This window comes from Rhamphochromis longiceps, linkage group LG8, assembly GCF_057381845.1.
Source record: "Rhamphochromis longiceps isolate RC_006_pf linkage group LG8, R_longiceps_female_GT1.1, whole genome shotgun sequence".
Taxonomy (NCBI): domain Eukaryota; kingdom Metazoa; phylum Chordata; class Actinopteri; order Cichliformes; family Cichlidae; genus Rhamphochromis; species Rhamphochromis longiceps.
In genome coordinates this window covers 18,445,697-18,589,156 of record NC_140564.1, presented here as the reverse complement: position 1 = coordinate 18,589,156, position 143,460 = coordinate 18,445,697, and the positions used below count along the sequence as shown (strand labels likewise).

General features: G+C 39.8%; 9 protein-coding genes and 1 pseudogene across 12 annotated transcripts; 3 read left to right on the top strand and 7 right to left on the bottom strand.

Moving 5' to 3' along the window:
- Positions 1-8,257: 8,257 nt before the first annotated feature.
- Positions 8,258-11,018, bottom strand: LOC146663483 (carbonic anhydrase 4-like). Of its 2 annotated transcripts, none has more exons than XM_085416284.1 (9): positions 10,963-11,018; positions 10,539-10,608; positions 10,412-10,438; positions 10,152-10,322; positions 9,810-9,958; positions 9,574-9,669; positions 9,301-9,379; positions 9,042-9,205; positions 8,258-8,928 (listed from the first exon to the last, which is right to left on the bottom strand). In XM_085416284.1, the coding sequence occupies exons 2-9, from the start codon at positions 10,606-10,608 to the stop codon at positions 8,743-8,745; spliced, it is 942 nt and encodes a 313-aa protein (XP_085272410.1). In that variant the 5' UTR covers positions 10,963-11,018; the 3' UTR covers positions 8,258-8,742. The 2 variants fall into 2 exon arrangements, with proteins under 2 accessions (XP_085272410.1, XP_085272411.1); XM_085416285.1 differs by having other exon boundaries at positions 9,057-9,205.
- Positions 11,019-11,060: 42 nt separating this feature from the next.
- LOC146663482 (uncharacterized) lies at positions 11,061-12,978 on the top strand. Its single transcript, XM_085417370.1, has 3 exons — positions 11,061-11,073; positions 11,782-12,063; positions 12,144-12,978. The coding sequence occupies exons 1-3, from the start codon at positions 11,061-11,063 to the stop codon at positions 12,221-12,223; spliced, it is 375 nt and encodes a 124-aa protein (XP_085273496.1). The 3' UTR covers positions 12,224-12,978.
- A 26,230-nt stretch (positions 12,979-39,208) lies between these two features.
- Positions 39,209-41,608, top strand: LOC146663481 (uncharacterized). The gene is made up of 3 exons (XM_085416271.1): positions 39,209-39,910; positions 40,227-40,362; positions 40,645-41,608. The coding sequence occupies exons 1-3, from the start codon at positions 39,315-39,317 to the stop codon at positions 41,395-41,397; spliced, it is 1,485 nt and encodes a 494-aa protein (XP_085272397.1). The 5' UTR covers positions 39,209-39,314; the 3' UTR covers positions 41,398-41,608.
- A 120-nt stretch (positions 41,609-41,728) lies between these two features.
- Positions 41,729-44,559, bottom strand: LOC146663480 (uncharacterized). Its single transcript, XM_085416286.1, has 4 exons — positions 44,400-44,559; positions 43,402-43,596; positions 43,237-43,313; positions 41,729-42,980 (listed from the first exon to the last, which is right to left on the bottom strand). Exons 1-4 carry the CDS (start codon positions 44,427-44,429, stop codon positions 42,341-42,343), a joined length of 942 nt encoding a protein of 313 aa, XP_085272412.1. The 5' UTR covers positions 44,430-44,559; the 3' UTR covers positions 41,729-42,340.
- An 11,989-nt stretch (positions 44,560-56,548) lies between these two features.
- On the bottom strand, positions 56,549-59,575 carry LOC146663479 (carbonic anhydrase 4-like). The gene is made up of 9 exons (XM_085416283.1): positions 59,552-59,575; positions 59,184-59,256; positions 59,072-59,098; positions 58,813-58,983; positions 58,441-58,589; positions 58,214-58,309; positions 57,904-57,982; positions 57,601-57,764; positions 56,549-57,487 (listed from the first exon to the last, which is right to left on the bottom strand). Exons 2-9 carry the CDS (start codon positions 59,254-59,256, stop codon positions 57,302-57,304), a joined length of 945 nt encoding a protein of 314 aa, XP_085272409.1. The 5' UTR covers positions 59,552-59,575; the 3' UTR covers positions 56,549-57,301.
- Positions 59,576-67,876: 8,301 nt separating this feature from the next.
- LOC146663478 (putative carbonic anhydrase 3) lies at positions 67,877-75,322 on the bottom strand (annotated as a pseudogene).
- A 3,656-nt stretch (positions 75,323-78,978) lies between these two features.
- Positions 78,979-84,659, bottom strand: LOC146663477 (uncharacterized). Of its 2 annotated transcripts, XM_085416282.1 has the most exons (7): positions 84,075-84,659; positions 83,718-84,011; positions 81,506-81,624; positions 81,272-81,343; positions 81,109-81,163; positions 80,990-81,026; positions 78,979-80,894 (listed from the first exon to the last, which is right to left on the bottom strand). In XM_085416282.1, exons 1-7 carry the CDS (start codon positions 84,421-84,423, stop codon positions 80,873-80,875), a joined length of 948 nt encoding a protein of 315 aa, XP_085272408.1. In that variant the 5' UTR covers positions 84,424-84,659; the 3' UTR covers positions 78,979-80,872. The 2 variants fall into 2 exon arrangements, with proteins under 2 accessions (XP_085272408.1, XP_085272407.1); XM_085416281.1 differs by having other exon boundaries at positions 83,718-84,657.
- Positions 84,660-85,573: 914 nt separating this feature from the next.
- Positions 85,574-109,012, bottom strand: LOC146663476 (transient receptor potential cation channel subfamily M member 4-like). The gene is made up of 27 exons (XM_085416241.1): positions 108,778-109,012; positions 105,763-105,824; positions 105,497-105,674; positions 104,786-104,966; positions 103,102-103,271; positions 102,539-102,716; positions 101,953-102,017; positions 101,614-101,847; positions 98,824-98,926; positions 98,613-98,734; positions 98,195-98,491; positions 97,982-98,083; positions 97,743-97,871; positions 91,884-92,013; positions 91,569-91,714; positions 91,292-91,404; positions 91,103-91,216; positions 90,954-90,994; positions 90,630-90,862; positions 90,152-90,264; positions 89,712-89,844; positions 89,437-89,617; positions 89,091-89,250; positions 88,810-88,991; positions 88,324-88,456; positions 88,175-88,238; positions 85,574-87,304 (listed from the first exon to the last, which is right to left on the bottom strand). Exons 1-27 carry the CDS (start codon positions 108,862-108,864, stop codon positions 87,191-87,193), a joined length of 3,765 nt encoding a protein of 1,254 aa, XP_085272367.1. The 5' UTR covers positions 108,865-109,012; the 3' UTR covers positions 85,574-87,190.
- A 390-nt stretch (positions 109,013-109,402) lies between these two features.
- On the bottom strand, positions 109,403-138,969 carry LOC146663474 (transient receptor potential cation channel subfamily M member 4-like). 2 transcript variants are annotated; one of them, XM_085416237.1, is made up of 28 exons: positions 138,725-138,969; positions 136,029-136,090; positions 135,763-135,940; positions 135,095-135,281; positions 133,486-133,655; positions 131,750-131,927; positions 131,589-131,653; positions 131,247-131,486; positions 126,624-126,726; positions 126,412-126,533; positions 125,928-126,224; positions 125,704-125,805; positions 125,458-125,586; positions 124,512-124,641; positions 122,041-122,186; positions 120,695-120,807; positions 120,492-120,608; positions 120,329-120,372; positions 119,955-120,187; positions 119,459-119,574; positions 119,041-119,173; positions 112,600-112,774; positions 112,271-112,436; positions 111,997-112,178; positions 111,547-111,679; positions 111,386-111,458; positions 110,573-110,666; positions 109,403-110,422 (listed from the first exon to the last, which is right to left on the bottom strand). In XM_085416237.1, exons 1-28 carry the CDS (start codon positions 138,818-138,820, stop codon positions 110,391-110,393), a joined length of 3,816 nt encoding a protein of 1,271 aa, XP_085272363.1. In that variant the 5' UTR covers positions 138,821-138,969; the 3' UTR covers positions 109,403-110,390. The 2 variants fall into 2 exon arrangements, with proteins under 2 accessions (XP_085272363.1, XP_085272364.1); XM_085416238.1 differs by having other exon boundaries at positions 135,763-135,937.
- Positions 116,374-119,014, top strand: LOC146663475 (protein NYNRIN-like). Its single transcript, XM_085416272.1, has one exon. It carries the CDS (start codon positions 116,604-116,606, stop codon positions 118,074-118,076), a length of 1,473 nt encoding a protein of 490 aa, XP_085272398.1. The 5' UTR covers positions 116,374-116,603; the 3' UTR covers positions 118,077-119,014.
- Positions 138,970-143,460: the final 4,491 nt, after the last annotated feature.

Here is a 143,460-nt window from a genome sequence, read left to right as displayed (position 1 = left end):
TTTCGTCAGGGTGCCCTGGTTCCTCAACACCTGACGCGGACCTTGTTGATCCGGGCGACGTCCGAGCCGGCATGCCTTCATATTTATCTGTCTCGCTCATGTCTGCGGTAGGCTTGCTTAGCATAGGGGGTCTAGCCTTAGGACCCTTACTGGATACAGACGCCCCAGGCAGGAATCGAACTTGCGATCCTCTGTTCCAAAGGCGTGTAGTTTAACCACTACGCTATCCAGCTATATATATATATATATATATATATATATATATATATATATATAGTACATACATTGGGTGAATGTGCAGTAGTAGCAGCAAGCAGGTGAATTCTGTACATTAATATGAATAGACATCTGACTATTTTACAGGATAGACAATATAAACATATTTAAAATTAAAGGAATTGAAATGTACATTGTGCCTTGGTTTAGTGTCTGGAAGAGTCCTGTCTCAGTCAATTATAGATGATGTGAGCAGGTGTGTGTGTTTAGGGCACGGATGGCTTGGGAATAGAAGCTCCTCTTGAGTCTCTCTGTCCTTGCCCGGAAGATGCGGAACCTTCTACCAGATTGCAGAAGTTGGAACAGTTTGTTGCCAGGATGGGACGGGTCCTTCAGTATCTGCGCTGCTCTAGTCCGGCATCTCCTGGTGTAGGTGTCCTGAAGCGGGGGGAGAGCAATCCTGCAGCAGCGTTCTGCTGTGCGGATCACTCTCTGGAGAGCTTTTTGGTCCTTCACACAGCTGTTCCCAAACCACGATGTCATGTTCTGTGTGAGGATGCTCTCCACAGCGCCTGTATAAAAAATCCTGAGGATCTTTGGAGAGACCCTGAACTTCCTCAGTTGTCGTAGGTGATACAGGCGCTGCCTAGCCTTTTTGGTCTGGACCTGAATGTGGGCAGCCCATGTCAGGTCTGAGGAGATGTGGACACCAAGATACTTGAAGGACTGCACCCTCTCCACTGGAGCTCCATTGATGATAATGGGCTTGTAGTCCTTGTGCTGACTCCTTCTGAAGTCCACCACCAGCTCCTTGGTCTTGCTGACGTTCAGCTGGAGGTGATTGTCCTGGCACCACGATGCCAGATTCTTCACTTCATCCATGTAGGCCGCCTCATCGTTGTTGGAGATGGCACCCAACACCACTGTGTCGTCAGCAAACTTCACAATGGTGTTGGAGCCATGGGTGGCCACACAGTCTGAAGTGTAGAGGGAGTAGAGCAGTGGCGAGAGGACACATCCCTGAGGTGCTCCTGTGCTGATGGTGATGCTGTTGGAGAAGCACCTGCCCACCCTCACCACCTGAGTTCTGCCAGTGAGGAAGTCCAACACCAACAGCTTTGTGAACAGTCTGCAGGGCACTATTGTGTTAAACGCTGAACTGTAATCAACAAACAGCATTCGCACATAGTTACCCTGTTTCTTGTCCACATGGCTGAGAGTGGTGTGTAGGACGTGGGCGATGGCATCCTCTGTGGATCTGTTGGATCTGTAGGCGAACTGCAGCGGATCTGTGGTGTCTGGGATGGAGGAGGAGATGATGTTCTTCAGCAGCCTCTCAAACACCTTCATTACTACCGAGGTCAGTGCAACTGGCCGATAATCGTTCAGGGATGAGGGTTTGCTGTTCTTGGGCACAGGGATGATGGTGGATCTTTTGATGCATGTGGGGACCACAGACTTCGTCAGGGACTCGTTGAAGATGTAAGTGAACACCCCTGCTAGCTGGTCAGCACAGCAGCGCAGCAGACGGCCGGTGATGCCGTCTGGCCCCGCCGCTTTCCTTGTGTTCACTCTCCTCAGTGCCGCTCAGACGTCATGCTCCGCGATGCTGGTCACCGGTCTCTCGCTGATGACGTCACTGTCCTCGGTAGTCAGGCGGTAGATAGCATTAGCTGCCTGGCTAACCTCGAAACGGGCGTAGAACTGATTCAGCTCGTTGGTGAATGCAGAGTCGGCGTTGATCAGCGCAGTGTCCCTGGCTTTGTAGTCCGTAATGGTGCGTAGTCCGTGCCACATACTCCGTGTGTCGCCCTGGTGGAAGTGGGACTCCACACGTTCCCGGTACCGGCGTTTGGCATCTCTCACCATGCGCCGCACGCCGTATGAGGCCGCTTTGTAGGCGCTCATATCGCCAGTGGCGAGACCCGCGTTGTAGGAGGCGGTCCTGGCGTTTACTGCAGTGAAATGTGAATGAGGCGAAGTGTGACGACCATGTAGTCCAAACAAAGGACATCCCGGCCAAATTCATGTGACCAGTGGAACATCCTGAAACTCAAATGGTAAATGGCCTGTATTTGTATAGCGCTTTACTTAGTCCCTATGGACCCCAAAGCGCTTTACATTACATTCAGTCATCCACCCATTCACACACTGGTGATGGCAGGCTACATTGTAGCTACTGACAGAGGCGAGGCTGCCAGACACTGGCGCAACCGGGCCCTCTGACCACCACCAGTAGGCAACGGGTGAAGTGTCTTGCCCAAGAACACAACTGTCGGAGCCGGGGCTTGAACCGGCAACCTTCCGATTACAAGACAACTCTCTTGAGCCATGATCGCCCCAAAGGCAAGCATAGTATCACTCAATTAGTGAGGTAGCACCACCACCTGATGGCAAACCTGTAAATTAACCTGTGACATTTGGTTGCTAATTGAGGAAATGTTTTTGATTATGTTGTGGAAACTTTAACAATAACCTGCAACACACCCAGTGAGCGTTTTGAAATAATTTAATTAACACATTGCAATGTGGAGAAAACGTTCAGATCAAACACCAAACAGTTTTCTGAGGAAGGACACCGCCCTGAACTATTTTACACCTTCCCAAACACTCTCAAAACAAAGAACATTCCATAGCATATCATATATCTCTATACCTTCAGTCCAGCTCATCCTTGACCCCCTCCCTCACAGAGAGAATAATGACCTTGTTTTCTGCTTGACCGTCACCTAAGGATTTACATCCCTGATAAGCAGAAGGCGCCTCACTATCTGTTTAACGTCTCCAATTGTAATGTCTCCACTGTGTTAGTGTGTGTGATAGAGCATAAAGCCCATTTGTAGCGCACATGCATACAACTATATGAGAAAGTGATATCACTATCACTAATGTGATATGATTAAATATGTGATTAATACATGAGAAAAGAAATCTGCCACCACAATTATAAGTGAATAAAAGCTAAGTATTAGGAAAATTATTTAAGACACACTTAAGACAGCAAAAAGTGCCTCAAAAAACACAAACTATAGTGCTTTAATAAATGTTACAATCTTGCAAAGAGAAACTATAAACGGTTTATAATGTTGTGGAAAGGTTTTCACGGACAATCCAGGATTATATATCATCTTTATTTCTTATCCATACCTGCAGATTAGTCCGATAATGAACAGGCTGATGGCAGTGAGATCACATTTATTCCACAGATCCTGAAATTAGAGTCTGAACCTTTGAGGTCAAAACATTGTCCCCAAAACAATTTGTCTTGAAGAAGACAAAATAAACTTAACAGATCATTAGAAAACAAAAACTACAATAACAAACAACTATCAACATACTTTATTATGATAATAATGCTTATACGCATATTTATACATGCACCTTGAAGCCCCTTAATTCAGTTTTTCAAAGTGCACAATAATCATAGAAAAACAAATGATAATACAGAAAAAGACTTTCTGTGTGCTGTCACAGAAAGTTTAAAGAATTTAAAGAATAGCTAAAAATTCAAAGAATGAGATTTTAATTTATGATATATTATTTAATCTTCTGTGTGTTTGTTAACTCATATGAAATCAGTGATAAATGAAAAACATTCTATATATTTATTTATTTTAATGTCCATCTTGACATGACAGTATGCTAACCACTGTATTGAAATGGCATTTTAGATATATTGTCTTTCAACTACGTGCAATTCGATAAAATATTTGAATTAGGTGCATATTATTGCATTCAATTGTTCACTTGACATTTTATACACTTACCAAACTTTTTGGTGAACAAAGTTCTAAGTAAGATGTCTCTCTACACTCTCCTGTCGGATCTCCTCACAAACAAGGGTGAATATCCAGAAGTACAACACACACTCAGTAGCAGGTGGACCTGAGGGGGGTGGAGGCTTGAAATCCACCAATAGCGAAAAGCAAGAGAAACAACATTGCCCAGAAATGAGGTGACCAGTGCAAACCAGAACTGACGCCAGCGTGAAGCTATGAATGGACAGCACACCTGTATTAAACACAGATTAGCAGGTAACTAAAACGACAGCATGTGGTGAAAAATAATTTCTGAAGTCAGACTTTCTTCTTGTAGTGAGTGACAACACTTATTCAAAGATTATTCTCTAAACAGGACTCACCTTTCATGGCACCACTCCTGTGACCTTCTGAGTCAACTTCACTCGTGTAACAAAAACATTTTGAGTAAATTAGTAGACTTTAGCTAATGTAAAGCGATAACATAATAAAAGCGAATAATCACTGCTTGACAAACTGATGCTCTACAGACTAACACTGAAGTGTGCAAGTAGAAATATTACAGGTGCTTGATGTCAGAGAAAGAGAAGACTGTGGTTCCATAGAGACTGTTAGTGTCCTGATCCAGCTCATCCTCATAGCAATTCCCTCCTCCTCCTCCAGCTGATCACTTTGTTTTCTATGACTTAAAATATGTAGAACACGTTTTTTTTTTAAATATCTGCATAAAAGTACAACCTTTCTGAAAAAACACAAGCATCTTACCTGAAGGAGATGAGGTTGGTGTAGCAGAGGATCGGGCAGAAGAACGCGAGCAGAAGCTTCCAAATCTCTGTTTTCCTCTTCATATCACCCCACCAGATCTGGAACAGCAGAGACTGGAAGAGCACAGCAACTGAGACCTTGTCCACCACCAGTAGCTGCTTTACTCAACATGAAGGTGGCCTGTGTTATTTTGGAAGCATCATGCTACCTTTCTTTTGTAGGGGCAGGGATAGCTCAGTAGGTAAAGCGGTCGCCCCATGATCGGAAGGTCGGCGGTTCGAATCCACTTAACGGCTACCCTGAGGTACCCCTGAGCAAGGTACCGTCCCTACACACTGCTCCCCGGGCGCCTGCTTAGTGGGCTGCCCACTGCTTCACTGAGTGAATGGGTCAAATGCAGAGAAAAACAAGTAATTTCCCCATGGGGATCAATAAAGTATCCATTATTATTATTATTAATACTCATCTGCTATTTGACATGATGACAACAACATGAAGAAAAGATGTGAAAATTGTGATGAGCCTGTTAGCCATCATAAAGGAAAATTCAAAGGGCTCTTTGTGAAAATGGTTATGAAACTAAATAGAAAATAATTATAACATCAATAATAGCTGACAGCTTTAGTTATTGTCTCACCACCAGCCAGGTTCTCAAACTTCTGGCGTTCCTCCCCTTGGACAGGAAGGAACGCTGCTGGTTTGAGCGCAGAGTCAAAGAGGACATTTACGTGAAAAGGGAAAGACCATCTCTGAATCGAGGAGGGGGCCTAAGGGTACATCATTCGCCATCTTACAATGCTGTGATTGCAGCCATTCCCCAACTCTCTGTGAATGGTGCTCATGGCCATTGATCAGTGGTCTTTGATCAGTGGGTTTTGGTCAGTGGTTGTTGATCAATGGTCATGAGAATTTGCAAAATTAAGATTAAGGAACTGACCTCCCAGCCCATTGTTCCTTCAGTGGGCTGGTTTCAGTCATTATGCAAATGTACTGTTTATAAGATTGGGGAAACCTGCAGTCAGCTGAGACTGAAGAAGTCACTTGGATGAGTGACAAAATGTTTCTCCCACAAAACGCTATGTCCAGATGAACAGAATCAACTTTTTGGAGAATAATCTTGCATAGGTGTGGGGTGCCTCAAGATGCTTATACAAGAGATGCAGGAGTGTGACAACAGCATCATACAGTGAAGTGTCACTGTCCATATCGGTCAGCCATGTCTCGGTAAGCGCCATCAGACAAGCCTCCCTGTATTCCTGTAGATGAAGCACATTCCCTTGTAATTCATCCATTTTGTTCCTAAGAGATTGGACATTGGCCAGAAACATAGAAGGCAGAGGAACACGATTCTTCCTCCGAATCCTCACCAAGAATTATATCTGTCCGAGCATTAGAAGAGTCGTACATAGACAAACAGGACCACCGTAATCCAAGTAGTTCCTCGTGTGTATAAGTAATTGTCAGTGAGAGTGAATGACTCCAGGTGAATATCGCCAACAACAATAAAACTAAGGTGTAGAAGATCTCCATTTCGGCAAAAAAAACCTCATAAAAAGTTAAAACCATGGTTAAGAACAGAGTTTCGGTCGTTGTGTCCTTGGGCAAGACACTTCACCCGTTGCCTACTGGTGGTGGTCAGATGGCCCGGTGGCACCAGTGTCCGGCAGCCTCGCCTCTGTCAATGCCCCCAGGGTGGCTGTGGCTACAATGTAGCTTGCCATCATCAGTGTGTGTAAATGGGTGGATGACTGGATGTGTAAAGCACTTTGGGGTCCTTAGGGACTAGTAAAGCGCTATACAAATACAGGCCATTTACCATATTATCTACTGTTCTTCCACTGATTCTAAGGTCTGTTTCGGGATATCTTATTTGGACTCTCTGACCCAGAGACTTATAGAAAACCATTATCATGTGTATGTAAGCGTGCAGCAGAAAAGGACCCTCAAGCGCTTTATGTCCACTCTTCAATATTTCAGCCCAGTCACCCACTCAGTCTTCGCCAACGAGTTGGCGCTCCGTGACCCTCAAAACACGGAGCGCCAACTTGCTATGAGCAGAACTGCTTTGTGTATAAATGAAATAACTAAAACAGCTTTATTTAATCATTTAAATCTAAAATCATAAATTTTCAACCCTAACACAGGTCAACTGTAAAAAAGAATACCTTCATGGCTTAACTCCCTCCTTGGTCTGCTCTGATTGTTATCTGCCATTACTTTTGAGGATGAACTCTGTTGTTCTGATGATGCTCGTGCAGATGCCATATTTTTCTATAGGCAGTGCTGTAGTAGCTGAAAGAGCAATACAGACTTTCCAGCTTGCAGTTAGGTAGTCCACAATGTTCAAACCATTCTCAGTGAAAAACCGAACAAACTGGGGCTCGTCACTGATCAGGCCATCTGTCATTGAGTCTTAGAATCTCCGTACTGTTTAATTGGAGGAACGTAAGATGATGTTTTAAGACAGGTATATATTTTTTACGCCAAATATTCCTCTGCAAATCACATTTAAACTGATCTATCTGTCAAAATTGATATAACTGCACATTATTAATTTACTTATTAGTGTTTCTTCCAGTGTAACAACTATGAGAAATCTGTTTGCCTCCTCACCTTGCACGGGATGTCGCCATCAAAGAGTTCACTCTTGGCAATGTCTACCCTGTTCACTGTGACTGCTAACTTCAGTTTATCACTATAAGGGTTGGCCTTAACTAATGCACGCGGCTTACTTACTAGAAAAATCACAAACACAACAAAAATTTAAATAAGGATAATAAGTTTATGCTTCTGTTATGCTGTAAAATTATAGTCTATTTATATGTATCTTGCACAAGTGTTTTAAGCAGGACAGTGTCAAAGTCATTTGGACTCTCGTGCTCTCCATGCTAGACTAATCAAACCTCTATTAAATTCTAAAAGCCTGGTGACAGAAGATGGGAAAAAGGAACAGGAATGTTGGACACACACCTGCAAGATGACAGGGACAAGATGTAGGAGACCAAGTACAGATACTTTTTCTAAAAGTTTTTTTTTCAGTGAAATATGTTTCGCTTAGTTAAAATCAAAATAACTGCAATTCTGACAGAAGTCATTGTGCACACGTATTTCAATGGCCTTCGCCTTTTCTTCAACTTCATTGATGGTTAACCATTACACATTTGATTCAAAAAACAGCCAAATCTTTTAGACGGATTGAGTTTAAACAGGTCTGTTTACTCTTCTTTGTTAGCAAATGGCATGGGTTATGTAAGGTTAATAACAGTGTGAACAAAACATTGGCAGCTTCACAGGTTTTAAACCACCACAGAATAAAACTGGGGACTTTTGTGTTAAAGTTCATTGTTTACGCACTTTTTGTGAACTAGAATAGAAAGCTCTCAAAAGCTCAGACAGCTTGTCCTAGTTAAGTGTAACAAATGCAGATGAGGACTCCACCCATATATGTATCATTTCAAAAGTTCCAGAAACTTCCAAGAATTAAAAAAAGACAATAAAACTGCAGAAACAGTCACAAATAATTTTAGATGTCATTTAATAAGACCAAGAAAGTCACAGTTTTCTTCATGTTCAAGCAACACAGTACAGTATTAAGGGCATAAGCAATGTGTCACCCACATGTAGCTCTGGCAGCTCAACACGGACATGGAACACATCTCAGTTGCTCAGACCATATGGCTTTGCAAAATGAAAACATGTCGATGTCACTGCTTAAAGTAAACGTTGCATACACGAGGTGCATTCATCATACAGACTCAAATCTGACAACAGGCAAAAGCTTTGTCACAGGTAGCCATAATCAAGAGATAGTGTTGAGAGATAAGATCGGAACAGAAGTAGCCTTGAACTTAATAAGTTGTTCTTCATACTTTTCGTGATTATGTCAAACACAAAGAGCTACATTAGAAATCAGTCAGTTTTAGTTAAATGGGAAAAGAACGGGCGCTCTGAGGTGAGGCAACGGGTTGATCGGCAAAGTTCTTGATGACATCCTCTTTCTATTTTAGCTCCAACTCCAGCCCAGTACAAGACTGAGAAGTAGCAGGCTCAGGGAGAAGCAGGTTGTGGAGGCGGAGGCCTTGATGCTCTGAGTCCAGACTTTCTGTGCAGGCTGCAGGCTTCTGTAGACGTTTATCATGATTGGTGATGAACTGTCGTTGAAGTGCAGTGTGGTGCTGAAGAGGTCAATCTGGTCATGAGACATATTTTGTTTCCAGTTAGCTGTATGAACCACTAACGGTGCATCTGTGCTCACAGCAATGACAATTAGGAGACACAAGGAAGAAATGAAATGACACCTACTAGATCTTTACTGACTTTAATTGGTTCCTTAAAAACGGTCCAGACCACCGCCTCCTGACAAGCGGGGGTCGTCAAGGATCCAAGGTAGCGGTAATACTTAGTGCGATCCACACCGACAAGCAGGTCGTCCAGGGAAAACCCGGCTGCAATTGAAACGTTCTGGCCTGAGGACAGAAACAAGACTTACATGAAGGAACTACGGGTGACACAATTTAGAGTCAGAAAGAGAAGAGGAGGTTTTCCACCAAAAAAAAGTCACCTTTTTCTGTGATGTTGGGCAAGTAAGAAGCCAAATTGTGCCAGCTATCCGGCTGGCCAGTTGAGTTGCCTGACATTACCTGGAAGAAAAAGAAAGGGGTATTGACGCATTCCCCATAACAGACGAGACCCCCCCCCCCCCCCCCCCCCAAAAAAAAAATAAAAAATAAAAAATAAAATAAAATAAATAAATAAATAAATAAAAAATCGAGTGGGGCCTCAATACTGAACAACACAGTAAGCATTACGTCATCTCGTGCACTGCTTCTCTCACCTCGATAAAGAAACCAAGCGCTGAAAGTCCGGTGGAGTCTTTGACGGCTAGATTTGTATTTCCATTGTAGGATGACTTGCTGTTCACAATATGCAGCTGCGAAAATGAAGTTATACAGACGTTTGCTTGTTTATTTCTGTTGGGTTTTTCTTTTTCTTTTTTGTTTTTTTTTTTTACAGATTTAAAATTAATATATTCAAAAATACACCAAAATAACAAGAAAAAAAAATGTGTACCTCCATAGGATAGCGCTTTCCATCCACTGTGTGCTCTGAGCCGGGCACAGAGGAGCCATTACCCCAGTGCAAGTGAAACTGGAGGCTGTCGTATTGCTCGGACAGGTCCCCTCCTGAAATCTTAACTCCGCTCTTAAGGGTCACTTGGACTGAAAGAAGGTGAAAAAACAAAAACACGATAAAGTTACACCTAACCTGCGAGGAGTCAAAGGAAAAATTCAGGCGCAAGGCCAGTGCGTTTAATTGCAGAAAAGATGAGGGCGCTAAAATCTAAGTGAGATACAAAGTTTACAGAAACCCCATGACAACACACTTTTGTAGCCACAAACTCCCGGTGCTCACCTGTGTCGCCAGTATTTGTCATTGACGTCATTGCGGAGGTGTCGTCATACTTCACAAAAGTGAATTCAGTCAGATTGGCGTTCGGTGTGGCTGATGCTGAGACGATGTCAATGGGTGACTGTCGGGTGCCGTTGCAATACTCCGGGAAAATTGTTGGCCAGGTTGTGTCATCTATGAGCAGAAAGAACACGTAAAGTCACCGAGGAGGGGTCACTCGGTGGGCAACATTATAATAGATAATGGAGATATTGGGTACTTACTGCAGGATGGGAGGTGATAACACCAGGCTGGATGAAAAAAAAAAAGAAGGGGGTGAAAAAACAGAACATTTAGATTCACATAATTAGAAATTCAGTGTAACAGTAAATTCCTAAATGAAGTACACACCTTTTGATTGGGAGTGAGCGGTGGGTACGAGGACGCACACAGCAAGGGTAACAACTTCAAACCACTTCATCTGAAACGACCAAAAAGCCACATTGTTTGGAATCGCATATATTTAAAAAAAAAAAATTAAATTAAATCAAAATAATCGGAAAAAAATGTACAACACAGAAAAGAATAATTGGTTAATTAATATAGTATTCCGATTCTGCATGAATGAATGAATTCATTAATTAACAAGTTACTATATGGAGTGACAAATTTACCTTTATATAAACTTTGACGATTAATTTCTAAAAGTTAACCAATTTTATTTGTAGTGCTGCAGTTTGCTGTTAATAGAGAAAAGAATGCAACAAATGCAGGTTTCTGACTGTAGCCTAATTTTTTCTTTTGTCCACTTCACCTGAGCAGCACAGTGTCTTACCTTTGATACACCTGTGCGTCTGTTCAGCCTGTTTTCAGATGCAGCTCACCTCTTTTTATTTCCTCAGTGCATCTTGCAGCTGGCCCGGCTCCACCTCCATGGGACACGTGAGTAGGTCTTTATCTCTCCGCAATAATTTCGCGGAAGTACGAGGGGGTATTATGGCGACTTTAATTTAAAAAAAAAGAAAGAAAAATCGACCTTTTTAAGAATAAAGTCTACATTTCGAGATTAAAGTCGTAATTCTGTTTTGAGAAAAAAAAAGTGGAGATGTATGTCGTTATTTCAAGACAAACTGGCGAGTTAGTGAAATCGTATTTCAGAATCGGTTTTCGTAACAAGGAAAGAAATCTTTTTTTTCTTTTAGCACATTAACAAATTGTGGTTGTCATTATAAGGACGTTGAAAAGATAAAGAAAGCTGCATCTTGGTCAGACAAAAAACCCACACAACTTATGGTTATGATGGTTACAGCCTCATGGAATAAAGAGGATGCATGTTTTATAACAAGACGGCTGATCAGTCTCAACAAGGCATTTTGTAAATGGTATATGTCATCCAGGGAAGGACGGATGTTGTTTTACTTTGCTGTGTTTTAATGTGAAGTGTGCTTATTTATTTTTTATATTGCATGTTTTGGTTATATCTTGTGGAGTGTTTTATTTATCCTGCATGTTTTGGTTGCATCTGTCAATTTGTCCTGGAGAGACTCCGCCCTTTTTCCCGTTTTACTAATTTGACACACCTGAGAGGAAAGGGAGTGGTAATTTACAGAGAGTGCTCAGTGACACATAAGACTGTGTGGAGCTTGGCGTTCAGAGGAGGAGGAGGAGGAATATGATGATGATGATGATGATGATGATGATGATGATGATGATGATGATGATGATGATGAGGAGGAGGATGAGGAGGAGGAGGAGGATGATACAGATACAGATACAGCGCCAGCAAGCAGGGACGCGGAGCGAGCGGTTCGACTGCTGCAGCAACAGGAGGCCAGATTACACGTCTGCGGGAAATTGGAGGCGGCATATATGGGCCGGTGCCGATTGGCGGTTACAAAGAAACGACAGGCAGAGTTGAGAGCTCTGCCCACCCGAGGTAAGTCTTTTGACTTGTCCCCTTTAATGAATGATAGCTGCCTAAAACAGTAGTGACTGCCGCTGCCTTTCTTTCTTTAGCGCACTGGGGCGCAGAACGCGGAGAGGAAGGCGAGGACGCCGCCGGGTTTCCCTTCTGCACCGCTCCACTGGATTTTTAATTCTTTGTGACTTTTATACCGTGGCGGACGCCACTGGACTTTTAATGTTGTTTTTTATTCATTTTTATTGTGTTGTCCCCTGGCCAGGGTTGTTTTCATTCATTTTATATTTTTAACAATTTAAATATAATAAATTATATTTTAACTATACAGTTTTTAATTCGTGTGCTTTCCCTTGGCGGCTCCACTGCTCTGTCCCTTTGGAGGAAGGTTTCCCTCCTTTAAAAAACACTGTGGAAATAAAATCACCTTCGCTCCGTTACATATAGCAAACTTTTTTCCTCAAAATACTTTCTTGAATTCAATTTCAAAATGATCACAATGATATTTTTTTCTTAATGTGGTGATTTCATTTATTGTTATACTCAAGGAAGAACTGTGCAGTGAACAAGAATCTCCTCTGTCTGTATAGCCCTCAGAGAGCACTAAGATCATCGGGCCAACTGCTCTTAGTGCAACCTAGGTCTCGGCTGAAGACCAGAGGAGGCCGTGCCTTTGCCGTTGCCGCACCCAGGTTATGGAATACTCTTCCTCTTCATATTCGCGCATCAGATTCCATTCAGTCTTTTAAATCACGTCTAAAAACGTATTTGTTTAACCTGGCATTCAAGGCGAATTAGGGTAATTTACATCTGGCTTTGCATTTAGATTATGTAATTATTTTATTTATATCTGTAATTTATATTTTATATTGTGATTTTTATCTGTATCATGATTTTACTGGAAAGCACTTTGGTGTACTTTGGTCTTTAAAAATGTGCTATATAAATAAATTTTGATTGATTGAAGAATGACAACCGTGTGACTGTTACACTGCGTGTGCGTGTGCGGGGGAGAATCACAGTCTATTTGTGTTTTTGAATGATTGTGTGCAGGGGTGGTCCTAGCCTGTCTGGTGCCCTGAGTGAACTGTCCTTCCCCCAAACAAACACTACTTTTCTCTTATTTTCCAAACTGAGGGCCTGATGGCTTCGATCTTTTCTTGTCCATCTTCCATCAGTAATTTTCCACTCCAATATCAACACCAAACCCCACTTTAGCTGATCAACATTTAGCAAGCTAACCTTCATCAGATTAACACACCTTTAATAAGTAAATCCAATATGTTTTTAAATATATTCTACTTAACATTTTCCATAATCAGTGTTGGGACTAACGCGTTATTAAGTAACGCGTTACAGTAACTACGTTATTATTGTGGTAACGAGCACGGTAACTAGTTATTATGCCAAAATCAGGAACGTGTTAGTCGTTACTGGGATTTAGATAGGGTCATTACTTTGTGTGGTGGCTATCGCGGAGCTTCCACAGATTCAGTAACATTAGCAAGTGGTGGAGGGCAGCAGGTGGATGAGGGAAAGGGGAGGCAGGAGGAGGAGAGACCCGAGGTGGCCGCTGGTCCGAGTGTCAGGTGAACTGAACTTCAGGTAAGAAGTTATGACCTGCAGTCTATCTGGGTCAGATATAAACCAAGTTTAGGTGGAGTTTATTTTCATTATGCTGACTTTTTCCATTCTGCGTACTAGCTAGCATGACGGTATTTCTATACAGCTGGGTGGGTGCTATGATGTTGAACTTTATTTTGTTCATAAGGTTAGTTAGCAGAGTTGCCAACCATCCCGTAAAAAACAGAATCGCCTCATATTCAGAGAAAATATTACGCGTTTCGTATCAAGGTGAAAAGGAACGCAGTTTGTCCTGTACTTCAGCTAGAATGTCAGCGTCTCTACCACCTCAGACACTTGAGAGACTTCCAACTGCCCTCCAAGGTGCTCAGGAACTTTTACTCGTGCACCATAGAGAGCATCCTGACGGGAAACACCTTAACCTGGTTCGGGAACAGCACCATGCAGGACAGACGAGCTCTACAGAGGGTTGTGCGGTCAGCTGAGCGCACCATCCGCTCCGAGCTCCCTGACCTGCACTCAATCTACAGCAGGCGGTGCTGGACCAAGGCCAGGAAGATCGTGAAGGACCTCAGCCATCCCAACAACAGACTGTTCTCTCTGTTGAGGTCACGAAAGCGATTCCGCTCCCTGAAGACCAACACAGAGAGACTGAGGAGGAGCTTCAGGCGATACGGTCTCTCAATCACACCACCACACAGTACTGACCCACACATATAGTTCTTACACACACACTGAACATTCTGGACATTGTTTTCACTTCATCACTTAAATCACTTTAAGCATATTTGCAATGCACAAGACATAATGTGGATTGCACAACACTGGTCACTATATTCTTCATTTCCAGTTAATACTTGTACAGCTGCTGTTATTGTGTATATATTTATTTATTTATTTATATTTCTTCATACATTCTTATATAGTTCTATACTGTGTATTGTGTATTTTGTTGTACAGTTATTTTATTTTCAACTTTAATTTATATATTTTATCTTTTTCTTTCCCAGTTAAATTTACCCTTCATTCTAATTTGTGTTGTACAGTTATTTCATTTTTAACCTAATTTATATTTTATTCCTTCCTAGTTAAATTTACCCTTTTTAATTTTTCATATTTATTTCCTTTCTTATTCATAGCCTTTTCCTTATTTTTTTTTCTTTAGGTCACGAGCAGTTGTCTAAGCATTTCACTGCATATCGTACTGTGTATGACTGTGTACGTGACAAATGAAATTTGAATTTGAATTTTGAGAATGGAAAAGACACAAAGCTGGAGTTATTCTGTGTCTATGCTGCACAGCTGCCTCTTCTTCTCTCATTCTCTCCCCCTCCCTCTCCTGTTTCTACTTCAATCATGAAACTGATCAATGATCAGCTGATCAGCTTTTCTCTCTTGTTTGTTTATCACCCACTTTGCGCCAGAAAGAGGAAACCAGCGGATGTCGCGCTAAACAACAGCAGCACGTTTAAGCTTGATCAGCTGTTGTTAGAATTTATTTAATATTAATTTCTAGTATCACCTGATGTTTGCTGGAGCCACAGCTGTAAAAGCTGCTGGTCATGTCGGTTTGGTTATCTGGTGAGAGGGAAACATGAAGACGAAACCAGGAGATGTCCTTACTGAATCATCAGAGCTGAACAGGTGATAGAAAAACAGGTTTACCTTTTAGATCACATGAATGAGTTGAAGGGAAGTTATGACTGAGAGACAAATAACACCAGGATCCTTTTTTACGTAGCTGACAGCTGGTAACTGTGCAGGGGCGGATCTAGCAAAGTTTTGCCATGGGGCCAGGTAGGGCATTAACAGGGAGAGGGGGGCACAAGGAAATACTTTTCTTTCTTATTCTCATTTAAAATATCTAGCTTTTAAAAAATAATTATCTGAATCTTACAACAAACGATTGATAGATTGATACATATATACCATCAAAACTGTGTACATCACTGTCACAACAGTGTTTGTTTTCATTCAAAGGCTTTATGATTTTTCCTATAATGGCGGGCCGGTCTCTAGTCAAAATCCCCGGGCCGATTTTCTTTGTCCCAAACCAGCCCTGTATGCAGCTCATCTGCAGTCTGGTGTTGCCTACATCTTCCTATTCGGAAGGCAGAATTTCCGAGTTCTGAGTACAATCGAAAGCACCACGACTGCAGTTTTTGTGTTGGATCTAAAAAGCGCACCTGACGCTGTGACGTAGGCTAGAATCATGGTGGCGGTCAACAACGGTCCAGGCGTGGGATTTCTCTCGTGGAAATATGCACATTATTTTTTTCTTTCTATTGGTAGGTGGCACAGTGCACTTGTGGCAAGTAAGCAAGCTAGAAGACTGACAGTCTTGCTGGGTATCCAGCTACGGAAGCAAGACATTTACAAGAGAATTCTGAGAAAAACCAAAGTTACTTTCCCTAGTAACTAGTTACTTTGGAAGTAACGAGTAACTTGAAGTAACTAAGTTACTTTTGATAGAAGTAACTATTAATGTAACTAAGTTACTAATTTAAAGTAACTAACCCAACACTGTCCATAATTGACCTTAACTGGGTGGAAACTTTAGAGTGACCCATGCAGGTGTAACATGTTTAAGAGTTTAAAAAGTAAAGTGAGAGTGACAGTTGAAGCATAATTCATTTTCCACAGTTGAATTCCCCCCCAAAACAAATGATATCACTTCCTATAAATGGCTTTTATGGAATTTTAGGGTTTTTTATAGCAATAAAGCACATTCTAACAGGGTGGAAAATTACTACTGGGACAAGTAGTACAGTATGAAGAAAAAAGTAAATAAGTAAATAAGTTTTACCAGATTTATTTCCATAATAAAATAAAGTTTAGTCTAGTCAATAGAATTGATATAAATACAGGGTGGGCTATTTATATGGATATACCATAATAAAATGGGAATGGTTGGTGATATTAAAGTCCTGTTTGTGGCACATTAGTATATGTGAGGGGGCAAACTCCTCAAGATGGGTGGGGACCATAGTGGCCATTTAGAAGTCGGCCATCTTGGATACAACTTTTGTTTTTTCAATAGGAAGAGGGCCATGTGACTAATCAAACTTATTGGTAATGTCACAAGAAAAAAGGTGGTGTGCTTGGTTTCAACATAACTTTATTCTTTCATGAGTTATATACAATGTTTGACCACTTATAAAATGTGTTCAATGTGCTGCCCATTGTGTTGGATTGTCAATGCAACCCTCTTCTCCCACTCTTCACACACTGATAGCAACACTGCAGGAGAAATGCCGGCACAGGCATCCGGTATCCGTAGTTTCAGGTGCTTTACATCTCGTGTCTTCACACCATAGACAATTGCCTTCAGATGACCCCAAAGATAAAAGTCTAAGGGGGTCAGATCGGGAGACCTTGGGGGCCATTCAACTGGACCACGACGACCAATCCACTTTCCAGGAAACTGTTCATCTAGGAATGCTCGGACCTGGCACCCATAATGTGGTGGTGCGCCATCTTACTGGAAAACCTCAGGGAACGTGCCAGCTTCAGTGCATAAAGAGGGAAACACATCATCATGTAGTAATTTCAAATATCCAGTGATTGATGAAGAATGGACCCACTATCGTTGTACCCCATATACCACACCAAACCATCACTTTTGTTGTGCCAACAGTCTTGGAGGGATCCATCCAATGTGGGTTAGTGTCAGACCAATAGCGGTGGTTTTGTTTGTTAACGTCACCATTCACATAAAAGTTTGCCTCATCACTGAACAAAATCTTCTGCGTGAACTGAGAGTCCTGTTCCAATTTTTTGTTTTGCCCATTCTGCAAATTCTGTGCGCCGATCTGGGTCATCCTCATTGAGATGCTGCAGGAGCTAGAGTTTGTAAGGTTGCCATTTGTGAGTAGCTAATATCCACCGAAGAGATGTTCGACTAATGCCACTCTCCAGTGACATGCGGCAAATGCTACGCTGTGGGCTCTTGCTGAATGAAGCTAGGACAGCCACTGATGTTTCTTCATTAGTGACAGTTTTCATGAAACTTAGCAAACAGTTTGCTAACTGTAGCATGGGAGATGGGTGGTCTCGTAAGTTGTCTTGCATTGAAATCTGCTGCAATGACCCGGTTAATGCGTTCACTAGATATCAACATGATTTCGATCCGCTCTTCACATGTTTATTTTATTTATTTTTTTATTTATTAACCTTTATTTAACCAGGAAGATCCCATTGAGATTAAAAACCTCTTTTTCAAGGGAGACCTGGCCAAGATAGGCAGCAGATGTCTCACAGTTACAGAAATTACTCAAACACAAGCAGCAATAACACACATGCAACAATAAGTGAAAGAATACAAATAAAATAAAAAATAAATAATGTTAACCTCTTCGACATGTCAATGGCTGTGAACAAAGAGAAACCTGTAAGTAACTCATGAAAGAATAAAGTTACATTAAAACCAAGCACACCATTGTTTTTCTTGTGACATTACCAATAAGTTTGATGTGTCACATGGCCCTCTTCCTATTGAAAAAACAAAAGTTGTATCCAAGATGGCCGACTTCTAAATGGCCACCATGGTCACCACCTATCTTGAAGAGTTTGCCCCCTCACATGTTTGTCCTGTTTGTGCCACAAACAGGACTTTAATATCACCAACCATTCCCATGTTATTACGGTGTATCCATATAAATGGCCCACCCTTTACTATGAAACCTTCCGTTTAGCCAGGTAAGCTTGGAACAGACAAGAGCCAAATCTGAACATTTTCCACTCCTATCTTTTGATCATTCATTGGTTACACAAGTATATCACATCTCCAAATATAAAACAAACAACAGAAATGTTTTCAGATGGAATGGGCACTTTCAGTGCGTTAACAACAGTAATGAGAAACAAAACAGACAGAAGAGAGCATTATGGTCATTATCCTGTCTTCATCCACTCAGCCTGACTGGTCACGTCAGATGACTGCCCCTCCCTGAGTCTGGTTCTGTTCAAAGTTTCTTCCTGTGAAAAGGAAATTTTTTCTTCCCACTCTAGCCAAAGTTCTTGCTCATACCCATATAGCAGACAGGTCTGGCCAAGATCTGGTGTCAAGGCGGCACTGCTGGCTGACTTCTAAGATGTATGTCATCCAGGTATGGGCCAGACCTGGCACAGCTGGCACTGTTTATGTGATGTCATGCCACATCTGGCCGGATTGTGGTTTGGTTTATGTGGCCCAGGCTCATAGAAAACAGGTCTGGCCCATATCCAGCATCAAGCTGGCACTTCTGACTGACTGGTGTCATGGCAGGGTGTATGTAAACCAGATGTGGGCCACGTTTGGCAGTGATGGCACTATTTATGTTCCTATTTTCCTGTTTTAGTTAGACTCAAATGCCATTTTGCAATACTATACTGCTATGGTAGCCAATGTTTCAAATCCAAGTTTGACAGCTTTGTGAGTATACACTTTATCCAAAACTTAGTGAGGGTTTACTCATGTTTACCACCGCGTGTCTGTAGATCAGGAGGTACAGAAAGTTACCTACTGATTGAAAGGTTAGTGGTTCAATCCCTGGCTCCTCCAGTCTGAATGTCAAGAGTTTTAATGTGTATGAATGTAGTTAGGAAGCACTCGGTTTAGAGAAAGTGTGTAATTGGGTGAATGTGACATGTTGTATGGAGAACTTTGAGTAATCCGGAAGAGTAGAAAAGCACTATATAAGAATCAGTCCATTCACTGTCTGAACAGAGTTTCGTCATGTTACTGTTGCACTATTATGTTCTGGCACATTTTGTTATTGACTAAGGCTGACATCCGCGACCAGAGCTGAAACTGTTCTGGGCCAGCAAAGGCCCACCGGTGTGTCTGCAACTGGCCCGTGGCTTACACAAAGAATTACGACCCTTTGGTGGCCCAGATCTGGTTTGCCGGAGGTAATCCACACATGGACCAGCACAGGACCACCAGTGTGTCTGCAACTGGCCTTGTGCTGACTCATGTGTGGGCCACCTCTGGCAAACCGGATCTGGGCCGCCAAAGGGCCGTCATTCTTTGCAGAATGTGGGCCATGTGTAATCACACTGTGTGGGCCATACCATTTTTACTATGTGGGTAGAGGGTCAATGATTGTTGAAGGTTGCGGTGCAGGGAGCCCGGGGTGGAGTAGGAGGTCAGCGTCTGACGTCACGAAAGGTCGGCAGGTTGTTTGGTGGCTCGGTTTGAGAGAGGAAGTGTCACGGTCTGGCTGGCAGACCGTGGGGATGTGAGAAATGAGGACCCAAAATGCAGGACTTGACGCTAAAGGCAGTGCGTTTATTTACAGGGGTGAAAGTCCAAACAACAATAAATCCCCCGTGCGATCCCGACTCCCGTTCCATGTCTTCTCCCGTATCCCATGCTCTGTCTCCGTTCCCTGTGTACTGTCTGTGTGCTGCCTCCTGGTCGCCACAATTCCTCCTGAGGAAACACGCATACAAAAGGCAGCCGTGAGTACAAAACCTAACGGCAGACTTGCACTAACCTTGCACAATAACTGAGACTGACGGGAAGTCACTCAACGATCCAGCGTCGAGGAGCTCTCAGCCACACTGTTTTGAAGCTCCTCTGACGAGGCTTGATCGGCGCCAGGTGTGTGTGGATTCCTGGGTGGGACCGGTCAGCTGGCAGGGCCACACCCACCAGGCCTAAAAGTGCCTGCCACGACCGCACCCTCACATACACAAGCACACACCCCTAAACACCTGACAGTACACCAACACGGAACAGGACAGCAGACACAACCATAATAACAATAACCACAATAATGATAATAATAATAATAATAATAATAATAATAACTACAATAGTAGTCCACACTGCTCACGAACCCCGAATCCCTGGAACTGGGTCCGTGACAGGAAGTGTGCAGCGTGGCTGTTGTAGTTAGTGTGGATTTGGGTATAAGGTGTGTTTGGTTGGTGGTTTGGTGTGTGAGTGAGGTAAGTAGGAGAGTCAGCCGAAGGCCTGTACAGGTCCGGTAATGGTCTCCTGCAGACTTCTTCTCATAGACCAGGGTTGGCACCGATGGGGGGCGGAAGGAGTGAGTGGAATAGTATGGATGGTAGTGAAGAGGAAGAGATTGGTGGTCAGGGTGACGAGAATGAGTGGGAAAAGGTTGAAAAGGGGGGAAAGAGGCACAGAGCTATTGAAAGGAAGAGGAAAAAGAGAAGTGAGGGTAGTACGGAAGGGACTGATCGTGAAGGTAATGAAGAGGGAACGAGTCCAAGTATGAATGTAATTGTCAGGTTTGAGGAAGAGGGTGTAAAGAAAATAGATCCACTTAAGCTAACAAGAGCACTTGATGCAAAAGTTGGGGAAATCAAGCACGCTAAGATACTCAGTGATGGAAATTTACTGGTGGGTTGTAACACAGAAGTGCAGGTGGAAAAAGCAAGGAAACTTGTGGGGGTGTGCAGAGTCAAAGTGAAGAATACTGCAAGAGTAGGGGAAAGGAGCACTAGTGGAAATAAAGAAGTTACTGTGGGTGTACCATTGAATGTAAATATGAAAGAAATGGTGGAGAATTTAAAACTAAGAACTGGAGAAGTTAAAGGAGTAAGGAGAATGATGAGAGGTCCAGGGAAAGTAGAAACAGAAACTGTGGTGGTGGAATTTGACACGAAAGAGGTACCAAAAGAGGTCTTATTTGGATTAATAAGATTCAGTGTTGCGTGGTTGCAGAGCTACCGGGATTTAAAAATAGTTACGCAAAACAGAGCGTGCCCGCTCCGACCGGCTCTAAAGGGTTAATGGTTTTCCTTCATTTCTGATCTACTGCAGAATATTTGTATAAAATCCCAGGCCAGGAAAATCACCTTCATGTTTTTCTGTGTTTTTTCCTCAGTTACTTTGACACAAAGGAATCTGTTGTGATGCTTATGTTACATTGCTGAAATAATGGGCCAACTCATCTCCCGTGCAACATGTTTATTTTTTACAAAAAACTGTAAAGACAGAAAAGTGTCTGATTGATAAGTTCTTTCAGCGCGCGGGCCGTACGCTGCCTCTTCACCACTGACACTACTTCTTCTAGTGTAGCCAACATTACTTTATACAAGTAACTTATACAGTTTCATTATCATATGCACCAATTTGATAAACTGCTTAAATCACAAAAATACATTTTACTATACACATGAATAACATAGTGAACTCTCATTAGTTTTATCTTGTTTTTACTACTGTTTTAATCTATTTATGAACCTGTCTTAACTGTATTTAATAAAGGACATGATATCCCTCTGCGCCATAGTGCATCCTAGACAGGTAAGTGTGGGCCAGCTAACAAGGCCAATGCAGTTATGGTTTTAAGATCTAGGCCCAAACGTCTTCTGCCACAAGCCTGGCCATGTGGTTGCTAATTGTGTGAAACTGGCACTTAAGCAGAAAGCACATCCAAAGAGAAGAAGGCCTGATTTGAAAACAGTCAGTCGTGGTTCTCAAACTGACAAGGTTGTCAGGCCCAGCAAAAGACCACACTTGGGCATAGTTGCTTAAGGGGCTCCTGTGGTCAGTGTAAGGGGTCAACTAGCTCTGAACTCTGGTTGTTTGACAATTTCCCAGGTCCTCAAAATGGCCTGCAGGGGGACTGGTCATGTATAACACCACCACTCAGACCTGCACCCCTGGCTAACAAACATGCCTGTACTCGTGACCTGAGGAATCGTCTGCAAAGTGTTTCAGTAAAGCCCACTAGCTGCCTGCTGGGTTCTCCACATGTGATGGTTCAAAGCCCTGGCTATCACATGTGACACTGTTTCGAAGGTCTGGGGCCACTCTCTGTCAATGCTGTTGTAGTGGCGGCACTCGGTCTCTATTTCACTCTTCTGTACCACCTTTAGGAGTCAGTCCGGCAACATGCATTTGAAACGCGAGCAAGTCCAGGTACTTTTCTTGCAAAAAAGATGTTTATTGAAACTTTTAATTTACATGGCAAGACTTGGTCAAAAAACTGTGTTGCTTCCAGCTTATCCGACTCCCCAACTACGCAATTTCAGTGTGCCGGAAGCCCAAAATACTAAAAAGCGCATTAGAATGTCACACTTCTATATTCTATACCTTTAACAAAACAGTATTTTGAAATTAACTAGAAATTATATTCTTAACATCAAACATGTATATTTCTCCTCTAATCGTTTTACCAGTACCAATAAAATTAACCTTTAATTGGCTGTTACAGTTGTGAACCCACTGAGATGGGGTTGGCAGCTTCCGCAGGAAATGCCCAACCGTTGCTATGGGGTTTTGTAGGTGGAGAGCCTACAATTTGGTGATGCAACGGTTACGGACTTGATTGTTTTGGTTATCATAATCATTTGACAAACCACAGGTTTGTATTTATGGGAGGGGGTGTTACGGCCCTAGCAGGGCCTCCTCCTGAAGGTGCCTGTGTGGGCGTGTCCTACAATCTCTTCTGCCTGAGGTGCCACCTTTCTCTTTTACACAGCTGATTTACATCAGTAATCAAAGGGATTTAAGCCCAGAGAAAGGTGAGCTCTGGGCTAGAGTGCCATGTGAATGGTTGCAGCTAGTGAGCTGTGTGTGTTCTGCTCCTACTTGGTGGAGAGGAGTGTGTTTGGCAATTTATCCTTCTCTGGCTTACTTCTCAGTTTAATTGACCAATGTTTGAGTTTTGTTCTGTTTCTTTAAATGGTGATAGTGGCTTGTCCGTCTCTTTTAGTTAATATTAATAGAAACTTTAATAACAATCTTTAATTTAATCATTTTGCCTCTTTCTCCTTTTTCTGACCCGGACACATTTTGTTGCTTCCCCCTCATCGCCGAGACCCCTTTTAGGGGAACATAACAGATACTTCAAAAAATGCTCCAACACACCGAGGCTCTAAGGAAGGATACAAAAACAATTTCTCTGAGATGTTAAATCTGTCTTTTCATAATGCTTTTTTTCTCTAATGCCTCCAGGGGATTTTCAACCAATTGTTTTCTTCACTGTTATCAATTTTACTTTTTGGTTTTTTCCTCTAACTCCATTAGCAGTCTCAGATGGAAATTTCCACCCTGTGGGAACACAAATTTGTTACTCAAACATCTTGTAATTTGATCAACCTATCACGCCTCTTAAAAGAGTGTGTCCATAGGTTACTATTTCAGCCCAGAGCTCTGCGAGCTATGGGAATTAGTCACAGCCACTCTTATTTTCTTATTTTATGTTCAGATACACAGTGTACTAAGAAACTTGGTTATGTACAGTCAAAATTCCAATTCAAACTACTTTAATGGAAAATGGACTGTTTTTTATATGGCACGTTTTTATTATACCTTTGAGTACTCTCCTGAAGCACTCGAGGCACTTTATACAACTTGTTCCAGTCACACCTGCTTATGTAAGCACTTTTTTCTATGTGCTTACATAAGGGTACATAATGGGGTTTTTTTTTTTTTGTTTTTTTACACATACTCCCTGGTTTTGTCTGTTTAATTAGTGTCAGCTGTGTTTTGCTTCTGGTTCTCATGTGATTCACAGTGGACATAGATGGAAAGAGGAGTTAAAAAAAAGCCATCTGTCACAGTCTGACTGAAGCAGACTGTATGTGTTTGCAAAAGAGGACTCAAACGCAGACCAAATACTGAACATGACGTGGATTTAACAAAAAACAAGCCGTTTATTAAGGCTAGGAAACAAGGTACAAACAAAGGGCATGGGTGAAACTAAACAATAACCTAAACTGGGTGAACTGACATGGATACCTGAAGTTGTGACATGGATGAGCAGGCCACCTGACGAGGAATGACTGAAAACACATGGACTAAATACACACAGGAGGATAATGAGGGAAATGGAAACACATGGGGAAACAGCTGACACACATGAACATAACGACGTCACAAGGGGAGAGTAAAACTAAAAACATTGAACATAGGAACACAGGACCCCATCAAAATAAAACGGGAACAAAACCACAAAAACAAAATGTCCATCAAATGCACAGGAGTGCAGGGAACAGTTCATAACTTCTCAGGGGGCCGATCCGGAGGGTGACGGTCCAGAAATCCACAGTTCATGAGATCAGGGGGCTGGCCCGGAGGCCAACGGCACAGGAGTTCAGGATCAAACAGTTCAGGGGGCCGGCCACGTGGAAAGTGGTGGCAGTGACTGAGCGGGTCTGGGGGCCGACCATGCGGACGGCAGCAACGGCGTGGCAACAGGTCCAGGGGCCACCCACAACGGCCATGACGCCTAGTCAGTGGCCTGGAAAGCGGCCGGTGATGTTGAGGAGATGACGTGGAAAAGACAGCCGTGCTAGGCGTGGACGAGGTGGTGCCGTGGCAACCGCAGGACCAGGCGAGGCAGGACCAGGCGACGGCGTGGGAGCTGCAGGTGGTGAAGCAGGTGGTGGAGCTGCAGGTGGTGGCTGAACGAACTCACCAGAGCCGTTAGCGGAGATGGAGAGATGCTGGGTGGGTGCTCCAGAACCCCCAGCTGACGTGGCATGAGGCTGGATGGACAGTTGTAAAAAAGGAACTCTTCTTGGAACCGGACTGTAATTTATCATTTCAGTCCGGTTGTTTTCCAAAAAAAATGAAAATTGCGAAAGTAATACCACTATTTAAAAGTAATGACAAACACAGTTTTACCAATTATAGGCCTATTTCTCTACTGCCTCAATTCTCAAAAATTCTAGAAAAACTTTTTAATTCAAGATTAGAAAAATTCCTTGAAAAACATCAAATAATAAATGTTGGTCAGTATGGTTTCAGAACGCAAAGAACCACTTCAATGGCGATAATTGAGGCAGTAGAAGAAATTACTGATACACTGGATAAAAATAAATATGCAGTTGGTATTTTTGTTGACCTCAAAAAGGCCTTCGACACAATCAATCACTCAATTTTACTGGATAAATTGGAAAGATATGGTATTCGAGGGAAAGCTGGTAACTGGTTAAAAAGTTACCTAACAGGTCGGGAACAATATGTTAGCATAGGGCATTACCATTCAGAGAAACTTGGTATTACATGTGGTGTTCCCCAAGGGTCAGTAGAGAGATAATCCCATACAGCTTATGACAAAATTTGATCCGAAGTGATTGATGGCCCTAATCACGACCTTTTGACCTCCCGCCCCTCCCCCCCGGAAGCGTGTAATGAGCGTGACGAATCGCATCCGGAGAAGGGGGGTGGGAAACCCCCCGCGTGACGAATCGTATCCTGAGAAAGGGGGGGTGAACCCCGGAAGCGCGCCATCTGTTGCTAACCGTGTCGAATTGCATCCTGAGAAAGGAGGGGTGAACCTCCGGAAGAGCGCCATCTGTTGGAGGGGAATAAAAAAGCAGAGAGGTGGAGTCCGTCACAATTTCTAAGGCACAGACACAAGATGGATTTCCTTCTGCAGCCCCGCAGCGGTCCTGTGTCCGATGAGATCTGCTCTCCCAAAGAAGAAGGCTTTGAATATGACATATTCAAATACAGCATATTTACTATGGAAGGCATCGATCCGGACCTTATGACCCTACCGGAAATACTCCGGAAGTGTCTAGTCATTTTCAGACCTGTTGCGTCATGTTCCCTAAGCACAGCGGTGATGCAGCAGATGATTCTGTGATGTATAGAGAGACAGAGCGGATGTAATTTTACTTTCTTAAGCTGCACCGGCGTTTGTAATGGAAATAAAGAGTGACTTCCTGTAGAGATTTCAATAGTATTTTATTTTCCTATAATACAGACGCTGTAAAAAAAAAAAAAAAACAACCCTCTCTAACTATTGGTATTGTCAAGACAAAGATGCGAAAAACAGATGCTTCGCTAGACTAGGATAAAATGAGAGAAGAAACGGGAGGGGAGTCGATATCTGTGACAGTTCTACCAATCGCGAGGAAGAATCCGTGAATATTATGTCAGCATTCCGTTCAAACAACGCCGCCGATCACACACACACACACACACACACACACACACACACACACACACACACACACACACACACACACACACACACACACACACACACACACACACACACACACACCCCGCGGGTCAAGGAGGAGTGAGACGGCAGAATAGTTTTTTTCTTCATTACTTTTACAATGGGATTTCTCAATAGATAGAAAATGATGACGCTGAGGAGTCAACATCCGATATTATCATTGCTTGTAACCCGGTAAATAATTTCGTACATCTCCCCATAAAACAAGTCTTAGTGGAAAAAAGCTCATATTCGAATAAGTTTATTCCCCTCTGTGGGAAAGAGTTTTTTTCTCAGAGTCAACCATGAGGCGAGTTTTGTCAACAGCAAGAACAACTGTTGCCCATAAAGTAAAACAAATATCCGCCTCTAAGTCGTATTTTACCGTTGCAGAATGTGGAAAACAGACAGCCCTCACAGGAGGCACCATAGTTAAAATATTTAAATTTCAACTAAATTTGTAGTAATGATCGGATTTCCTCACTTATCTACACCACACTCCTTGTCCTTGATTTCTTATCGTTTCTTATCGTTCCTCTGTCCCTTAATAGAAACCACATATATAGAAACTATCCTCCCTTTCAGTTGTCTTTTGCACTTCCATATCGCAAAGCAGTTACTGTAGGTTATTTTCTGCTTATGCATTAATGTAATTAATTAACTTATTTATCCTTAAGTAAGGTAATGACTTGAGTTCTAATGCTTTTTGTCTCTTGAGTTAGCTGTCAATGTGGGATTTTTTTCCCCTTTTGTCCAGTTAAAGCTGCCTTTCATTCTTCAACACAGCTTAAACTCTAATAGGTAAGCTTTCTTGTAATTTCTTAGTTCTGCAGGCTTCTTGAAAGACATCCGAGACTCTTCTTTGGATGCTGGCTGCCTTTTGTTTTGTTTTCTGTCAAGATGATCCCACACTGCTTCGATTATCTTGAGGTTCGAACCCTGGAGAGATCAATCCATGACTGATGCGTTGTTTCATCCAGGCATACTTTGACTACATTGGCAGTATGTTTGCGATCATTGTCGTACTGAAAAATGAAGTTGAAGCCAATCAGACACTACGTGGTATTACATGGTCGATCAAAATCTGGTGGAACTTTTCTACATTCATAATTTGATTAATTTGGATAAGAGCTCCAACAACACTGGCTGAAATCCAGCCTCAAAGCACGGTAGAGTATCCACGCTGTGTTAAAGACGGCTATAGACATTCACTGTTGTATCTCTCTTCGGACCTCTTCCATGCATATTTCAAATTTGGATTCATTACTCCATAAGACATATTACAGCTGATTTCTTTTTCCAGTCAATTTCTTGTGTAATTTGGCACACCTCAGCCTTATTTTTCTCTGTTCTCCTTCCTTAAGAATGGCTTATTAACAGCCACCCTTCCAACTCAGATAACTTTTGATGAGGTTTCATGAAATGTTTACAGCACTTGAGTTACTCGCCACGGCCATCCTAAATGCTAAAAACACTAAACTTTAATTCTAAATTACGTAATTAACGTTAACCAGAAAAAACAAGCCAAAGTCGAAATGTTGCTGAGCTGACCTGTGGTATGCTATGTCTTCTAAAGCACGTATAATGTAAACAGAACTGGTCTTTGCACAGAAGCCTGTGGAGCTTCATAATTAACCTCAGTGTGTGAAGAGGACTCTCCATTTAATAATAGCTGTAATAAAATGTTATGGCCGACGGTGTTAAACGCTGCACTTGGGTCTAGCAGGGAAGATTTCAACTTTTCAATATGAATGAAGGCTGAAAACTGATTAGATTAATGTCTGATGATCTTTTCTGTGCTTCTTCAAGTTTGTAACACCAAACATATTAAAGGATGATGTAAGGCTCACAGGAAGAGTTTAATTAGACACACATTTACTATTTTCTTTATACTCTTTCTTTCTTGACATGTTTAATATGATTACTATCAGAGGAGAAAATGAACCTTGTGTAGTCTAAAAACTTTTTTATTTAATCAAACTGTAATGTTGTTGAACTCTGACGGACGTGTCTTTTAATCTTGTCAACAAATCCTTAATCATCTAAATCTGCCATTTATCATCTTGTAAAATGTTCCCTCTGCTTCTGTTGCACATCTCCCCCCGACACTCTCTGCTTCACCAGCCCTGTGCAGGTGGTCCAACCCCTGCCTGCCTCCTTAAACTGGGGTGTTTAAATCTCTTTACCTCTGTTGTGAACTTCACACAAAGTTTGTGGTAACAAAATCAAACTGACGAGGATCTCGTTTGAAAAACACACACACTCACGAGACAAAATAAAAACAGACTGCTCAAAGCAAAAGCAGAGCCCTCACAGCTGGTAGTACAAACACAGTGACAACATGCGTATTAGATACCCTCAGTGCCAAAAGCATAAATATGAAAAAATGTGATCACCAAGAATATCCTAAAAATGGCATTGAGGTGGGTGTTACAGTAAAGAAAAAAAAAAAGTAGCCAAATTTTCATCGGAAAATGTTGAATTTTAGTAAAAACAATGCTCTGTAGTTTGATACTGTCGTTACAGACAAAGCAGATGTTTAAAGCCTTCGGACGCACATTTGAAATGCACTCATTCTCCTTATCAGCTGGAAACATTAAAGCCGTAAAATGACTTTTTCAAACGGATAAAAACTATTGAACAGCAGCAATGTTGAGCCTGTTCCAAAATTTGAATGTACATGTGTTGAAGGTGCGGGTCTTGTTGAATTATTAAACATACTTTCTTTAATTTTTCGAGCCACAAAAACAACAACTTTTAATTTTCTTCTGCTTGAGTCTCGGCCTCGGGTAGCTCTACTTATCATTGCTCAGTCAGTCGTCTGTTTGTGCTACTTTTTTTCAAGGAGCAGTGGATTATTGGTAAGGGTGACTTTATGTGTTTAGCTACTTAAGTGGAAGTACTGTGGAAAGTTTTACCTTACATACATAGATCTACCAGTACAGCTTCTGAGGTAACTGTTTACAAAATGTTATAATCTATTCAAAGGTTCTTTGCAATTTTACATTGATAAACATTATCCTTAACACATTTGGCCCACATAAAGTACTATGGCCATCACACTGTCATTTAGAATTGTTTAAATAACTCGTGTCTTAAGTCCTTCCATCAAACAGAAAATTAAAAAAAAAAAAACATGGTTCACTTTTATATCACAAAATGTTAGAAATATAAGCCGTTCATAACAACCTGAAAGGTTGGGAGTTTAAAATGCAAACCGATGGAAGCAGAAGTAGAAGACTATAATGTCTCAGAGCACACGGTGTCTATTAATGTGTAGACATGTATAAATAAGAGCTTAATAAAGATGCTTAATTTCTTAAGAAATAAACAGGTGGAGTGATCTTTATCAAAAGTGGATGTTGCATCTGTGGCTAAACCACTGTACCCAAAAAAACTTTAAAAATCTACTGTGTGTGAGGCTGTGTAAGTAAAGCTTGCCCTTCACACCTGCGTGTAATAAACCATTTGTTGGGGGTTGTGGATTTGGCACCTCAGCATTGTGAAAGTGGGGAAACATGTTTCTGGCTGTGCATAAGATTCCTCCTTACAACTTAGAATCTCAGTTCTAAATGAAATTCAGATGTTTTTTTAAGTATGGCTAATGTATTAATTGACTTCTAAGGCACACACACACACACACACACACACACACACACACACACACACACACACACACACACACAAGAACAACACAGAGAAGAAGAAGAGGGGGTCGTTTTACTACACATCATAAAAACGCAATCATTCATCTTCCAACTGTATCTTTCTGTTCTGGCTTTAGAGTCATAGGTTGTTTACTGAGCCGTACTTTGGGAGTCATACTGTTGTGATACTGAGGAGAAAAGGGTAAGGTTTGATAGACTAAACCCTTACACACATAACTTGAAAAACCTAAAGAGTGTGTGAGACTGCTAGCTGTGTTGTTCAGCATTAAACTCATCTACAAATGTGTTAGTAAAGAGCGACTTGTACTTCTGTCCCATTAAGCAACGGTTTAACAAATTTCACTGCAAACTATAAAAGGAATCTGGATTTAAATAGAACATAGTAGTGATGGATTAAGTGCAGGAAACACTAGTATAAGGTGTCTATTGAACAAATCTCCTTCAGCGTTCAAAATGACCAAAGTGAGGCCTACAGGCGTTTCTCTCGGTTGGTTGTGTTCAGGGAAAAAGCAGCTAAATACACTGAGACTGCTCCACATTGTTAGTGAGTTAACTCTGGATATCTGTAGGTTTTGTCAAACTTGGAGTGAACAAAAGCAGAAAAACAGTAAAAGATGCAGACAGTGAAAGTCTGGTTTATTTCATGAACACAATGAAACATTTTACAGTCCACAGAGCAAAGTAGCATACATGATAAATAGATACACATAACATGAGAAGTAAAACTCGTCGTCTTACCACATGTTATATTCTGTAAACTTAAAATAACCACAGAAATTAGAGTTTAGTGTTTTAAAGTCATTATTAAAAACATGAGTCAACATTACTGAAGTGACGCTTTAACGATGCGTCTTATCACCGTGTTTATGATGATAAAACATGTCCTCTCGTTAGTAGATGTCAGCGCTGTCACTTGTCATGAAAATGTCCAGAGCCAGGGTTCCTCTTTAATCACCATTGATCATTAATAGGGTCACAAAAGATTTGTCACATTATCCCCATAAACAAAATGCTTTTATAGAAATCATTGTGATACAAATATTTAGATTCTTGATTCACAATGTGCACGAACTCAAAATCTTTAGAGGTTCATATTTATAAAGTATCGCAAATAATACATTTATACCATTGTATGAGCTACACTTCTTGTAAAAACTGATTGAAAAAAGCTCCTGTCGTGACCTTCCTTCTGTGAGGACACACACACACACAGAGAGAGAGAGAGAGAGAGAGGGGGAAGATCATTAGGATTGGAGGCGTTTTTGGATTTTCACTTATTGTTGGCTTTACAGTCACATAAAATTCATTCCAATTTTTTTGCCTTTGCTTCAATTAAGGTGTTTCTTTAAATCTACAGCAGCTTCCTTTTCAAAAAGTTTACTGACATAGTAAGGAAGTAGCTAGGGAACTCAGTAAGTATGAGCAACAACAGCTTAGGGACTGTTTCTACAATAAAGAGGAATTCATCATCATCTGCAGTTCATCAAAAAAAAAAAAAAAGTGCCATTAAAAACAATTCAGCAGATCCTCAAAGTATGGATACAATCTGTTTTCAGCTGTAGAGGTACGCTTCATGTACTTATCAACATGCAGTTTAGAGGCTTGCATTAGAGTGCTTTGGTACTTGGGCCTCTTTTATTTAGCACGGTTATACCATTGTGTATTTAGCTATATAAATATGCTCAAGAGTCTATTGTATGTTTGTCATGCAATTAAAAATTCAAAAATATAATTTTTAAATCAGTAACTTTGCAAATTTAGCGCGGACCCTCACCCCTCCCTCCGGCTCCCACGGCCCCGCTGTCACCGTAAGACTCATACTCTTCCCCCACGTATGCTGCTATTTCCCCGCGCCCCAATAATTCTTGTCCTTTTTCTGTTGCAGCCTCCCACAGTCCCGTTTTCGGCGTTCCTGCGCGACTCATCATCTAAGTGGCTCCTCATCACTAGCCAATTCACCATTTTATTTAAATATCTGAATTTTCGGAATGAGGAGCCACTTAGATCCGTAAAATGAGGTTTGATTAAATTAAACTCTTATGAACAGCTATGAACTCTACCTCTCTGCTGATGTGTTCCAAACAAGCAATGTTTTCTACACGTCCAAACTGTGTGCTAACTACCTCACACCGCTGTGTCTGGGATCCGAAAAAAAAAAGTTAAAACGCTATACCTTGCGGCAGTTGTGAAGTGCTGAGGAAACTACTGTGTGTCTGATGGGGTGTTTTTATATAGGTGGACTTGGTTTCAGTTGGCCTCTGACATGATAAGATAAAATAAAGGAAACTGATTGTAATGGAACTACAGTGCTGGGATGCTCTTGATAAGGCAGCCTCTTTTATTGTTTTATGACTTGTTTTGCTGACTGTTGAGGGCCTAACTGTAACCAACTCTGTCTAACTGTTGCAGAGTTAAGAATCTGTAGTTTTTAGAAGTAACACAAGAAAAGTTTATTTCTAAAGGAATACCTGTTGTTTGTGGTGCTCTATTTAAAACTATTAGTGTCATGAACCGAAGTTCAGCGCACAAGCTGGACCCAGAAGCAGAGCCAACACACACACAGGAGTACGAGAAAATAAACTTTATTTTAACTGAAGGTGTCCCGGGAGGGTAGAAGGAAAACACGCGTGAAACTCGAGAAACCAAGGGACCGGGAGATGAGTCGCGCAGGAACGCCGAAAACGGGACTGTGGGAGGCTGCAACAGAAAAAGGACAAGAATTATTGGGGCGCGGGGAAATAGCAGCATACGTGGGGGAAGAGTATGAGTCTTACGGTGACAGCGGGGCCGTGGGAGCCGGAGGGAGGGGTGAGGGTCCGCGCTAAATTTGCAAAGTTACTGATTTAAAAATTATATTTTTGAATTTTTAATTGCATGACAAACATACAATAGACTCTTGAGCATATTTATATAGCTAAATACACAATGGTATAACCGTGCTAAATAAAAGAGGCCCAAGTACCAAAGCACTCTAATGCAAGCCTCTAAACTGCATGTTGATAAGTACATGAAGCGTACCTCTACAGCTGAAAACAGATTGTATCCATACTTTGAGGATCTGCTGAATTGTTTTTAATGGCACTTTTTTTTTTTTTTTGATGAACTGCAGATGATGATGAATTCCTCTTTATTGTAGAAACAGTCCCTAAGCTGTTGTTGCTCATACTTACTGAGTTCCCTAGCTACTTCCTTACTATGTCAGTAAACTTTTTGAAAAGGAAGCTGCTGTAGATTTAAAGAAACACCTTAATTGAAGCAAAGGCAAAAAAATTGGAATGAATTTTATGTGACTGTAAAGCCAACAATAAGTGAAAATCCAAAAACGCCTCCAATCCTAATGATCTTCCCCCTCTCTCTCTCTCTCTCTCTCTGTGTGTGTGTGTGTCCTCACAGAAGGAAGGTCACGACAGGAGCTTTTTTCAATCAGTTTTTACAAGAAGTGTAGCTCATACAATGGTATAAATGTATTATTTGCGATACTTTATAAATATGAACCTCTAAAGATTTTGAGTTCGTGCACATTGTGAATCAAGAATCTAAATATTTGTATCACAATGATTTCTATAAAAGCATTTTGTTTATGGGGATAATGTGACAAATCTTTTGTGACCCTATTAATGATCAATGGTGATTAAAGAGGAACCCTGGCTCTGGACATTTTCATGACAAGTGACAGCGCTGACATCTACTAACGAGAGAACATGTTTTATCATCATAAACACGGTGATAAGACGCATCGTTAAAGCGTCACTTCAGTAATGTTGACTCATGTTTTTAATAATGACTTTAAAACACTAAACTCTAATTTCTGTGGTTATTTTAAGTTTACAGAATATAACATGTGGTAAGACGACGAGTTTTACTTCTCATGTTATGTGTATCTATTTATCATGTATGCTACTTTGCTCTGTGGACTGTAAAATGTTTCATTGTGTTCATGAAATAAACCAGACTTTCACTGTCTGCATCTTTTACTGTTTTTCTGCTTTTGTTCACTCCAAGTTTGACAAAACCTACAGATATCCAGAGTTAACTCACTAACAATGGGGAGCAATCTCAGTGTATTTAGCTGCTTTTTCCCTGAACACAACCAACCGAGAGAAACGCCTGTAGGCCTCACTTTGGTCATTTTGAACGCTGAAGGAGATTTGTTCAATAGACACCTTATACTAGTGTTTCCTGCACTTAATCCATCACTACTATGTTCTATTTAAATCCAGATTCCTTTTATAGTTTGCAGTGAAATTTGTTAAACCGTTGCTTAATGGGACAGAAGTACAAGTCGCTCTTTACTAACACATTTGTAGATGAGTTTAATGCTGAACAACACAGCTAGCAGTCTCACACACTCTTTAGGTTTTTCAAGTTATGTGTGTAAGGGTTTAGTCTATCAAACCTTACCCTTTTCTCCTCAGTATCACAACAGTATGACTCCCAAAGTACGGCTCAGTAAACAACCTATGACTCTAAAGCCAGAACAGAAAGATACAGTTGGAAGATGAATGATTGCGTTTTTATGATGTGTAGTAAAACGACCCCCTCTTCTTCTTCTCTGTGTTGTTCTTGTGTGTGTGTGTGTGTGTGTGTGTGTGTGTGTGTGTGTGTGTGTGTGTGTGTGTGTGTGTGTGTGTGTGTGTGTGTGTGTGTGTGTGTGTGCCTTAGAAGTCAATTAATACATTAGCCATACTTAAAAAAACATCTGAATTTCATTTAGAACTGAGATTCTAAGTTGTAAGGAGGAATCTTATGCACAGCCAGAAACATGTTTCCCCACTTTCACAATGCTGAGGTGCCAAATCCACAACCCCCAACAAATGGTTTATTACACGCAGGTGTGAAGGGCAAGCTTTACTTACACAGCCTCACACACAGTAGATTTTTAAAGTTTTTTTGGGTACAGTGGTTTAGCCACAGATGCAACATCCACTTTTGATAAAGATCACTCCACCTGTTTATTTCTTAAGAAATTAAGCATCTTTATTAAGCTCTTATTTATACATGTCTACACATTAATAGACACCGTGTGCTCTGAGACATTATAGTCTTCTACTTCTGCTTCCATCGGTTTGCATTTTAAACTCCCAACCTTTCAGGTTGTTATGAACGGCTTATATTTCTAACATTTTGTGATATAAAAGTGAACCATGTTTTTTTTTTTTAATTTTCTGTTTGATGGAAGGACTTAAGACACGAGTTATTTAAACAATTCTAAATGACAGTGTGATGGCCATAGTACTTTATGTGGGCCAAATGTGTTAAGGATAATGTTTATCAATGTAAAATTGCAAAGAACCTTTGAATAGATTATAACATTTTGTAAACAGTTACCTCAGAAGCTGTACTGGTAGATCTATGTATGTAAGGTAAAACTTTCCACAGTACTTCCACTTAAGTAGCTAAACACATAAAGTCACCCTTACCAATAATCCACTGCTCCTTGAAAAAAAGTAGCACAAACAGACGACTGACTGAGCAATGATAAGTAGAGCTACCCGAGGCCGAGACTCAAGCAGAAGAAAATTAAAAGTTGTTGTTTTTGTGGCTCGAAAAATTAAAGAAAGTATGTTTAATAATTCAACAAGACCCGCACCTTCAACACATGTACATTCAAATTTTGGAACAGGCTCAACATTGCTGCTGTTCAATAGTTTTTATCCGTTTGAAAAAGTCATTTTACGGCTTTAATGTTTCCAGCTGATAAGGAGAATGAGTGCGTTTCAAATGTGCGTCCGAAGGCTTTAAACATCTGCTTTGTCTGTAACGACAGTATCAAACTACAGAGCATTGTTTTTACTAAAATTCAACATTTTCCGATGAAAATTTGGCTACTTTTTTTTTTCTTTACTGTAACACGCACCTCAATGCCATTTTTAGGATATTCTTGGTGATCACATTTTTTCATATTTATGCTTTTGGCACTGAGGGTATCTAATACGCATGTTGTCACTGTGTTTGTACTACCAGCTGTGAGGGCTCTGCTTTTGCTTTGAGCAGTCTGTTTTTATTTTGTCTCGTGAGTGTGTGTGTTTTTCAAACGAGATCCTCGTCAGTTTGATTTTGTTACCACAAACTTTGTGTGAAGTTCACAACAGAGGTAAAGAGATTTAAACACCCCAGTTTAAGGAGGCAGGCAGGGGTTGGACCACCTGCACAGGGCTGGTGAAGCAGAGAGTGTCCGGGGGGAGATGTGCAACAGAAGCAGAGGGAACATTTTACAAGATGATAAATGGCAGATTTAGATGATTAAGGATTTGTTGACAAGATTAAAAGACACGTCCGTCAGAGTTCAACAACATTACAGTTTGATTAAATAAAAAAGTTTTTAGACTACACAAGGTTCATTTTCTCCTCTGATAGTAATCATATTAAACATGTCAAGAAAGAAAGAGTATAAAGAAAATAGTAAATGTGTGTCTAATTAAACTCTTCCTGTGAGCCTTACATCATCCTTTAATATGTTTGGTGTTACAAACTTGAAGAAGCACAGAAAAGATCATCAGACATTAATCTAATCAGTTTTCAGCCTTCATTCATATTGAAAAGTTGAAATCTTCCCTGCTAGACCCAAGTGCAGCGTTTAACACCGTCGGCCATAACATTTTATTACAGCTATTATTAAATGGAGAGTCCTCTTCACACACTGAGGTTAATTATGAAGCTCCACAGGCTTCTGTGCAAAGACCAGTTCTGTTTACATTATACGTGCTTTAGAAGACATAGCATACCACAGGTCAGCTCAGCAACATTTCGACTTTGGCTTGTTTTTTCTGGTTAACGTTAATTACGTAATTTAGAATTAAAGTTTAGTGTTTTTAGCATTTAGGATGGCCGTGGCGAGTAACTCAAGTGCTGTAAACATTTCATGAAACCTCATCAAAAGTTATCTGAGTTGGAAGGGTGGCTGTTAATAAGCCATTCTTAAGGAAGGAGAACAGAGAAAAATAAGGCTGAGGTGTGCCAAATTACACAAGAAATTGACTGGAAAAAGAAATCAGCTGTAATATGTCTTATGGAGTAATGAATCCAAATTTGAAATATGCATGGAAGAGGTCCGAAGAGAGATACAACAGTGAATGTCTATAGCCGTCTTTAACACAGCGTGGATACTCTACCGTGCTTTGAGGCTGGATTTCAGCCAGTGTTGTTGGAGCTCTTATCCAAATTAATCAAATTATGAATGTAGAAAAGTTCCACCAGATTTTGATCGACCATGTAATACCACGTAGTGTCTGATTGGCTTCAACTTCATTTTTCAGTACGACAATGATCGCAAACATACTGCCAATGTAGTCAAAGTATGCCTGGATGAAACAACGCATCAGTCATGGATTGATCTCTCCAGGGTTCGAACCTCAAGATAATCGAAGCAGTGTGGGATCATCTTGACAGAAAACAAAACAAAAGGCAGCCAGCATCCAAAGAAGAGTCTCGGATGTCTTTCAAGAAGCCTGCAGAACTAAGAAATTACAAGAAAGCTTACCTATTAGAGTTTAAGCTGTGTTGAAGAATGAAAGGCAGCTTTAACTGGACAAAAGGGGAAAAAAATCCCACATTGACAGCTAACTCAAGAGACAAAAAGCATTAGAACTCAAGTCATTACCTTACTTAAGGATAAATAAGTTAATTAATTACATTAATGCATAAGCAGAAAATAACCTACAGTAACTGCTTTGCGATATGGAAGTGCAAAAGACAACTGAAAGGGAGGATAGTTTCTATATATGTGGTTTCTATTAAGGGACAGAGGAACGATAAGAAACGATAAGAAATCAAGGACAAGGAGTGTGGTGTAGATAAGTGAGGAAATCCGATCATTACTACAAATTTAGTTGAAATTTAAATATTTTAACTATGGTGCCTCCTGTGAGGGCTGTCTGTTTTCCACATTCTGCAACGGTAAAATACGACTTAGAGGCGGATATTTGTTTTACTTTATGGGCAACAGTTGTTCTTGCTGTTGACAAAACTCGCCTCATGGTTGACTCTGAGAAAAAAACTCTTTCCCACAGAGGGGAATAAACTTATTCGAATATGAGCTTTTTTCCACTAAGACTTGTTTTATGGGGAGATGTACGAAATTATTTACCGGGTTACAAGCAACGATAATATCGGATGTTGACTCCTCAGCGTCATCATTTTCTATCTATTGAGAAATCCCATTGTAAAAGTAATGAAGAAAAAAACTATTCTGCCGTCTCACTCCTCCTTGACCCGCGGTGTGTGTGTGTGTGTGTGTGTGTGTGTGTGTGTGTGTGTGTGTGTGTGTGTGTGTGTGTGTGTGTGTGTGTGTGTGTGTGTGTGTGTGTGTGTGTGTGTGTGTGTGTGATCGGCGGCGTTGTTTGAACGGAATGCTGACATAATATTCACGGATTCTTCCTCGCGATTGGTAGAACTGTCACAGATATCGACTCCCCTCCCGTTTCTTCTCTCATTTTATCCTAGTCTAGCGAAGCATCTGTTTTTCGCATCTTTGTCTTGACAATACCAATAGTTAGAGAGGGTTGGTTTTTTTTTTTTTTTTACAGCGTCTGTATTATAGGAAAATAAAATACTATTGAAATCTCTACAGGAAGTCACTCTTTATTTCCATTACAAACGCCGGTGCAGCTTAAGAAAGTAAAATTACATCCGCTCTGTCTCTCTATACATCACAGAATCATCTGCTGCATCACCGCTGTGCTTAGGGAACATGACGCAACAGGTCTGAAAATGACTAGACACTTCCGGAGTATTTCCGGTAGGGTCATAAGGTCCGGATCGATGCCTTCCATAGTAAATATGCTGTATTTGAATATGTCATATTCAAAGCCTTCTTCTTTGGGAGAGCAGATCTCATCGGACACAGGACCGCTGCGGGGCTGCAGAAGGAAATCCATCTTGTGTCTGTGCCTTAGAAATTGTGACGGACTCCACCTCTCTGCTTTTTTATTCCCCTCCAACAGATGGCGCTCTTCCGGAGGTTCACCCCTCCTTTCTCAGGATGCAATAGACTACTTGCACTAGGGCATGTGACGTATTTCCGTTTCCAAATAGTACCGCTTGTGCGTTTCCGGTACGTTTGCTTATCTATCGGTAGCTATGCTAATGTCGCTTCAGAATGAGTATAAAAAGGAAAGTATTTAAAACAGAACATTTTCAAAAACAGGAGAAGAAATACTCCGAGCATTGCTGTGTCCCACTTTGTTCAGCTTCAGCCAAATTTAACGGCATACTAAGTTTTCATGCCTTTCCGACCCATTCCGACTTGAGAAGACAATGGCCGGTAAACATACGCCGGGATCATTTCACGATCACCTCTCACACCAGGGTCTGCTGCAGACACTTTGCCAGTGATCAACTCATAGAGCCAACAACCCTCGATGGTCGAAGGAGGCTTATTAAAGGTGCTGTACCAACACTTTTTGAGTGGAATGGCTATAAAGTTGAACCACCGCGGCGTAGTGTTTGGGAGAGAACGGAGCGACGCCCTGAACTAGTTCCTCCTGACGATCAAGAAGAGCAAAGTCTTACAAGAGATCATGACTACTGCTCAGTCCCTGAGCCGTCTGCATTGGACATATCTGCATCAGCTGCAGAAGACCTGTCCAAAGACGTGGAGACTCTGAGGAAGGAAATACAGGAGTTACGTGTCCAGCGAGAATTTGGGTTACAGCGTTTTGCTGGCTCCGACACTGACATCCGATTCTATACCAGGTACACCTAAGTTCTATTCAAGCTAACTGTTTAAAATATACCAAGGTCACCATCAGTTAAATTTCGAAAGTTTTTCCAGTCTTAATGAAAACAAAATAGAAATTTACTTTTTCTCTGCTGATTGTATGTTTTATGTAGATGCTTTAGTATTTAAACGATATCCTAATGCTACAGGTAAAATACAACACCAAATACTCTTAATCAGACTATTTTATACAGCATACCATTAGCATATTTGTCACAGTTCACATTATTTTTATGTCAGTGTGTAATGTTAATTAATGATTGACACGATGTATGGCTCTCTCGTGAATAGATTTCCAAGCTATGATCATTTGATGGCATTCTGGGTTTTGATTGAGCCTTGCATCTATAAAATGATCCGGGTTTCAAGAGCCAAGTCAGCTGCCAATCGGAACGAAGAAGTGTTGACACGTGCACGCACATCAACAGTAGGTTATGGGTTTGTTGGTAGTTAGAACTAGAGGTGTAATGTTATTGTATTTATGTACAATAACATTACATTATGTACAGTAGCATACATACACAGGTGTATGTATGCTAGACTCAGTATCCTTTACATACATACACCTGTGCACTACAGCACCTCATTGTTTACCCCATGGTACAGTATGGTATGCCTAACCATTACAAAACATTTAGCCAAGAAAAGAATAATTTTACTAGTTCATAGCTTAAGGAGTAACATTTTCCCTTTTGTTTTCACCTTCCAGAGGCAGCTGCTACAGCCAATTGACGAGTATTTTCTTTTCCTGGTTTTCCTGTCAGTTGGTTTGAAGGAGAGGGACCTGGCACACCGATTTAACATACACCAGTCCACAGTGAGCCGCATTATTGCAACATGGACAAATTTTCTTGCCACTGCACTGGGGTCTCAGTGCATCTGGCTTACACGTGAAGAAGTGCAAGCTTACCTCCCTGAGGAATTCAAAGATTTCTCAGACACCCAGATGATCCTTGACTGTACAGAGCTGAGGTGTCAGACACCATCCTCACCACTTCTCCAAAGTGAAATGTACTCTTCGTACAAATCCCACTGTACGATGAAAGCCCTGGTTGGCATAGCTCCACATGGTCCAGTGACATTCATCTCTAATCTGTATGCTGGTTCGGTTAGTGACAAGGAACTATTCAAACAATCAGGCATTGCTGAGAAGTTGACTGAAGACATGGCAGTGATGGTAGATAAGGGCTTCCTAATCACTGATTGTTGTAAATGCAAAGTGTACTGCCCACCTTTTCTATCTAAGCAGAAGCAGATGCCAGCATACCAGGTTAAGGAGACGCAGGCCATAGCCAGACTCAGGGTACATGTGGAGCGAGTCATTAGGAGGATCAAACAGAACAAACTTTTTGATAGCATCATTACCATGTCACATGTTTATAATATCAACCAACTGTTTGCAGTGGCATGTATGCTGTCAAATTACCAGAACACAGCATTAGTTAAAAAATGGGTTAAGTGAGACAAGATGGATTTTTCCCAAGACACCAGTGCCAGTAACTTATGGAAAATGACCTGCAGCTGAGGCCACTACAGTTGAATTTCTTCCTTCTCAGCTGACAATACTTGATTACAGAACTGGTACTTGAGTGCTGATAGTTGAGTTTCAGTTATTGATAATTCAAATTCATTGCAAATGTTTAATGTTAATAATACTGTTTAATTATATTACTATATTACTATTCAGATTCAACAAAACTGTTTATCAAAATTAAATTAAAGTAAATCACTAAATCGTTTTAAAACCATAAGTGACATTGAGCTTTTGGAACATCAAAAATACCATTTATCATTTTCTACAGTTCAGTTGTGTTATTGTCTAAATGTATATCAGTATGCTAGGCATGGAGTTTTAAATACTTACCGTGTAAATAAGTTCTGCACAAATTCAACGTTTTAATGTGTGTTTTTAAAAATTAAATTGATGCCATTGCTTAAATAACAGTTTATTGATGTCACATAAAGGTAACATGTAACAACAAAAGAATTCATGAAATATATTGAAAATAAAACATCAGTTATTTTGTTCCAGCCAGCCTGAAGGATCTGTTTTTCTTTTTGCTATGTTTTTACTGTTCATTTTTTCAAACAAAGGTATCTTGGCATATATATGTAAAAAAAGAAATAGTCTGCCTTTTCTCTGATTGCATTGTGCACATCTGTATCCATGTATATTCTTTGCACTAGGTAGTCCTCTTGTGCCCACACAACAAAGTCACACCACTGCATCCCACTGATGAGCAGTTGTCCTTGCACTTGCCAGTAATATGCGTGGCTCTTTTTTTAGTTTAGGGGTACCACATTCCATCTGCACATATTTGCAGTCAATAAAGTTTTGTACATTGGGACATTTGAATTCGACGAAGCCAAACTGGGGGTATTCATTGGGGTCAAAAACAACACCATCAGGAGATGCAGCAAGCAATGGGGTGAATGACCAGACCACAGGGTGAGTAGTTAACATTCATTAGCCTACTATACTCTGCTGCTATTGCAGGCTCCATCTCAGTTCCTCTCCTCATGTCTGCTGTCTGCCTTGTTCCCTTCAATATACGCTCTGCTAGTGACTCGGCCGAGCTCTGGCCTCTGACGTGACACACCTCCCGAAACCTAGAGGCAGTCACTCTGGGCCTGCGGAGCTGATGCCACTCAGACGAAGAGCTTTGCTCACGTGTAGCTTCCTCTATTTTGTGAGCCATTTCCAGAGTTACAGACAAGCTTTTCAGATGCAGAAGCTCTTCTTCTGAGCACACAAACACACAATCTGATGGCAAGATGTCATACCCCTCCAGAGGCAAGTGCGGTGTTGGTGGTGCATCGCGGTGTAGTGTGATGTACCGGGTTGTCAAAACCGGCTGCTGATATGACAGAACACTGCCCTCCTGCACCAGCCCAAAGCCACTTTCCACAAGGGGCTTGTCAGGTCTCATGTTCATTGTGGTCACAAGTGGCCTGTCCTCAATATTAAATTTTGCATATGCCTCCGTTATTCTGAACAAGCAGGGATCTGGTAACGGACCCACCATGCCTCTGTAGAAGCCACTCCTAAAGAAAACATCAATGACAATAATGTAAGGAAGAAGGTTGTTATACTGAACAACAACTAAACTAAAAACTAAAAGGTGTAAAACAGTGGTGCATAAGTTAGAGACTGGGATGTATATGTACATGACTGAGTTAGCCGTCTTCAGAAAGTGTAATGTTGTATGTAAATTAATACCTATTCTGACACATGTATGTATGAAAAAAATAGCAACATACATTTGTAACACGTGAAACCAAATTTTACAAATGTAATTACCGTACTCCAGTCTGGGCCATCCTATTTGGTACCGGCTTAGTGAAGATCATGGAGTTGATGGGTCCTGGCTTCACACCCTAACAGAAGACACATTTACTATGGATGGTGTTGCTGTTCATATGTAAACATGGACTAATTCAAAAACTTTAACCTCATTTAAATTACCACTGTCCGTGGCTTGTGCCATTGCTGTTCAGATTCCGTGCAGCTATGCACAGGGGGGACAACCGGCACTCTGAGTTGTGAGTAGTGTGCTGTTTGGAAGAGCAGTGCCACTGTGTGATTGCACATAACAGCGCCTGCCACACAGGAGCACTGGCTATGTGTCAGTATCACCGGCGATGAATCCAGAAGCTTAATCTAAGAAGAAAGAACGAAAATTAAAAATGTAACATCTTCATGGAAGAGCCGAACAGGAACATAGTTCAGTGTTATGGTTACGCACCCTCCTGAATGCTTAGTGTTTCCTTCTCTCCCTATTAAAACAACTTAACCATGCTTGATAACTGTAATAACTTAGATTGTGTATATTTGCAGTATTAACTTGTTGTCAAATGTTTCTGATCACCCAAACACACGTTGATTTAACTATCTGACTAGTCAAATTAGGAGTGATAAAGCAGGGAGACAAGGAAAACATTCAAGTTGATGGGCCTTTAGGAATGAACTTAACTAATGCTTAAATGAACTGAACCCCACTGAACGGGGATTAACAACTTTACACAGCTTCCTGCCTACACTTAGTCTGTGTGGTGCCTCACTCTTCCTCATTGACCTGTAGCACAGGGCTCTCACACCGACCTCCCCTGACAACCTGTCTTTATTGGACACTGAATAAAGATACAAGTACCATTAGCATTATTTCTGTATTACTCATTTCAGCATGTCTTAAACATATATATTTTACACTTAGCAAGAGTAGCATTAGGTAGTTAACTACCTCCATAGTTAGCCAACTACCTAACGCCATTATAACAGTGTCTAACTACAAAAGTGACATTAGTTAAGAAAACCTCAACTATAGTTTAGGACGACATAAAACACCGTTTAAGAAAACATGTAATGTAGAGAATGACATCAAATGAAGGACATAGCGGAGTAACATAGTGTTTGCATTTGACGTTAGCTAGCGTTTCTTTGTCGGTTAATTTACGTTTTCTTACCTTCGTAGTTGTGTATATATGATGCAGCATATAACTTAAATCCTTTATCTAATTTGCTGGCGGGGGTAGTCATCACTCTGCAAATCCGATGAACATCGGTGATGTTCAATTTTGGGAGCTCTTGTAGGCAGCGAGTGTAGAACGTCGCCATGGTTTAACCGCACCGGAAGCACTGGGGCAGGACTACATAGAACGCGGAAGTGTTAGTGCAAGTAGTCCATTCGACACGGTTAGCAACAGATGGCGCGCTTCCGGGGTTCACCCCCCCTTTCTCAGGATACGATTCGTCACGCGGGGGGTTTCCCACCCCCCTTCTCCGGATGCGATTCGTCACGCTCATTACACGCTTCCGGGGGGGAGGGGCGGGAGGTCAAAAGGTCGTGATTAGGGCCATCAATCACTTCGGATCAAATTTTGTCATAAGCTGTATGGGATTATCTCTCTGTCAGTGTTGGGACCAAAACTTTTCAATGTATACATAAATGATATTTTTGATGTTTCTCAAGTACTTAAACTCATACTGTTCGCAGATGACACCAACATATTTTTCAGTAGCGATGATTATACTGATCTTGTAATGACTGTAAACAGGGAGCTAAAATTAATAAAAAAATGGATGGACATAAATAAATTATCATTAAATATAAATAAAACTAAAGCAATGTTTTTTGGTAATTTAAAATATAATATTGAATTACCAATTATCATTGAAGGTGTACCAATTGATAATGTGAGTGAAAACAAATTTTTGGGAGTTATAATTGATAACAAAATTTCATGGAAACCCCACGTCAGACACATAAAAACCAAAATTGCTAGAAGCCTCGCAGTTTTGAACAAAGTGAAACAATTCCTTGATAAAGATGCACTTCGTACTCTGTACTGTACCCTGGTTCTTCCATATCTTACATATTGTGTGGAAGTGTGGGGAAATACATATAAAAATACAACTAATCCATTAGTCACAGTACAGAAACGAGCACTGCGTATTATTCACAAGGCTGGTTATCTAGATCATACTCACAAATTCTTTCTTCAGGCAAAGTTACTTAAATTCCAGGATCTGGTTAATTACAATACATCCATAATTTTGTATAAAGCTTTTACTAAACTTTTACCGGCAAATTTACAAACTAGATTTGAAATTCGAGAAAAGGTTTATAATGTGAGAGGCTTTGGAGAATTCAAATTACCCAGAACTCGAACAACCCGTAAAGGCTTTTGTGTGTCTGTATGTGGTGTGAAAATCTGGAACAGTCTGAGTTTACAATTGAAACAATGCAAAAATATTCATAGATTTAAATTTCTCTACAAACAGTTGGTCTGGTCACAGTATACTCAATGATGGGTTTTAGTGTGCTCTGTAATGTCTGTCCTCTTACCATTGCTGGTATGGATTCCAAAATAAAAAAAATAAAATAAAGTGTGCGTATGTATGTACATATATGTACTTGTGTGTGTAGATATATATGTATGTATATGTATGTGTGTCTGTTACTTGTAGTTATTACTGCCTGTTACCTGTGGTAATGCAATTTATAATTTATATATTCTGTATTCAGTTATGAAGGCTCTAATTGTTGGTTGCGAGCTGCCGCTTAGATGCTTGTATCTGCCCGGGGCTGTTGATGGGTCTGTATGCAATGATGGGCGTAGCTGCGGGAAGTTTATTGTTTTTTTTTGTTGATGAGTGAGTATAGGGGTGGGATTTAATAAGTTTTCTTCGTCCCACTCCTTTTTCAGGCAAGTTTTGTTTTTTGTTTTGTGTATTTTATGTTCAATATAGGTATTTGTTGTGCCTGAAAATGAATAAATAAATGAAATGAATGAATGAAAGACCTGACGAAAGAGCTGAACGTCAGCATTGCAGCCAACACTGTTTTACCTCCATGTAATGCTCCTTACTGCTTCTGTGATGTCTACAAACCAATAACCTGCTTCTTGCTTCCCCACTGCTCCAGATACTGGCTTTGTGCATGCCTTTGTCATAAAGTGAAAACTGACCCTAGAGTCAAACCTGCCCGTCAGAAGTTGTGACGTCTCCCATTTGCTATGAGGGCTTCAGTTTTGACAGAACTGAATCATTTACTCAAAGCTGGTGTCACTGAACAAATTGATGCATCACAATGGGCATCCCCAATCGTTGTGACTGGACAGAAAGCTGGTGTAATAAAGATATGTACAGACCTCCGTGACCTGCCTGTTTAACTTGCCCTGAACAGGTTGCCTTGCGAACACAAATACAAAGTGGCTAGCCTGCCGGAATGAAATCACTTATGTCACATTTGCACCCAGAGATGGGCAGTAACGCGTAACGCGTTACTGTAATCTGATTACTTTTTTCAGGTAACGAGTAAAGTAAAGGATTACTATTGCAAAAACGGTAATTAGATTACCGTTACTTTACTGTAGGAACGCCGCGTTACTGCATTACTAAAACCATGATTTTTTTGCGAGAATGTCTCATGACAGTGACATAAGCGAGTCCGACATTCGTGACAACAGCTGTGTGCAGATCAACAATGGATCATATATCAAGTGCGGGAGAGAGTATGAGCATGCAGCGTGCCTGTATTGTCTTAATTATATTTTCGTGAAAGCCAAATCTATGCAAGACTCGGTAAAGAAAGTTCCAATTAACTGAATCGAATGCTTTTTCTGCATCGATACTGATTACCATTGCTTCTATTTTATTCTTTTGAATATGATTAATAATTTGTAATGTCCGTCGTACATTATCTTGTATTTGGCGCTCTCGAATAAAACCTGTTTGATCATTATGAATTAAATTAGGTAAGAACTTTTCTAATCGTCTAGCCATGATAAATGTAAACAGCTTGTAATCTGTATTAAGAACAGATATTGGTCTATATGACGCACATTCTAATTTATCGTTGTTTTCTTTTGGGATGGCAGAGATAATTGCTTCTTTCCAGCTAGAAGGTACTTGAGCCTTCTTTAGGACCCAATTCATTGTTAGAAGCATCACTGGTATTAATTCTTCTTTTAGCTCCTTGTACCATTCTGCCGTATATCCATCTGATCCTGGAGATATATTTATTTTAACTTTACTTATTGCTATTCTTAGTTCCTTTTCTGTTATATCTTCAATCAAAGTTTTATTCTGTTCTTCATTCAGTACTGGTAAATCAAGAGAATCTAAAAAACTGTTAATTTCAACTATACTACTCTCTGTGTTATTAGCATAAAGAGTCTTATAAAATGTTTCAAATGCACTCTGAACTTCTATTGGTTTATTTTTTTATTAGTTTTGTCACTGGATGTTTAATTTTGTGAACTGTATTATCTGCTATTTTCTTTTTTAGTTTCCAGGCTAATACATTCATTGCTTTTGATCCTCCCTCATAATACCTTTGTTTAAGAAACATTAATTTTTTTTTTATTTCATATGTGGTCAAATCATTTATTTCATTTCTTGTTTTCTTCATTTCCTCCAATATATCCTGAGATGTTTTTCTTTTATGCCTTTTCTCTAATTCTTCTAACTTATTTTGTAGCTCTTCTAATTTCTTATTTCTCATCTTTTTCTTATAAGAGGATATTGCTATAATTTTCCCTCTCAGGACAGCTTTTAAGGCATCCCACAGAATAGGAGGAGACACCTCACCATTGTCATTAGTTTCCAGTGTTGGGACTAACGCGTTATTAAGTAACGCGTTACAGTAACTACGTTATTATTGTGGTAACGAGCACGGTAACTAGTTACTATGCCAAAACCGGGAACGCGTTACTCGTTACTGGGATTTAAATAGGCTCGTTATTCGTTACTTCATGTGGTGGCTATCGCGGAGCTTCCACAGATTCAGTAACATTAGCAAGTGGTGGAGGCCAGCAGGTGGATGAAGGAAAAGGGAGGCAAGAGGAGAGACCCGAAGCGGCCGCTGGTCCGAGAGTGTCAGGTGAACTGAACTTCAGGTAAGAAGTTATGACCTGCAGTCTCTCTGGGTCAGATATGAACCAAGTTTAGGTGGAGTTTATTTTCGTTATGCTGACTTTTTCGTACTGCGTGCTAGCTAGCATGACGGAGTTCCTATACAGCTGGGTGGGTGCTATGTTACTGATGTTGAACTTTATTTTGTTCATAAGGTTAATTATTAGAGTTGCCAACCGTCCCGTAAAAAACGGAATCGTCTCTATTCAGAGAAAATATTAGGCGTTTCGTATTGAGGTGAAAAGGAACACAGTTTGTCCCGGACTTCAGCTAGAATGGAAAAGACACAAAGCTGGAGTTATTCTGTGTTTACGCTGCACAGCTGTTTCTTCTTCTCTCATCCTCTCACCCTCCCTCTCCTGTTTCTACTTCAATCATGAAACTGATCAATGATCAGCTGATCGGCTTTTCTCTCTTGTTTGTTTATCGCCCACTTTGCGCCAGAAAGAGGAAACCAGCGGATGTCGCGGTAAACAACAGCAGCACTTTTAAGCTTGATCAGCTGTTGTTAGAATTTATTTAATATTAATTTCTAGTATCAGCTGATGTTTGCTGGAGCCACAGCTGTAAAGCTGCTGGTCATGATATCGGTTTGGTTATGTAATGAGAGGGAAACATGAAGATGAAACCAGGAGATGTCCTTACTGAATCATCAGAGCTGTGATGGAGAAACAGGTTTACCTTTTAGTTAACATGAATGAGTTGAAGAGAAGTTATGAACTGTTTCTGAGAGATAAATAACACCAGGATCCTTTTCTAAGTAGCTAACAGCTGGTAACTGTGCAGGGGCGGGTCTAGCAAAGTGTTGCCAGGGGTCCATGTAGGGCATTAAAAGGGAAAGGGGGGCACAAGGAAAGACTTTCTTATTCTCATTTAAAATGTCTCACTTTTAAAAAAATAATTATCTGAGTCTTACAACAAACAATTGATAGATTGATACATATATACCATCAGAACAGTGTACATCACTGTCACAACAGAGTTTATTTTCATTCAAAGGCTTTATGATTTTTCCTATACTGGTGGGCCGGTCTCTAGTCAAAATGCCCGGGACGATTTTTTTGTCCCAGTCCAGCCCTGTATGCAGCTTATCTGCAGTCTGGTGTTACCTACATCTTCCTATTCAGAAGGCAGAATTTCCGAGTTCTGAGTACAATCGAAAGCACCACGACTGCAGTTTTTGTGTTGGATGTAAAAAGCAGGCTAGGATAGAATCAGGCGTGGGATTTCTCTCGTGGAAATGTGCACATTATTTTTTCCTTTCAATTGGTAGGTGGCACAGTGCACTTGTGGCAAGTAAGCAAGCTAGAAGACTGGCAATCTTGCTGGGTATCCAGTTACGGAAGCAACACATTAACAAGAGAATTCTGAGTAAAACCAAAGTTACTTTCCCTAGTAACTAGTTACTCTGAAAGTAACGAGTAACTTGAAGTAACTGAGTTACTTTTGATAGAAGTAACTAGTAATGTAACTAAGTTACTAATTTAAAGTAACTTACCCAACACTGTTAGTTTCCATATAGAAGTGAACAAGGCTGGACTGGGACAAAAAATCGGCCCGGGCATTTTGACTAGAGACCGGCCCACCAGGATAAAGATTGAAAATGTGACGTCATTCAGGGGTAAAACCGCAAAGGATTCTGGGAACTTGTGGCAAGAGGTACTAGCGCACGCAGGCTTTCAATTGAACTCAGTTACACAGCGATAAAAGAAACACAAAAAATGGCAAGAAGCTGTTGTATTATTAACTGCAACAGCCGGTCGCATGACAGCCACGGGAAGCCGATCGTTTTTTTTTTTTATCGGATTACGTCGTTGAAGAGAAATGTTTTAAGCCATGTTTCCGAAGTAAGAGCCGACGGATGGTCTGGATATACCAAATATAACGTCCCAGAACCCTCCAGCTCACATGTTAGTCTGCTCCAAGCATTCCCACAAAGGTCAGAGTTTTTTAGTCGTTAATACGTCATTTTTCTTAACATAATTGGTGATATAGGTTACAAGCAAGTCTGGCGCTGAACAGAAATTGTCGCGCTATGCTCCTTTGTTTATTGTGCATAAATAGTAAATTGTCCTGACACAATATTGCGTTTCACTTCTGTTATTGCCATGGTACATTGACAAAAACATATACTTTTATTCACAGGGTAAAACAGTTGTTTTGTATCACTAATTGTCCAGTGCGATTACAGCATACAATATTATTGTCATTGCTACATTTCTGTAATGCTACCAGAAATTATTTCCACTACTAATTAATTACCGTTGAGTTCAAAGGTTATATTAATAAACGGTTAACGAATGTGTATTTATGACGACGATTTGTGAGACTGGTAAACTTACCTGTGTGAATATGTGTGTGAATGGGTGGATGACTGAATGTAGTGTAAAGCGCTTTGGGGTCCTATGGACTAGAAAAGCGCTATACAAATGCAGGCCATTTACCATTTACCATTTACCTTTGTTCATACGATGGTCTTTCGTTCTACACGGTGCATTTCAAGGTCCTGTACCCATCCGTTGGTAAACTGTACCTGGGCTTGTTGCAGTGACCTGAAGTTACTAAACTTCATGAGTGTATGCACTCACTCCAAGAACCGTGTATTTATAAATATGAGCGTGGTGAAAGTTGGGCAGCACGCTAACGTCTTTTGTCCCTCTGTGTGCTCGTAAGGGTCTGACCCTTTCACACCTTTGATTTTTTCCTCGTATCTTTTCTTTGTCTTTTCGTCGAGTCTGTCTTTGTACGGACCGGCATTGTTCTCCTTTTGTTTTGTACATTCCTTTTTTGTGCGGCAAAGAAAAAACAAGAAGGTATTGGAACCGGAGAATGAACGTTTTGTGGTGCTGCAAATGCTTGCATTTGATGCGGTACTTGGATTGTTTTGCCACGAGTTCCCGGCATGCAATGCGCGAAAATCACGTGATTGCTAAACAAGGGGGCGGGTGCATTCGGCCTCCTCGGCTGTAATTGGTCCAGCCCAGAGTCGATCATGACCAATTGGTCAATCCAACACCTTTCATTATATATACCCTTCCTAAAAAAAAATAAATAAATCCATCGGCCCACAAAAACAAAAAATCGCCAGCGGCCCACCGGGCAAATGCCCGGTATGCTCGATGGCCAGTCCAGCTATGGAAGTGAATCTCTTTCTTAATTTGTTCTTTGAAGTGAGGATCATTCAGTAAGCTTGAATTTAATTTCCAATTATTGAGTTTTGGTTGCAGGTTTAAATCAACAGACAGGTATACTGGTGCATGATCGCTTAAGTCTATTGCTCCAATTTCACAAGTGTTTATTTTATCTTTATTTTTCCCAAAAGTTATGAAATAATCTATTCTTGTGTATAACAAGTGCGGTGAGGAAAAATAAATATAATCCCTTTGGTAGGGATGCAAGTCTCTCCATATATCAATTAGTCCCACCTCCTTCATCAATGTATTTATATTCTTAATTAATGTTTTAGTATTCTGTACTTTTCTATTGGAGATATCTAGCTTTGGTTGTAGATGTATATTTAAATCTCCTCCGCAAATTAGAAAACCTACTGTCTCTGTTACCATCATATCTCTTAAAGAAATAAATATCGCTTCCAGGGGGTGCATATATATTTAACAACGTGACTGGGTTCCCCTCAATGTTTCCCCTTACCAAAATATAACGTCCCTCTTTATCACTTATCTCGGATATTTTTTCAAAGAGTAATTTGCTTGATATCAGGATAGCCACTCCTCTCCTTCGTCCAGTTTTATAGGAAGAGGAGAAAACTGTTGTATAACCCATTCTTTTCAGTTTTTCATGCTCCTTACAGTCTAGATGGGTTTCCTGTAGATACACTATTTGTACTTGTTCTTTCTTCATTTTTGTTAAAATTTTATTACGTTTAATTGGATTCGACAGGCCATTTACATTATATGATATGATTTTTACCTTGTCTTTGAGCATACCCTTACTATTTGAATATTATTAATGTAACAACGACATATACTATCAGACCACTCCCTAAACATACATAAGCAAGCATTAATATTAACATTAAAGCTGTATAGAACAATAGCTACAGAAATAAGCTTTATTTGGTCAAAGAAAAAGAAAAAAGAAAAAAAAGACTTCCAACTGTGGGGTCCCCGATATGACCCTAAGTAAGCCCCGATAAAAAAGGGGGCTTTGAGGGGGGGCCTCTCTCACCTCTATGTGAGACAGGGCCTTCCTTAGCCAGCCGGCCAATGTCCATTCTACTAATAGCATAGGTAGCACGTCCGCCTATTTTCAATTTCTGCATTGCCACTTCAATATATTGTTTCGAGATAAGAAGTCTTTACCAGTGTATATGGCTAGTTTCCTCGGAAGACACTTTAATGACATTAAACTCACCACCTGTTCCCTTTATGCCTCAATTTTTCGGTGTTCCACTCATTCTTGCTCTTGACGTCTAAATACTCGTAGTCTTTCCTTATAATCTCGGGTCTGGTCTTTTTTTACTTGGCTCCGTGTTTTCCTTTCTGTGCGCCACGATAAACGTTGGATCTGTTCCAGAAGCGTCTCCGGGCATTTGATGATCGTCACCGGGAATCCCCTCTTTACCATATCACCTGTCGCCTCCTCCACCAAGCCGTATAGCACTGTTCCCTCGGGATAAAAGACTCTCATCTTTGCTGAAAAAGGAGTTTGGAATCGGATTTTCTTGTCTTTTAACACAGCTTTCACCTCTGCGTATTCCTTTCGCTGCTTTAAAATCTCTGGTGCATAATCGTGATCCAAGTTAACCGTCTTGCCTTGGTAGTCAAATCCACGCTTCTGCCAGGTCAATTTCAATATTTCTTCTTTCATTCTGTAACTAGACAGTTTGGCAACGATTGACCGTGGCGTCACTCCTGGCGGTGGTTTTGACATCAACGCGCGATGTGCTTTTTCCACTCGCAGCTCCGCGGAGTCCACCAACTCCAGATTCTGTCGTAATAAACTCTCCACAAATACGACCATTGATGTAGAGTTGTCTTCTGACCCCTCCCACCATATATTCGAATGTTTTCTCTTCTATACCGTCCCTCCAGGTCTGTCAGTTTGGCATCCATCTCAATATGCAGTTTGAGCATCTCTGTTACTGCTTCCTCGTTAGCTTGTATTTGAGTTTCTACATCCACTATTCTTTCTTCTACCTCTTCCACTCTCTTGTTGGTTTTGTTTATTTCCTTCAATTGTGCTCCATTATCTCTTCTGAATTCCCTTAATTCTTGGAGAATAAGGTCCAAGCTTGCTATGCTAGCGTGTTCTTTTGCTTCTGCTAGCATATCACTGTCCTCTATGACGCTACCAGCTGGTGAGTTCTGGCCTTCTCCGTCTTCCTCGTGCGATTCATGCTGCGTAGATTTCTTACTATTTTTAGTTCTTGGCATCTTGTAACCCTTATTCAGTTGTCTTATTTTAATAAGAATCTTTACGAAATCGGGTCTCTATGGGCTATTTTTAATTAAGGCGTCAGGTACACGTTCTCCTATGCTGCTATCTTGTAGCTTTCCAAACCGGAAGTCGATACAGAATACTTTGAGTCTGAACCTTTACTCCCAGCATCTTTCATTATTTCAGAAAAACCCACCGACTGCAGGTTCACTGTGTGAGACTTAACGTCCTCATCACTAGTTAACTCAGAAAAACCCTTTGACTTGGTAGGAAGACACAGTACAGAAGTACAATGGTTGGTGGCTGCAAATAATGGTGGGTTGGTTATCCCAGCGTTGCACTTTACAGACAATCCGTCCTGTACTGCGCTAAAAACCCCTGTAGAGCTGGGTGCTAGGTTAGTGCCGGCGGATACAGACACATTTTCATCAACGGCAACATTAGAACTGTTGATCGTAGTACCAGGTTCAGACATTGTCTGCTCAAAGCTTGCTGTACCAGGGTTAAACAACTCTAGAACAAGACAGTTATTGTTTGCATCAGTGCAACATTCAGGTTCAGAAGTCATGACGCTGAGGACACAGTCATCTTTATTGCTGTTAGGATTGTTAACTGGTTCATGGATGCGGCGAGACGGGACGTAGCGGTGCGCGACGGAGGCGAGAACGCCGCTTTCTCCTTGAAGCGGCTGTGGACAAAACCTGACTTTCCATGGCGACCGGCTCCTCGTCCTCCAACCACATCCGTGCTAGAAAGGCAGCAGGACACGAGTAGTCCGATCGAGGCGGCGAGGGCGGGGCGGCAGGTGCGAGGCGGGGCGGTTGGCGAGAACTCCTCCTCGGGGATGAGCCAGGGCTTCCAATGGAGCTCGTCCTCCCGATACGCCCGTAATACCTGCTGCCGCTCCTCCTCGCCGAAGTCAATAGCAGCTGGCATCTCCTTGAGCCGCGTAGTGCAGTCAGGCGGTGGCGAGGATGCGGAAGCCGATGGAGCGTGAGCCGAGGGTGTGTCGGCGGTGAGCCTCACCGTACCAACTCTGACTGCTTCTAGCTCACGAGGCAGCGGGGAAACAGAGCTACCGCATGGCTCTGGCGACGGCTCACGCACACAGGACAGCTGCTGTTGCAGGCGGAGTTGGATAGAGGAGACGAGAAAGTCAATGATGAGGGGATGCAGTGCCTCCCATAACCAAGGGAATACGGACACGCATACCCCTACTTGGCGGACTAACTCTTTCCGTTCCTCCTCTCTGGAACACTGCAGCCACTTGCCGCATAGCGACTCCACTGTCCGGATGATCTCCTGTTCTTGTGTCGCTGGGCATGGTCGCGTCGTACTGTCACGGTATGCAGAGACAGGCCGTGCGGTGGTGTGTGTAATGGACCCAGGTGCGTACACAAGTGAGTAGACGGGAGTGAACTTAACAGAAAGCGAGCCTTTATTATGGCTGAAGACAAAGTGTACAAACAACGCAGGGATAGCGTGACTAGACTATAACTAAACTGGGAAAACTAATACTGTGACAAACTAAGAAAACTCAGAGACTAAGATGATCACTGAAAGGACTGACCGTGAAAACATGGAGGTGAGAACACAGACGACACGACACAGACTACATGAAACACAGAGACTAAATACACATGAGGGATGATCAGGGGAAGTGGCCACACATGGGAGCACAGCTGACACACATGAACCTAACGACAGGACAGAAGAGGTGAAACTAAATACACTGACATTGAATACAGACTTTCAAAGTAAAACAGGAAACATGGAGATTAGACATGACATGAACTAAACATAACCATGCAGACATGACTCATGACAGGTAGACGCACGAACCAGGGAGACGGAGTACAGGGGAAGATGACAGAAGCGACAGCATGAACTTGACAACACAAGACACACAGACATAAACACATGAAGGGCAAGGGAGGCTTAATACAAGGGTAATATAATTACAAATGAGCTGGAATAACTTATTGAACCTAAACAAACAATAAACATCAAAATAGACTAAACACAAAACACTGGGTCGCACGACCCAGGACCATGACAGTAGCAAATGCAGATGAGGACTCCACCCAGCTATGTATCTGTCACGGACCCGGCTCTGGGGACTCGGGGTCCGTGGGCAGTGGGGACTGTGACTATTATTGTTATTGTTGTTATTATTATTATTATTATTATTTGGTGTGTTGTCTGCACTGCGTGTGTGTGTGTTTTGCCTTTCTGCTGTGGCCAAGTTACAGGCACCTTCAGCCCTGGGGGCGTGGTCTAACTTGAGGGCTGGCCACACCCGAAGTCCTGGCCGCACACCTGCTCCTCATCTGGGCTCGTCGGGGGAGCTATTTAGATGAGCGATGGAGCTTCCACCGACGCTGGATTATTGCGTTTGACTACACGTCAGTCTTCAAACAAGTCAAGTGTGAGTGTATGCCTGCTGGGATAAGTGTTAACGGCTGCCTCTATTGTTTTCCCCTCAGGAGGAGTGTGGGACGAGAAGGAGCAGTGAGCACGGGGAGTGCAGGGACACTGGGGCAGAGAGCACTACACGGGGACTTTTGGGAAGAAGACACTACACGGGAGTCTGGGAAACTGGGGATTTATTGTTGTTTACTTCACCACCTTGTAAATAAACACTGTTGCACTGAAGAGTCCGGCGTTTGGGTCCTATTTCCCCATCTCCCCACGGTCTGCCAGCCAGACCGTGACAGTATCATTTCAAAAGTTCTAGAAACTTCCAAGAATTAAAAAAGACAGTAAAACTGCAAAAACAGTCATGAATAATTTTAATTGTCTTTTAATAAGACCAGGAAAGTGACAGTTTTCTTCATGTTCAAGCAATACAGTTCAGTACTAAAGACAAACAATGTGCATCACTGATAAGTTATTCTCTGGGAAAGTTACACACAAAGCCTTCATAAAAGAATCAGCATGTTTTCTTTTTCCATTTTCCACTTCAACTGCAATAGTGGCTGCACCGATTTAGCCAAAATAAAGTTTACAATAGTTTAAAATAAATACAAAAAATAACAAGGACAAGACAGTCCCCTGATCCTTCAATCACCGTTTGGTAAACTAAACTATGTGCACATGCCAACATCAAGGCATATCTTCACGTGTCACATTCTTATAATGCTGGATTTCATAACTACCAGAACTACACTGCAGGTGCATCTCTTTGTCAAGTGTAGCTTGGCAGCTCAACGCGGACGTGGAACATGCCTCAATTGTTCAGACCGTGTTGGCCTCGCAAAATGAAAACTTGTGCATGTCATTGCTTAAAGTAAACTTGAGGTGCAAGCATGAGGTGCAGACATACAAATGCAAATCTTTAAACAGGTTAAAGCTTTGTAGCAGGTAGCCATAATCAAGAATAGCAGAGATAAGTAGCCCTCAACTTAATAAATTATTCTTCGCACTTTTCGTGATTATGTGAAACATAAAGAGCTACATTAGAAATCAGCAAAAGCCTGTTTTAATTAAATAGGGAAAGAACGCATGTGCTGAAGGGAGGCACGTTTGTTGACAATGTCCTCTTTCTATTTTAGCTCCAACTCCAGCCCAATGTAAGACTGAGAAGCAGCAGGCCCAGGGAGAAGCAGGTTGTGGAGGCAGAGGCCTTGATGCTCTGAGTCCAGACTTTCTGTGCAGGCTGCAGGCTTCTGTAGACGTTTGTCATGAGTGGTGACATGCTGTTGTTGAAGTGCAGTGTGGTGCTGAAGAGGTCAATCTGGTCATGAGACATTTTTTGTTTCCAGTTAACTCCATGAACCACTATCAGGGCATTGGTGCTTGCAACAATGACAATTAGGAGACACAAGGAAGAAATGAAATAACACCTACCAGATCTTTACTGACTTTAATTGGTTCCTTAAAAACGGTCCAGACCACCGCCTCATTACAAGCTGGGGTTGTCAAGGATCCGAGGTAGCGGTAATACTTAGTGCGATCCACACCAACGAGCAGGTCGTCCAAGGAAAACCCGGCTGCAATGGAAACTTTCTGGCCTGAGGACAGAAACAACATGAAGGAACTATAAATTACAGAATTTAGAGGCAGAAACAGGAGAGGAGGTTGTTGGGTTTTTTTGGTGTGTGTGTGTGTGTGTGGGGGGGGGGGGGGGGGGGGGTTTACTAAAAATGTTACCTTTTTGTGTGATGTTGGCCAAGTAAGAGGTCAAATAGCGCCAGCTTTGTGGCTGGCCAGTTGAGTTACCTGGCATTACCTGCAAAAAAAGTTTATTTTACATTGTCATACCCATCTAAGATGTGTAAACAGTATACCAACAACCCCCCACCACCACCCCAAACACACACACACACACACACACACACACACACACACACACACACACACACACACACACACACACACACACACAACAATGACAATGCAGTGATTCCAAAACAGAATAACACAGCAGGCATTGCATCATCTCGTGCGCTGCTTCTCTCACCTCAATGAAGAAACCAAGAGCTGCGAGTCCGGTGGAGTCTTTGACGGCTAGACTTGTATTCCCATTGTAGGATGACTTGCTGTTCACAATATGCAGCTGGGAAAATTCATAAATTCATAAAGATCATACAGATGTTTGTTTGTTTGTTTATTTTATTTATTTATTTATTTTTACAATTTAACATGTACAAGATAAATGTACAAAATAAACGTTAAAAAAATCTGTACCTCCATAGGATAGCGCTTTCCATCTACTGTATGCTCTGCGCCGGGCACAGAGGAGCCATTACCCCAGTGCAAGTGAAACTGCAGGCTGTCGTATTGCTCGGACAGGTCCCCTCCTGAAATCTTAACTCCGCTCTTAAGGGTCACTTTGACTGGAAGAAGGAGGAAAAACAAAAACATGGTGAAGTTACACCTAACCTGAAAGAAGTAAGAGGAAATGTTCAGGTCCAAGGCAGTTTAATTGTAGAGAAGAGGGGGGCGCTGAAATCCAAGTAAGACATGTTGTCTTTTTTTTCTTTTTCAAATTATTATTACTATTATTATTATCTAAAAAACACGAGATGACACTTTTGTGGCCTTACACCCGGTGTTTACCTGTGTCGCCAGTATTTTCTATGGATGTCATTGCGGAGGTGTTGTCATACTTGAAAAAAGTGAATTCAGTCAGTTTGTCGTTCGGTGTGGCTGATGCTGAGACGATGTTAATGGGTGACTGTCGGCTGCCGCTGCAATACTGGGGGGAAATTCTTGGCCAGGTTGTGTCATCTATAAGCAGAAAGGGCACATAAAGTCACCGGAGAGCGGTCACCCAGTGGGCAACATGGAATAGATAATGGAGATATTGGGTACTCACTGCAGGATGGGAGATGATAACACCAGGCTAGATAAAAAAAAAAAAAGATGGGGTTAAAACAGGACATTCAGATTCCCTTATGTAGACAAAAAGCTCTTAAGTGAATACATACCTATAGAGTCCGATGCGCAGTGAGCGGTGGGTAGGACGCACACAACAAACGCAACAACTTTAAACCACTCCATCTGAAAAGAGCAAAAAGCCACATTGTTTAGAATCGCACATATTTTAAAAAAAAATACATTAAATTAAATTAAAATACTTTGAAAAAAATGTAAAACACAGAAATAAATGAATGAATTTATGAATTAACATGTTGCTGTATGGAATGACAAATTTACCTATATAAAAACTTTCACCATTCAATTCTAAAAATTAACTAATGCTAAAATTTCAAATGCTGCAGTTAATAGAGAAAAGAATGCAACAAATGCAGGTTTCTAACTGTAGCCACTTCACCTGAGCAGCACAGTGTCTTACCTTTGATGCACCTGTGCCTCCGTTCAGCCTGTTTTCAGATGCAGCTCACCTCACCCTCCCTCTTTTTATTCCCTCAGTGCATCCTGCTGCTGGCTGGACACCGCCTCCATGTAACATGTGAGTTGGTCTTTATCTCTCCGCAATAATTTCGCGGAAGTACAACGGAGTATTAATGCGACATTAAGAAAAAAAAATACATTATCGATCATTTTGAGAATAAAGTCGAAATTTCGAGTTTAAAGTCGTAATTCTAGATTACACTCGTTATTTCAAGACAAAGCGGAATCGCACTTCAGAATCGGTTTGCGTAACAAGAAAATAAATACTTTTTCTTTTGGCACATTGACAAAGTGTAGGTGTCATTATAAAAAGGTGAAAATATGAAGAAAACTGCACCTTGGGCAGACGGAAAAAACACACAACTTTGGACAGAAAGGTTACGTAAAGGTTATTACAGCCTCGTGCAATAAATATGGTGCATGTTTTATAACAAGACGGCTGATAAATTTAATCCAAACAAGGCATTTTGTAAAGGGTACAGCAAACTTTTTCTTCAAAATAGTTTCGACTTCAATCTCAAAATGATCAAAATGATCGTTTTTCTTAATGTGGCCTTAATACTGTGTCGTGATGATTAATGATCTCACTTTTTTCATTTATTGTTTTACACAATCAGGAACTGTTTTGTTTTTGTTTTGTTTTGTTTTTTTGTTTTTTTGCCTGTCCCGTTTGGCTCTTTTGCCATCAGAATTGTTGTCTAAAGGCAAAGAAAGATGCCCAACGGATTTACTTTACCAAATTGACCATCCCAGCCTTGCCGTAATGGTCCATTTGATTCACCTTTTATTGTTTATTTTATTTTCACTTGCTGAATACGGGACAGACTTGACTGGGGGAAAGAAGGGGAGAAAGAAAGAGGGAAAGAGAAACAGCTGAGAAGAGGAACGGGGGAGAAGGGCAAAAAACAAAAACCAACAGAATGAGCGGAAAAAAAAAAGAAAAAGAAAAAAAAATGCATATATCGATCACCTGGATCACTTGTTGAGAAAGAAAAAAGAAAACAAGCAGAAGAGAACAAGAGTAATAGAATAAACAACATCACAATGATATATGGGAATATGACAGTAAATACTAAATATTAAACATTATTGTGCAGCACATAAGATCAACAGAACACAGTGTGCTTTGAGGTAGGAGCCAAAAAGGGTGTCGTTTGTGGGTGTGATCACCCGTGTGTACACCTGTGAGCATGGACGCGCTTGTTTTTTTTTTTAAAGGTTCCTTCATGTAATGATCTGCTAGAGGGTGTGGGGGGGGGCACAGCCCCGTCCTCCAGGGCATGAAGCAGGTATGGAGGAGATCAAAACTCCAGACATCCAGAGGCCCCCAGAACACAAGAGACCAAGGAAGACCAACAGAGGGGCAGCTGCGCCACTGTCCCAGTAAGAGCTGAGGAGAGTCCCAGATGAGGGCTCACTCAGCAGCCGCGGAGCAGAAGCCAGGGGGGGTTGCAGTGACGCGCCCGTGAGCTCCGCCGGCAGCCAGCTGTGCTTGAGTGACCGAGCCCCACCTCCGAAGTGGCCCGAGCGAGCCCCAGGCTCCAGGCCCCGATAAGCAGCCACCAAGGAGTGAGCCGGTGTGTACCTGGGCGCCCATCCCCAGACACAAGTCCGCCACTGGCAGGGGAAGTGGTGGTGGGGGGAGATAGGCCTCCAAACCTTGGAGGGCCTGAGATGTCCCCAGAGAGGTGGCGTCTGATACCCAACCTGACATATAGACACAGACATACAGGCACACACAGATACAAACATCCATTCCCACCCTCATGCTCTCATATGCACTTACTCCACACTCAACCAACGTGGAGACAAACATAAAGAGACGCTGTACACACGATCACACTCCCCAAGCGTACTCTACGAACCGAGTCTAGGTACCCTTGCCCCTGGAGGGGGGAACTGCACCTAGACCCAGGTGGTGTTACCCTTTTCCCTTCGGTGGGGAGAGGCAGACCGCCCCGACTCCGCAGCAGCAGGGAGGCCCCACACTCCAGACCGCAGTCGGATGGCCAACTCCTCCTCCTAGCCCCCTGCTCCAGCAGGCCGCAGAGAACGGGGGTGGAACTGTGCTGTGAACAAGAATGAAAACCGTTTGACAAAGAGGGAGATTGTTTTATCATCGGGTTTTTTTTTAAATCATGTTCTATTTGTGTTTTCGTGTGATTGTGTCGATTCATGAATAATAAGACGATTTAATGCGACTCACTGCTAAAACAACATATCAGTCTTTGCCTTGGTAGGACTGTTCCTAGACACCCAGTAGACAATTACAGACAGCATGCTTTCCATCATTCAGGAGCATTTATGCTTTCCTATGTTGATCTGCATGATTTTTTTTTTCTTTTGTGTTTTTCTTGAAAGGTGATAGGTGTGAATGCATGACAGTTAAGTGCAGGTGACAGCTTGGGTTTTGAGTAGCGATCCATCAATAGTGTTTTCAATGCCAGCAGTTTTGTTTTAATTAAATGACAAACATTGCAACTAACCAGAATGCTATGTGGGTAATTACACTAACAAGTAATCTTAGATCTCTGCTACAGTTTCTTCTTCTTGAAAGATCCTGGGAAGCTGGTTGAACACACAAAGCTTTGCAATACGATAGACGTATTGATAGACAGTTCGAGTGTGTTATCACCCATCCAAATCAGTAACAGGAAGACAGCAGCATCTGATTGAGAGTCGTTGCTGTCATTAAAATGGAATGTTGTTTTTTTTTTTTCAGTTTTTCAAATTTCCCACAACCGGTTTTTAGTGAACACATGTGACGCTGATATTTCCTGCATACATGTAACCAGGAACCACAGCAGCCTGTTTGTCATAGCTTCACTCTTCTGTCAAGACTAATCAAAGCCATTCAGTTCACAGTTATGCCTTGTGTTAATAATTATTTCATAATTGGTGAGACGGGGATGTTAGAAAGCAAAACCTGATTCATCAGCTCAAGCCACCTTCTTCCATTGTTCAATTGTCCAGTGCAGACAGTCCCATCAGCAATGTAGGTTCTTTTGGTGGTCTTACACATTTTATGTATCTTGACCAGCTTTTCATGGTGGCATGAAGCCAGCATATATGTTTCTGCTCACAACTCTGATATCATCTATGATGGTTGTTCTAATAAATCCTGAAGCTACTGTTTTTTGTTTTTAATTTTATATATATCCAGTTTCTGGGTGTGTTTTGAGTTTATGATATTTTAATGGCTCATTGCCCATTTCAGCATCATAGAATATGATGTGGCTTCTTTCAGCTTTTGTTGGATTAAGCATGTTTCGACCCGTGCTGGAAATTATGACTTGTTCTATTCATTGAAGGGAACAATGTAAGTTTGTAGTTTTGATACATCAAAATATCAGATTTAAACTTCAGCGTTTTGTTGCCAGGGTGTTGTGAGATTACGAGTCAGTGTTAAATGCATCATTTAAAGCCGCAACACTCAGCTGCCTTAATCACTGCCCGTGTGTTTTTTGTATGTTTGCTCATATATGGAAGCATATATGGATGTTTTTGGAGGAAGTGACCAGCTAACCTTTGCAAATGCTGCCTGCTCAAGTGTTTCACAAACTAATTTATTGCAGTCCATTAAACACTTGGGGATCTGCGTGCATTCTGAACTTTTTGTGAATACCAAATATATCATGTATATCTGTGTTTTCAAGATCCCTTGAACAACTTGTTCAACTTTGTCTTTGCTAAGAGGTCAAATAACAGTACAGTCCATCACATTCTTAGTGGCTTTATAGATTAAGAATAACCAGCAAAGAATTATTTATAGACACAAGTTATGGTCATAGATTATCTCTTTAATTTATGGGCAAGCACTTGTCAGAGACCCTATATATTTCTGAAGCATGCACTGAAGTTAACATGACTGAAGTACCTCTAACACTTGATTTTGAAAATTCACAGGTGGTTGATGTGTCTTTAAATGTTACATTTTTCATTTATCTTCCTCACAAGAAATCTGGAGGAAGCAAGGCAGAGGGGAAGTCTAGAAATTTAGACTGTTGTTCATGCTAAGTTGTTCAGTTTTACATTTTGATGAGATCAAAAGAACATCTTATGAAAATTCAGTATTACTCATGATTAATTTGATCTTGGGTTTTAGCATAAAGGAAGTCCTTTGTTTAAAAAAACAAAAAACAAACTACGGGCTTGATTGAATAAAAAAAGACTATTGTCATTATTCCCCTAAATGAAAAAACAATGCAAAAAGGATACAGTCGGAACATTCATTCCTTGTATTGTTGAGTATTTCCTGTATTAAAAGATTATAAGTAGACAAAACATAAAACCAGGAAACCTTCCATTTAGCCAGGTAAGCTTGGCACAGACAAGAGCCAAATCTCAGCATTTTCCACTCCCCCCTTTTGATCATTCATTGGTTGCACAAGTTTATCACATCTACAAATATGAAACAACAGAACTGTTTTCAGATGGAATAGGCACTGTCCATGTGTAGCAATGGTCATGAGAAATAAAAACAGATTTTAAAAAATGCATTTTGAACTAAAACATCTGACTCTTGAAATTGGGATTTAGTCAGGTCAGTCAGATACCTATTCAACCCATTATGTGTTTATGCACCTCTTTGCATATTGGTTATTATCCTGTCTTCATCCACCCAGCCCCACCAGTCATGTCAGATGACTGCCCCTCCCTGAGCCTGGTTCTGTTGGAAGTTTCTTCCTGTAAAAAGGGACGTTTTCCTTCCCACTGTAGTAAAAGCTCTTGCTCATAAGGGATCATTGATTGTTGTGGTTTCTCTTTAACTGAATTAAATTGAATTGAACAAAATAAACACTGGACATAATAAGACTGGTGACATTTATAGTTTATAATGGTGGTTGGATGTGCTAGGTTAAAAACTAAGTACTTCATTCTTAGTTTTTCCGTGGTGCAAAAAGGAAACTAGCAAGAAAACAATAAGGGTGCTTGTAGATAGCAAACTTTGATACATCAAAAAAAGTTAAAGTGATCTGCTTTTCTCCTGAGCATTTTCCTTAGCCTTTTTTTGTCCCTTCGACACATTTTTTAAAACGTATTTTCTTTACTTTTATCTCTTTTACTTTCTAGTATTTCTTATAACTCTGTTAGTAGTCTCGGACTGAAATTTCCTCCTTGTGGGAACACAAAATGTGTTACTCAAACATGCTGTAATTTGATCAACCAATGCCTCTTAAAAGAATGTGTCCATAGGTTACTATTTCAGCTCAGATTTCTTGGAGCTATGGAAATTAATCACAGCCAGTCTTATTTTCTCATGTTCAGATACACATTGTACTAAGAAACTTTATTAATACAGTCCAAAATACTAATTCAAACTACTTTAATGGAAAATGGACTGGTTTTTATATGGCTCCTTTCTACTCTACCTTTGAGTGCTCCTGAAGCACTCAAAGCCACGAACCACCAACCTTTCTATTAGTAGATGAGGCCTCTCTTCCCCCTGTACCTCTACAGCTACTCTTCACAGAAGAGTTGTCAATAGAATATTAGATTTTGGAAACAAATCCTGATTAAGCTAAAATAGAATTCAAGAAAATGTTTGTTTTTGTTTCCAAAACGGTCAGCTAACAATCATTTCAGAATAATTATCGAACCAGCAACAACACTTAAGTTGTAAAAGAGTGATACATGATTTACTTGTTTTTTGATTGTGGGTGATCGTGGCTCAAGAGTTGGCAGTTCGCCTTGTAATCTGAAGGTTGGTTTGAGCCCCGGCTTCGACAGTCTCGGTCGTTGTGTCCCTGGGCAAGACACTTCACCCGTTGCCTACTGGTGGTGGTCAAAGGGCCCGGTGGCGCCAGTGTCTGGCAGCCTCGCCTCTGTCAGTAGCTACAATGTAGCTTGCCATCACCAGTGTGTGGATGGGTGGATGACTGAATGTAGTGTAAAGTGTTTTGGGGTCCATAGGGACTAAGTAAAGTGCTATACAAAGACAGGCCATTTTTAGACTTTAAAAAAAATGTCTTGTCTTTTTTTTTCCCCTTTTTTTCAGATTAAAAAAAATATAAAAAGGTTTGTGTGTACGGAATGATAAACTGTTGAAACTGTTGAACCAAGAGTGAAATAAATAAATAAATACATGAAATGAAATCTGTTTCTGTTAAAACTAATCATGTTAAAAGATAATAACTAATAACTAATTCTGCCAAAAGTGGTCAAATATCCAGTCAGAATTATGCCAGACGTTTGTTGTGGTGGTTATTAAAGATGAATGCTGTACATGATTCCACCCTGGAGAAAGAACAGTTCAAAAGAGTCATTAAGAGCCCCAAATTACCATGACACTCCTGCCCATGATGAGTGCAACCTTTGACTACAACAGCACATATTGCATGTCATTAAATGTTGTCTTCTTTCTCCCATAGTTTGTCTTCTTGTCCTTCCTTCTTCTTCCTCCCTGAGTCTGGCTCTGCTGGAGTATTTTTCAAGTTAAAGGTGAATTCTTTTATTTCCATCATTGTTGCATGGTGACAAGTACTTTGATTTATCACCATGAAAAATATGATTACATAAGCACACATTGTACACATGCAATGTCTGTGACACTGTTTGTTTTCACTTTGGCATTCACAGGCAACTTTTCTAGTTTTGTTGTTGTTTTTTTGTTTGTTTAATCAACCAGTCAAACCTATTGGAAGAATGTGTTATATCATATGTTACTATTTTCAGTCCATAGCTTGCTTAGAGCTGCACTGATAATTTTCCTTTGCATGTCCCTGCTTATGTTTTCTCGTGACCAGAAGGTTTTTAAACTAGAAAGCTTTGTGAAACGCTAAAACTACTTTCTGAGAAGGTTTGTGAGCAGAATACTGGTCCTGGGTTTTGGAAACAAATCGTATGTAGTTGTGAAGTTAAATCAAAATTAAAGAAAATGATTTTTTTTTCATTCATATTAAACTTCTAGAGGTGTGTTTTGTGCTTATATGGAGATATCTAATTATGATATGTTGCTGCTATTTTTGTATCATCATGATAATGTTGGCCAGGGATGGTCTAAGGAGCATGGAAAGAAAAGCATCTGGACTTCAAGTTTTCTTGAAGGCGTTTCACCTCTCATCCGAGAAGCTTCTTCAGTTCTAAGTGCAATTAATATTCCAAATTTTAAGCCCTATAGGAGTGTCCGCAAGAGGGTCATTGATCCTCTACCTCATCACACGAGCCAAGGTGTGAAAACAGGTTTGGGTCACAATCAGCCAAGGTTTCGATTGGACCCATTGTAAACCTTGCCCAACCCTATCATGTGATTTATTGTTTTATTGGTCCAGGATCAACATTGCAATTGATCGACCAACTGATCAACCACATTGTTGCGGTGTCGTAACTTTGCAATGTGGCGGGAAAGAAAAAAATGCTTTGGTTTGCCTAATGCCCTAGAACAAAGAGTTAGGTTAACTGTTACCCAAATTTAAGTAATTCGTCTTGGTTTGCTGATGGTTGCTTTTAAAAGCATTAACTAACTTCTTGGCTAATGCTAATTGAACGCTCAGACCACGTCATTTGTCAGTTGTGATGTTGTTCCTGGATAAGCAGTTATGATGACGTAAAAACAACACCAGCACAGAGATATCAGATCAGTTCCTAGTACATACCAGTCATTTCATATAGAAAGAATCAACCACTGTGTAGAGGACCTAAACTTAAAGGATAAAGGGCAGCTATAGGATGACATACTGTGATATTCCAACTGTATTGGTACTTAAAGATGACACATTTCTTTTAACTTTGTGCCATTATGATATCAGCGCAAAATGCATTTTAGGTTACACCACTATACGCTAAAGGTCATGCTCAATGCAATTGAGTAGAGATTACGCAGGTTATCTATGTCTAAGTAACATGGGGCACCTAGACTGGTTCCTGATCAACTGTAGTTTTTGCTGACATAAAAGTCAAACTGACAAAAGACGGCACTCCCTCGTTACTTTTGTTTGGCTGACATACTAATCTTGATGTTATTAAAAGTAACAGCAACTTCAGAGTAACATAGAGCCATGTATTGTAACGGTTACAAAATAAATAAATGGATCAGATTCACATTTACATGGCACCAATTCAATTCAGTCCAATTCAGTTGTATTTATTGCTAATCATGGCCGCACAGGAACAAGATCTAAGCACAAGATCCATAGAGGCTGGGGTCAACCACAGGTACAGGAAACTCAAGCTCCCAGGCCTCTGGTAGAGGACCCGAGTTTGAAGGAGCTTTAAATTCCCTCCTCACTTTATATATATTATATCAAGCATGTAAGTGAAATGAACCCTAGCAGACATGAAGCTTCAGACCTGTAGCGTCATATAAGAATCACACATTTCAATTTGAAACAAGTGGGGGTTTTTTTATATTTAAACTGGCTAGAAGAATACATTTCCCACTGCTAAAGAATAGTGTTTGATTTAAAAATATACTGTTATACTTTGCTTTTTGTATAGCAAACATATCACCTTTACTAAAGAAAAGCTTTTTTAAATAGTGATTTTTTTTTTCCTCATAAGATATTTTTTTGATGAAGTAAAAGAAACAGCTATTTTATAGCAACTGCAGAAATATTTTTGTTACTGGTAACTGTAACTGGTAATCTCAGTTTCAAGGTTTAATATCATGGCAGTATGACATGAATCCCCTCAAAGTTTTATAAACTGCATTTCTGCTCACACTAAAATCAACCAATAATAATAATACAATGAAAGTAATGAAAATTACATATTCAAATGTCACCAATGAAAAATCACTTTCCAAGCTAACATATAAAGAACCTAATAAGTGCAGCACAGTATATTCTTCACAGCAGTTCTTGGCTGATCTAAATTATATAAAATAGACACCGGTGCTGCGTACCAGCAGTAGAAACCATAACAGATGTCGAGGAGTACTGTCGAACGCTGCCAGCTGTAGTTAGGATTGTTCTGGTATGACAGGGCTGTGTGGGTCGATACACATTGAAATATCCTGTTTGATTAGGGAACATCTTCATCTGGTGGGTTTAAAGGGAAAAAAAGATCTTTTAAGACATATTTAATGTTCACATCATTATTTGATGTCTATGTTCCTGCACTGGAATACATGCTCCTGGTTTATTGGTGCAGAAGTGTAACCTGTTATGTAATCTGCTAACTGCTGGCGCCTGTCGTGGAAGCCTCATAAGGGTTGATGAAAAGGTGACCTCACCTGACGCATGTACAGATTGCCAAAGAATGTGTTGAACTGTTGAAGACTTTTCTCTTCCTGCCCAGCACTGATTAGTGATATACTGAGAGCAGCTGATTTCACAGATAACTGAAAGTGTCATTCACACCAGAGGAAACCGAGCAGATGAATCACTTTACCTGAACCAACATTATATTGACTCTATTTGAACGTAGTCTATCATAGCTTATTGTGCTGTGGTGCAGTTCTATCACATTATTGCTATGAAAAAAGTATGGTATTTTCTTAAATTTTTTTATGATAGTAGATGCGCTTGGCTTTTCAGTGTGTGTTGTTAAGGTCAACTATCACAATCATACTCGATCTTGGTCACCGATTTCAAGTCTAACAAGTTTCCTAAAAACTGTTCAATACCGTTATCAAGTCAAGGACAACATAAAAAAAATCAATATTTACAGTGAAATGTAGTCAGCATTTATTAATTAAGAATAGTTTCCTACATGATATATGCATGTTGGTATGCATGAAAGTTATTCCAGCTGAAGGCCAAGGATCACGTGTTTCTGATACATTCTGTTTTTAGGTATGTTTCTTTTGTGATATAAAGTTGCCAACATTAATAATATAAAACATACCATAGCTTCTCTCTGCTTTTCTGGGATTAAACATACTTAAAACTTGGCTAGAGATCATGACCTGCCACTAAAGAAAAGGGAGACATTTTGGATTTTCACAAAACCAGCTGTCCAAAGGACTGAACAGTGAACTTTAAATGTAATGACATAGTTTACCTAGTAAAGTTAAACACAATAAAAGTTTAAAGTTGTTACTATTCATTCACTAAAGATTCCTACTATTAACTAATAATATTTGCACTGAATAAACCTATATTGTTTTAAATCTATAGTGTGTTGTGGTATCTCTATAGATAATAAGGAACTAGTAAAAAAAAATCACTGTTTCGTCACTGCCCATGGGAGAGATATTTTAATATTTTATATGATAAATTCTTCGTGATCAGTGGTTTAATCAATTTAATGTCTTAGCAAAGTGATAGCAGACCTGTACCTTTTATTTTTTTGGAAATCCCTCAATCAGAACAGAGTATGTCGCCTTTAGATGGAAACTCATGAGATAACGTCATGCTAACGTCTAAATCCATAAACTCTCAGCTGAAGTGGCTGACCGTAATGTCACGTGGAATACACATTACCGACTCTCTACCATCAGTATTACTGTTCATTTCAAGATACAGCTGTTGGTTAAAATGTTTAAAAATTGCTTAAGACTGAAAGAATGTGCAGTTTTGTAGAAAGTAAAAAAGGGCTGGTTTCTATATAGTGCTCAAAGTGCTTTATACAACTTGCCTCATTCATACTCACTCACACAAACACTTTTTTCTATGCCTTTTCTAATTAAGTCCTTTTTGCTGTTCACACACGTTCATACTCGGATAGGTGCATTAGAGAGTAACTTGGTGTTAGTATCTTGCCCAAGAATATTTAGCATGCAGGGTGAAGAAGCCAAGGATCAAACCACCAAGCTTCCGATTAATGGATGACCTACTCTACCTCCTGAGCTACAACAACCCCCAAAAAGCATTTGTTCCCTGTCTAGGTGCCTCTTAATAACAATCAGCCTTCTCATTGTGTAAACACAATTCAGTACAAAGGGAATATAGTAATTTTAACCATTGTACATAGGAATGTCAAACATCTGTATTATTACTCCCATTTTTCTTCATCTGGCATACTATGCAAAGGCCTCAAGGCTGAATTACCTTTTTTAAATATCTGACATTACGTATAACTTACCAGGTTTAAGTCCACATTGATTGACTCTTTAAAGATTGTCCAGACAACTGCTTCACTGCATAAAGGTGTGGCCAGGGAGCCACTGTAGCGGTAGTATTCATGGCGGTTCACATCACCAAGCAAGTCATCAATGGAGATATCGTCTGTGACCTTCACTGTTGTACCTGCAAGGAAGTGAAAATGCACAAGTTGCAGTGATCTGCTTAGGTCCTCATTCAGAATTTTGATTTTATATTCAACAAAGTACATTTGTGCTCACCAACTTTGTGGATCTTTGAGCGATAGCTGGTCAGTTTTTTCCAGGCGTTTGTCTTAGATGTTAGCGCTGATGTGGGATGTGTCTATCGAGACAGTTATATTGGATAATTAGAAAGAAACTCAAACATATGGGTTGTAGTTTAACAAACTTAAAAAATTAAAACATTAAAAAACACACCGTTGCTGTTCCTGATACAGTGCTCCCATGAGAGGTTCTCTTGGTAGTATGGGTGGACTAGAAAATGGATATTAACCCTCTCGAGGCAGGCGTTGCCGATTTGCAAAAGTTAAAAACTAACAACCTGATTACCCCACATACATATTTTATGAGGTTTTTTTTACTCAGAAGTACCACTGCAGGACTTGGTTGTGCATTAGCAACAAAAAGTTTAATTTGAGCCTGAGAGGGTTAAGACAAAGTGTTTACAGACAGCTTATGCTTTCTTTTTATAGACCTATCAATCACTTCAGGGTTTTTTGTTCACTTTTCTCAGATTTCTGTGGAATTCTGATAATCATTTAGGTCAAATGAGCAGAAAATATACATTTTTTACTTTAACTTTCAGAAATGGATTTCCGTCCTTGAAATAAAAACTGTCATCAGCCACCAGCATGAACTGCACTGTCAATCAACAACACTGAGTGCCTGAGACAGTGATAACACAACTTTGTGCGTGGAGCAGGTTAAAATGGAAACTGTTTGTCTTTAGATGAAATATTGATGTAATGTTGTACGTGATGGCACCTGTCAGTCAGTGGAAACTATTATTTGGAATTACTTCTGCCCTGTTCACATTGCAGATGCCGTCAGAAATTTGAGTATAGTATAGATTTAGCTTTTTTTGACATGTACGTGTTTGGTACATTTATTACAAGCACTCAAAGGTGTTTGATACCAATAAAGCACATATATTGTTGTTCACAGTTTCACTTGTCCAAGTTTTACCTCAATAAAAAATCCCAGCACTGCCAAGCCATCAGGTGCCTGTAGTGCCTGATCCAGGGTTAAATCCTTTTTCTTGCTTACAATGTGCATCTGGACAAGAAAAAGAATTAATGGAATGAAGTATAAACAGGTGTGTGTTTGGTTATAAAAAAAAAAAAAAGCTTAATCTTTGTCACTACCTCCATTGGGTATCTTATTGAGTTCACAGTATGCTCTGAGCCTTCAGATGTATCTGATGTGTCACCCCATGGAAGTGGAACTCTAGGATGGTATAGTCATGCCCCAAACCTCCTCCTGACACCTCCATCAAATTTCTCACCAGTACACACTTCACTGGAGGTTGTTTGAGAACAAAAGAAGAGAATATAACAATCATACTCTTTGATTTCTGTGAAATAGATTGTCATTGTAATGTAACATCTTGTAATGATGTAAATAAGAATGTTTACATCAATCATATCCAAAACAATTGTGCATAAAAAAAAGGCATCAAGATTGCTGTCTGGCACAACATTGTTTGTGTTAATGTTGATGGGTGACTGATATGTACCGCTACAGTGGGAGCCGGGCAGAAGGTGCCAAGAAGGTGGAGTGACAGCTATTTGCAGAAAACATTTTTAGGACAAGTCAAAATCAAAATGGAGTATAACCTGCATAAAACTCTACAGCTAAATGTGCTGATACATACCACAGTGATGTGGATCATAACACCATTCATCTGAAGAATGGAAAAATGGTCATATATGTAATGTGCCAATTGGAGTTATAAAAATGCATGAATCATTTATGTGTTTTGCAGCTTACGGGGAGTCAGAGGAGTTCCACGGGAGGCATAAACGTGACGTTTATGAAGAGGTTGTGTAGGTCGGTAGATATTAACCAGCTTTGTTTCCATGGGAAACTTCTTTATCTGAGAACAGATTACCAAAGTTTTATCCACTGTAATGTTACAATCAAAAATGCATTTTGAAATTGTTAATATCTCCTGGTGCCCTGGCAGCACAAACACTTCTTTACTTCTAGCGTATGACTGAGTAGTGCACATTCTGAGAGCCTGTACTTTGGTGTAAGAACAAGGAAACATATTTTTTAATCATAACTGAAAACAGACAACATATCAAACATTTTACATGGAAAATATACAATTTTAAGAATTTAATGGCAGCAACACATCTTCAAAAAATGACACAAGACTATGTGACATCCTCTCTTCTTATGGCAACAGTCCAGAAACATCTGGGAACTGAGGAAACCAATGCTGGACTTTTGTAAGGGGTAAGCTTTGGCCATTCTTTTCATTATACTCCTAATGTGTAAAAGATCTAGACTCAAGCCAGACCACAGCACCCAGACTCCTCTATATTATGAAGTCAAGCTGCTGTAATAGATTTAGTATATTGCTCTATATAGTAATTGGAAATATGTCAGAGCTTTCTTGGAAAAGATGCCATCCAGATGGAAGAATATGTCACTTTTAAACCCATATCAAGATTTTAGTACCTGTGTTGCCCTTCCGCATCTGCAGGTCAATTTCATAAGTGCTAATGTAACCCTGTACAACCAGACATGCAGGCTTTTGAACTAGGTGCAAATACCGTTCCAGTTGGTCGCTCTTTTCTTTAGTCTAGCAGCTTCAGCATCCATGTTATCTAAGTTGTCCCATTTCAGATTTTGATTTATTTGACCACAGAACAGTGTCCCACTTAGCTTCAGTCCATCTGAAGTTAACTTTGATCCAGAGACGACAGCAGCATTTCTGACAGAGTTTTAACTTACATTTGTGTAAGGCATGGAGAACCGTGTTCACAAACAGTGATTTCCGTAACAGAATCATGACTGTTTTAAATGCACAAAACCTGAGGGCCTGAAGATCACTGGCATCCAACAGTGATTTTTGGCTTTTGCTGTTTTGACCCTTCTGCTTTCTTCTACTGCTACTGTGGGGATTTGGTTGTGAACTGTGTCAAACATACAGCACCATCAGACTGCATCTCCATAGCTCAGTCAAATAACTTTCAAATAAATGTCTTTACTGCTTGTTTTATCTGCACACCTAAATTGAACAAAGACACTTTTTTCATGTCAAGATGAGTTGCAACCAGAGGCATCCTTTAAAAACCTTCAGCTCTTGTGAGGCTTTAGAGCACTTTACTCTACAAAATATGTAAAGAGATTTTGATTTGCAAATTTGTGAAGCCTACTTTATTATGGGGCATTTTGCTGTTATGTCAGTTTACTGTTTATGTCATTCTGCTGTCCTGCCAGACAAGATCAGCTATGGTAGATTTTCTCACATATGAACACAAAAAAAGCACAAAATTAGACCTGATGTCATAAAAAGTAGCTGGTATTTGGAAGAGGCTACTGGGGTTATTATAGATTTGTAAAACCACACTAAAAACGAAGTCTGAAAAGAACATTTTTCTGAAACAACAATACAAACTACACTTCAGAATAAAATTAAATAAATAATAATAATGCACAAAATTGTCTAATATTTTTTTTAAAAAAGGAAATGCCCCACCTAATGATGCGTTGGTGCATTTAGTCACTGAGACTGTGAACTAGCTGCCTTATTCATATTGTAATCCAGGTTCTGGACATCTTAAATCTTGCCCTGACAATGATCCTCATAATTTTTTAGCAAATCTGTTTTGAAATCTTACTGAAAGAAAGCAAATCAAAAAAAGAAAGAAAAGAAAATAGGGGAAAAAATAGTAAATACAAAACTCTAATAACTGTGGTGTATTTCTTCTGTTTCCACAAAAATAAACTCTCAGATGTCATCCTCCTATCATGCCTGTCAAATCCAGGCTAATGAGGTGCTTTATAATCTTACAGACTATGCACACAAAAGTGTTGTAAGAGATTTGCATACTCATTGATGCCTTAAGTTAAATTCAACGAGTCATGCATCTGCTGAGTCGCCAGACAAGTATAGGGCCTACGCCTCACTAACTGCAGACAGCTGACCACCATTAGGCAGATAAGGTGACAAGAAAGACCTTGTTGGTACAGACAGTGGAAATAACATAAATAAAAAGGCATGATTATCAAACAGAACAATCAAAGCAGACACCAGCATGTACCAGTGTATTCCATTGGTATGTCACGTGTGCTTGGCTGCACGTTTCAGTTTTCTTCTGCAAATGTTTGTGATTCCAACACAGACTGGATAACAGAAGAATTTCATTTGCCACGAGTCATTTGCAGGTCAAGCTATTCACTATAATTAAGTGATAAATTAACTGATATCTAATACATAAATTAACATAAGAAGCTTTTTCTTCAGCATTTTCTCATACAGCTTGGACCGTTTAGTTAGTTGTGTTTGTGTTAAAAGGTGGAGAGAACATTCATATTTGCAGATCCCCTTACACGATCTTTGCTCCTCTTGTGCTAAAGAGAACTCACCAGTTCAGTGTTGACGTGGATTGGCTCATGAAAGATTGTCCACACGACTGCTTCGTTGCAAGCAGGCGTTGTCAGGGAACCCATGTATCGGTAGAACTTTGTCAAATTTACATTTCCAATTAAGTCATCAATAGAGATGCTATGGTCTAAACTAACCTTGCTCCCTGTGGAAAGATTAGAATGAAAGAGACTTGAATTTAAAAGGATAAATAAATGTAATCATAAAGTGGTTTGCATTTTATATTCACTTCAGTGCATGTTCACAAAAGTCAAGAGGCATGGTTTGTCAGCTACTGTCTCACCCTCTTCTGCTTCATGACTTTACAAACTTTTATCGTTTGACTTCAAAAATAATGCCACATACAGACAAAGAAGTCAAACACAAATTTCCTTTAACTATTGTTATAACTGCAACAACAATGGCAGGCCATTCTTCTAATCTTTCAATATTCTTTTTTTTTTTTTAAACAAAGCCATTGGAACTCTAGTGGAAGAAAAGACCAACCCTTGTCGGTGAGGTTTGCCAGGTATGATGTAAAGTTCACCCATGGCTCTGACTCCTGTGGACTTCAACTCTACATTATGTATGAATGCTAATTATGTTAATACTTAAAAGCCGTCAATGTAAACCAGTTTTATAAGTGTCGCCTATTTAAAAATAGCAGCGAGAAGTCTGGGGCATACAGACATTTATAAAAAAAACCAAGTACAGCATATCCATCTGGATGCTCTGGAGGGGCAGTGAGATGATCCTTCTGAGTGACTATGTGCATCTGGAAGAAAGTCCAACAACTTATAAGGCAAAGCAAAATATAGAAAAGGAGTTTAGATGTCAAGCAATGAAGAAACATTGTACCTCCGTTGGATATCTGTGCTCATAAATCATGTGCTCTGAGCCTGGATTTTTTACATCACCCCAGTGAAAGTGAAACTGAAGTCCTGTATATGTTCCACTGAGTCCACCTCCACTCACTTTAACTTCATTTCCTTTCAATGTGCACTCCACTACAAATGGTATAGATTGTTGTAACTTGGAAAACGTTGTATGTTTATGCAGTTTTAGTTAGATTATAAAGAACATAAACATATTTAATTTTGACAGAGGTGGCTTTGAAGTCTTTCTTGAGTTCGCTATTACTCAGTGTATCAATAACAAAAAAAATAAATCCTTCCACTTTAGATTTGAGATTTTAGGAAGGGGAAGCATCTCAGTATTGTTCTCAGTGGAAATTTAGTTTATTCTATAAAGATTAAGATTTAAAATGAGCATCAAAAAGCCCTAAAATGATCACTTGGATGAGATTTGTGATCCTCATTCTTTTACAAAACTCCATGAAGAAGCTGTCAAGATCAGACAACTGTTCATTACTGTACTCAGGGTTAAAAGTTTGACAAATCATCCTACCTTCACTCTTCCAGTCTCAGAGTTCCAAGTCTTATGAAGAGATGTGTTGGTTTCAATTCTCAGATTAAAAACTTTTGTCCGCTTTCAATGAGTCCATCAGTGAGAAAGGGGTAAGAAACTGCCGCAGTACACTTCAAGATACTTATCTATATCTATCAATATATATATAATATGCTAAACAATGGGAGGACACCCCCGTGTATAAACAAAGAGCAGTATAGGGGAGACACACAACATGGTTGAAGACACTTTTACAAAATGTGGTATTCAAAATAGATGCATCAATAGGAGTGTACCAGTTATCTGGTTAAGTCAGTATGTTTAACTATATTCATTCTACTCCAATGCATCACTTAGGTGCTTATGTGTATATGAAATCATATATTTGATCCCAGAGGATGGAATAATTAAAGAAATGGACGAAACAAGACAAAACCCCAAAACAGTGCATACTGCAACAAAATGTATTCATTCCAATGGCAATACATTTTTTTCTAAAGCACAGCACAAACAAATCTTGTTATGTACAAGAATTTTCAGATGCTCAGCTTACAAAATGTTTCATAGGAAATAGAGCTGTTTGTCGGGTTTCTTTTTACAATCCAGAAAAACCACCCTTAGTTTCTATTACTTCTAGATGAGACAAAGGTGAAAATATAAGAAAGTTCTTATTCAAAACACTCTGATTTGGTGCAGTGACAGGTCCCTCACTTTGTTTTTTTGTATAGAGTTCATCATTTGTATTATCATTTTTTTAATCACAGAGTTGGACAACCAAGCCCCCATATACAGTGTTCGGGTCAAACAAAGCTGATGGTATGAGCTTCATATTCAGATGACATTTTTGAATTTGATATCACTCCTGTATTTCCTGTGACACTATTTAAAACATTCCATTGGAAAGTTGTAGGGCCCCCAGGAACAAATTAAAGTCACTGACATGGAGATTTAACCTATCCATTCATGTGACACATCAATCAAAAATAATGATACTGAGATAAAAACAAAAAACAATACCACTAAATCTCTATTATTGAAAAGGGAAATGAAAAACGTATTCCAAAGTGCAAACTTTATATTTTAAAGAAAAAAAAAAACATTGAAAGATTTATCCTACCAACAGGTGCCTATTAGCATTCAATACAACCCCAATCATGTGACCATCCACAAACTATTATCGAATAAAATAAAACTATTATACACAAAACATTGACAAATGTTAAGATAAGCAAATAAATTAAGACATGATTCCTACAAACCGCAGTATTTACACTAGTCAGCCAAAAGTGGTGACAAATTTATTAAAAACCAATTGTCAAATTTCATTCATATGTCAATTTATTACAAAATATTGATAGGTAAAGGTACAGAGATTTACAATTTGTTATCACACAGACCTGTTACCTGGTCATGTTTAATGTCAACCACTGTGTATACACACATCACTTTGGTAAGTGAATCTACACAAAAAGGGTTTCTGTCCTTCATGTCCTCACACACTCATCCCTATGCTTTGTTAGGCCCAGTTCTCTTTGTGTTTATGCAGAACGGAAATACAGCAAACACACAACACCTTTTTCCAAAACATTAAAGATGATGGCGAGGTATGGAGTAAACTGACACAGTGACAATGATTGTTTATTAAGACAAATGATTGTGCGGATCAGTGAAAGACTTGATCTTGACATGACAATGTTCATGATTTTTACAATTTGTTGGTTGTTATTTTTCTTATTTTCTTTGTCAATTCACTGACAAATGAACAAAGATTTTTTAAGTAGTTGGGAAGCACAGAAAGATCGCACCTGACCTTACTAATTTACATAAAAATACATTATATTATTTAATCATCTGATGTTTACTTCTGAGTACAGTAGATCAATTTTTCCTGTTTACTTTGGTTCATTTGTCACAATAAGTACTGCCTCTTAGTCTGTGGCAGTATGTCGACAAAACAAGCACAGTTGTTTTGGTTTGATCTTAAAGACAACAAACCGCTAACAAAAAAGACATGGATCACAGAGTCCCTGTTTGATTGACACATTTGCATGTTTACTTGTTGGAAAATATTTTTAAAATGTTGGTATCAAGTTTGAACTTTGATTTGGACCATTTTTCCTTTTTGGTAATCTGTTTTTTACACCTTTATGTGTGTTATGTAAGACTAAGTGCCTGAATTACCTATTGAGAAATATAAGTCATGACATCTGACATTTGCACCGGTGCCTTACTGGCTTCCGGGTTTTATTGTTTACAAAATCTTTAACTCACAACTTCCGTTTCTGAACCCAATTTATTGTGAACCATTTAGAGACTGTAACAGTTAAATCGCAGAAGCTAAAGGATACAGATGATGCAAAAAGCAACCATGCTAAACACATTTTTATTAAAAGAACTAAATGTTTTATTGGATAATGGCAAAACAGTTCTTTTTACAGTGTTTTGCATTAAATTGTACTCTAACAGGAAGCAAGCACAAGAACTCAAAAAGGACACAACATGAGAAATTGCAATTTGTCATAATGTTCATGGTCCTTTTTTCCTCTAGTGCAGTCACACATATTCCTATCAAGTATATAAAGCATGATATATGGAATTATGTTGCAAAGAAAAAAATACAACTCTAAATATGCCTTTATTTTAGATTCCTGAAAGCAGCCACCCTTTTCTTTGTTGATAGCGCTGCAAACCGTTGGCATTCTCTTAATGAGCTTCATGATGAAGTCACCTGAAATGGTTTGACTTCACAGCTGTGCCTTGTCAGGCTTCATTTGGGGAAATTCTTGCCTTCTTGATGAGATTGGGACCATCAGTTGTGTTGCACAGGAGTCAGGTTGGTACAAAGCTGACAGCTCTATTGGACAACTGTTAGAATTCAAATTATGGCAGGAAACAATCAGCTAAGTAAAGACAAACAACAGTCCATCATTACTTTAACAACTGAAGGTCAGTCAGTCAAGAAAACTTTGAATGTATCCCCAAGTGTAATTGTAAAATCAATCAAGTGCTACGACGAAATTGGCTCACATGAGAAACGGCCCGTGAAAGGAAGACCAAGAGTCCTCTATGCTGCTGAGTATACATTCATTCGAGTCACCAGCCTCAGAAATTGCAAGTTAACAGCACCTCAGGTTAGAGCCAAGATAAATACCACACAGAGTTCCAGTAGCAGACAAATCTCTACATCTACTGTTCAGAGCAGACTGCGCGAATCAAACAGCTGCTGAGAAATCACTTCTAAGGAAAAGCAACAAGCAGGGGAGATTTGTTTGGGCCAAGAAACACAAGGAATGGACATTTGACCATTGGAAATCTGTGCTTTGGTCTGATGAGTCCAAATTTGAGCTCTTTGGTCCCACTCCCATAGAGTGAAGGCAAAAGGGCCAACAAGTGCTCAGCATCTCTGGGAACTCCTTCAAGACTGTTGGAACACCATTTCAGGTGACGACCTCATGAAGCTCATCGAGAGAATGCCAGGAATATGCAAAGCAGTGATCAAAGCAAATCATGGCTGTTTTGAAGAACCTAAAACATAAAACATGTTTTGAGTTATTTCACATTTCTTGGTTTACTTCATGATTCCATGTGTTCCTTTATAGTTTTGATGCCTTCAGTGACAATCTACAATATAAATAGTCATGAATATAAAGAAAAAACATTAAATGAGAAGGTGTGTCCAAATGTTTGACTGGTAATGTACATATTATATATCTTTTTTGTCTGCATGATTCATGACAAGCTCCTATATGTCTGTGTGCATGCCTGCATGTGTGTCTGTGTGTGCGTTCCATTAACACCATGCACAAACTGTGTCTCTAGATCCAGCTGGATTTCTGAAACCAGAACAGTTATTTTTGTTTTTCAATTTGGTATGTAATTGTGAAGCTAAATGTCAAATTGTGCCCTTTCTCACAATAAAAAAGAATAATTCCCTAAATTCCTAAACCTACAGTTAGAAAAACTCCAAAACCTTACAATCACATAATGTCTTTGGCATAAGTAAAAAGATGACTTTATCAAATTTTGGGACTTTGGTAGAAATAATAAAAAGACAAAAAAAAGTGGGGGGAAAGAGTGAAAGAAGAAATCATGTGTGGAAAAATTGTGCACACTGACTTTTTTCTGTTCTTCTTACAACAAAGAATTAAGTATCATTTAAATCATAAATATGTCTTTGCTTTTGTTTGCAAAATTCATAAAAAGCTTGTGTGGGATGTGGTGAAGTCTGGTGAGCAGTTCCACATTAAAGCAAACGGACATAATTCCCAGGGAGCTCAGAGCAGAGAGGCAACAGTCCTGCAGAAACAAAAGGAAAACTATGTGTAAAGGCAGCAGTACAACAATAATGAATCTAAAAATATCTCTGTGTTTTTAAATGTGAATAGTCTTACTGAAAGAGGGATCCAGTCAGCTCATCAACAAACCCACCTACAAAATTTAAGTCAAACCAAAGTTAATGAAATCTGTGAACACACAACAGTACACCCACAGAATCACAACTAGCACTTACCCGGTGTGCAAACTGTGTCACAAAGAATGGGACAAATGTAGCAGGTTGAACAACCCTGGAAAACAAAACAAACAAAACCGATTAACGCAAAGAGGCACAGGGCAAAATGAAGTGCTGTGTATTATTACAGCAGTTATAATCCTTTTTAAGTCAAGATGCTTACTTGGCAGTGCTCGCAGTGATCAGACTCATCTCCTTCCTCACACGGGCACTTGGCACAGTTATTAGAGCAATGCTACAAGATGGGAAGAAACCACAACGTAGAGTGATTAGTCGTGCATATGGTATATAGTCAGGGCAAATCGACAACACAGGACTTATAATGATGTGTGATTACTGGGTAGATTCACAAAAAAGTCTGTTAATTCCATTACATGTTTTTGTTTGTTTTTTTTACCTCACAAATGGAGCAAACACTACACAACGATCCAGAGTGGAACTGTGGAGTGTCAGCAGCTCCCTCCTCTTCATCTGAGTCACCTTGGTTGTCCTTTGTGTCTTTACCTTCAGACTCATCTGTAAATGGTTCACAGAATCAGGAACTGTATTCTAATCATTTCAATTCAGTTTTATTTATACGTCCAAATCACAACAACAGTTGCCCAATGGTGCTTTATATTGTAAGGACCAGGGAAAACCCCAATAATCAGATGACCCTCTGTGAGCAAGTGCTTTGGTGACAGTGGACTGGAAAAAACTAACAGGAAGAAAATTGAGAGGTAGCTATAGTGATCGGTTGGGAGTGAGCGGAGGAAGACAGGACAAGACACGCTGTGGAATAGAGCCAACTGTATCTTGTAGAACATTAAATTGTCTAAATAAATATATGATTATAACCCTATATGTCTTGAAAATATTTTGCAGGAAATTCTTGCAAATTCATCCAAAATAAAATACAATTATATAAGTTTTACATAAGTATTCACAACCTTTGTTCAATACTAACACCTTTTGCAACAATTACTACAATAACTGCCAGTTCCTGCTACCAAAACCATCCCCACTGTCTGACACTACCACCGCCATGCTTCACTGTGATGGTATTGGCCAGGTGATGAGCAATGCCTAGTTTCCTCCAGACATTCCTCCAGACATGCTGTTTTCATCAGACCAGAAAATGTTGTTTCTCCTGGCCTGCAGGGGCCTTTGAACAAGTGAAAGACTGTGAATGCGTTCCTGATTCACTGTATCAAAACCTAAGTATTCACATGGGTTTCCAAATTGTTGTGTTGGTGCTAATGATTTCAATTCATTTGGGAGTAATTTACCACTTCATTCATCACTTTTTCAGCCTTTTTGTAGTTAACCGCTGAGAGTACAGTGACTTTGGGCCTTTTGAGCCTCTGTACTAACACACAATCCAAAAAGACCTTTTCTAGTGAGTACTGATTACTGCCATTTATTTACAAGTTACGTGTCTAATGTTTAATTCTACTTGATGCAATATTATGGCACAGATGGTCTCTTTTTTTGTATTATATTTTTGTCATAACATCATGTTGTTAGATTTGTATTGTTGATTGTCATTTATGCTTAGAAATATCTACTCATATATGCTTAGAGTGTTATAATCAATGTCATGTTGGTAGAGCTTTGATCCTTAATAGTCTGCAAAGGCTTGGTGTGCATTCCAGAGTGTTCAGGCATTCACACCCACATCCTGGGAGCATGGGAGAGGGCATACCTTCCCTTATTGTTTTATGGTAGGATAAACGTAGCTATGTCAGTTTTAGTCTAAGTACCTTTTGTTTAGATGAACTGCCAGACATCCAGACCGGCAGGTCTGGAAGTCATTTATGGGGTCACACACTGACTCCACACACACACACACATACACAATGCACAGGCAAGGTACTCTTTGTGTGTATGTATACGTCATATGTTAATGAACCTATGTATATTCATGTCACCTCCATAAAAGAGCAATGTTACGGGGGAGCGGACGAGACCGACTGGGGTCAAGCAAAGGAACGGCGCTTGTCGTGGTTTTCTCCCTCATATATGAGTAACACGAAGAACTTTGCCTACTTGGTGTTTAATGCTTTTTGCTGTGTAGTTGAATTGTCCTTAACATTCCAGCAAATAGGTTTATGCTACAAACCTATCACATGTGACATGTTTGTTTTTACAAAATAGTCTAAGTAGATTTATTGTAAACAAAGCTAAAATTCCTACAGGTGCTGTTTTTCCATAATATCATTTGTTGTCATTTTTTTCAAGCATGAAGCAATGACTGAAATTTTAAAAAAAAATCCCTTTATAACACCCTCTTTTGGACAAATCTCAAAGTATTCAATGTTTGGTGCTTGTTTGAAGTCTCAAAAGCTACACTGGCCACTAGAAAATAGATGGTTTAGATACTGTTGCCTTCCTGCTGTTGCACAGATAATCCAGTCCATTTTAGGACTGATATGTATGACAGTGTTCCTAAAGTAACCCTAGTAAGCTGAACAATGTCAGAGAGCTACTGTAGAGTACAGAGTCACTCACGGGGTTCCAAAAAATCTCATTATTTGTTGTAACTTTAAATACTGCACCATTTAGTATCTTGCTAACCCATTAATATGTTTCAAAATGTGTGCATGTTTTTTTGTTAAAGTGTGATTCACCATCTTCATCTTCAGAGTCATCCTCATCTACATCCTCTCCTTGAGTTTCTTCACCATCACCCTCTTGCCTTGCTTCCTTCTCATCGTCTTCCTCATTATTAGCTGGGACTTCCTCCTCCTCATCTGCATCTGCCTCCACCTCTTCCTCTTCATCCTCCTCTGCTGCATATTCTTCTTCAGATTCTACCTCTTCTGCATCATCCTCATCTGAAGCCTCACCTTCTTCATCCTCCTCTGCTTCATATTCTTCTTCATATTCTTTCTTTTCTGCATCATCCTCATCTGAAGCCTCACCTTCTTCATCCTCCTCTGCTTCATATTCTTCCTTTTCTGCATCATCCTCATCTGAAGCCTCACCTTCTTCTTCCTTCTCAACATCCCCGTTCTCCTGAGAATTATCTTCTTCCTCATTATCAGCATTGTCATCTTCCTCCTCTGCTGTCTCCTTCTCATCCTCCTGTTCTTCTTCCACCTTTTCATCAGTCTCTACCTCATCATCATCATCATCTGAGTCTTCATCTTTTTCTTCATTCCCCTCACCAACCTCAGCCGTTTCACTTTCTTCAGCCTCCTTAGCATTTCTATCATGGAGGCTTTCCTCCAGTTCGTTCAAGTCTTGGGCACTTACAATAACAGAGAAAGGGACCTGGGATGAGCACAGCAGCATAAGCAGGAGACCTACCACCCAAAATTTTACAGGTGCCATCTTGGGAGAAATGCAGCTTTGGAATTTGAAGACTGTCTTATTCTTGTTACTCTATTCTTCCACCAAAAACCAAAACAGTTGATGGAAGACAAAAAGCTGCTAAGGCGCAGCAGATTTAGGCAGTGTTCAGGTCTTTTTCCCAGACTCCCGAGAGACGGTTTGAAAAGAAGTGTGCTCACAGAGAGCAGAGTGCCAGGCTTGTGCTGGGAACACAGAGGACACAGTGGAAACATGACTGTGTGTGGCTGGGTATACTTGAGTGACAGAGGCACATGGCGAGGAAGAATGCTCCTGATGCCCTTAACACAGAACATTAGAGAGGTGAGTATGCATTTGGTGGATGGGGGAGGGGGCTACTGAACTGCAGGAGGGGGGCAAAAATAAGATTTTTTTTTTCTTATTAGAAATTACAACAATTAAATAATTTGAAGATGAAGTTTTGGTTCTATACACAGCTTTTGTAGTCATAGCTCCCAAACTATTCAGGAAAGAAGCAGAACTTTGATAAATGTACTATGTGTGGGTTTTTTAGATTAATGGTTCGCACATTTTTGGAGTATTCTTCTCAGTATCTGCTATTTACTTTAGTGTACACAGCAAAATTAATTTCTTCTTGCCACTGCTGAAGCAAATGAGAATACGTAAGGATCATGCAGACGTGCATGTACATGCAAGGAAATGGAGAGGAAAGCACTTTGAACATATGCTTACTTCCCAAAAATAGCATTTTTTTTAGGCTTCTTGTGTGTGTGTGTGTTTTTTTGACTTTGGAGCCAGCAGGAGGAGAACAGTGTTATAAAGTCCACACTCACAGTGGCACAGTCAGCTACAATACTGCAGAGAGCAGCCAGGCTGAAAGCGATGACAGTGCCTCTCAGTGTGAGTTGCTCCTCCTCCGGTTATTGACAGGTGACGCAGCTATTTACAGTGAAGGCTCCTTCAATGGCTTGTTCCACTATGTGACCTTCAATGGAGCCATGGCAGACTGAAACTCAGCACCAGCATGCTTCTTTAACACTATCCATGATACTTATGTGCATAGTAGATCCAACTATTACAATCCCACATTGTGCACAGAATTAAAATGTATTTATTAATGACAAATAATAGGTTCTTTCATCAAGTTTACTAAAATGATCACATTCAAAAGTATTTTTATTATTATTCTTTATTCATTCAAATCTCATTGAGATTTAAATCTGTTTTTAAAGACACACCTGGCAAAGAGCGGAGACGAAGTTTCAGCAAATACACAAAGAAAAAGCTAAGTCCAGTCCAGACAGGTGAACACAAAAAGCAAACATTATTACAAGAGTGGTAATAAAAGCAGTCAAACTGGCCCAAAGAGCTCACACTTCTCACACTTTTTAAAATGGACTTAAACTCCCCCATCATGAGTCTGATAATCAGTTGTGCAGTCTGAACTTCTTATGTAGATTACTGCAGCACAAAGGGGACAGGATATTTTAAAATGTCTATTCACAACTCCATTCTGACCCTGGAGACAAACATTTGTATAATATTGTGAAAGCGTAGACTGGTTGTGGTTTTTACATATACAGACACATGGCTTTTTTCTGGCTTTATTAGATAGGTGCAGTGAAGAGTTACAGGAAAGCAGAGTAAGGGGAAGACATGTGGCAAAGTGCTGCGGGTCAGATTTGATCCCAGGCCAGGTGCTCTCAGCCATATGGCATATGGTCACCTGCTCATCTCAGTGACCTAAACTGGTGCCCTCGACCAGACATTTTTAGATTAAAAAACAATTATATACAGAGATGGGGATATTCAGAAATGAGCACTTAGCAGCAGCATACAGAGAACAGTGATGTACATCATTTTCGCAACTAGTGATAAAACATAAAGCACAATAACAAACAGTATACAGCCTCTTTAGGTGCTGCCCTGGTATGTTTAAAAGGAGCAGATCACAGTAATGCAAAAAGGGAAGGAAAGGGAAAAGAAAATGAAACAAAGTAAGTTTAATGAGACTGAACAACATCTAAGACTGCCTCAAGAAATTCAAGTGTTTGTACTAATCAAGTAGATGAACAATAGATAACTGTGTCATCTGCATAAAACGAGAATTCGAAAGAAACCTAGATTTTACCCTTGGTTTCTTTTCTTACCTACAAGTTACCTACTACGTTATGAAACCAGACAGGCCTGACTGTCTGGAATGTATTTGCTCACTCTGCACTTTGATTTTGTGCCAAGAATTAGACAAGACAAGGAACCTTTTTTGTATAGTGCAGCCACGTGAAACAGGCATACATCATTCACTTCTAAGAATTTCTCTACAAGGACATAATAACTAGATAATGATCTAATAAAAAAAATCTCTGAAATTATTTAAATAATCCAAATATCAATACTTTGGTCTCATTTGTCCAAAAGGCATACCACATGAATTGTGGCAGGCTTTTTTAACCAAACTCTCAGCAACAAATTCCTTTGTTGTCATATTAAAAATAAATGTATTATACTGCATAAAAACTTGATTAAATAGAAAACAATAATGCAGACATAAAAATATGGCCCATATTTGCAGTGTAACGGAGCAAAAAAAAGTATTAACGTGCTCTCAATATGACCCCTGATAGACAACATCACAGAAAATCCGACTACAATGTAAAAGATTTAGTAAGCGCTTTTAAAACTAAAGCAGTGAAGATGACATGTTATCTGCTTACTTACTGCAATAAAACCCAAGTGAAAGCAGTGTGACTTTTTCAACTTGCAGGCTGTTTTGTAAGCAAAACTGATTTCATAAGTTCTGGGAAGTACCTCGTAACACAGGTAGGGCACGAGGAGGTTTGACTGTACTTCCTTGTGCTAAAGTATCCACAACCCAGTTGAGGACAGTTGAGTATTGCTCCATCTGAGAAGAAAGAGCAGAATATCAGAATATCATAAAAGTCCAGAATAGAATAGTTATTCTTAAATCTAAATGAAAACCAAGTGAGAAAAGGATGACTTATTTTTTATTGATATCAATAATGAATAATGGCAGATATATATGTGTTCAAGCTTTCGGTTTATTGCATGTCTTGTCTTTGTGTCTATAACAAAACACAAAAAAAGATTGAAATAATCTGTTTAATTTCAGTATTTATATCAAATAAATATTATGTAGTCCCATTTGAGCATTAACATAAAGTATTATTTTAATAATTGGAAAGCTCAGAGAGTAAAAATGTTTTTGTGCTTAAAGGTGTTTTGTCTCCTACTGGAGAAAATCATCTTGAATAAGGAAACTGCATCATCAAAGACACACATGAGGGCAGCAAAGCCTAGCTTAGCTTAGTTCAAAGACAGATGAAATAGAGACAGCTTGCCTGGCTCCATCTAGTGACCAAAATCCAACTACCAACTAAAACTAAAACTCACCTTTCATTTCTACAAGACCACAATTTGTCACTTTCTAACACTCTAATTAATGTGCAACCAAAACTATTGGCTGTTTTTTTCTCCAAAATATTAAATATGCATTACTTACCATCACCCACATTATCTCTGACCTCAGCCAGCAAACAACTTTGCATAAACCCAACTTAAACTGCCTTTCTGCTTTATAGTAGGTGTTTTCCCCCATGTTCCATCTTTCTGTCATTATACTCCCTAATCTCTATATAAAATACTTTGACTGTGCAGACATGCTCTTTCACAGCATTTCTACATATGTATGAGGAATGAGTCAAAGGGTATTAAATGACAAAGTCAGAGCTTCAGAAAAATGCTTCTGTTTTACCTGAGCCTGTAGTCTGTGTTCAAACTCTTTGCTTTCAGTCAGACGTTTAAGCACATCATCTACCCTATATCAAAAAAATAAACATTCTTCAGAATGATGGAGTCACAATTTCATTTTGCTGCTACAGTGGAGCAGGATGCTTTGCTCACTTTGCAGACATCCGTTTGAGCCTTTCTGAGTCGCTGCTTTTCTGGATCTTGTTTTGAGCAGTCAGGAAGTCTTCCTTCTGAATCGTTTCCCACGTTGATAATCTGTTCGCTGCCTTTGCTTCCAAGTCTAACACTGATAGAAAAGACAAAGGTTTGAATTGATTACCTTTCAACTCACTGTTTGTTTACATCGGTGCTAAGCTGAGGTCAGTTTGCAAATAAACAAAGAGCCCATTCTCATTTAGACAGTGCAATTTTTAGTGAGTAACTTAGTGATAACATGGCAGCAACTGATCAAAAAACCCCATAAAAACTCATTTGTGAACAACAACAACTGGAAGATATTTAACAAAGTATCCAATTCCAATTCAACTGTGGCTTTCTCACCTGTTACACTTATTATTTCAATATAATAAAGCAATAGCTTTATTATATTAATAAATTTATTGTATTATTGTGAACTAAGACTCCTGATCCAATACTGACCAAAGTGGTGGATCTTTACAGAGGGCACTTTGTGGATGATCCTCTTGATAAAGACTTTGATGTGTGAGAGGATAATGAAAGGCGGAGCCAAAGAAGGACGGGAGTGATACTCGACAATCAGGTTGTAACGCTGGAACTTCCAGTAGGTGTCACTGTCTTCCTGCACTTTAGAGAAAGTGTAGCTGTGTGGATACAAGCAGATCAGAGCCACTGAGTCAAGTCAAACCATTCACAGTTTGTGAATGCAGTCAGAGAAACATAATGACAGACTGGTTCTTTACCTAAACATGGCAATGACTAGGTTGATGAGCAGGATGTTGGTGACCAGGAGATATACGACTAGCAGAATCACTACCAGCCAGTTACTATCCTGATTTCTACACGGCTCTTCACCGCTCTCAATCAAAGTCACATTGTCTGTGCAGTTTAGTACCCGTCCCACTGTCACAAAATAGAGATAAAAGGAGAAAGGTTAAAATAAGGGTTACAATAATAAAAAAATAACTAAATTTCTAATTGCTGTGATGAATTTTAAAAACCTGCAGTAGAAAAAAGCAGCATTTTAAAACTGATTTCAGTGTAATAACAATTTTCTTATTTTCATGCAAATTGCACAAACACTTGTACCATCCATCTCTTCCTCGATGGAAGAGCCGTATCCAAAGATGTGCAAGTATGGCATGTAGAAAACTCTCAGAAAAATGCGATTTGGATTTGGATCATAGTTGTAGATCAGAGCCTGATTGGCAACTCCGTACGCCAAGACCCACACGCCCAGGAAGAAGAGGAAGAAGAAGACATCCTTCATCTAAACAAGAGGAGGAAATTGTCATGTTGTTGCTCACATTGTATTATTAGACACATATTCCTGGTATAATTCCAACTGATGGTAACTTTCTCACCATATTTCCTACAATGATGAGTTTTGGTCCCAGCTGCTTGTGAATGGCAAAAATGTGAATGAGGCGAAGTGTGAAGACCATGTAGTCCAAACACAGGACATCTCGGCCAAATTCATGTGACCGGTGAAACATCCTGAAACACAAGCACAGCATCACTGAATCAGTGAGGCAGCAGCACCACCTGGTGGCAAACCTGTAAATTAACCAGTAACATTTGGTTGTTAACTGAGGAAATGTTTTAAATTTAAGTGACTAAAAACTAAGTATTAAAAAAATTATTTGAGACACACTTAAGAAGCCAAACAAGTACCACAAAACGAATACTGTGATTTCTTAAATGTTACAATCATGCAATGACAAACTAAACTGTATGTAGTGTTGTGAAAAGTTTTTGATGAGCAATCTAAGATTAAGATATCATTTTTATATCTTGTCCATACCTGCAAATCAGTCCGACAATGAACAGGCTGATGGCAGTGAGATCACATTTATTCCACACATCCTGAATGTAGAGTCTGAAACTTTGACTCCAGGTCGTCCCCAAAAACAGCGTCTTGAAGAAGATGAAAAAAAATAAACTTAACAGATCGTCAGAAAACAAAAACTACAATAATAAAAACTATCAACATACTTTAGTATGATAATAGTTTTTATATACCTGCCTATACATGCACCTTGAAGCGTATTAATTTTGTTTATTTATTTTTGTGTCCATCTTCAATTTAATGCTTGTGAGACGACAGCATGTTAACCACTGTGTTCCAATGACACACATATTGTCTCTTTCTACTATGTGCAATTAAAAAGAAAAGATTTCAATTAAGTGCATATTGCTGCATTCAGTTGTTCACTTCACATTATATACAGTTAAACATTTTGGCGAACAAAGTTCTAAGTAAGATGTCTCTCTTCACTCACCTGTCGGATCTCCTCACAAACGAGGGTGAATACCCAGAAGTACAACACACACTCAGTGGCAGCTGGACCTGAGGGGGGTGGGGGCTTGAAATCCACCAACAGCACGTAGGCGAAAAGCAAGAGAAACAGGAAGTACATCAGGACGTTGCCCAGAAATGAGGTGACCGGTGCAAACCAGAACTGACGCCAGCGTGACACTGTGAATGGACTTTGTGGCAGTCGTTGGGGTACGCCTGTATCAAAGATTATAAACATAGATAAGCAGGTGACTAAAAATGACAGCATATGGAGCAAGAATCAGATGACTCTTTGAACAGGACTCACCTTTAATGGCATCACTCTTTTGACCTTCGGAGTCAACTTCACTGAGATATTAAAAAAAACATTTTAAAGTAAATTAGTAGACTAATGCAAATAAATAACAAACTGATGTTTTACAGATTAATACTGTAGAGTGCAGGTAGAAATATTACTGCTGCTTGATGTCAGAGAAAGAGAAGACAGTGTTCCCATAGTGACTGTCAGTGTCCTGATCCAGCTCATCCTCAAAAAGCATCCTCTCTTCCTCTTGCTGATCGTATTGATTCCTGCGGGGAAAAAAGTGGCAAATGTTTAAAAAAATATTAAAAAATAATTTACAAACCTTAAATTAAAAATTTTACCTGAAAGAGATGAGGTTGGTGTAGCAGAGGATGGGGCAGAAGAACACGAGCAGAAGCTTCCAGATCTCTGTGTTCCTCTTCATATCACCCCACCAGATCTGGGACAACAGAGACTGGAAGAGCACAGAAAAGCAGTCCTTATCCATCAACAGCAGCTCACCGGCTCAACATGAAGTGTTGTGTTATTTTACAAATATCATGCTATATTTCCTTTGTAAAATTCATCTGATTCATCTTTGAAATCATGACAACAACATGAATTAAAGATAAGACACACCTGTACACCATCATTACTGAAGAAACGCCGAGCATCAGAGCTCACACCCATCTGAAGACAGGTGCTGTGACCCCAGACAGGAGACTTTCTAATCAGCAGGCTGAAAGAGCGGTTTTCATCACTGCGATAGCAAGAGCTGAAAATATCTGAGGTAAAGTAGACACAAGACACATGACAAAGAGTTAGATAGGTTTGTTATTATTGTGTTACATAAGCTTTTAAAAGGAAAAATCAAAGGGCTCTTTGTGAAATGGTTTTGAAATATCTAATTATTATAACATCAACAGTAGCAGACAGTTGTAGTTATTGTCTCACCATGAGCCAGGTTCTCAAACTTCTGGGCCAGTTCTTTCATGGAGAGTTTGGTTTCAGTCTCATCCTCCCGTTTGGACAGTTCTCTGAGTATCTTACAGCCACCAAGAGCACTCAGGACTGCCTCACCTGCCTGGAAAGCAAGCAATTATATATTTTCTGATTGTTTTTCTTAGAGGAACACTTTGAAAACTCATTAGATTTCAATAGGGAAAAACTCATATCTGTATTGATTTGGACTGAGTAATGTGTTAGGAATGAAAGGACGCCAAAATGTTTGATGGAAATTAAAATTATTAACTGAATTTAAAGAAAATGTGTCCAGGGAGACAGGATCCTAGGTTAGCATGGGGACCACTCAGTGGTATCAATTCCTTCATCCTCCAGTAACTGCCAGTTTATAATCACCATATTATCCACTGCACCAGCATAACATCTGATAATGAGTCCAAGGATATCATCCCAATACCTAAAGGTAGTAGGGCTGTCACGATTAGTCAACTAGTCATGATTACGGCGACTATCAAAATCGTTGACGACTTATTAAATAGTCGATGCATCGTTTGAAGCTTTGCAAGATCCTGAAAGACGCAGGAATAAGTAGGATTCAAGAGTGTAAGCTGCCGTTACACCCCAAAGAAGAAGAAGAAGCAGTCCCCAAGATCGTAGCTGTGTCCAAATTCAGGGTCCGCATCCTTCGGAGGCCGCATTTGTAGGCCGATTATGTTACAGCATCGCGATGAAGGCTGTCCAAATTCAAAGATGCTTCCAAATGCGGCCGAAAAATGCGTCCTTCATTTCCCCAGATTTGAAAGTGTCACTACCCGATCTGTAGCGGAAGGGAATCAGGTCAGGTGTATCCTTCATGGCCCAGCATATCCCAGAATTCATAGCGCGGCCCAGTTTCCAACAATGGCGACAGCTACTTAGTTTAAATATTACTCTAATTATTCTTTCTGGATCACAAAATAAACTTTTAAGATATTTTCAGTTTATTAAGACAACACATATTTGCAAAAGCGCTCTGACGTTTTCGGAGACGTCTGTTACCCACCAGCTTGATAGCTAGCCGGGGTTCAAGGCTCACTAGAGCCGGTGAGAACAGCGAACTCTTGGCAAATCATTTTCAGACCCCCGCGATCTTTGGCTACTCAGGTTAAACATGATATATAAGTCACTTAGATAATTTAAAAATGTTATTGTTTGGCTTTTTTCAGTGTTTTATTTGTTCCTGAGTAAATCGGTTTGGCTGAGATTAGTTAAGTTATAGTTTTCACACAGCTGAATAAACATCAAACAGAGAACTGATTAAACAGAAGTATGGGATGGTCGCAAATTTACTCCAATGCCCTGTTATATTTTAGGGAGCAAAGAGCAGACGGCTGAGTTTATTAAACGCCACCAAGAGAATCTGCAAATTTCATTAAAATTTCATAAACTATCAACTTGTCTTTGTTTTTAGTCAGCACATACCTTAAAAACTTCAAGCTGTAAGCTAATGATAGTTATATAAGAGCAGATGCATGCTGGTGCACTAAGCTGTACGTTTCACGTCCAATGGATGATGATCTGATTAGTCGACTAATCGCAAAAATAATCGGTGACTAGTCGACTATCAAAATAATCATTTGTGGCAGTCCTAAAAGGTAGTAAGTGCAGTAAGTGCTGAATATATCAACTATCGACGATGGCTCAGATCGTTTTTACAAGGGCGATTTATTTATTTACTTGCCCATGAGTAAGTTTGCTAATAATGATGGAGCTAATGGAAGCTGTCAACAGAAAAATATAATAATAATAGCGCTGTTTTAAAAGCCCCCTCTTTCATCTGCGAGCAAATGCACCTTCCTTAGTGTGCGCCCCAATTCAGAGATTAATTTACTCAAACACATAACCGAAAGAAAGGCAGTAGCCTATGTTCAGAAAAAGAAAAAAAAAAACATATGCAAGTTAGTTGTATTTGAGTCCTTTGCTCACACTATGTCTGCACAAGCGGCACATCGCTTTGGTTACATCATTAGGTTTACTTCTTTCTTCCGGTGTCAAGCCAAAGAAATCCCAAATTGGCGACTTTATATTTTTTTTAGCAATTAGTTCGCCCATGTTTGGACTTTTTCTGTGTTGTAAGCACGCAAATCAGTCCATGCATGATTACATTGCTCCGCCCATCAAAAAGTCTGTGCATGCGCGAATATAATTCACACTGTCGATTATTTGATTGACAATTGTAGGTTGGAAATTTTTTACATAACGCCCAACCCTACTGCCTAGCCTGTAGAGGTTTGTGCATCCCTCCATAAATATGACTCCTTAGACCACCTGCTCTCATCTGTGAAAAGCAGGGCACCAGTGGTATTCTATGGCAAAAGCCAAGTTGCCAACCAAGAGTGCAGGGGCCACTGGAGTATGTTGGAGCCACCCTCATGAAGTTTGTGGTCAGCTGGAGGTCATTTAGGGCCCCAAAACAGCCTCAAAGCATAATGTTTCCTCCTCTCTGCTCAACTGTGGTTATTAGTGGTGCAACGGATCAAAAATCTCACGGTTTTAAGTCACGGATCGGATCAATTTTTGGATCAGCAAAAATAGAAAAAAAAAGACAAAAATTTGACTCGCCATTTTCTTACTCAAGTACTTTTTGTCTATTAAAAAACGTTCAACAGAAGACTCATTCCACGCACTTATATAAAAACAAATTAAGGTGCAATATGGACATTGTGGACCATGCTGGGCATCCTCTCCATCCTCTGCACACGGACATAAACAACCAGAGGAGTCTGTTCAGTGAGAGGTTGCTTCTCCCAAAGTCAAGGACCAGCAGACTTAAAAAGTCCTTTGTCCCACACACCATTAAACTGTTTAACTCCTCGCTGGAGGGGAGAGAGAGGGGAAACGGGGACAAAGGAGGGGGGGAACAAGTAAGCTGTAGTGTCTTTTCACTGTGCAATAGTTTTTGTTAATATCCAACGGTGTAATAGACTCACAATACTTGAAATGTGCCACACCCTTGTATTCTTATTCCTATTTATTCTATTTATCCATTTTGTATACTCTGTATTTATATATTTGTATATATGGTATATTTCTGCTCACATTCTGCAACTTCTGTCGGTGCTGTGCTACTGGAAACTGAATTTCCCGAAGGAACCCACCCGAGGGATAAATAAAGGTTCATCTAATCTAATGTCTATACAGCCACCCCTGTAATCTACAGGGGTGGCTGTAGCTCAGGTGGCAGAGCAGGTCAGCCACTAATCAGAAGGTCGGTGGTTCGATCCCAGGCTGCCTCCTGGCTGCGTGCCAAATATCCTTGGGCAAGATACTAACTCCGTGTTTGCCTACTGGTAGTGGTCAGTGGTGGCGCCAGTGTCCGGCAGCCTCGCCTCTGTCAGTGCGCCCCAGGACAGCTGTGGCTACAATTTAGCTTGCAATCGCCAGTGTGTGAATGTGTGTGTGAATGACTGAATGTAGTGTGAAGCGCTTTGGGGTCCTTAGGGACTAGAAAAGCGCTATACAAATGCAGGCCATTTACCAATGTAATCTATAGGGCAGTACAGGGATTTGTATCTACCACTCCGCTGTGATATAACAAGCGGTCACGGTCACGTGGCTTTCCGTTGCCCTGGAGGTCCACCCATTTGTAGTTAGGGCAACAGAAGATGCCTGGGACAGTTCATCCATAACTTTAAACTTTTCCTGCTCATACATGCTTGGAACGATCTTGTCACACTGAAGTGGACGCGCAATGGGATATCATAGCGTGGCTCAAGCACGTTCATCACAGTTTAAATCCCTTGTTTTGCACAACAGAATACGGCCTCCCATCTGCAGCTAAACACCCCAATAGCTTTTGTAATAGCTTTAGCCCGGTCGGATTGGGCAGCAAAGGGCTGCTTAAATGCTAGCGCTAGCGCTGGCCATAACTACTGATTGACAGACCCACCACGCCACCATACACATACTTTTTTTTTCTTTTTCAAATCTTCGGATCACGTGCGTACCGAACCATGGAGTGGGATCGGTTCGGATTTCGGATCAATCCGTTGCACCACTAGTAGTTATGGTGTTCTTTGGGCAATGAACAGCATTTTTCTTCCTCGAAACAAAGCTCAAATCAGATGGCTTTTGATTTTATCTGACCGCAGCACTTTCTTCCAAGCCTTCTCTGAATCATTTAGATGTTCCCTTTTAAATTAATATAGGTCTATACAGCACCTTATTGAGCTGGAACCTTCCAGGTGCTGCAAGAGTTCAATCCATAATAGCCTAGCATCTTTTCAATAGTGTTATTGGTGATTGTAATCCCAACTGGCTTCACATTATTAACAAGTTCCTCCTGTGTAGTTTTAGGCTTTTCATGATCATCTTCAACCCATAGAGTAGATTTTGCATGGAGCCATACCAAGGACAGATTACAGTCATTTTGTTTCTTTCTTTTTAAAAAAAAAAAAATAATGGCACCAACAGCTGTTACTATCCAGTCTTTAAGTCTGACATCATTAGCCGTGCCTGGTCCCAAACTCTGTTGCAGGTCCCTAAGTCCAACGATCACTGCGGCATCACTGAGAGTTAAAAACTGTCTAAATCCTTTCATCTTTAATAGGATGATCAGTGTTGCTGCTTTACCAGGTGTAACAATTAAGTTAGAGTTAGAAGTTAGCTCGCTAGTTTCCATCTAAATATAATATACCAGGTTCTGACTGAGGGATTTCTGAAACAAATTAAGACGTACAGCTCTGTTATCATTTCCGACATAAATGAAGACAGGAAAGTAAACACCAGTGACATTTGTAGGGTTACTGAAGTTTGGCTAGCTATATATAATGATGTGCTACGTGAACGCTAGCGACACAGCTATGTTAGTATAATATAAACAGTGAAGTTGGAGAATGAACGCTAACTTTGTTCCACTCAATAAAAGTTAACGTTAGGGTTCCCGAAGGTTCGGGACAAACTTTATTTTATTACTGCTAATAATTTTAAAGCTCAGTTTTTAAAACCTTAAGATGTAATTACAGCCCAGCCCATGCAGCAGTATATTGATAACTAACTTGTGGATGGATTAGCTCAGTTGTTCTCCTGCCTGAAGTTTGGTCCATTTACAGCATCCTGCCATGTGATTGCATTTGTCCCTAGCCATCGTGAACCCTCACGTTAACTTTTATCGAGTGGAAAAAAGTTAGCGTTCTTCCTCCAGCTTCGCTGGGTTTATGTTATGCTAACATAGCTGTGTCTAAGTCAGAACATGGTACAGTATATCATGTTTAGGTGGAAACTAGCGAGCTAACCTCCTGCTAATTGCTAACTCCGTTAAATTGAATAATTTCTGCTTTCATGGATGTCTGAATGTTAAACTTAACTGTTAAAGCAGCAACACTGATCGTTCTATTAAACATGAAAGAATTTAGACAGTTTTTAACTCTCAGTGATGCTGCAGTGTTCGTTTGACTTTGGGACCTGAAGCGGAGTCTGAACCCAGATTATTCCACGAGGCTCCAGACTACGGTAGCCGTAATGTTCCGACAATCCATTAAGCAGTGCAGCTTCGTAGCACCAAAGTCACACTAAAACATTTTTGACAGATTTTTGAGCACCGTGTGCCACATAAAATTGGTTCAAGGTCAGTAAGAACAACCAGAATTCATACATAAGGCGCAGTGGATTACAGGGCACACTATCGATTTTTGAGAAAATTAAGGGATTGTAAGTGCGCCTTTTAGCCCAAAAATGCGGCACCCTAAAAAGTAAAGACTGTTAATTTTTTTGGGAAGTGAGCAAATTTACAACTTCAGCAGGGGGCTCAAAAATTATCTCCCCCCCCCCCCCAAGTAAAATACTTCTTGAAGTTTGTCTCAGAGCCTATACCATCTCCCAGAAGAAAAGGGCCATCTCACTGCGGTTCTGCAGTACAGCCCAGAGGAAGAGTGAAGCCCAGGGATGGGGGCAACGCTGCTGGTGATATTTGGAACCTCCATGCAGAACCTTAGTGGCACGCTGGGATGAATAAAAAAAAGAATAAAAATACCTATTATCAGGTCAAATGTAAAAGAGAGATACTGTCACTACAAGTACACTGCCTGCTTATTCTAAAAAGTTCAGAATACCTTCATGGCTGTCCTTTTGAATGAAGATGACTGTAAGCCTAAAGCTTTATAGTAGAAAGGCTGGCAGGCATCACCCATTAAGTGTTTCAGGACCCCTGACACCTGAGGAAACAGGTGGATGGAACAGTAAGCACAAGGATATGTTTTTGGAATTGTTTCACATTCTTTCTGGATCTGCTTGAGCATAACCTCGTATTAGATTAGAAAACTCACCTCAAACAGGGTAAACTCCCTCCTTGGTCTGCTCTGATTGTTATCTGCTGCCACTTTTGAGGATGAATTCTGTTGTTCTGATGGTGAGTGACGCTCTGCCATTGCCAGCCGCTCTGCTAGGCAGCGCTGTAGCAGCTGATATAGTAAGCTCCCATCTGGCACAGAGCGATAGAGGCTTTCCAGCTTTCCATAGGTTAAGTAGTCCACAATGTTCAAACCATTTTCAGTGAAAAGCCGAACAAACTGGGGCTTGTCATTGATCAGCGCATCTGTCATTGAGTCTTCCAAATCTTCGTACTGTTTAATTGGAGGAAGGAGATCATGTTTTAAGGCAGGTCAATATTTATAATGCCAAATAATCACATTTAAACTGACTTATCTGTCAAACTTGATATTACACATCTGTTCCCCTCCTCACCTTCCACTGGATGTCGCCATTGAAGAGTTCACTCTTGGCAATGTCAACCCTGTTCCACGTTACTGCTAACTTCAGCTCATCACTATAAGGGTTTGCCTCAACTAATGCGCGCTGCTTACTTGCTAAAAAAGACAAATACAAAAAAATTTAATTAAGGATAAAAAGGGGTTGCAGCTGTTATGATGTATAATTATGGTCTACTTATACATACCTCCCACAAGTGTTTTAAGCAGGACAGTGTCAAAGTCATTTGGACTCTCATGCTCTCCGTGGTACACCGTAATCAAACCTCTATTCTGGTAAATTCTAAAAGCCTGGAAAAGGAAACAGGAATGTTGGAAAACAGTTGCAAGATGACAGGGACAAGATGTAGGAGATGAAGTACATTCCACAGATGTTATAGCACCTGCTTGAAAGCATCTCTCATGTCAGTCAGTTTTATGCAGTCTCTGTAACTTTTCTGGCTAATGATTTCAAAGCAGAGCAGAGCAAAAAAAACAAACAAACAAAAAAAATCTAACCATAAATAACTAACACACATGCCAAAATGGGTTACCTCCAGAGTTCAGCATCTGGAGAGTGAAACGGTAGAGATTTCTTCATGTGTGATAATGCTGCCTGCCCATTGCAACTTTTGACCAGACTTTAGGACTAGGATTTATTATACTTTTTATGCTATTTTGGCAAGCTGTGAGCTTGTGGAGATTTTGCTTCTTCAGTTGGCAAACAGTTCTGGATTTTTTAAATACAGGTTTTGATATTTATTCTATTTTTGTATTCCTCCCTGGTCATACTGGGGTATGATTTTATTGTTTTTATTCATGTTTGATTGAAAGCAAACATTTTTAGAACTTTTATAAAAACAAGCTTTTCTTGATGCTCTAAACCCATTCAGAAGAGTCTTTTTGCTCCACTTTGACCACAGTTCCTTTATTTTCACCTATGATGTCACTTTTTTGATTCACATTCAACAATAATAGATTTATCTATTTTCAGCACAACTATACTTACACTATTGCAATTTAGATTAAGGTTATACAATTATTGACATCATTATATAGGAGCTGCTTGGTAAGTGGCTCAGTTCTGTTATTACCTCTGGTAGTGGATCAGGAAACAGAGCTGCAAAATGCAAAACTGCCTGTTTCTACTTAATAACATATAAATAACCTATTAAAACTAACTTCCAGACATGTGGTCATTACCTGGCAATATATCTGGTAGTTTCTGGATAATAAGCAGAAAACAGAGCTGCAAAATGCAAAGCTGTCTGTTTTTATTTAATAACACATTAATAACATAATAAAGCTAATGTAAAGAAGTGTAATAATTACCTGTCAATATTGCTGGTAGCTGCCTGTTTCTATTTAATAACATATTAAATGCAGGATTCATCTTTTTTTCCAGGGTCAAATTCAAGGTCTTTTTAAGCACTTTCAAAGTCCATTTTCAAGTTTTTCCAGCACATTACCAAAAACATGTTTCACTTCGCATCACCTCAGTAAGACCATGTGAAAATAAAAAGAAATCACCCTGGGTTGACTTAAACACCTTTATTCCTCCTTTGTTAAAACAGGTTGACTAATATGAATGCAGTGTATAAACTCAAAACACACATTTCACTTAAAAATTAAGATGTGCAAATGTAAACAAATCAACTTGTTAGAGATATTCACCTACTGTTGAAAAAAACAAAACAAGAACACCACAAAAATAATACACAGCAAGCCCAAATTATTAACTCTTCTTATCAGATATTGATGCTTCTTTCTTATGTGAAACATTTATATACAAAAACACATACATGTGTCTCGTGTCTCAGTGGCTGATAGTCATCTTCAGGCCTCAGCGTGAGCTTGAAGCCATTTACAATGTTTATGGTGTTTATTGTGTAGGTGCTCACAATAAACAGATTTTGAATGAAAGCCGGGGAACTTCGGTAGCACAAAAAATGTGTCTATTCTTTGTGCCCAAATGGATGATATTACCATTATTTCCCCCTAGGTGTTGCCAAAGGCACCGAGTTAATACCTGAAAAAGCTGCACCAATACACAGAGATATAAACAATATTCTATTTACTTGGTGATAATTTCGCTTTTGAGCCTTAAGTTGGCTAGTTATGTATCGGGCTAATGTTTAAAGCTTTGTCTTGAGGGAAGTAACTCCATACTAAGTAATGTTAGCTAAGTTCACACTATATTCCATAAATCACCATGTCATAACTAAATGCTATATTAGCGCTGCAGTATTGCATCACACTCAGTGCATTTCAATCATTTCACCAGCGAGTTTGATAGCTAGCAAAATAGTAAAAATAATTTTAAAAATTAACATGTGTAACGTACACGTAGTCGAAAATTGCTTACAAGGACTCGGCTATCATGTGACTCGAGAATGCAAACTCAACCATTGTCGTTTTCCATCAAATATTCGTTAAAACGACAACCTCCAGGCATGTTAATTTTACTCATTCTATTTCTCTATCTGATAAGAAAACTATTCAGGTACAGCAAAATACAGTTACACTTTCAAGCAATTTTAAGCACCACATCTGAAATTCAAGCACTTTCAAACCCTGAAAAGACAATATTAAAATTCAAGCATTGTAAAGCTTTCAAGCACCCGAATGAACCCTGTAATAGCCAGTTAATAACCTTTTAAAACAACCTTAAGAATAGTAATGACTACCAGGAAATACCTGTGGCAGTTTCTATGTAATAAGCGGCATTTTAATACCATGGTCATATGAATACATTAGATTTGCAGAAGAGTTTAGAAGACCCTCTTTCACGGCACAGTTATTTATTATGTTCATTATGCTTTCATGTAAATTTCAGGGAACTATTACTCAACTGTAACCACAGTTGCTACCATGATATTACTTGGATATTAAGTGGTTATTACTTATAATATATGTAATAGTTATTAACGAGGTGTAATAAAAGGGGCTACCGAAAATCTTTACTCCAACTCTTGCAAAGTAAAAGCCTCAGCACTCACCTGTTCAACTAGTTTGTCGGTTTGTACTTCCGAAGGAAAATGCTTCTTAAACCGTTCTGCCACTCTGTCTTTAAGATCCACGCTGGGACCCGCCTCACTGTTGCCTTCACCAGAGGACGGCACAGCTGGAGCTGAAGACAGGTTCTCCAAGATATCACTCAGGAAATCAGCCAAGCCTCCTGAGCCAGCCAGAACCAGCCAGGGGATGGAGTTTTTCAGAGAGAGATCCATTCTCTGACAGGCGTTACAAAAACCACGAACGAAATATTTACACAATTTGAATATCAAGTCGCAACATGTTTTGTGATTATCAGTCAACATATAAAGCAGAGACTGTACCTTTAGCATGTCTGCATCCCCTGATATCAGCATACAAACAACAGGGATGTCAATGCTGCCACTTCCTTTAAAAAGATACAACAATTTTTAACACGTTCCAATCTTGGTAAAATGTTTTTACTAACTTAATGAGAGTGGCACAGCAACTAACAAAGATACAGATGGCGCACCCTGTGATTTTTTTTTTTACTTGATTAAACATTGGCAACACAGTGGTTAGCAATGTTGCGTTAAAGTAAGAAGGTCCTGTGTTTGAATCCACCATTTGACTAGGACCTTCTTATGTGGCATTTGTATGTTTGCATGGGTTCTCTCTAGGTGCTCCAGTTTCCTTTCACAGTCCAAAGACATGCAGTTAGTGGGGTTAGGACTAACTGGTGATTCGAAATTGCCCAAAAGTGTGAATGTGAGTCCAAATTGTTCTCTTTGTGCTAGCCCTGCCCTTGTGACAGACTGGTGACCTGTACAGGGTGTACCTGTTACGCCCTGTACAGTAACTAGGATAGGCTCATAAATGGTCAACCACTGTCAAAATAAGTATTATAATTCTTAAAATAATATTTTATTTTATAGTGCCATCTCTCACCTAATATGCCTGTGCGCTGGTGGGAAATGTATTCCTCCAGTCTGGCTCTGAAACTCATCTCTCCTCCTCTGCGGCCCACACTCCCATCATCCACCAGCAGGAAGGCCTGGTAGTTGTTGTCCAGTGAGCAGGAGTCCTGTGATATGTTTTGGACATAGTACCTTGCAGGAAAGCTTCCCTGCAAAGGAAGGAAACCAGTTATTCCAGTGTTTCTTCCTGGCCTTGATCAGTTTCCACGGTGTCTTAAAGGCCTGAAACTTGCACATCCTTTTGGTGTGTTTTTATTGGAGATGCAAAGTTTGGTCCCAAGATTATCCAGATGAATCACAATTAGCATACATTTACCTGACCTTGAGCACTCAAAGATTAGGTCCACATAGTCTTATTAATTTGAAATTAGTGCCCATGAAATATAAGCATTATATGATTATGGACAGCTAATATTAAAACATTCAAAAAAATAAATATAATCAAATCTTTAAGCAAGATTTACAGTAAAAGATTGTATAGTAAAAGTTAACAAGATATTCTTAATGCTTTGAGAAATGTGTAAACTGTACTACCTGAGGGTTGACCAGCTGCTCTCGTTTTTCCACTACGCCCCACGGAGCAATGCCCAACGCTACCACCTTATTGAGAGAGACTGAAGATGCCGCAGCTGCATGATCTCTCACTGCCTGTCCAACACACCGACCAAGCCTTTCGCGCAGACCTGTAGTTAATATCCATGCACCTGGGTGGAACAGATTAAAAATCGGTGTGAGAAAGCATTAGTCACTGCTTGGATTTGGGGTCAAAGATATAATAAAGAGAAGTTATTCTGATAGTGGTAAGTCCTTTCATCATTTCCTCCTTCAGCTGGTTCCTCTAGTTTAAGTAACAAATGGGGGACAGAATGAAAAGCACTGGCTAGGTCCAGGAAGAAGACATGGAGGTCTTTTCCTTCCCTTTTAGCAGACTGGGTTTGATGCTATACGATCAGACCTGGTCTATGTGTGTTCTAATCATCCCCCAGACCCTGGTATACCGGCCTTCTGCACTGACATGTCAGTCAGACTGTTGAGAATGTTTGAGGCATCTTTTCCCTTGGATATCATCACACCCCCTACACATTGCAATGTTTTTGGGAGGATTCACTTTGTTCAGACCAGTTTCATTTGTTTTCAGAGAAATTTTTTTACATAGCAACCATGGACGTCCATTGGAGGTGACCGATGTTTTCTTTTTTCTTGGCCGGTTTGTCCTAAACTTTGTGCTCGATAAGAGTAGATCAGATGACCCTATCTAGTTTCTTCTCCACTGTTATTCTGAGTTTTCCCACAATTTTGGTAAGGTCTGCGCTGACTGATGCCCGTTCTTTCTTATTACAGGATTTTGGCCACTCCACTTGGTGTTGGTAATCTTGGATGCTCTTTTCCAAAGTTAAATTCTGCTGCTGAGTTTCATTTGTATTATTTGACCATGTCAGGTAAAGATCAGGACCTGGCCTTGTTTATTTCAAAAACTTCAACCACCTTTTACGTATTTTGAGGCTTGATGTTGATATATCCTTATTCCGTAAACATAAGCATGTTTGAACTACAGCAGAAGTTGTTAGCATGGCGACTGATCTTCTGAGACTACATTTTTTCACACTCAAACCACCATGAGTATGTTCAAGAAAGACCTGGCAGCATCATTTGTTAGATAGATATGTCTACTGTTTTGAGAGAGGGACTGACAGCGTTAATTTTTATTAAACCTGCCACTGTGCTAGTATTCATGGCCCTGCATCTGAAGTCTCTGATTGTGTTGTTCTGAACTCTATTGTAAATGTTTAAAACATAGAACAACAAGAGGCAAAATAAAAACATGAACCATCATTCAAAAAAAAAAAAAAAAAAAACAAGCTCATAATTCTCCTTTATTGGCTTCTCTTCATTGGCTTCCTATTAAATCCAGTTGTTGTGATTTGGCACCATCTAAATGAAATTGAACTGAATAGTTCGTACTTCAATATATGACTATATCAAGACAGCCTATATAGTTTTATAGTCTTAAAAATAAAGGAAGTCCACTTAAGACACATTTTTAGATTTTTTTTTTTTTTTTTAAATGTCATTGAGAAAATTATGACAGCTTCTGCTAAGCAAACAGCACACACATATTCTAGACACACGGTGAACATCACACATGAGTTTGTCAGGAAGACTGTCATAGCAGCATTTGATGTGATGATTTTCATCTATCCTTGCCTAAAGTTTTTACCTGTTCTTTGTGACGCTTTCACCAGTCCCTGTCTGAGGATCTCCCGCACCCAGGTCTTTATCTGTGTCCTGCTATTTCCACCCACAACAGAAACAACCAGGTTGGGTGGAGGAAGAGCCCAATGGGTTGTCAATATGTTGTACACAAAAAAAGGCTCAGTGCTCCATGACAGACGCAGGAACTAAGTTTAGAGATTTGACAGATTCAGAGGAACAAGCACATGTCAGCAATGCACAGGATTTAAGAAGTAATGAAAGTAATAAAAGTAATGAACAAAGGATGCTCAAATAAATATGACATCTGATCAGTACAGATTTTGTTTGCTCATTTGCACACCACAACTCAGGGTTTGTCTGGATATTTATTTCAATCACCTTTACAGGCATTGCTTTTTAGAACATGCAAACATATTCAAATACTTTAAGGCTCTAGAGCATGGGTGGCCAACTCCAGGCATCGAGAGCCGGTGACCTGCAGGTTTTAGATGTGACCTTGATCCAACACAGCTGATTTAACTTACTAAATTATCTCCTCAACACTTCTTGAAGTTCTTCAGAGGCCTGCTAATGATCTAATCATTTGATTCAGGTGTGTTGACCCAGGGTGCTATCTAAAACAGGACACTGGCTCTCGAGGCCTGGAGTTGCCCACCCCTGCTCTAGAGATATAGAATTGTGCAAAAAAAAGAAAAAGAAAAATAAATCCACCCACATAGCTGTGCCTCTTGCTGGCCCCTGCAAATTGCACCTCTCCAAATGCATCAGTTGGTTGTTCAGAGGAGTGCTGCACACTTTCCCAGTGGTTCACAATTGCAGCGCTGAAATAGTCTCCAAGAGCCACAGAGGCATGGTCATTTCTCGCAGCCCCACACTGACACAATGCACCATTACTGAGAGAGGTGGAGGGATAAAAACATCACTGTGAGAACTGACTCAAAATACAGACATGTCACTATCAAAAGACAGAGGTCACAGTACCTGACAGAATCTTCTACAAAGGTGCTGCACACTCTTTTTTTGATGGTTTTGGGGATCCAACTCTGAAAGCAGTTTTTTTAACAGTGATCAATAATGGTCAGGGAATTAGGGATCATTGACCCTTGATGCTCACTCATCAATAAAAACAAATATCTATCTACATCTATATCTATCTGTGCTATGACAGAGATTAAGAAAAACTGTAAAGCTGGGTTTAACTCCCACCAGTTGCACGCTTGCACAGATGTTGCATGACAGGTTTTTCCAAGAAGTTTGGCAGTGGGTCACTGCCGTTACTTGGAACTTCAAGCGGAGAAACTTCCAAGTATAGTTTTAACTTCAACTCAATAAAAAAGAAAAAACAACCTTAACCCTTTAACCCATGTATCATACAGGGCACCTGGACTTATTTGGTAATTTTGTCTGTAAAATGGTCACAAATCATACTATAAGTGAATGTTTTTCGGTTCACAATAACCTCAGCTTTCAATATATATTATAATATAATATATACAGAAATATATATATACATACATATAATAAAATGATCAGTGTAGTTGCTGTACGAGGTGTAACAATTAGGTCTAACATCCAGGCATCCTTGATAACAGAATTTATGAAATTTAACGGAGTTCAAAGTTAGCTCGCTAGTTTCAATCTAAAGATGATATACCACGTTCTGACTGAGGGATTTCTAAAAAATTAAAACGTACAGCTCAGCTATAGCTTTTGACATAAATAAAGACAGAAAACTAAACAGTAGCGCCGTTTGTAGAGTTATTGAAGTTGGGCTACCGATGCACGCTTTTTTCCCCAAGTACCATCTCTTGGCGTCTGGGCGCAATCGGTCGCGATACAGCCCTTTGTCTTTTGCGCTGATTTTAAGCATGGTTCTGACAGTCCTGCTTCCAACACAATTTGTTTTGATTTGTGGCCTTCTGTCATGGCGTCGCGATCCCACAATGCACTGCGGCGTGACGTCAACTCCAAAGCCCTAAATAATAATGTGCTTGTCAAAAAAGTTCAACCAGTGGCTGCAAAGGGACTTGTCTTTGAAAGGTAGAGTGTTAATTACTAAAGCTGAAGGGATATCCCGATTAACATATGCTGCTCTCTCCTTACATCTGGATAAGAAAATTAGTAAGGATATTGACCATATGCTCTTTAATTTTATATGGAAAAACCGTACGCATTATATTAGAAAAACTGTTGTGATGAATAAGTACGAATCAGGTGGGCTTAACGTCTTAGACTTTTCTACTTTAAATAACACTTTCAAAATTAATTGGGCTAAACATTTTCTTAAAAACCCTACCTCTATCTGGAACTTTATACCATATCATATTTTCTCTCGTTTTGGTGGCTTTAATTTTATTTTAAATTGTAATTACAATGGTGAGAAACTCCCTGTAAAGCTTTCATCCTTCCATAAGCAGGTCCTCTTAGCGTGGACCCTCATTTATAAACACAACTTCTCACCTCACAAATACCTTATCTGGAACAACAGAGATATTTTATATAACAATAAATCACTTTTCCTGGAAACTTGGATCCAAAATGGGATCCTATTGGTGGCTCAGCTGGTTAGTAAAGAGGGACAACTACTTACTTATGACGATTTTATTGCACTATATAATTTTCCAATCAGTGTTCAGGAATTCTCAATGGTGCTTGGTGCCATACCCTCAGGGACTTTAATGTTATATAAAAACACTGACAGCTCGATCTCTACCTCAGTCACTCTCTCTGATCCAGCTGAGTCACCAATAGGAAAAATCTGCTTTTCACAGGAACTTGGTAACAGCAATAAGAGAATACGTAGTTTATTCCAAGAAGATATCGTCTCTTTCCCATATATAATATATCTTATTGGAACCGATTTGTTCCAGATATCAAGTGGAAGACAGTCTGGATGGTCCCCCATAAATATTTGATTGTAAATAAGGTGAAAGAAGTATCATTTAAAATTCTACATAAATGTTATCCAGCCAGTCACTACATGGTAAAATTTAAAAGGGACATAAATACTAATTGTACTTTCTGTGGGGATCATCCAGAAACTGTGACACATCTCTTTTGGTACTGTTCTTTTACACAGAGATTCTGGAAGGAATTTAGCAGGTCTGTTATTGTCCATATTTTAAGGGAGTTTTCTTTACGATGGGAAAATGTTTTGTTCTGTTTCTTTAAGTTCCCCAAGAAGTATGATAAATGTTTTTTTATGATAAATTTGTTAATACTTTTAGCTAAATTTTTTATCCATAAATGTAAGTTTACTAACAAAACACCATATTTCTGTCATTATTTTAAGGATGTGGAAATGTACATACAATCAATATCAGACTCCACCAACAAAAAGGCTCTCAAAACAATATATGTATGTGAATTTTTGCGTGTATTCTTATAATTGTTATCTTTTTCTTTTACCCTTGGCTTTTTGTGTTCATGTTCTGTTGTTTTGTATACTTTATCTGTTTGTATGTTGTATACTCATTGTTTGTTAAATAAAGTTTTAAAAAAAAATAATAATGTGCTTGTCACTACCCGATCGGTACCCCGCATGCGCAAATCTTACGTCACTTCCTCTCTTTGCCAACATTGCGACATTCAATGGTTAGCATGATATAAACACATTAGCACAGCAAAGCTGTAGATGAACGCTAACTTTTTTCCACTCGACAAAAGTTAACCCGACGGTTACCAATGGCAAGGGACAAATGCAATTGCATGGCAGGAGCCTGTAAACGGATCAAACTTAAGTCTGGAGAACAACTAAGATAACCCATCCACAATACGAGGTTACACATTCATTTACTGCTGAATGGGCTGGGCTGTAGGTAGATCGTAAGGTTTTAAAAACTGAGCTGAAAATGTAAAATGGGTTGGCAGCCGTGGTAAATGGGTTAAGGTAACTGTGAATTTTTTGTTGGTCGATTTTGAGGTAATTTTTTTTGCTAACATGCCACCATGATATCACAACAACAGCTGGAACGATTTTAAGGAAAGCTGACCCACCTGGCTCTTCTTGTTTTCACAGGTATTGTCTGTGTTGTCACCTCCTCCCCCTTCTCTACCTCCTTCTTCTGGTCCTGTGTTTTTCATGTTTCCTGTTCTGTCATTCTCAGTGAGAAATTTGTGCAGAAGAACTAAAACATTTTCTTTCTGACCATTGCCCCACTATTGAAACCCTATCCCCTGCCTCTGCAGTCTCTCAGTGTGCACAAAGAAAACTAGGTGCAGCCAGCACACAGGCAAGGGTGTGGTTACACAGATATATTCCCTCCTAACTATGAAAACAGGAAGAGCCAGTCAGTAGAACAAACTCCACAGCCTTGGAGTCTGAGCTGGGTCTGAGCTGCAATATTTTTTGCAATACTTCCTCATCCCCTTATCACTCAGTGGTGTCTGATGGGGTGAAAGGGAATACCTTCAGTAACAGATTTAAAAACCACTGAAGCTTGTGTTCTCTGAATGTTACTGGAGCTCAAAAATACAATGCATTCTGTAGAGAGCTTATGTGTCTGCGCTGTGCTCACTGAAAAAGCCAGATGATTTTTATCCTTCACTGTGTTGTCTTCATAGTGCTTGTTAAAAATAACACAGCATCCATTTATCTCTTGCGAGCTACCGCCCCAAACATTTTATTAACACCATTCATCCAGTCACGCCACAGACCAGTCTTCTTTTATGTGCTCCCCTGGAGGCATTCATGAGCTTTCTTAAATACAGTGCCCCCTGCTGGTAAACCTTATCATTACATTAACATCTACATATCAACACATTCACCAATGCCTTTTCTGTATTGTGACGAATTTTGAAACCCAAGTTAAACTTCATATTTATAATTGCCCGGCAAATGATTACTTGCTGTAGCTGTTTTACCACTATTTCAAGAATGCTTCAGATAAGAAGGAGATTGGACATTGGTCTATAACTAACCAAGACATCAAATCATTGCATTGCTTATTTACACTTTATACACTTTTTTGAAATTGGGGATGTGTCATGTGCTGATAGGTAAAAAGAGTGTGCATTGTCCCTTTCACATAACTGTAAATGTATAGCAGGACCCATTAGCTAACTAGGTTAGTACTAGGCTACAAATAGAAGTATACAGCAACCCCGTCTGTGTCCAAAAGAAACAAACCCTGCCTTTTAGCAACTGCGACTGACATCCAATGATACACCTGCAGCCAGGCTAGTTATTATTACTAATTAAATGCTTAAAAATTGTTGAAATAGGGTTATTATTTTGTATTTCTAGTAAACATTTATTTATTATTAGGTATGAAAATGTTATACTTAAAGAACAAGAATGCAGACATACCAATACAACTCATATATTTAAAGTGTAACTGAACTGAATAAAAGTATTGTGATGCTCATAATGTAACTCTACAGATTACATCAGAATACTTTTTAAAATTCCGTACGTATGTATGTATGTATCTATCTATCTATCTATCTATCTATCTATAATACATGGCATAGGCTAAATACTTTTCTTTTTTTTTTTGCTTTTATAAGCATTGGTAACAGTTCGGTGAGGCTCATGGTGGCAGACTGCAACAGAAGTTGTCAAAAGAACATGAGTGAAGGTGTTCTCCTTGATTTAAAGCGTCATTTAATCAAGTTGAGCTGCAAGGGGAGGGTACCACGTCTGTGTAGAAGAACAGATAGAATAATAAAAGTGAGAGGGACCAATTTTAGCACAAAAAAAGTAATATAAATATTTTTAAAATAAGATTAGGCTAGCTGAGTTTGTATTGAAAGCAATATTGGAATATTGCAGGTTGTTTTGTAATCATACCTCGTGATGCAGGTGGGGGGCGAGGAGGTTTGAATGTGCTTCCTTGTGCTAAAGTATCCACAACCCAGCTGAGGGCACTAGAGCAATAATCCATCTGGAAATAAAGAGCAGAATAACATAAAGCTGTATCTGAGAGAATAGCCATTTTTAAACCTCAAGAAAAACCACTTGAAAAAAGCTATTTTTTTCCTATCTCTGACAACTCATCTCATCCTTTCCTTTCAACCTGTTATGTGGCAGGTCTCATCTGTAGGCATTGGAAAAGCTATTGTGGCCTGTTTCCAAGCAGTGACAGTGGCAAAGCCTGGCCCCTGTTTGCCAGTGCTACATAAAAGCCCTCAGTTCACTTCTTGAATGGCTCTCTTCTCTCAGACACATTTAGAAATTGGTTTTCTTTTCTGCGCTAGATGGTATTGCCTACACAATTTCTTTGCACATGCACGCATTTATACCACTGATTGCACTAAGTTGGTTAGTTTAAGTTCTGCATCTGTTTCTTTCATGTGACATTCTCCAAACCATGAAAGTACTTACTAAATAATTACTTACCTTCACACAAAATAACTCTTACATCAACCAGGAAACAACTTCACATTATCCAACCTGAAACTGTCTTTTTGCTGTACAGTAGGTATTTTCCCTATGTTTCAACTTCCTCTTAATGTAATTTGCCAACTGCCACCTGCTATGAAGTGCTTTAACCTATATTTAGAATAATTTAACTCTGCAGACATGCCCTTTCACAGCAGCTCCACATATGTATCATGAATGAATCAAAGGGTACAAAATGATAAGTTGGAGCTTCAATTTTACCTGATTCTCCAGAGACCGTAGCCTGTGTTCGAAGTCTCTGCTTTCACTCAGATGTTTAAGCACACCATCTATCCTATATAAACAAAGATACATTTACTTCAGAATGATGGAGTCACACAGTAATAAATAATGCTGCTACAGTGGAGGATGAAGGTGCTCACTTGGCAGACATCCGTTTGAGCCTTTCTGAGTCGCTGCTTTTCTGGATCTTGTTTTGAGCAGTCAGGAAGTCTTCCTTCTGAATCGTTTCCCACGTTGATAATCTGTTAGCTGCCTTTGGTTCCAAGTCTAACACTGATAGAAAAGACCAAGAGTTGAAATGATTACTTTTCAATTTAGTTTTCATGCTTTCATCACTGCTAAACTGAGGTCAGTGAGCAAGTAAACAAAAAGCCTAGTCTTTTAACTTGGCACTGCCATTTTCAGTTAGTAACTGAGTGATAACAGGGCTGGCACTGTTTAACCAAAACCCACAATTACCAAATGAAATTTAGAAGACATTTAAGAAATTACCTAATTCTAATCATGCGTGGATTCCTCACTCAGCATTTGATTTTTTAGAGTTAAGTAACAATAACTTATTAGAGTAACACCCCTGATCCAATACTGACCAAAGTGGTGAATCTTTACAGAGGGCACTTTGCGGATGACCCTCTTGATGAAGAGGTTGATGTGTGAGAGGATAATGAAAGGCGGAGCCAAAGCAGGACGGGAGTGGTACTCAGCAATCAGGTTGTAACGCTGGAACTTCCAGTAGGTGTCACTGTGTTCCTGCACTTTAGAGAAAGTGTAGCTGTGTGGATACAAGCAGATCAGAGCCACTGAGTCAAACCATTCAGTTTGTGAATGCAGCCAGAGAAACATAATGACAGACTGGTTCTTTACCTAAACATGGCAATAAGCAGGTTGATGAGCAGGATGTTGGTGACCAGGAGATATACGACTAGCAGAATCACTACCAGCCAGTTACTCTCATGACTTCTACACGGCTCTTCACCGCTCTCAATCAAAGTCACATTGTGTGTACAAGTGATATCCCAGTCCTTGCCCACTGCAATAAATTGGAAAAATAAGAAATGGTTAAAATTATAATAACACTCAATTTCAAATTGCTGTGATGAAAGTAGGTTCCAGGAAACTGCAGCATTTTAAAAGAAATTTCAGCTTTAACACAGATTTTCTTATTTTTATGCCAGTTGCACAAACACATGTACCATCCATCTCTTCCACAGGGATCTGTCCAAAGATGTGCAAGTATGGCCTGTAGAAAACTCTCCGAAAAATGCGATTCGGGTTTGGATCATAGGCGTAGATCAGAGCCTGATTGGCAACTCCATACGCCATGAGCCACACACCCAGGAAGAAGAGGAAGAAGAAGATATCCTTTATCTAAACAAGAGGAAATTGTGATCTTGTTTTAGCCATTATATATGTAAACATAATGAGTGTACCGCAGTTGTAATGCCAACTAATATGGGGCGCTGTTTGTAAAGTGAAACATGCAAAAATTAACGGTAACATTTTTTCACATTTAGCTCTAGACCTTACAAAAACATGTTTTTTGAGTAATTGTTTACAACATTTCGTAAAATATTTGTAACTTTACATATTTAAAACACAATTTTAAATATTAAATCTAAATGTTAAATCTAAATATTATATTTAAATCTAAATGTTAAATCTAAATGTTAAAGGAAACTAAATATTTAGCTAACATGCAAATTCAACGGAAAATATCAAAATAAAAGCTTTACGAAAACCCTCCGGTGCAAAAGTGTGCTAAACACCATGAGCTGCTTCACCTCTTGCCTACCAGCACGTCCAGCCATTTAGCTGAAAACATTGGAAGATCCGTTTTGTCGACCATCCAAAGGTTCAGCAGTAGTGCTCTCTCAGCAGCTGCAGTCTCCACTTCACAATCGCTGCAGCACAAGTCCAGCTAAATCGCTGGACATGCTCGTAGGTAAGAAGTGAAGCAGCTCATGGCATTGAGAAGTGACCATCAGGGGAGAGCAGACACAGGCTGTATCCCAATTTAGGGTCTGCAGCCTTAAAGGCCATTTTAAGGCCGATTACATTACAGCGACGTGACGAAGGCTGTCCCAATTCAAAGGCTGCTCGAAATGTGGCCCTCAAATGCGTCCTTCATTTCCCTGAATTTAAGGGATGTGGCGGTGTAGACTTCGTGGCCCAACATATACCAGACTTCATAGCGCGATGGTGGGTGTGCATAATTTTGCCAAAAAAAATGGTGGAAGCGAGGCGGCCGAAGAGTAAACTTTTAAAAGTACTGAACAATATGTCACTTATTTATGTGCAAATGTTGAATAATGAAGAACATTAAAACATTACCGTTGGCCACAGAGTTATGTGACATTAGCGATGTTAGTACTTTCAGTGTTTACTTAAAGCCTTTACTTTAAAATATACACTGTTCAATAGTCAACCTTAATCTTACAGAGAATGTGATGATTTTATGGATAATTAAAGTCAGTCCACAAATACAACGAGCTGAAAGTCAGTGATGCTGCTCGGTTTGCGGTCCTGAATATCACGGCACAAGCAGGAAGCAGGAGGAGGAAGAGCCAGCAGCAGCTGACACATGGAGAGACTAGACAGACTGTTCCCTGTTTGTGAAGGACTGCTAGAAAAGTTTAAAATAACTAATTGTCTGTCCTTAATCAGTCTTATTAGGTAATGTTCAAATAATTTTATCATTTGTCAGTGTGGGAGAAAGTACTCAGGGCCTTCAGGTTACACAGTATGAAAGGCAGAAACAAGTTTAATATTCAGAAACCTAAAGTATGTATCAGCAGCAGAATGGACCTTGTGGGATTATAATATTATTTTATGCTATGTTATACCCCTAATTAAAGATTGTGAAATTATTATGTAGTTTTAGTTTGCAGTATTCTCCTGAATTAGAAGAAGGTGATAACTATTACATTTGTTAAATTGATTTCTATTACATTAGACTGCTGATTCAGTGTGAATGAATGATATTGTTTATGATGCATTATACTGCTGAGTTATAAGAAATACTGTTTTCAGAGAGTCAGGACCTTGCTTTTTCTGATAGTAGAGGAGACAGAGAGCACATTCCACGGTAGCTTCACCCCCTTCACCACTGTTGTTGAAGGCAGACAAAATAGGGAGCCAAGGCCATAAGTCAGGCTCGCTAGGAGTTAGAAAGAATGTGAATGTTTAGGTTTTTACGACTAGGTGGTGTAGAATAAGGAGGGGATGTTTTTCTCATTATCATTTAATATTTTAATATGGCATTATTAGTTCATCAGAAGTATATAACCAGCTTTGCATTAAACATAAATTGAAGTTTTTGACCTTACATTATTCTTTGCATTACAGTGATGGTTATAACTTTAGTTTGATCTTTTCCTTACAGGTACCAGAATAATAACATGATTTTCCATTGCAGATGTAACCATGATCATTCCATACACATTGCAGTTTGTTGCTTATTCTAGAGTTGTGCTCAAGTTAATTAAAGGTTAAAAGCTACAGCCAGCGCGAGTCTGGCTGATCTATGGAGGGCAAAGGCTTTGAGCTTGGAAGGCCGCACGCGCTTACACAGCACTTATAAGATATTATTCTTGGTGATTTTGTGCTTAGTCATGTTTTAATATGTTTTAAGTAGAAGTAGCTGATCCAGCAATATTCATTTAATATTATATACTTGATTTAGAGCAATACACACTGATGGTCTGAGTAAATGAAAGAGTCCTTGTAGCTGCCATGTTGTGTCTTAGCAGGGTACAGACGGTTCCAGGAGACGGGGGCAGTCAGCGTCTGCCCTTGCGAAGGAGACAATGTTATTCTTTGTGTTAAATAAAATTGTCAACATTGATTGTATTACACCTGTCACTACGCATGAGGGGGCGTTCTAATACCCTGATTTCATAAAACTATGGTGATGTGTTTTTTGAGACGAGATCTGAGACTGTCTGCATACAGTCTCAGATCCATACTGTCGTCATGTAATTTGCCTGATGATTGTACATTAATACAATATGTTGATGATCTTCTCATTGCAGCCCCGTCAGCAGCGGATTGTACAGCGGCGTCGCTCGTTGTGTTGAATAGGTTGGCGGAATGCGGCTTTAAAGTAAGTAAAGACAAGCTGCAGTTAGTTCGCCCTGAAGTGACCTTTTTGGGCCGGGTAATCGCACACAAATCAGTGGGTTTGATGAACACACACAGAGACCAAATTCTGACACACCCAAAACCGCGGACTGTGAGAGAAATGCTTTCTTTTCTTGGTTTAACAGGTTACAGCAGGCAATTCATTCCGGATTATGCAGGCAAAACTGCCCCTTTAAGGGGCCTAATGAAGCAAGTTGGCGTTCGAAACCTTAAGGCTGAGCTGCTTTGGACGCCTGAAGCCGAAGCCGCATTTATTAGGGTAAAACAGGATTTGTCAAGGGCCTCAGATTTAGCCACACCCAATTATGATGAGCCATTCTATTTGGATGTTTCTGAAACAAACTCAGTTGTAAATGGAGTGTTGTTTCAGAAAAAAAAAGGGGGGGGGGGGGGGGGGGGGTAGAGATGTGCTCATGTATGTTAGTGTAAAACTACACCCAACAGAAGCAAAGCATCCTACATGCACACAACATGCAGCAGGGGTCGCTAGAATTATCCAAAAAACAGCACATGTAGTGAGAGAACACCCACTAAAAATACTTACTACACATAGTATAGTGGCATACGTGAATTCACAAGCATTTTGTATGTCACCACGGGCACAACAGAGACTGAGCAAAGTCTTAGAGGCCCCAAATTTGACATTTACACATGAAGGAATTAACATGGCAGATTTAATGGGTGTAGGGGAACCACATGACTGCGCCAAAAGAGCACAGATTGAGGAAAAGATTAGAGAGGACCTGAAGGCCGAACCCATACCGGGAGCTGAGGACTGGTTCACCGATGGATGTTGCCACCGAGACGAAGGAGGACTGAAAGCAGAGTAGAAGGAGATTATCAGGTCAGAGAGTCAGGAAGGATTGAGGGAAAGCAGTCGGCCCAGAGAGCTGAAGTGATAGCCCTAGCTTGAGCTTTGAGACTAGCCAAGAACAGGAGAGTGAACATCTACACCGATTCGGCATATGCGTTTGGAGCAGCGCATGTGGAGCTGCCTCAGTGGAAAAGAGCAGGATTCAGAACAGCAACCAATGCACCTATTTCCCACAAACATGAAATGGAGGAACTGGAAAAGGCCTTGGCTGACCCAGAGGAGGTGAGTATTATAAAATGCAAAGCTCACTCCCAAGGAACCAGCATGGTGGAAAAAGGAAACCAGAGAGCGGACGAAGCCGCGAAGGAGGCCGCAGGCTACAAAGGACGGAGACAAATGATACAGGTAACTCCAGAAGAGGAGATATCTGTTGACCTGATTGAGGAAGTCAAACAGGCCCAGGAGGAGGCATCCCCAGAGGAAAAGGGGGTGTGGAAAAACAAAGGAGCCTGGCAGGATGGACATTTGTGGAGGGGGCCAGACGGGCGCCCCGTGCTGACAGCCAAAATGGCAGAACAGAAGGTGGATGAAGCCCACGGACTCGCCCACGTGGGGATAGCCCAGATGGAGAGAAACTTGTGTCATTGGTGGCATCCTGAGCTGCGAGGAATGATAAGGGAGAAGGCCAGGATGTGCTTAATCTGTGGGGCACACAATCCTAAGCCAGCAATAAAACCGGAAGTGGGTAAGTTTCGGCCCCCTGAGAGGCCGGGAGAGGAGATTGTTATTGATTTCACTGATATGATTGATTCCAGGCCTGGCGGTGTAAGATATTTGTTAGTATGTGTAGATGCTCTGACCGGCTGGCCAGAGGCCTGGGCTACAAAAAAGGAGGATGCTAGGACTGTCATTAAGTGTTTAATCAATCATTACATTCCTCGTCATGGGTTCCCCAAAAGAATTAGATCAGATAATGGAACCCATTTTAAAAATCAAGATTTGGCAAGAGTAGAAAAAATGTTGGGCGTCCAGCATAAATTTGGAATGGCCTATCATCCTCAGTCTCAGGGAAAAGTAGAAAGAATGAACCTAAATTTGAAAAACAAATTGGCAAAAATCTGCGCGCAAACAGGGCTAAATTGGGTCGCAGCCCTGCCGGTTGCGTTGATGACCATAAGATGTTCTGTTAATCAATCCACAGGTTTTACACCATACGAGCTGCAAACCGGGAGACAGTTTCCGGCACCTTGGACGGTGGGCTCGGTTGAACGGGACAAAAAGGGGAACCGGTCCCACGCAGACTACTGGAACGAGTTAAAGGCGCTTGTGTCCAGTTTCACAAAACAGGCGGCTGGTGAAGGGCCCACAGGAGAAGGAGAGGTCCCGGACGCGAAAACAGTGTGGCTGAGAGTCATCAAACGCAAGTGGAAGGAGCCCCGCTGGACTGGTCCATATGAGGTATCGGCTCAGACGGCGCCAGCGGTCCAACTGAAGGGGAAAGGCGACACCTGGTATCACTGGACGCAGTGCGCGGCCGCGCACGAGGGCTTGGTGGGGAAGGATCAATCTCCACCCAACACAGGTGAAATTGAGAGGCAGAATAAACCCTCACACCTGTGCAACGGGCCGACCGGTGGTCTACCCGGAAGGTCGAAGAAAGAAGAGCAGCCTAGGAGGAGATCGCCGCGCCAACGAAAAGGAGCGGTACCACACTGAACACTTAGAACAAGAGAGAGGCTCTGATAAAGGGCTGTCCATCTCCCACGTGTGTGATCATTAAATCATCGTTTGACTCAACCCGACCGGACCAGTGTTGTTATTGTGGGTTTTTCCTCTGGTGTCCATCCCCAATATTTTGAACCTTAACAGTGGGGACCAAAAGAGGCTATAAGAGCTTGAGTAACCCTCCACCAGTTTGAGATTTGCTGTGACCCTCTTCATGCATGTCTCCCCATCCGGATGGTTTGTGCTCTTAAAGTGTTGAATTGTATGGAATAAAGGATTGTTGAGCATCTATACACCGAGTACTGTCCTTCCTTCAGCCCAAAGATCGAAAGAATTGGGAGGATTTAACAACCTAAAATAAATGTTTGTTTCAGTTCTATGAAGCTTTGAGTATTTTGTATTAGTAGCACTGCTGTGTTTGTTGTATCAACGAATAATGATTAATATAATGACTATAATATTAGCCATATTATAATTATATTAACAAAGTGAGATGACTTTAGTCTCATGATCAACATTAGTTAGTAAATAACAATTAGCTAATCTTGAAATGACTGTTTAGTACAGAAATGAACCCCAACAATCATGTTTTACAGTCCTGTGGTCTCAGCCTCAGATACTTATCAAATCTCACAAAGCTCATGTAGAAATTTATTTATTTTGGTATTCCCATTGATCCTTACAATAAATTTGCATGTTAGCTAAATATTTAGTTTCCTCTAACATTTAGATTTAAATATAATATTTAGATTTAATATTAAACATTTAGATTTAATATTTAAAATTGTGTTTTAAATATGAAAAGTTACAAATATTTTAGGAAATGTTGAAAAAAATTACTCGAAAAACCATGTTTTTGTAAAGTTCTGAGCTAAGTGTGGAAAAATGTTGCCGTTAATTTCAGCATGTTTCACTTTACAAACGGTGCCCCATAAACTGATGGTAACTTTCTCACCATCTTTCCTACAATGATGATTTTTGGCCCCAACTGCTTGTGAATGGCAAAAATGTGAATAAGTCGAAGGGTGAAGACCATGTAGTCCAAACAAAGCATATCCCGGCCAAATTCATGTGACAAGTGGAACATCCTGTAACACAAGCACAGTTAAGCTGAATCAGTAAGGTAGCAGCACCACCTGGTGGCAAACCTGTAAAATTTGTTTTTTTTTAAAGGAGAAAATATTTTAAATTTAAGTGACGAAAAGTTCTGGGGGAAGATGAAAGGAAATTATTTATGCCACGTTACATCCATAGACACAAACTAAGGACAGCACTTATACAAATGTTACAATTTGCAATGACAAAGCTTCATTCAAGTTTTTTTTTCAATAATCCAGCATTAACATTTATTATTTTTTATTTCTTGTCCATACCTGCAAATTAGTCCTATAATGAACAGGCTGATGGCAGTGAGGTCACATTTATTCCACACATCCTTAATGTAGAGTCTGAACCTTTGACGCCAAGTCATCGTCCCCAAAAAAATTGTCTTGAAGAAGAAGATAAAAGTTAAAACAAGTAGAAAAAAGCTATACCAAACTATAAACAGGTGACATGTATCCAAACACAGAAAACCACTCTCTATGTGCTGTTGTCATTTTAAAGACCAAGTAAAAATCCAACAGGAATAAGATTTGAATTTATGTGATTTCTTTTAATCTTCAGTGCATTTGTTAAGTTATATGAAATCAGTAACAAACATTAAAATCTAATATTTTTTTTGTGACACAGGAGCATGTTAACCACAGTATTGCAATAGCACTTTGGGAATAGTTCAGTTATTATTTTCAATTCTTCCCTTTACATTTTCTATAGCTACCAAAATTGTCTGGATATAAAGTTCTAAGTAAGACGTGTCTCTTCACTCACCTGTCGTATCTCCTCACAAACGATGGTGAATACCCAGAAGTACAACACACACTCAGCAGCACCTGGACCTGAGGGTGGTGGGGGCTTGAAATCAGCCAACAGCACGTAGGCGAAAAACAAGAGAAACAGGAAGTACATCAGGACGTTGCCCAGAAAAGAGGTGACCGGTGCAAACCAGAACTGACACCAGCGTGACACTATGAATGGACGCTGTGGTGGTCGGTAAGGTACACCTGTATCAAGGATTATAAATACAGATTGGAAAGTGAGTAAAATGACAGCATATAGAGACAAGAATCATTTCTTTAGTCAGGCTTTCTTCTTGTAGTGAGTAACAACACTTATTCAAAGATGACTTTTTAAACAGGACTCACCTTTAATAGTACCACTCCTGTGAACTTCTGAATCAACGTCACTGCTGTAAGAAAAATAAAATTGATTTAATTATTAGACTTTAGCTAATGGAAATCAATAACATAAAGACAACAAACTGATGTTCTACAGATTAACACTGAAGAGTGCAAGTAGAAATATTACTGGTGTTTGATTTCAGCGAAAGAGAAGACGGTGGTCCCATAGAGACTGTTAGTGTCCTGGTCTGGCCCATCCTCATTAGGAATTCCTTCCTCCTCTTCCAACTGATTATCTTGTTTTCTATGAGGTAAAATAAGAGGTAAAGGTTTAAAAAAATACCAAATAAAATTCCAAGCCTTTCATCTGAAAAAAAAAGAGAATTTTACCTGAAAGAGATGAGATTGGTGTAGCAGAGGATGGGGCAGAAGAAAGTGAGCAGGAGCTTCCAGACCTCTGTTTTCCTCTTCATATCACCCCACCAGATATGGGAGAGCAGAGACTGGAAGAAGACAGAAAAGCAGTCCTTATCCATCAACAGCAGCTCACTGGCTAAACATGAAGTTAGGATGTGTTATTTTTTGAAGCATCATGCCATTTTTACTTTGTACTGAATTCATTTATAATTCAAATGATTGTACTGTTGTGTATTACATGGTCTCATTCAATGATAGTGTATATTTATAGATTTGATTGTATACAATCAAATCTATGGTCATTGTATACAATGACCTAAATAAGTAAGCGTTAATAAACAGAAAATGTTCAATATTTTTTCATGCAAATATGACAGCTTTTTTGGATAGCGTTTTTATGTTTATTAACATCTGTTATTTATATGTTTAAAATAAAGATTTGATACTTCAGATTGAATGCCCATGTACTATTGGAAATTACATTAACGGGGCTGGGATGAGAGAGGAAAATCCTGTAGATGACGTCAGTCTTGGCGGCAAAAAAACAGCATATTAGGTTAAAAACGTTACAGAGGACCAGGGATAGAGGAGGACTGCTGTGATTGCGGCCATTCCCCAACTCTCTGTGGGTGAACTCTGTACTCATGGCCATTAATCAGGGGTCTTTTGATCAGTGGTTGTTGGTAAATGGTCATGACAATTTGCATATCAATGATCATGAAAGTGATGATGACCTGATGATACACTGTCAGTCAGTGGTGCCAGTTTCGTTAGAAGTCAATTAGATGAGTGACAAAATATTTCTCTCACTGAAAACGCTACAACTAAATGAATACAATCAACTTTTGGGATTTCCTTACCTGGATGATTCAAAATGCGTTAAGACACTTATGAACACAAGCGCGTTCATACACACAGGTGTGATCACAGGTGCTCACGGACACACACTATCTTGGGCTGCTGCCTCTAAATATATTTTATATCATTAGTACTGTAAGCTGCTCTGTAACTTTGTCATTTTTATTCATGCACATGTTGGTTGTTGCTATGGTTTTCTGCTGTATTTTATTTATTCCATCCCTCTGTATCCCTCTTCTTCTCATCTATTTTTCTCTCCCTCTCTTTCTGTTAACCCTCTTCCAATCTTCACTTTCTTTCTCTTTTCTTTCTGGTCACCCATAGCAAATGCCAACATGTTTGACTTGTGAAAATTGTTTGCCATTTTTTGGCCTTCAGACAACAGTTCTGATCGCTAAACTGCCGTACAGGGCAGGGGGAGAAAAATCACACGAATGAAAGAGGTTAAAAACTGAACACACCTGTACGCCATCGTTACTGAAGAAAAGCCGAGCGTCAGCACTCACGCCCATCTGAAGACAGGTGCTGTGACCCCAGACAGGAGACTTCCTAATTAGCAGGGTGAAGGAACGGTGTTCATTACTCCGATAGCAAGAGCTGAAGATATCTGAGGTAAAGTGGACAAAAGACATGACATTCAAGTTTATTTCTATAGTGTCAGTTTACAAATCACCTAAAGGTGCTTTGTGTTGTATGGTAAACTTCAGTTTGCAACTCCCTGTGAGCAAGCACTCTGAGATCTTTGACAAGGCCTATTTTTTCAAGCTCAAGCATGTGAGGAGAGGGATTTAACTCTGGATTTAACAGGCAGCCAATGAAGAACCTAATATGAGAGGCATGGCCTCTCTTTCTCTAGTCCCTGGTTAGTACTCATCTGAAAGGTTTTTAGGACAACTTAATAATAATGAATTACAATAGCCCAACATAGAGGTAATAAATGCATGAACTAGTTTTTCAGTATCTGTTTTTCAGAAAAGCTTTTTCTAATTTTAGAGATACTGTGCAAATGCAAGAAATTAGTCCAGCATATTTGTCTAATATGCTGGTAAAAAAGACTGTCACGTGTCACTGGAGGCCCTGGCAATCAGATTCAGACTAAGGAGTTGGTTAGACACCAAGATTTTTAGGGCCAGGAACAATAACCTCTCTTTTGTCTGAATTTAGTTGCAGGAAATTAGGCATCATCCAAGTCTTTTTGTTTCTAAGCCATTCCTGAAACTAATTACTGTGTCATCTGGCTTCATGGATTGATAAAGCTGGGTATCATCTGGATATCAGTGAAAATCAGTCAGAAACATTTGAATTCTCAAGAACAAGACATGGATGATTGCAAACGAGACATGAAAAAAAAATTCTGCTCGTTTTCTCCTGATCTAGTTAAGCTACTCTGTGAGTGAAATGTGTCATTGGCAAAGGCCAGGAGAACTAACCTGCATACTAATTAGCTGCTTTTCAGGCAGCTGTGCAATACAGGCTCAGTTGCCATTAGAAAAGCCAAAGCTGAGCATGTTCTTGTGGAGGCTTGAAATGATCTCCAAACCCCTTTCATTTTTTGAGACAATAAAATCCTTGTCTGGTAATACTACTGACATAGAGCTTCCCCCATTTACTGTCTCTTCCCACTCCCAGTAGGGCTGGGCCTCAACCAATTGTTCTTAAAACTGAAGAAGCTTCTTGGACGAGAGGTGAAACGCCTTCGAGAAACTTTAAAAAGTCCAGATGCTTTTCTTTCCAAGCTCCTAGGCAAAGCATGTGTGGTCGGTGGCCGCGGTCCCAAGACAACTGGGGCTCTGCACCAGCAGATGGATAGAACAGCTTATCTTTAAACAAAGCATTGCTTTGCAGATGAGTGTTTTACAAGTACCCTTTCAATAATTTTTGAGATAATAGGAAGGTTGGTGTTGTCCAACAATTAGCTGGGTCAAGTAATGACTATTAGAACAATCATTTAATTACTGTCACCTTAAAGGCCTGTGGTACATAGACAATTCATAGAAAACATCAAAGAATGAATTAATGCAGATGCTGCTCTTTGGACAATCCCACTCTCAGGAATCCTGCCCATGTTGGTCACTTTAAACCACTTCAAGGTCACTTTGAATCACTCAACTGTAAATTGTAAACTTAGACTGTTATTGATCCTTTTTACCCTAATTTTAAAGTGTATATTTATTTTATATATTTATTTCTTATTCTTCTTGTATTTATTGTTTTTTGTTTGTTTTTTTTCACTGAATGGAACTGCACTATATATAGCAGAGATGACAATAAAGTTTACTTTGACTTTGACTAATGGTTGAACTTCTTTCAACACTCTTGTAAGAATGGGGTCTAATGAATACATAATAAAGGAATAACTGAGGATAAAACGTCTACATAAATATTTGTAGTATTCAACACAGATATTGATGTCTGTGAGATGTTTATGAACCTTTATATTTTTTCTCTAATGCTTAAAATGAGAGAATTTTAATTTTTACGTATTCCTTTAAAGCTTAAGGAATACTGAGGAATACTAACAGAGCTGTGACTCTTTGTCAGACTGGCTACAGTGCTGAAAAGAAATCAGGAGTTCAGTATTTTCTTCAATAACTCATGAATAGTAAGAGCTTTATGGAGGGATTTTACAGAGCATCAAACTAAACAAAGTGCTTAAAAAGTTTTGCGATGCCATTTCCTAGGAATGTAAAACCATTGACAAGATAATTAACCTCTGTGGGAGTCACTCTGGGTTAAAGAAGACAACGGTGGAGGAATTTTATCCTTAATCTTAATTACAGCTCATTCTGGAAGACTGCAATTAAATTATTAGTTACTGCTGTGTAAAGAGTTAGATAGGTTTTGCTACAATTGTGTTACAACAGATGTTAAAAGAAAAATTCAAAGGACATGTAATAAAACTATTACAAAACTAGATAATAAATAATCACACCATGAGCCAGGTTCTCAAACTTCTGGGCCAGTTCTTTCATGGAGAGTTTGGTTTCAGTTTCTTCGTCAAGTTTGGACAGTTCTCTGAGTATTTTACAGCCACCAAGAGCACTCAGGACTGCCTCACCTGCCTGGAAAGGAAAGCAGCAAATTATGTACTTTCTGCAAAGAAACAGGTGCAAAAAGTTAATTCATTGTATCTAATATTGTCTGTTTCATTATCTCAGTTCTTTCTTTAGAACTGAGATAATGAAAGTAGTCTGAGTGGTAATGCAGACACATACAGCCATTAACATATTTACTTGCTGCACGAAGTCTAAGCTGGTGATACTTGCAATTCACTTAAAGGTACTATATAAAAGTATTTTATATTTTTAGTTCAGTAGCTGCTTTTTATTTACTGCAAGCTGGATAGAAACTTTAAGTAGAAGCCCACTTAAATCCTACTTAAAGCCCTGGGCTTGCTGTAATTAAATGTAAATGCTTAAATGTAGCATGTTAAAATGCACAATCACAATTGAATTTGATTGTTATATAGTAATAATTTACTTATAGATTAAGATTTAAAATTATGATATACATTTAACACAATCAACGCTTACATCATAAAATAATCATTAAAAATATATTGTAATTAACTGACTCCAACAACTTTCACATGTTACCATGAGCACCTAGCTGTGTCACTTCATTTCACCTGAAAATTGATGTTTTTATTCAAATAAATATCTGTTCATCCATTCATACACCGAGGACTCTGTAGTATATAAATCAGTATAAGAGGATTTTTTAAATTTAATTTAATTAAATTTAATTTTTTTCTTCTGGAAAAGCACCACTCCTTAACTAATAACAATGCAGAAACAAGCTGTAGTTTGATTATTGGGGATTTCAAACCAGCTGAACACAAGTAAAATCCTTTTTGCAGTTTGTCTCAGAACTTTTACCATCTCCCAGAAATAAAGGGCCATCTCACTGCGGTTTTGCAGTACAGCCCAGAGGAAGAGTGAAGCCCAGGGATGAGGGCAGGGCAGGTCCTGATACATGCAACGTCCACGCAGAACCTTACTGGCACGCTTTGATGAATGAAGAAAAGAATGCTCATTATCACGTCAATAATTTAAAAAAAAGAAAAAAGAAATCCTATAACCACAAGTACACTCTGTGTGCATGTTCTGAAAAGTTCAGAGTACCTTCAGAGACATCCTTTTGGATGAAGTGAACTGAAAGCCCAAAGCTTTGTAGTAGAAAGGCTGGCAGACATCACCCATTAACAGCTCCAGGACCTCTGACACCTGAGGAAACACGTGGGTGGGACAATAAGCACAACAGTGTCAGGTTTTCTTCACATTTGTAATGAATCAATTTAAGCCTAATTAATGAGAAAGGACAGAATATCTTTGATTACAAAATTCACCTCAAAAAGGGTGACCTCCTTCACTGGTCTGCTCTGATTGTTATCTGTCGCCACTTTTGAGGATGAATTCTGTTGTTCTGATGGTGAGTGACGCTCCACCATTGCCAGCCGCTCTGCTAGGCAGCGCTGTAGCAGCTGATATAGTAAGCTCCCATCTGGCACAGAGCGATAAAGGGTTTCCAGCCTGCCATAAGTTAGGTACTCCAGGATATTCAAACCATTCTCAATGAAAAGCCGAACAAACTGGGGCTTGTTGTTGATCAGCGCATCTGTCATTGAGTCCTCCAAATCTTCATACTGTTTAATTGGAGGAAGGAGATCATGTTTTAGGACAGGTCAATATTTTTTATGCCAAATATTTCTCTAAAAATCAGAATTAAACAGTTTTTCAGTCAAAGGTGTTTAAATAGGCTGTATAATGTAATGTTATGTATGAATTCTTCTTTCAGTGCAACATCTGGTTGGTGTCTTTTTCCCTCCTCACCTTCCACTGGATGTCTCCATTGAAGAGTTCAGTCTTGGCAATGTCAACCCTGTTCCACGTTACTGCTAGTTTCAGCTCATCAGTATAAGGATTGTCCTCAGCTGATGATTGTTGCTTACTTGCTAAAAAAGACAAACATAACATAAAAATTAAAATATGGATTAAAAGTTAATGTTATGACTCTTTTGCAAAATTACAGGCTACTTACATACCTCCCACAAGTGTTTTAAGCAGGACTGTGTCAAAGTCATTTGGACTCTCGTGCTCTCCGTGGTAGACTGTAATCAAATGTCTGTTCTGGTAAATGCTCAAAGCCTGGAGACAGAAGATGGGAAGGGAACAGGAATGACAGAGACATGATTACAAAATGTTTTAGAAAAAGATTAAAGAAAAGACTTGTTCTTTTTTTTTTATTAAACTGCAAGAAACAGGTCAAACACAGTTTACTATGGACATGTGATAGTTAAAGCAAAAGATTCTGGAGTTAATCTTCCCATATTCAACTTTTTATTAAATAAAAAACTGTTAAGTACAGTTTATGACCCGACCAGATCCACTTCGGCTTTGTTCAGTTCCCACCTTATTACATCTAGACCTGGACTGGACTTCTTTAACTTGCTTGAAGACCTTTCACCTCTCATCCAAGAAGCTTCTTGAGTTCTAGGGTCAAATGGTGGAGAGTCCCAGATTTAAACTCTGTGGGACTGCCCCTTCCAAGACGCCTTAATGCTCACTTACATCCTGGGCCATCCTACCTCAGAAAATCACATGATAGGGTGGGGCTAGGTTTCACAATGAGCTCACCAGAAACACTGGCTGATTGTGGCTAGAGATGGCACGATACCACTTTTTTATGTCCGATACCGATATCATAAATTTGGATATCTGCCGATACCAATATGAATTTGATATAGTGTGTTTTTTAATCAATAAAACTGTTTTTTTAATATATTGCTGTATTTTGTATAAGTTCATACTCAAGTTTAAATAAACAACAACACTAAAGCTATTCTGTTATACCTGTATGTAAAAAAATACACTGCACCCAAAATATTTCATAGTTCAACAATACTGATCAATCTAATAAACTTAAACCTACTCCATCCTTCCTATTCTGGTATTTTAAAGAGTACTTAGCAGAAATATTAAGCAACCTAACTAATAGGGTTGCAAACTCCCAGCAAAAAAAAATAGGGAACCACCCCCCACCCTCCACCTCATGATGCTTAATCGACGTAATCAACTTTAATTTGATGCAGTGTGGAAAAAAAATTTAAAATTATTTTTCAAGAATAATTAAATAGATTCAACATCTTTCTTCAACAGAATTGCAGACTGCACAGATGGTACCTTCCCAAAGGAAAAAGTAGTATAGCTTACTAGGGTATATTAGACTTAACATTTACTATATACAGTAATGGACTTCTATATATTTTACATAAGATTAAAACTTTGGGTGTAAAATTCAGATAATTATTGATTAAAAGCTAGACATTTTAAATGAGAATGAGAAAGAAAAGTATGTCTTTGTGCCCCCTTTTCCCTGTTAATGCCCTATCGGCCCCCCTGGCGAAACTTTGCTAGATCCGCCCCTGCACAGCTACCAGCCGTCAGCTGCGTAGAAAAGGATCCTGGTGTAGAAAGTAATATTAAATAAATTCTAACAACAGCTTATCAAGGTTAAACCTGCTGCTGTTGTTCAGCCGCTGGTTTCATCTTTCTGGTGCAAAGTGGGCCAAAAACAAACAAGAGAGACGGACTCGCGACAGAAAAGCCGATCAGCTGATCATTAAGCAGTTTCACGATTGAAGTAGCAGCAAGAAGAGGCAGTCGCTCCATATATCGGTTGTTAAGCTTAACATGTGAATGCTTTATAAACATTCAGAGATGAATTTACACACTTGCTTTACTTCTCTCTGGGATAACTTCCTCGGAGATGAAATGCCAGTTTGGTAGTGAGGCTACAAATACACACAGCCGCTCTATCACGTGAGCATACTGCTCCAACGTGCTACGGTTATGAGCCGAGTTACACCTTGTCGCAAGTTTTGTGAGGTGCTTTTTTGATATTTAATGGATCGGATTAAATTTTTTATTTCTCTCCGATATCCGATCAGTATCGGACCGATACCGACACGTAATATCGGATCGGTCCATCTCTAATTGTGACCCACACCCGTATTCACACCTCGGCTCATGTGATTAGGTAGAGGATCATTAGGGGGTCCTTTGTCCCTCTTTGGGGGGAAACTACCACTGGGTTTAAATCTGGGACTCTCCACCATTTGACCCTAGAACTGAAGAAGCTTCTCGAACGAGAGGTGAAAGGTCTTCAAGCAACTCAAAGAAGTCCAGACGCTTTTCTTTCCAAGCTCCTTAAACTACGATGACCTGGACGACTGAGAACCTTCACAGACGGATCTGTTTATAGTGGCTTATTGTGTCCCTACATGATCTGTATACCTATTCCTTATTTAAAATGTTTCATTCTGATACATTTATAATGTGTTTCCGTTTTATTATAAAACTTCATTAAAGACTTGGAAAGCTGCCCTGCATTTTTCTTTTCTTTGGTCTTTTATTAGTTAAATGTGAAAGGTAAATGTCATGAAGTCACAATCTATCAGTGAAGGCTAACATAAGATCAGAATATAAATGCTTATATTTGCAACATTAACGAGGAGGGGAGGAGGCCCCGGGGCAGACCCAGGACACGCTGGAGAGATTATATCTATCGGCTGGCCTGGGAACGCCTTGGTGTTCCCCGGATAAGCTGGAGGAGGTGGCTGGGGAGAGGGAGGTCTGGGCTTCTCTACTTGGGCTGCTGCCCCCGCGACCCAGCCCCGGATGAATGGATGGATGGATGGATGGTCTTTAAGCAGTTCAGTCTTGAATAACCGAATTCTTTATCACTATTATTATTGCCTTTGTTGTTTCTGTTGCCGTTGCTGTTGTTGTGGTTAGTATTATTATTGCCTGATCATAAACTGTAGCAAACAGTTTTTTGTTTACTAAGAAACAAACTTGAGGGCAGATCTACTCCACAGTATGTTGTTGACTGAATAACAAATGCTAAAATCAGCGATTCTTGAACACACATCCTGGAACAGGGTGCCAACACCTGATAAGTAAAGAACGGTCCACACAGAACCGCTCATCTTAGTTAAGGCGAATATTAATAGCAGTATTTCACATTTTTCTCTCAGAGTGTAAAGAAATGGGTAGAAGCACAAATATTATAATATTAACCATAATATATAAATATTAATATAATAATATTAACATAAATATTAATATTATTTAGAAAGCTAATTGAAAATAATCAATGTCAGGTTCAATGGTCAAACCTGTCCAGTTTCCTGAAAATTTACAGGGGTACACTGCACACCGTGCAAAGAAGACAAAGCAGACATTCACTATTGTACCTCTCTCCTGACCTCCACCATACATCTTTAATTCAATTGATACGTCAATCAATCTATCAATTTTCATATTAGGACACATCATGCCATCAGACCTGTTGTCATTAATTTTCAGTCCAGTTTTTATATTATTTATTATACTTCAGCCTTTTCTTGACCATCTTTCTACTAATACCATTTATTCTGAGGCTCCCATAAAAAGCAGATGAATCAACCAAACTTTTATTTTTATTTTTTATTTCGTGACTATCAGATCCTCCCGATCTTCTGTGGATAAATTTTAGGCATCTCACTTTTTTGTCCTCCACTTTTCCAGTTTACCTAGATATTTTAAAAGCACACTGCATGCCATGCAAAATTGATCCAAGTTTTCAGCTAATTTTCAGCTGAGCACTGCTATATAATTTTTGTAATTGAATACCCTGTTTAATCACATTTTCATTCACACTCAACACTAATACAATAATCTATTGTAAAACTACTTTTTGGGGGTATTAGGTTTTGATTTTGATCCAGTGCTATTGAACAATTGCATTATACATATATGCTACATGTATATGGTGTTATTTTTGTGCCACTATTCTGAGCGCACGTAAAAAAAAATTGCAGTAGCAAGTGTTGCATTTTGAGGAGAAATTTATTTTGAGCGAAGAAAAGCTAAATTTGAGTGAACAAACTTGGTGGGTAACAGGCATCTCCGAAAACGTTTAGAGCACTTATGCAAATATGTGATGTCTTGATGAATCGAGCAGGTATTTGAAGTTTACACAGCAACATTCTCACATGAAAATATCTTAAACGTTTATTTTGTGACCCAGAAAGAGTAATATTTCAAACTCTGTCACTCTGTGTTCCCCTGCCACTGCCTCGATTGAGTTTTGGACGAAATGGATTCTGGGATATTGCATTTCGTCACTTCGAGCTGTTTGGAGACCAGAACAGCCAATCAGATTTTTTTGCATCCAAGTCTGTGATTGGCTGGTTTTGTGGCACAAATATAACGGTGTATAGAAAGAGTTGAGTTGCAAGCGAGCACAAAAGCAAAAACTGAGCGAGTGGGGCTGCTATTGTGTGTGTGTGTATGGATAATAGCAAACACTGAAATACATTTTTTCCACGCAGCAATGAAGTTCGTTCACTCAAATTTAGCTTTTCTTCGCTCAAAATAAATTTCTGCTCAAAATGCAACACTTGCACCTGCAATTTTTTTTACGTGCGCTCAGAATAGTGGCACAAAAATAACGCCATACCATGTATGCTTTGGTTCTATAAAAACACCCATAATCACAGCTTGTGAGTGAGTTAGCTTTTTCTTTTCACTATGCTGAACCAAATAACAGTTTCAAGAAAGTCTTTCCCCCAACTCTTCTGCAGACGAAGAGCCAATGCAATGTTTCTGTTGTCAGCACTCACCTGTTCAACTAGTTTGTCAGTCTCTGTTTCTGAAGGAAAATGCTTCTTAAACCGTTCTGCCACTCTGTCTTTGAGATCCACCTTGGGAGCTTTAAGAGCCTCATTGTTGCCTTCACCAGAGGACGGCACAGCTGGAGCTGAAGACAGGTTCTCCAAGACATCACTCAGGAAATCAGCCAAGCCTCCTGAGCCAGCCACAACCAGCCAGGGGATAAAGTTTTTCAGAGAGAGATCCATTCTCTGACAGACATTACAAAAACAATCAAAAAGAAACATTTCCACAATTTAAATGCTAATTCACAAGATTTTTGTGATAATCAAAACATAAAGCAGAGACTGTACCTTCAGCGTGTCTGCTTCCCCTGATATCAGCATACAAAGGACAGGGATGTCAATGCTGCCACTTCCTTTAAAGAGATACAAATTTCACTTAACTTCAGCTCAATAAAAGTCTTATAAATCTTAATAAAATATTGTACTCATAGTATGGTACCATCTCTCACCCCATATGCCTGTGCGCTGCTGGGAAATGTATTCCTCCAATCTGGCTCTGAAATCTGTTTCTCCTCCTCTGCGGCCCACACTACCATCATCCACCAGCAGGAAGGCCTGGTAGTTGTTGTCCAGGTAGCAGGAGTCCCGAGAAATGCTGTGGACATAGTACTTTGCAGGAAAGCTTCCCTACAAAAGAAGAAAAAACTGTTATTACAGTGTTTCTTTGATTAAGATAATTGTCTACAGTGTAATGGAAGCCTGAAACCTTTGGATCTTTTTTGTGTGTTTTAATAGGAGATACAAATACAGCTTGGTCCCAAGATTACCAGTATAGTATAGATTTGCCTTACTTTGAGCACTCAATGATAAAATTCACATAATCTTACTAACCCAAAATGTTGATTCTGTTCATCTGGACGTAGCATTTTCAGCGGGAGAAACACTTCGTTGTAAATCCAGCTGACTTCTTCAGTCTCAGCTGACTGCAGGTTTTCCCAACATCATAAACAGTACATTTGCATAATGGCTGATACCAACACAACTGAATAAACATTGGGTCAGTTTCTTGATCATTAATATGCATATTGTCATTAGCACTGATCAATGACCATTATTCAATGGCCATGAGTACCATCTAGAGAGAGTTGGGGAATGGCTGTAATCACAGCATTGGCCTGTAGGTTTAAATACACTGCAGAGTCTTGGCCTGGCGAGGTAGCTCTTCTGTGTTGTGCCATTCACTTTAACCAGAGCCTGTTTGGTTTCCCTGATGTATAAATCATGGCAATCCTGCTGACACTTAACAGCATCCACTTTATTACTCTGTGTTAGGACCCAACTCTTGGGGTGGATCAGTTTTTGGCGCATCATTTTTTGGGGTATTAAAGCTGCAGAGACACAGTGTTGGGAGAAAATGCGTTTCAACTCTTCCGATACTCCTGACACATACAGAATCACTAAGGGGTTTTGCTTAGGCGGCAGTTGTCCTTCTTCTCACCTGGATTGGCTGGAGCTTTCTTTAGGTCCCTTCCTAGTTTTGGGTAGGCTGACAGGGAATCACAAGAAAATCATATCAAGAAGGCCCTGAGTAAATGTGTTTATCCCAGCTGGACATTTGTCAAAGCTGGAAAGGCACCTAAAGAAAGTTCCAGCTGGTCCAACAGAGAAGAATGACAACTGCTGTCTAAGTGAAAACCCTTAGTGTGACAATTGAAATGCATTTTCTCTAAACACTGCATCTCCATGGCTTTTATACACGAAACACACTGCCAAAAATTGGTCCACCTCAACGATCGGGTCCCCCAACACAAACAGAGTAATATAGTGTACTGGAATTGTAGTTATGGGCATTGATCAATGGTTGTATTCAAGGAACTGACCTTGTAGACTATTGCTCTTCAGTGGTGCTAGTTTCAGTCATTATGCACGTGTACTGTTTATAAGGTTGGGAAAACCTGCAGTCATTCAAGACTGAAGAAGACAGTTGGATGAGTGACGTAATGTTTCTCCCACTGAAAGCCTTACTTCCAGATGAACAGAATCAACTTTTTGGGATTTACTTGCCTGGATAACTGAGCATGCATCAAGACAATGTCTTACTTATCTTAAATTTGGGACGTATATTTATACTAATTACAAGCAATTAAAAAATCTATTAAAATGAGAAATGTAAATCAAATCTTTAAGTGAGCTTTTTGCAAAATAAAGGTGAACACATGTTTAAACGTGTAAATGTCTGTACTACCTGAGGGTTGACCAGCTGCTCTCGTTTTTTCACAAGGCCCCACGGAGCAATGCCCAACGCTACCACCTTGTTGAGGGAGACTGAAGATGCTGCAGCTGCATGATCTCTCACTGCCTGTCCGACACACCTGCCAACACCTTCACGCAGACCTGTAGTTAAGATCCATGCACCTGGGGGAAACAGGTAGATGGTAAATTTCCTGGTTCAACCTGTATACTAAGTAGCTTACTGTGCCATGCCACTAAATAATTCCGAAATGTTAAAAAGCTGTGTAAACTAACACCTGAATAATAATTAACAATAATTTGCAAATCTCATATCTCTATATGTGATACCATTAGCTAATATGTTGTCCATAACTGGGGTTATTTACATTTTGCACAACTTCATACCTATTATTTATTATTTATTTATTACTATCTGTTACATTTCTTTGAATAGGCTTAAAAATCAAACAAAAAATAATGTATTAAGCTGTGAAACTGTATCATATTATTTTTTATCATTTTCACTAAAACACTGTCAGGGTCATGAGTCTGGTGACCCAGTGTTTACGTATTGTCCATTTAATTTTTTAATTTAATTCTTAGGTTTTGGTCCTTTGCCTTTAGTTTAACTTGTCTCCACATGTCATGTCACTCTTGTGGCCATGTTCCCAATGTCTCCCCAGTCACTGTGTTAAGTTTGGCTGGAGTCTGAGTTTCGGTCTGTGTGTTTATCTGTCAAAGAATTAAGAGCACTAGAAATACTAGAAAAACCAAAAAGATGCATAAAAAATGTTTTTATATGCAGCGTGTTTTAATGGCGAGTGTAAGTACAAAAGCAACATGTTTGCTTTCTCACTGCTACGCCCTGTCCTGGATGTTATCCAATAATCATGTTTACTTAGTGTGAGCCATGTAGCAACTTGCATATTTGTGTGAACAATTTTTTCATTGCTTCTTGTACTTGTTTTGAAAGAAGAGCAAGTGACAGGAGATCAGTATCACCATGTGCTACCTGCACTTGGTACAGTAGTCAAAGAGAAAATTGCCATTTCAGTACAAACATTAGGACCAGACAGTATGCTTTTTTTTAGAGCTTATAGTATAATCCATTGAGTAAACAATACTACTTCCATCCTGGTGTCTTGAGTGGGAAACTGCTTTATTTACGATCACAGCATCTCCAGAGTCCTTAACAGCGATACCTGACATCCCAGGTGTGCTACAGGATGTATAATATCTTCTACAAAGATGACTGCAAGATGGGGTTTGGCCATCATTGATATGTGATTGCATTAAGATGACTTACATATCTCGATGCATGCTCAGTTATCCAGGTAAGGAAATGTTTCAACTATATTTTCATAGATGAAAAACGTATGTCCAGGTGAACAGAATCTGCTTTTTTTCCTTTTACAGCTTTATAAATCTAGAAACTAAACAAAGTTAAGGCAAGGCATTCTTTTATACATTTTTTATATGGTAAAGGGAACCATCTGGAAATGACGATAGCATCTGCTAACCAACAATCAAATATTTCAGCAAACATCTCACAGAAATTCCAAGCACACTGTAATCATTATAGATGAGGCACTGACAGAGTGACAGATGCATAAAGTTTTTACCTGTGCTTTGTGACGCTTTCACCAGTCCCTGTCTGAGAACCTCCCGTACCCAGGTCTTCACCTGTGTCCTGCTCTCTCCACCCACAACAGAAACAACCAGGTTTGGTCTAGGAAGACCCCATATTGACTGGGCTGTCAGTATGTTGTACACCACCGAAGGCTCAGTGCTCCATGACAGGCGCAGGAACTAAGATTAGACATTTGATGGATTAAAAGAAACAATTACATGTCAACAACACAAAGAGGCTTGGAAAGTAATGAATTGTGATCTAGTATCAAAGCTAAAATGTTGCTTTGGTTGTTTCAACCGTTAAATTGTGATTAAAACTTTGAAAATGAAAATGACCCTTAACCCATTAGAGCCCAGACCAATTTTTACTGTCAGGAAAACTATGGGAGAGTCAGTGTTAAAGGTTTTACAGGAACTTTCCTCAATATGTTAAGGAGTGGCTTGTTCTTTACTCTGGTACTGACTTTGTTTGTTTAGTAGCAGGTTGAAGGTCAGGAAAACTCAAAGTACTGACTACCAGAGCTCCAGGTTTATCTGGATCTTTATTTAACCCACCTTTACACCTTTACATGAATTTTCCTTTAAAAACATTTTCACATTTTCCAAAACTCTAAGGCTGTAGAGATAAAGCATTATGGGACAAAATGAAAGCACCCACATGGCTGTGCCTCTTGCTGGCTCCTGCAAACTGCACCTCTCCAAAGGCATCAGTTGGTTGTTCAGAGGAGTGCTCCGCACTTTCCCAGTGCTTCAAAATTGCTGTGCTGAAATAATCTCCAACAGCCACAGAGGCATGGTCATCTCTCGCAGCCCCACACTGACAAAATTCACTACTACTGAGAGAGGTGGAGGGATACAAACATCACTATGAGAGTCAACTCAAATTACAAACATGTCACTATCAAAAGGCAGAGGTCACAGTACCTGAAGGAATCTTCTACAAAGGTGCTGCACACTCGTTTCTTGATGATTTTGGGGATCCAACTCTGAAAGGATTTTTAAAAAGTTGTTAAATAGTGATTGACTTATACGGATTTCTGAGCCTGGTTTAACAGTGAGCCTGTGTATGCACATATCCTGTAGTAGAATAATACAACCCACAAGTCAAACATTTTATTTTTTTAATTAAACTTTTAAATTGGCCTAGGTACTCATTGGTATTCATTTATAATCTGCTATTATGCAAGTGGAATGAAAGCTTGGTATGTGACCTCAGTACTGACATTTTTACAGTGTGTTGAGTGTTTGAAGCTCAGGTTTTTCGAAACACTGCAGTTCAAAACATTTACATCATGTTTGAGGTTCTGGTTGTATTTCAGCCAAGTGTTGACAGGTTGCTTACCTGCTGCTTCCAGGAATGTAAGCAAGTAATCCAAGGTGCCAGGATTTCCATTTGTATGAACCAGTGTCATTTGAGCTGAATCTTGTTATTATTAAATTATTGTTTTTAATACTACAGCTTCTATTTATAACAAGGGGCACAAGAGCCACTTGTATATAACAAAACAATACCTGGTTTCTCATTATTATTTTTGTTGATTATGAAGCTTAAGGAGAAAACCAGCAGAAATTGTCAGCTCTTACTCCCATCTTTTTGGGAGAAAAAAAAAAAGCTTCATTTTCATTACACTTAGGGACTTAGAAATTAAACACTTTCTCCCTCTCCTTTATCTTTCCTGCTTGGCTTCTCATGTCTTGTCTAGTCTCTTCTATCTCAAACCCTCAAAGAGTCTCTCAGTCTCAGTGTTCTCTTAAACCTAAAGAAGAATTATGGATTTGATCAACTGGTCCTTTAATGCAATTGAGGAGAACCCAGGCTTCTCATCGAGAACCTGTGCTTTGTGACGCACCAAAGTCTTGAAAAGTTTGGTGGCATTTCAAATGAAGAACTCGATTTATACTGCAGAAGCTTGTCAGGGTCAACGAAAGGTTCGTAAGGATATCAAGATGCGAGTCTGGCTGTTTTTAGAAACTGAGGCAGAACTGGATTTAACCAAGACATCTGCAGACTGAGTTGCACTTCTCATCGAGAAGCCTGGGTTCAAGAGAGGCCGACTGTCCTGGAGGGACGTTCCCTGCCGGTTACACAATCGATGTCTGGCGGAACTGGCGCGTCGTGTGCCTGACGGGACTGTCAATCAAGGACATCGAACACATCTACCTATTCAGAAATATGATAACAGGGTTCTTGCTCATTGGAGCTGGCTCGGCCCTGGCTTATCGAAGATTAAAGAAAGCAGTTACGGCTGTTCAAATCCCCACAAGGCTGGCCGCTATAATCGAAGCGACGGGGAGGGCCTTGAATACTCAGACGGTGGTCTTAGAGAAGCTCACGGCTCTTCAACGGGAAATTGAGAGACCTGGTGACAAGTGACGGACATTAGACAACTGTAAAATTGGATGCAGTTGTTCGTACTAATTCAAACATCCACCATCTTCATTTCATGCGGTTACCCCCACTGGTGCCAGCTGGAAGGCCCCAAGGCCGAGGTTAATGGAAATAACAAAATTCTCCTTGATAACAGGACTGTGTGTTTTTGGACTCTTTACCCTTATTCTTCAAGGCCACCTGTATCGACTGAAGGAATGCTGACTTTCACTTTACCGGGTGAAGGGATACCTTCTCTCAAGGGACGCACACGAATGCACACATATGCATGTACACTAACACAAACATACCGCCCCCCACCTCCAAACACCTCCGATGCATGTCTTTTATGTTGTGAGATGTGATGATTCATGCGCTATGTGCTGAATCATCACATCACATCAATCATAACGCTGTCGATGTTAACTCTCAGGAAGCTTATAATTCAACAAAAGTTAAATTCACTTCCAAACTTTGAATGGGGATGTGGTTTGTTTGTTTGTTAAGAAAAAAACAGCCTTAAATCTGGGTAGTTATAACAATAAATATAATTGCTGTCTGTAACAATTTCTGCATTTTTCTCCCTTTATTTGTACAATTATTTCTCTAAAACATATGTCGATCAAAATTGTTGCTATACATGCTTCTGTGACAAGTGGCCATGTGGAGAATAGTGCAACCTGTGAGATTAGCAGGTGTGCGTGCAGAGATGAGTATGAGATTGTTTTGAAACCTTATGCTTTAAAAGTTTCAGTGTTTCACAAACCTTTCCTTTGCCTATTACTAATGTGATCCCCACAGGCCTGCAAAATACCTCCGCAGCTAAATGAATGAGTGGAATGCAGCCATCTTTAATGTTATCAGTAAACAAGATTACATGCTTAATTGCATGCATGTAGTTATGATGCTATAGGTATACTAGTAGACATAAGTTGGGCTCTTATATTGTGCTTTCCATTTTTCTTTTGAGTAAACATTATTGAATTGCTATAGAAACCTTTCAATGAACCGGTTTATACTTAGTAAAGCTTCCTTTAAGGTCCACCAGTTAGACAAGTTTCTGAGACGTTTGTGGGTGGCTCACCATCGCCATTACTTTGAACATTTAGTGGAAATTCCAAGTATAACTTTTTTAAACATTCAGTTTTTTTTTCTTTTGGTTAGTTGCTTTCTCTTTTGCTTTGTTTTGTTTTTGCAAACATGCCATGACATCACAACAGCAGTTGAAGGGTTTTAGTGAAAGCGGACCTACCTGGCTCTTCTCTGTTTGGCAGATATTGTCTGTGTTGTCGCCTCTATCTCCTTCCTCTATTCTTACTCCTTCTTCTTTTGCTCCCGTGTCATTCATGTTTCTCTTTCAGTCGTTCTCAGTAAGAAATGTGTGCGGAAGGACTAAAACTGTTGATTTCTGACGAGTTTCCACCTTGTCTCCTACTGCTGAACTCCATTCCCTGCCACTGTTGTCACTCTGCATGCACACAAAATAGGTGCAGCCAGCACACATGTAAAGGTGTGGTTTCACAGAGGAAGACAGTTCCTCCAAACTTTGAAAACAAGAAATTCCAGTCGAAAGCACTCAGACACGGAGTCTGAGCTGGTCTAGCGTTCATTGCAATACTTCCCCATCCTCTTACCTGGTCACTCCCATCTGATGTGGAAAAACTGAATACCTTTAATGACACATTTAGACACCACTGCAGCAGACAGACATCTCAGCAGCTTTGAGCTAAGCTAAAAATACCACACATTTGCAACTCAGCCTGTTAGGTATGAGTCTCTGTGGTGTTAAATATTAATGCAGGCAAATATATTTGTTTGAAACGCAAATTTCAGTCAAAGAAATATTATTAGAATAAGAATTTTTATTCAGCTGAAATTTAGTGCAATGTGTGCATGGGTTCCATTTGCTTAATCGTAACTTTTAAAAGAAAATTTGCAGCTGCTTCATGGCCCTGGTTAAACGATTTCAAAGGTTCATTATGAAAGTAGAACATGTATCAGGTTTTAAACCTGCAGGATTCCATTATTTATTTTCCTTATAGACTATACATTAAAAACACACACTTGATTCGCTTACATATTTATTGTATATCACATTTAAATATTGACACATAAAATAAAGGTTGGACTGATGTGGCTAAACATTTCATACAACTGCTTTCATCAACAATGTCGATATATTTAGTTGTCAGTAGCTGGAAACTATGTTGGGAATTCAGGAATACGGCAGATAGTAAACAGTGTCTTTAACACTATGACTAAATCAACTCAAACACACACACACACACACGCAGTTTCATTGCCTAATGTTGGACTTAAAGTAACCTTTTGTGACGTTTTTATTCTTATGTTTGCTTGTTGCTCCAAACACACCCCGTCCATATTCCTACTACCACTCCTTTTTTTTTCTAATTGCAGTTTGGGTTTTCTGTGACGACACACTCCATCCTGCCTTATATTCCTGATCCAATACTGAGACATGTGGGAGGATGATCCTTTTGATAAAGACTTCATGCTTGAGAAGATAATGAAAGGAGCAGAGAAAGAAGGATGGGAGTGGTACTTAACAATCAGGTTGTAAATGGTAAAAGAACTGATTTCTTACATAACAGTTTTCTGCTGTCCCATAGCACCCAAAGCGCTTTATAGCACATGTCACATTCACCCATTAATTTACATTCATATTCCGATGGATAAATTGACTGCCAAACTGTGAAACAGTCGCTTCCCCCAAACCTTCAGACTCCTGAACACTGTGACTGGACTGACACATACAATGATTCGCTCACACACGTCACTACCTCAAGCACTTATGTGCACAGTCTCATACACACACACATGCACACCTTCATACACCAAGTTATTTTTTGCACAACCCACTGTTATTGTTGTACTTTTCTGTTGCACTGTTTTGTCTGGACTTTCTTGTGTCTGTATCGTTCCATTCTGTCTGGCGTTGCACTGTTTTTTTTGTTGTTGCTTTTTTTGAAATTCTTGCACACTTACACTTTATGTAGTCCTGTTTTGTTTGTTTGTTATAAACTATATATGTAGCAACATGGTCTTGGAAGAATTTTGTCAAGTTTCTCTGTGTACTGTACCACTGGTTGAAATGATAATAAAGCTACTTGACTTGACTTGACTCAAGCTTAGTCAAGTGAAAATAATCAATATGTGAATACTGATAGACTGGTTCTTTAGCTACATGCCTAAACACGCCTAAACATGGCAATGAGTAGGTTAACAGTGTTGGAAAGGTTACTTTTAAAATGTATTCCACTACAGATTACAGAATACATGCCTCAAAATGTATTTTGTAGCGTATTCTGTTATGTTACTCAATGAGAGTAACGTATTCTGAATACTTTGGATTACTTAATACATTATCATGCTTTTTTACAACTACATGAATGTACTATTGCTGTGTGATTTATTTTACTATAACTGAAGGTTACTCACCATGCCAATACCAACTAGATTTTTAAATCTTAATATAAAATGAGTAACAGTAGGTGGACATTAGGTAAGGCTGCACTTTTTGCAGCGATCTCGTGTAGAAAACTATTCCACGCGTATATAAACCAGATCCACGGCTCCAAACCGTAGTAAAGGGACCTCTGGCTGCGGTGGTTATTATTATATTTACATGCTTTCAGCTCCCGTTTCTGCTCGGTGACAATTTGTACTTTTCGACTCTCCTTTTTTCTCCCTCCCCCATGCTCACACACACATAACGGGAGGAGCAGTCCCACACATTCTCCCTGCAGCTCGGACTACACTGCCCATGAGGCTACTTTCTTTAGGGCTACGCCTGTAACACTCTGCCTATTGCCTATTGAATATGCCTTCATATTAAATAAGTTTTTGAATAATAATTGTTTAAAATATTTCTTCACGTCACGGATGCAAGGAGGGGTGATATGGGCCACAAGATTGAGACACAGACATTAGAGTCTCTTAATGCGTGTTTTGTTTGGGTTTCCACCGGTGTGGAATTTCCAAAAATAGGGCATAGTCTAACATATGAAACAGGGAAAGACCGCCGTGTAATCCCTTTATTCCAACAAAGTAACTGTATTCTGATTATCACCTTTTTAAACAGTGACTGTAAGGGACTACATCTACTCATATTTTGTATTTTAAATATGTAACGCTGGTACATGTATTCCGTTACCCCCCAACACTGTAGATTGATGAGCAGAATGTTGCTGACCAGGAGGTTTAGGACCAGCAAAAATCACTACCAGACAGTTACTATCCTGATTTATACGCAGCTCCTTGTTCAGTGTCACAAAACAGACATTAAAGGAGAAAGATAAGAAAGCTACATTCAGTTTTTTATTGCTGTGAAGATCTGATTTGAAAATGTAACAACAACATTTTTATGCCATTTGCATAAACATTTGTAACATCCATCTCTTGCGCAGGGATCTGTCCAGTGGCGGTCCTAGCCTCTTTGGTGCCCTGGGCGAACACTCCCTCTGGCACCTCGCACAACCCAGGATTCAAATCAGGAATACATAATGAGCTTGGATTGACAACATTATAAGTGAAACGTGCTCTATTTGGAAGCAGCAGGGCCCCCTCCCCTTTCAATGGGTTGTGTGTGAGACTTTAAATCATCAAACTGTAAATCTCCTCCCTGTGCCGCAAGCAATAGGCCTCCTCGCAAACGGAGGGCACCCTTACTCCCAGCAAATGGGCGATAGAAAGATCGGTGCCTATGTCATCCCCAGTATGCGCTAGCATGACATCGGGGCAGCATGAGTACGAGGAATTTTTTTATTTTTATTTTTTGCCGATGCCTGTGATGCCCCCCCCCAACCACGATGCCGCCCCGGGCAACCGCCCGTGTCGCCCGTATCAAAAACCGCTACTGGATCTGTCCAAAGATTTGCAAAAAAGTGATTCAGGTTTGGCTTGTAAGGGTGGAGCAGAGCCTGATTGACAACTCCATCCTTCGCCTGAACAAGAGGAGGAAGTTGTCATGTTGTTCACAGTATATCATTAAACATGTACCCCTGGTATATTGCCAACTGATGGTAACTTTCTCACCATATTTCCTACAATGACGATTTTGGCCCCAGCTGCTTGTGAATGGTAAACATGAGAATGAGGTAAAGGATAAAGTGTAATACAAGCAAAGAATTTCCCAGCCAAATTCATGTGACCAGCAGGACATCTGGAAACACAAGCACAGTAATGCTGAATCAATGGGGTAACAGCACCAAATGGTGGCAAACCTGTAAATAAACCTGTGACTTAAACCAGGCATTAAGAAAATATTTATGGTACATTATATCCAAACAAGTGCATTAAAACACAAACACAGCGCATTAAAAATGTTATGGTTTTGCAATGACAAAACATAATTTAACTATATGTGGCGGGCAGACCACGCCCGCCTGTTAAAACACAGGGACTTGGTGGGTGGTTGTGGTGTGGTGTATGTCCGGCTGGCAGCTTGTGAGCTGCAGCCGCGTGTAATAAAAATGGCTCAAAGCAACAACCTGTGATCCCGCCATGCTTTAGTCACACCACACTATAATATTGTGAAAATATTTGGAAAAATCCCCTATGTCTTGTTTTTTATTTCTTGTCTATACCTGCAGATTAGCCCTACACTGTAAAAAATGGCAGTGAAATTGACATAAAAACTATGTAAAATCCCTACAGAAATGTTTCAATCACAGTGAATTTTTGTAAACTATTAAACAGAATGTCTTTGTTATATTTACAACATCAATGTGTTATTATAATCAAATTTATTTGTTAAAACTACAAATAGTGGGAACAAAAACAGTGAAATACTTTAATACTCATAACAAAAAAAATTCTGTTAATTTGACATGCAAATATTGTAAAAACTATAGTTTTAGTCAGTTGTTTTTAAAAAATACACGAATTATATGTAAGTCACTTTACAAGTTTATACTGTAGGCCTGTAACAGACCTACTTTTAACATGAGTCATGAAATTATGCAAATT

Coding starts and splice junctions, on each gene's coding strand:
- LOC146663483 (XM_085416284.1), bottom strand. CDS start 10,608: ATGAAGTGGTTTGAAGTTGTTACCCTTGCTGTGTGCGTCCTCGTACCC. Junction 9,670..9,809: donor GAAAGCGCTATCCTATGGAG/GTACACATTTTT, acceptor TCATTTTCGCAG/CTGCATATTGTGAACAGCAA. Junction 8,929..9,041: donor TTAAAGTCAGTAAAGATCTA/GTAGGTGTCATT, acceptor TCTCATGACCAG/ATTGACCTCTTCAGCACCAC.
- LOC146663482 (XM_085417370.1), top strand. Junction 12,064..12,143: donor GAGAGCTCTGCCCACCCGAG/GTAAGTCTTTTG, acceptor TTCTTTCTTTAG/CGCACTGGGGCGCAGAACGC.
- LOC146663481 (XM_085416271.1), top strand. CDS start 39,315: ATGAGTATAAAAAGGAAAGTATTTAAAACAGAACATTTTCAAAAACAG. Junction 39,911..40,226: donor GACATCCGATTCTATACCAG/GTACACCTAAGT, acceptor TCTCGTGAATAG/ATTTCCAAGCTATGATCATT. Junction 40,363..40,644: donor CACGTGCACGCACATCAACA/GTAGGTTATGGG, acceptor TTCACCTTCCAG/AGGCAGCTGCTACAGCCAAT.
- LOC146663480 (XM_085416286.1), bottom strand. CDS start 44,429: ATGCTGCATCATATATACACAACTACGAAG. Junction 43,597..44,399: donor ATATATACACAACTACGAAG/GTAAGAAAACGT, acceptor CTTTCTTCTTAG/ATTAAGCTTCTGGATTCATC. Junction 43,314..43,401: donor GGCACAAGCCACGGACAGTG/GTAATTTAAATG, acceptor GTCTTCTGTTAG/GGTGTGAAGCCAGGACCCAT.
- LOC146663479 (XM_085416283.1), bottom strand. CDS start 59,256: ATGGAGTGGTTTAAAGTTGTTGCGTTTGTTGTGTGCGTCCTACCCACC. Junction 59,099..59,183: donor CTGCGCATCGGACTCTATAG/GTATGTATTCAC, acceptor TTTTTTATCTAG/CCTGGTGTTATCATCTCCCA. Junction 58,590..58,812: donor AGAAAATACTGGCGACACAG/GTAAACACCGGG, acceptor TCCTTCTTCCAG/TCAAAGTGACCCTTAAGAGC.
- LOC146663477 (XM_085416281.1), bottom strand. CDS start 84,423: ATGGCACCTGTAAAATTTTGGGTGGTAGGTCTCCTGCTTATGCTGCTG. Junction 81,625..83,717: donor TGACTCTGAAGATGAAGATG/GTGAATCACACT, acceptor AACCATTTACAG/ATGAGTCTGAAGGTAAAGAC. Junction 80,895..80,989: donor CTGACTGGATCCCTCTTTCA/GTAAGACTATTC, acceptor TTGTTTCTGCAG/GACTGTTGCCTCTCTGCTCT.
- LOC146663476 (XM_085416241.1), bottom strand. CDS start 108,864: ATGAAAAACACAGGACCAGAAGAAGGAGGTAGAGAAGGGGGAGGAGGT. Junction 90,995..91,102: donor TTCTCTGACATCAAGCAGCA/GTAATATTTCTA, acceptor TTAATATCTCAG/TGAAGTTGACTCCGAAGGTC. Junction 88,457..88,809: donor TGTAAAGATCCACCACTTTG/GTCAGTATTGGA, acceptor CTTTTCTATCAG/TGTTAGACTTGGAAGCAAAG.
- LOC146663475 (XM_085416272.1), top strand. CDS start 116,604: ATGGAGGAACTGGAAAAGGCCTTGGCTGACCCAGAGGAGGTGAGTATT.
- LOC146663474 (XM_085416237.1), bottom strand. CDS start 138,820: ATGAATGACACGGGAGCAAAAGAAGAAGGAGTAAGAATAGAGGAAGGA. Junction 133,656..135,094: donor GAAAGCGTCACAAAGCACAG/GTAAAAACTTTA, acceptor TGTTTCCCCCAG/GTGCATGGATCTTAACTACA. Junction 111,459..111,546: donor CTCAAACGGATGTCTGCCAA/GTGAGCACCTTC, acceptor TTGTTTATATAG/GATAGATGGTGTGCTTAAAC.